General features: G+C 46.3%; 3 protein-coding genes, 2 non-coding genes and 1 pseudogene across 12 annotated transcripts; 3 read left to right on the top strand and 3 right to left on the bottom strand.

The window, feature by feature from the left end:
- The first annotated feature begins 1,133 nt into the window (after nt 1-1,133).
- Nucleotides 1,134-32,640, top strand: DUOX1 (dual oxidase 1). The gene is made up of 33 exons (XM_065940318.1): nt 1,134-1,191; nt 3,292-3,375; nt 3,561-3,725; nt 4,511-4,698; nt 4,854-5,055; nt 5,160-5,326; nt 5,690-5,750; nt 5,872-5,968; nt 8,094-8,184; nt 9,189-9,291; nt 9,553-9,725; nt 11,289-11,464; nt 11,674-11,792; nt 12,596-12,733; nt 13,406-13,519; nt 14,273-14,472; nt 15,128-15,313; nt 17,521-17,746; nt 18,019-18,112; nt 18,377-18,552; nt 20,635-20,704; nt 20,917-21,048; nt 21,589-21,767; nt 22,001-22,231; nt 22,938-23,037; nt 23,310-23,359; nt 24,906-25,033; nt 28,987-29,140; nt 29,556-29,788; nt 30,029-30,187; nt 31,535-31,690; nt 31,844-31,972; nt 32,518-32,640. The coding sequence occupies exons 1-33, from the start codon at nt 1,134-1,136 to the stop codon at nt 32,638-32,640; spliced, it is 4,662 nt and encodes a 1,553-aa protein (XP_065796390.1).
- Nucleotides 32,641-34,828: 2,188 nt separating this feature from the next.
- Nucleotides 34,829-54,732, bottom strand: SHF (Src homology 2 domain containing F). Of its 7 annotated transcripts, none has more exons than XM_065941297.1 (7): nt 54,197-54,732; nt 44,691-44,832; nt 42,155-42,361; nt 40,671-40,811; nt 39,244-39,415; nt 38,982-39,101; nt 34,829-35,593 (listed from the first exon to the last, which is right to left on the bottom strand). In XM_065941297.1, exons 1-7 carry the CDS (start codon nt 54,698-54,700, stop codon nt 35,407-35,409), a joined length of 1,473 nt encoding a protein of 490 aa, XP_065797369.1. In that variant the 5' UTR covers nt 54,701-54,732; the 3' UTR covers nt 34,829-35,406. The 7 variants fall into 7 exon arrangements, with proteins under 7 accessions (XP_065797369.1, XP_065797371.1, XP_065797375.1 ...); XM_065941298.1 differs by lacking the exon at nt 34,829-35,593 and adding an exon at nt 37,361-37,650; XM_065941299.1 differs by lacking the exon at nt 40,671-40,811.
- An 8,988-nt stretch (nt 54,733-63,720) lies between these two features.
- TRNAH-GUG (transfer RNA histidin (anticodon GUG)) lies at nt 63,721-63,792 on the bottom strand. The gene has a single exon. It is a non-coding gene; the product is annotated as a tRNA-His (tRNA).
- Nucleotides 63,793-63,904: 112 nt separating this feature from the next.
- Nucleotides 63,905-120,743, top strand: SLC28A2 (solute carrier family 28 member 2). 2 transcript variants are annotated; one of them, XM_065941467.1, is made up of 19 exons: nt 63,905-64,471; nt 75,535-75,608; nt 90,276-90,367; nt 90,502-90,590; nt 101,024-101,115; nt 102,209-102,392; nt 103,846-103,987; nt 104,590-104,703; nt 105,040-105,117; nt 105,560-105,640; nt 106,077-106,157; nt 107,398-107,523; nt 107,606-107,736; nt 108,166-108,334; nt 108,521-108,718; nt 109,182-109,263; nt 111,326-111,424; nt 111,590-111,701; nt 119,099-120,743. In XM_065941467.1, exons 3-19 carry the CDS (start codon nt 90,287-90,289, stop codon nt 119,217-119,219), a joined length of 1,980 nt encoding a protein of 659 aa, XP_065797539.1. In that variant the 5' UTR covers nt 63,905-64,471; nt 75,535-75,608; nt 90,276-90,286; the 3' UTR covers nt 119,220-120,743. The 2 variants fall into 2 exon arrangements, with proteins under 2 accessions (XP_065797539.1, XP_065797540.1); XM_065941468.1 differs by lacking the exons at nt 63,905-64,471; nt 75,535-75,608 and adding an exon at nt 88,896-88,969.
- On the top strand, nt 64,455-64,526 carry TRNAH-GUG (transfer RNA histidin (anticodon GUG)). Its single transcript has one exon. It is a non-coding gene; the product is annotated as a tRNA-His (tRNA).
- Nucleotides 120,744-136,535: 15,792 nt separating the features above from the next.
- LOC136172641 (52 kDa repressor of the inhibitor of the protein kinase-like) lies at nt 136,536-137,896 on the bottom strand (annotated as a pseudogene).
- Between the last annotated feature and the right edge of the window lie 3,337 nt (nt 137,897-141,233).

The following is a 141,233-nucleotide window of genomic DNA, read 5'->3' as shown; positions in this document are numbered from 1 at the left end:
ACTGAGGGAAAGGGACAAGACATCCTAGATCAGTGAAGGGGCACTGTGGTCACTTCAGCGGGACCAGCCTTTTGGCTTTAACTATTCAAACCCCTCCACTGGGGGTGGAGACAGTGGCATGTTGAGCTTTTGAATTATGAGTGGGCCTAGTTTTTGCTTGTTTGTTTAATCTGCAGATTGCCTTTAGGAGGTCTTCTCTGGCCTTGCACCTCTCAAGGGTCCCAGCCTGAGTCCCCTGCTGCCTCAGTTTCCCCATCATTCCCGGGTGATTTGCTGGCCTAAGAGAGAGAGAGAAAGCAGGAAGCCAGCACCAAACACATGAGCACCTGGGGCTACATCCCTTCTGTGTCTGCCCAGAGAAGCCAAGCTCCAGCCTACCCTCTCTATATCACATTTACGTAACACTTGTCAATTTTCTTGCCTTGAATTCAGCCTCATTCTCACATTTGATTCTGGTGACCAGGCTAGGAGGTAGACAGTTTAGGCTTGTATATTCTCATAGCCAGAAGAGGAAACCAAGGTCCAGAGCAGATAAGTGACCTGCCCAAGATCACACTACTGGACTGGCCACTGCACAGCATCCTGGCCTCAACCCAGTGTTCTGGCCATCAAACAAGACTGTGTCCAGGGAACACATACTATGGGAAGACGAGTCAAAGCAAGGTTTCCCAGGATTTCCCAGGTGGTCCAGTGGTTAAGACTCTGCACTTTCACTGCAAGGGGCATCAGTTCGATCCCTGGTCAAGAAGCTAGAATTCCGCCCAGTGCTGTGTGGCATAGACAAAAAAAAAGCAAGATCTCCAATTAATCTTCAAAAGTAAAGTAAGTCCAGGAAGGCATAGGTTTCTGTCTGCTTTATCACTTAATCTCCAGTGCCTAGGTCAGTGCCCACCATGTAGGGGGTGCTTATCAAGTGTTCATTGAATGAATGAAAGATTCCTGGGAGAGAGTGAGTCTCCTGCCATTTGCTATACACCCTGGCCTTGGCCCACTTCCATGCCTTGATCTCGAGGGGCTTCCAGAGACCCCGACTCTCCTGAACTGCTGGAGCTCATTTTCTCCATCCTTTGTCTTTTTTCTAGGGTCTCCATGTTAGGGTTTTCTAACATCTGAGCCCTATTAACATTTTCATCATGAGCTTCCGCTTTGCTCTGGCATGGACACTCCTAGTTGGACCATGGATGCCCATGGGTAAGTACAGACTAGAGAAGCATGGCTAGGAGCAGAGGAATCCAGGATTCTCCAGGATCCTCCAAGGACAGAAGCTGAGTCATTTTTCACCTTTGTATCCCTAGTCCCTAGCTAACACAGCATCCTGCACATGGTGAGTGCTCATTTCAAGCCTTTTGATTAGATGAATGGTAATGGAATGAAAAATTCCTCCAAACACACAGAACTAGAGAGCCGTCAACTGCTGTGTCAGTACTTCCTATTGTATTCCTTACAATCTGGGGGCCCTTTCTCTCTCCACTATCTTTTCTTGTTCTTCATAAAGTCAGGACCCCTGACACCTCATAGAGGAAATGACTGATTACACGCACAAAACAAAAAAGAATCTTGGATTCGGGTTGGACCCAAAGCTGAAGCGAAGTCACCAGTGTCTTAAAACAATATGATAAAAACAAAACCCAGTAAGATCTGGGAGTTCCCTGGTGGCCTAGTGGTTAGGATTCCTGGCTTTCACTGTCATTGCCTGGGTTCAGTCCCTGGTCAGGAAATTGAGATCCTGCAAGTTTTGGTGTGCAGCCAAAAAAAAAAAAAAAAAAAAAAAAGACACCAGCCCAATAAGTTCCATAAGAGTTTCATCTTGTTACTTCAGCTTTGGACAGCCTCGTACTAGAATCTGAGGCCATTCTCTGTAGTCTGGGTTTCTGCAGAGAAAAGTGGCCTTAAGGTGCCACAAATTAGGTGTAAAAGAGCAAGTCCCTGATCATCAGGGGTAGGAGATGCAAGAAGAGAAAGCAGGGAAAGTTTGTGGAATGATCAGTCTTGGCTGGAGGCCATAGGATGGTGAGACAGCCCCTGCAGCTTCTCCCTTGCCAAAGCTGCTCGCAGTCCCATTCCTCCCAGTCCTCTCCTTCCCTGGGCATTGGATTTTTCCATTTTTTCCCCCAGCTCTTGCCTCTCATTCCCAGAGGCATTCTCCCCTATGCCCTACCCAAGAGGCGGTTTCTGCCATTGGCTCATCATATTTTAGAAAGCACATGTGTGTGGCAGCCCTAATTCCTGTCCCAAGTCCTGGTTCCTTAGTTGAATTCTTTGCTCAAACATCACGGCCTGAGTCATCTTCCATCTCAGATTTCCTGGTGAGTTTATGTGTATAAGTGTGTTGATGTGCAAGCTCTGCGGTCATGGGGTAGGAAGGTAGCTCTGAGATCCTGTCCTTGGTCTGAGTGGAACAACAACTAGAGGAATGGGTCTCTCTCTGGCTGATGAGAGTCCTTTTCTTTGCTCTGTTCTCTGAGGTAAGCAGAGAGGGAGCCTAAGCCCTGTAATCTCCTAGTCTAAGGAAAGGAATCTGGCTGGTCATCTGAGTTACTGACCAGAAGCATCCTTGCTCCACATCTACACTCTTCCTTCTGCCCCCACTGCCTGGGTTCTTCCCGCAACAGCTGAGTGCTTCCTCCTAGATCCTAGTTTTTGGAGAATAAAATAGAATCAGTAGGAGGAATTATGTGGGGAACATAATGAGGAGGCAGCAAGTTTATCCACATGACCAGTCAGTCCCTGATCCCACCCAAGAAACTGGGAAAAAGACATGAGTAGCAACAGGCCCCAAAGCCACAGCCCCATGGCTCACACCCTTACTCTGAGCTCTGCTCAACGGGACAGGGCCAAGCCCCCTCCATTCTGCCCCTGCCCACAGGTGAGTCACAGAATGACGTCCTTCCCTGGGTGGAAGAGTGGCTGACTCTTGCACTGTCTGATGTTTTAAGGCTAGGAAGAGTTTCTGTCCCCAGGGAGCTGAGGTGTGAGGGCAGTAGAAGATTCCTGCCTCCCTTGCCCCATCAGCACTGCCCTCCTCCACCCTCATCCTCTCTGAGGCCATTTATCAGTACATACCAGTTACACAACTTTAGTGCTCCCTGCCATATTTTCCCACTGAGCAGCTTAAAGATTGGGCTTGAATTTGGACATCACTTTGCGCTGGGTGATCTCCCTCTGCACCCTTCCTCCTGCACTGTGCTGGGCGTCCACTTTCAGCTGCTCCAAGTGCCAGGCCCCCTGGACCCATACCCAGGCTGTCCTCTTGTGCTTGATCAGCTGCCCCTTCCCTCTGTTCTCACACAGGATCTCAGAACTCCATTTCATGGGAGGTGCAGCGATTTGATGGGTGGTACAACAACCTCATGGAGCACAGATGGGGCAGCAAAGGTAGGTGAGAGTCAAGTGGAGACCAGAGTCAGGATAGTAGTCACCACTAAGGGTCATGGGCTGGCTGGTACCCACAAAAGCTCCTTCATTCCTAAGCTCTTAGAATCTGTGGTTTGGAAGGAGCCTGGGAGAGGGGCCCGGGAGCCCCCTGAGAATTCATCCTGTGCCTCCCTCTCCTCCTCTAGGCTCTCGGCTGCAGCGACTGGTCCCAGCCAGCTATGCAGATGGCGTGTACCAGCCCCTGGGAGAGCCTCACCTGCCCAACCCCCGGGCCCTGAGCAACACCGCCATGAGGGGCCCCGCAGGGCTGGCCTCACTGCGAAACCGCACAGTGCTGGGGGTCTTCTTCGGTGAGGGCCTCAGCATCTGGGGAAGGGAGGTCTGCGGGGTCAGCTGGACACCTCTGTGTCTGACACCTCTATGTCATCAGGGAGTGACAGAGAGAAGTGACGGAGGGTCTGAGAGAGGGGTGTGAGAGATGGAAGAGGAGTCAATGGGGTGGTGGTGTAGGTTTGGGAGCAGGGGGAGAAGGGAGAGGCATAAATAAATCTGTACCACCTTAAGCTGTTGATGGGAGTGGGAAGAGAGGACCATGGGCATAATCCCGAAAGGGCTCACTCCCAAAAGGGACTCTATTTTCACTCTGCCCCTGTGGCTCCTAGGACAGCTTCAGGGCAGGGTGCTGATTCTGGTACGAAGGCTGAGGATGGGCTGGCAAAATGGGGGTGCTAGGTGGGCCTGACCCCACTGACTGGGGGTCGTTGGCTCTGAGCAGGAATGCTCAGCTCCTGTTGGCCATCCCTGGTGCCCCTACGTGCTTTCCAGTGGGCAGCATCCCGCTGAGACTAGCAGGCCCTCTGGGCAGGCTGCTCCCAGCTGCATGTCGCAGCCAGTGCTGCCAGCCCTGCTGCCTAGGCACATTCACGGGCACCTCCCAGTTACCAAGGAGAAGCCCAAACTTGACAATGAAAACACTTTGGACAAAGGGTTGGTAAGGGGTGGAGAGGTCAAGGCTTAGACTTGCCCGTAATTGCTTCTGAGTGTTTTAAAGCTTGAAGGGAAGAGGCTGGGGGTCTAGATACACGGCTCAGGGGCCCTCTGCTGGCCCTACGGCGCCCTCCCCAATTGCTGGCAGGCTACCACGTGCTGTCGGACCTGGTGAGCGTGGAAAAGTCTGGCTGCCCAGCCGAGTTTCTCAGCATCCACATTCCACCTGGAGACCCGGTGTTCGACCGCGACCGGAGCGGGGACGTGGTCCTGCCCTTCCAGAGGAGTCACTGGGACCCCGAGACCGGACAGAGCCCCAGCAACCCCCGGGACCTGGTGAGCGCGGCAGGCGGGGATGGGGGGCTGGCGGGACCCGAGGCTGCCGCGGAGACGATCCCATCCCGCCGCACCCACGACACCCGCGGGCCCTCAGCCCTCCCGGACCCGCCTGGCCGCCCGACCCCCGGCTCAGCCTCCCGCCGTCCCCGCAGACCAACGAGGTGACCGGCTGGCTGGACGGCAGCGCCATCTATGGATCCTCGCACTCCTGGAGCGACGAGCTGCGGAGCTTCTCCGGGGGGCAGCTGGCGTCGGGGCCCGACCCCGCCTTCCCGCGGGCCGCGCAGGCCCCGCTGCTCATGTGGACACCGCCTGATCCCGCAACGGGCCGCCGCGGGCCGCGGGGGCTGTACGGTGAGGCGGCGGGGGCCGGGCGAGGTGCGGGCGGGGGCCGGCGAGGGGCGCCCGGCGGTCCAGCCCGCGCTCATCTCCTCCCTGCGTTCCCGCGGCGCGTGCAGCCTTCGGGGCCGAGCGAGGGAACCGCGAGCCCTTCCTGCAGGCGCTGGGTCTGCTCTGGTTCCGCTATCACAACCTGTGGGCGCAGAGGCTGGCCCGCCGGCATCCGCTCTGGGGGGACGAGGAGCTGTTTCAGCACGCGCGCAAGAGGGTCATCGCCACCTACCAGGTGGGTCCCCCACGGCCTGGTCCCCGGGAGACTCCAGAGCCCTCGGTCCTGGACGACCCCGCCAGAAACACCCCCTCTCCACAGAGCTGCCGTCTAGGAAAAGCCCCTGAGGGTGATAAGCAGGCAAAGCGCTACTCACGAAGGAAGTTTTCCAGTCATTATCATTTCGCAGCCTGCTCCCCACCCGCTTGCCCTGGTTGCTTGTGGGGAACAGGAACCTCCTCACCTCTTCTGTCTGAGAGCCTCTCCCGTGACTGCCCCTGCCTGGTCCTCATCTCCCACCTAAGCCTTCCTTGAGCTCAGATCTCTCGTGGCCTGGCTGTTCCAGCGCTGGCCTCCCCTTTCCCCTCTCTTGACCCTCAGAACATCGCCATGTATGAGTGGCTGCCCAGTTTCCTGCGGAAAATGCCCCCGGAATATGCAGGTGAGGGGATGGGGAGGGAGGAAGGGAGAACTTGCTGGAACTTTTTTGGTGGGGGCGGGGAGAAGTTGGGTGATTTAAGGGCTCAATCTTTCCAATCCTATCTCCTCTCCACTCCTGCCAGGATACCGCCCTTTCCTGGACCCCAGCATCTCCCCGGAGTTCCTGGCTGCCTCTGAGCAGTTCTTCTCCACCATGGTGCCCCCTGGCGTCTACATGAGGTGAGGGAGGGGCTCAGATGTTAGTGTGTAGAGGGGTGGAGGTGCATGTTGAGAAAAATCTACCCTCAGGACTGGTTTATCAATCTGAAGTATGCCCATTCCCCAGGGAAGAATGAATAGGGAAGGAAAGAAGGACAATTGTTTTAAAAAATACATCACTGTGTGTGTGTGGTTTAATATTTATTTGGCCATGCCAGGTCTTAGTTGCGGCAGTTGGGATCTTCAGTCTTCATTGCAGCATACACAGGATATTTTAGTTCCACACGTGGGATCTAGCTCTCAGAACCAAGGCCCCCTGCATTATAAGCACAGAGTCTTAGCCACTGGACCACTAGGGGAGTTCCAATCACTGTGGTTTTTAAGCACCTTAATGTTCACTTTTTTGCAACTGGTGTAGATATCAATCCCCCCAATTAAAGATCAGTTAATTGAGGTTCAGAGGGTGAATCACAAAGCCCCCAGGTCTGCACCTCAGGTGTTGACACTATACTGGGGGCATTCTTAGCTATAAGAACAGAACATGCGGCTTATAAGCCTTTGGAGGGTATTACAATAAAAATGTGTGAGAGCTGAAGAAAAGAGAAAGTGTTGGCTCCAAAATAATGAGAGGGAAACTTTAAAAACATACACATATTAAGTTAAAAGTATACATATTAAGTTAAAAGTATATAAAACAAAGCATGGCTTTGTTTTATTTTTTTTCCAGCTGCATTATAATTTAAAACAATTCATGGATTAGATTTTTTTTACTCTAGAACAATTTCTGGATATGGCTGATGATGGCTAAGAAATTGTAGTACTTGAGTTATCCACAGACAAGTAATTTCAAAAACATGATTAATAATCCCTTTTATATGTTTTAATTTACATACATAAATATAAATATATGTAAAGAATGTTGCCCACCAGCCAGTTCCACAAGGAACCACTTGTGGAATTAACCACTGCAGCTATCTTCCAACAGTATACCCTGAAAAAGAATTTGGTACCAAGAAAAGGATAAGGCACTCTGTGCATTGGAAAAACAGACTCCTTAGATAGCTAGAGATATCTCAGAAAAATATTTTTAATGACCCCAGATTCTTCTATCTCCCAATACATAGAAAAACACAAAAACCATTAACCAGGATAACTGATCCTCATGACTAGCAGTAACCTTCTACAGAGATGGGTGTTTGCACCCATTCTCTAGCCAAAAATCATATATATACACTAGCTTCTCTCCCAGCCTTTTTGGAGCAGTCCTCTCAGAGCTACTCAGAGACTGTTTCCTGGACTATAGTCCTCAGTAAGTTCCCTGAATAAAACCTGAACCTGGGCTATGCTAGTAGCAAGAACTTGCCAGCTTTATCCAAATGCAATAGCATCAACTCTTGTACATAAATTTTTCTTGGTATTTTCTAAATGGGAATGGCCAAATCCAGTCCTATTGAAACAGCCTGAAAAATGCAATCTTAACTTGCCTGTATGGGACCCAAGGGTTAGTGTATTATTTTTTCCCCTACAAATTCGCACTGTGCAATAACGAGTAGAAGTCATCTGCATAAACTGAGGGAGACTTCCCATTCTGTTACGTATGAGTGGACATATTCGTATCACACTTTCTTTTTAATCTCAACTAGAATTGTCCTCTGGTGTGAGAAGCATAATTATGTACCCTGGAACCACATTTAACTGTATGCAGTTTATAATATCAAGGTCACTAACAATTTATATATAGAACTACCTTGTAAGTCAAAGTTGTGTGGGCATTTGTGCTTAAAAAAATAATAATAAAAAGGATACTAAAAAAAAAAAAAAACCTGAACTCACAACTCTTATGTTGTGCATTTTTTTTCAGTTGACAGTTTATCTGTATCTATACCCATATCCATATCTTTATCTGTTGAGAGAGAGCTAGAGAGAATGAAACATGGCAAAATATGGGATACAGTTTTAGAAATTTGGTTTAATGTGTGGAGAGGGACCATCCAAAAATCAGATTGTTCAGGACCTGACCACACACCACCTTAAGGAAGCAATGACCGGGGTCCTTGGCTCTAGCTTTGGAGACCAAAGCTGATGCCTGCCTGACATTAGGACTTCATAGCCTCAGTCACCACTAAACCTGCTCCTTTCATTTCAGAAATGCCAGCTGCCACTTCCAGGGGGTCATCAATAGGAACTCAAGTGTCTCCAGAGCTCTCCGGGTCTGCAACAGCTACTGGAGCCGAGAGGTCAGGATTGAGGGCACGTATGTGTGTGTGTGTGTGTGTGTGTGTGTGTGTGTGTATGTGTCTGAGGGTGGGTGGTAAAGGTGGGCAGTAGACTGAGGTAGCCAGCTGGGATGGGCTGGGGTGGAGGAGGCAGCCCGGGGCACCTCAACCTTCTCCCCTACCAGTGTCTGAGATGACCAGGTAGCTGTGGACCGTCAAACATCAGTCTCCTCCCCCACCTCAGGGCAGTGTGAGGCACGGGCGTGGGGACTGTGCAGATATTGCTTTGCATGGGTCACTTCTTCCTAGGTTTTCCTTCTCCCCTGTAGGCACTGGAGTACCCCAGCCATCACTTCCCCCAAGGAAACTTCCCAGTTAGACACACCTGGGCAGCGTGTGAATGTGTATGTGTGAGCAGGGCAAGGTGGAGGGAGGAATTCTGAGAGATGAACAGGAATCATCTGTCCTGGTCACTAGGGGTAAGGAGCATTAACCATTCATTTAAAGCAAAATCATATACTCCATGTAGTATGTTCATAGAGGGCAGGTAAGAGGAAAGAGGGAAGAGGAAAGCAGAGTCATAGATCTGGGCTGAAAGAGACGTCAGTGTCCTGCTAATACCTTTGTATTATTTTACTTATTTCATTAATAAGGCCCTTTTATTAAGGGCAGGACACTGAGTTCAGACAGGTTCTGTCACACAACTGGTTGCTAACAGAGCAAGGGCCAAGACCTAGACCAAGTGCCTTTGGCAACTGTACCATCAAGTTTCCTAAGACAGAGGTAAAGTTTTAGGTCCCTTGTGCTTGTGGAGACCTGTGTCCTAGCAGCATGCACTCTGGGTGGATGGGGACCTTGTTCATCCTGAGTGGGGAACCAAGCTGTAGAGGAAGAATGACCCCCCAGTTTGGGAGCAAACAGCAGGACTGGATGGGCCCAGGACCCAAAGTGTGGGGTTGAGGGAACCTGACTGCCCAACCTCTGGCCTCTTTAGCCACACCTCTCCCCTCTCTCCACACCTAAAGCACCCCAACCTACAAAGAGCTGAAGACGTGGATGCGCTACTGCTGGGCATGGCCTCCCAGATCGCTGAGCGAGAGGACCATGTGGTGGTGGAAGACGTGCGAGGTGAGGCTGAGGTTGTCCCTGCAGGCTATGCAGCCCTGGCCCCTGGGAAGAAGTTCAGCGGGAGCTCCAGAATCGGGCAGGGAGCATGCCGGTTGGGGGGCGACGAGGGATGGGGAACCTACACTCTCTCATTGCTGATGGAGCTTCTGACCTGCAGACCACAGCTCCCTCTGTGTGGGTATGGCTGGGGTCCCAGGACTGGTGGGAACCTGGGCATGAGGTCCAGGAACTCCCTCAGACTCTTCAATATCTCATCCCCAGATTTCTGGCCTGGGCCACTGAAGTTTTCCCGCACAGACCACCTGGCCAGTTGCCTGCTCCGGGGCCGGGATCTGGGCCTGCCCTCTTACACCAAGGCCAGGGCAACCCTGGGCCTGCCTCCAGTTACCAGATGGCAGGACATCAACCCAGCCCTCTCCCGGAGTGATAGCACTGTGAGGAGGGGTTGGGCCCCTGGTGGTGGGGCCAGGGGGGAGGTCCAGGGCACACTGGGTTGAGACGCAGAAGACAGACAGCAAGACACAGGCACCAGAGGCAAGCACCTGGTGGGCGGGGCAGAGCTCACCCAGGCCGCTTTTCGCAGGATCACACGCCAGGATGGAAGTTACCAGACCAGCAGGATCAGGTTTAGACTCTGCGATTGTGCAGATCCAGCAAATGTTTAGAGAGCATCTGTTGCACTTAATAGGGTTCATCTCATTTACACTTCCCAAGAACTCCCTGAATGAGCTTAGGAGGTCCTTAACTCAAGAACAAACTGTACTTTCGTATGCCAATATTCAAGCTGCTTTTGGAGAGTCAGCTGTCACACTCTGAGTTATCACCTGGGCAAACGGCATGGCCTGCCAGCCAGCAGACCAGTTCTGGCTGCCTTACCTTTTGGGCACAGCACTGCTTCTACAGTTGTGCTCAGTCACTTCAGTCGTGTCTGACTCTTTGCAACCCCATGGACCATAGCCAGTCAGGCTCCTCTGTCCATGAGGTTTTCCCAACAAGAATACTGGAGTGGGTTTCCATACCTCTTCCAGGGGATCTTCCTGACCCAGGGATTGAATCCTCATCTCCTGCCTCTCCTGCATTGGAAGTGGATACTTTACCTCTGAGCCACTGGGGAAGCTAGCAGTCAATAATTATTTTTTTGCTTTTGCCCTCACTATTTTATAAAATTATTGGAAAGTGGAGAATTGAAAGGTTATAAAGAAGTGATATGTCCATGAGGCTTGAAACTTTTATAAATTCAACATGTAGATAGGAATCACCAGTTATGCCAAAGGCAGCAAATCCTTAACTTCAGTTGGGCCTCATTGGAATTAAGCTGGTCCAGTGCTCAGATGGTAAAGAATCTGTCTGCAGTGCAGGAGACTTGGGTTCAATCCCTGGGTTGGGAAGATCCCCCTGGAAGAGAGCATGGCAACCCACTCTAGTATTCTTGCCTGGAGAATCCCATGGACAGAGAAGCCTGGCAGGCTACAGTCTGTGGGGTCTCAAAGGGTCAGACCCGACTGAGAGACTAAGAACAGCATAGCACACAGTGATTATTTACATTGTGGAGGAAAGAACTACAGTAAAGGTCAGGTGAACGGCACTGTTCCTATCCTGTCTCTAAAAGGCAATGGATGTGAAGGGATTCGATTTTCCAGACTTTTTTTTTAACCTGTAAAGATTAGAAGCTTTTTCTGACTTATCATTCAACCATTCAACTTTCATGCTGATTTTGACCCTTCAACTGTCATACCTTTTCAAGAACAAGTCACCTAGGAAACTGCCTGCCTGTTTTGTTTTAACTTGATAAATAAGCAGCTGAGTCTGTGAGAGAATTCTCATAAATGAGTCAACTTATAGAAAGCATTCAGAGCAGTGCCCAGCGCATAATGAGTGACTTATCATCACTGTCACTTTTTTATGATGATCCCTGGGGCTGATCTCTTGGAGCCAGCTCTTGGTTGGAGGGCAGGTACTCAATCTTTGCACTCACTCCTCTCCCTTCTTGGCTCCAGGTGCTGGAGGCCACGGCGGCCCTGTACAACCAGGACCTGTCCCAGCTGGAGCTACTCCCTGGGGGGCTCCTGGAGAGCCACGGGGACCCTGGGCCCCTCTTTAGCACCATCGTCCTTGATCAGTTTGTGCGACTGCGGGATGGCGACCGCTACTGGTTTGAGAACAGCAGGAATGGGTAAGGCCTGCTTGGATCCCGCCTCAGACTCTACCTCAGCCTGGATCCCGTACCCTCTGCCCATGAATGGCCCCCATGGGCCCTTGACTCCCAGCTGACCCACCACTCCCTCCCCAACGCTTTGTGTCTTTTCCTTCATCTGGGTTCCTGGGCCTAGGGGCCTGCCTCGCTCACCCATCTCAACAGCTCCCCACCTCTCCCACTCCCAGGCTGTTCTCTGAAAAAGAGATTGCAGAGATCAGAAACACTTCCCTACGGGATGTCCTAGTAGCTGTCACCAAGGTGGACCCTGGGGCCCTGCAGCCCAGTGTCTTTTTCTGGCATGCTGGTGAGTGGCCCGGGGCGCTTTGTGGGGTTTGGGATGTGGTGCCTCAACCCTCCCCAGCTGGGGGCTTGGTTCAGGGTGACTGGGTAGTAGACTCCATGTGGGGAGTGTCCCTGATTCTGTCCCTGAAGACTTGGGTTCTGGGGCCCCCGGTGGTCACATACAGCCATGTAGGATCCCTTCTGTAAAACCCCAGCAGGTACCCAAGCGAGGGTAGTACTGAGATGCAGAGAGACCTGGTGAGGAGGCTCACATCTGGCCAGGATGGTTATAGCATTGTGGGGGTCAAGCTATCCTTTGTTGTTGTTGTTGCATTGCTAAGTTGTGTCCAACTCTTTGCAACCGCATGGAGGTTGCAGCACACCAGGCTCCTCTGTCTTTCACTACCTGCTGGAGTTTGCTCAAATTCATGTCCACTGAGTTAGTGATGCCATCCAAGCATCTCATCCTCTGCCACTCCCTTCTCCTTTTGCCTTCAATCTTTCCCAGCATCAGGGTCTTTTCCAATGAGTTGGCTCTTCGCATCAGGTGGCCAAGGATATCCTAACCCCACTGCAGTGATGAGGGAAGGGCTGTGTGTGTGTGTGTGTATTATGTGTGTGGGGGGGAGAGACAGGTTGAGGTTCATTTTTTATCCACATGTTACCCAAGTAGGCAGATGCCAGATCCTTGGTACAATGGCAGGGGTAAGAAGCCCCCTCCCCTCTGCTTCCCAGAACTCTCTGCCACCCTAACATCCTCAGTGATCCTGTCCTAGAGCATGTGGCCCAGCACCCCCAGGTCTGTACATTCCTCTGTCTTCCCAGGAGACCCCTGCCCACAGCCAGGACAGCTCAGCACCGAAGGCCTGCCAGCCTGTGCTCCCCCCATCATGCGGGACTATTTTGAAGGCAGTGGATTTGGCTTCGGGGTCACCATTGGGACTCTGTGCTGCTTCCCCTTGGGTAAAAGTGATGGGCAGGGTGGGGCTGGGTGAGAGGTGTCAGCTGGGGGTGGGGTCATCTGTATTTATGACAACCAACAAATGCAGAGTACTGTTCCTCCGAGGAGATGAAAACATCAGAGCAAGCAGGACGTGAGAAGTTTTAAATTGACACATAAGTCAGCTCCAGGGGGAATTGTCTTCCTGTTCTTCTGGGGTCCCTCACAGGGCCCAGATTGGTTCAGGAGCCATGGGCAACCCACAATCCACAGCAATTTACAGGAGCCTCGGCGTGGGAAACTGTCAGAAGCAAATGCCTGCCTGAGCAGGGCTGGGATGTAGCTGCTGGGGCAACGGCTTGGGCATCTTAGTCTTTGACTAAGTGTGTCAATCGACCAGCAGCCTGGTAGAGTGGGTTCAGTCTCCGGCACAAGGACCAGTTTCTAGCTGGGAAGGGACCCGAGTGGTAGAAGCAGACAAGGGTAGGCAGGCACCTTAGATGCGCCACAAAACTTCCCATGGGATGCAGAGCACCTCCCTCCCGTGGCACTTCATAATTTGAGACAACTGAATGGGTTACCTAGGAGGTGAGGACAGCAGGGGTTCTTGCCAAGGAAAGAAACCTGGGAAAGAAGTCACTGATCTCCCCAGACCTCTACCTTCCTCTGAGCATCCTACTGCTTCTGCCTCTCAGTGAGCCTGCTCAGTGCCTGGATCGTTGCCCAGCTCCGGAGGAGAAATTTAAAGAGGCTTCAGGGCCAAGACCGCCAGAGCATCAGGTGTGAGAAGCTCGTGGGGGGCATAAAAGGTAGGCGTGGGACTGCCCAGGGTTGGGGAGGGGAGATCATGACTCCAGGCTACAGCCCCTGCCTCTCTCAGCAGCCTAGGGCAAAGACCTTTTCTAGGCCCCTGGACAGGCTGGGTCAGGCAGGAAGAGTCACTGGGGCATTAGGCAGGAATCAGATCAGGAGTCCTCCATCCTCCTTAGCTCCTCCCGATGGTCCCTGAAAAAAAAAGAATGTGATAGACTCACAGGGAGGAGTCATGGGACTCTGCCTACATTTCACAGGCTCATTGTGATGCACAAATTCCCGAGAACTGGTGCTTTGCAGTGTCTCACAACTGGAATTTCAGGCAACGGAGAAGTCATTAAGGAAGGTCTATAGTCACATTCACTGAGGATTAGAATCTTGGTTCCACCCCTATGGGCTATTGGACTTCAGGCAAATTTTAATCTGTCTAATCCTATTTTTTTCTCATCTGTAACATGATAATAACAATAGCACTAACCTCATAGATTTGTGAACATTAAATAAAATAGTTCACACAAAGCACTGGGTACGGTGTTGGACACATAGTCAACACCCAGGACATGGTAGTTATGCTGCTCATGGACTAGAGGTGCGACTGTTGGGAGGGGATGACCGCCAGTATTCAGGACAGGACATGGAGCTCAGAGGCCTTGACCTAACTCCAGCCCTGAGTCGGCCCTCTTCCTCCCCGAGGCAGTTGGGGGTAGGGGGTGGGGAGGAAGCCCCCAGCTGACCTCATCTCTCTCCAGCAATGGAATGGCCGGGCCACAAGGAGCCCTGCCGGCCTGTGCTGGTCCACCTGCAACCCGGGCAGATCCACGTGGTGGATGGCAGGCTCTCCGTGCTCCGTACTGTCCAGCTGCGGCCCCCACAGCAGGTCAACCTCATCCTGTCCAGCAACCACGGACGCCGTGCCCTGCTGCTCAAGATCCCCAAGGAGTATGACCTGGTATGGCCCAACTGGCCCCTGGCTCTTTGTCTGCAGCCTAAGCCACGGGGGGAGCCAGGTGGAGGGGAGGGGCCCCGAACCAGGCAGGGTTTCTAGCTCCTAGTCCCTGGATGAAGTGCTGGATAGTGAGATAAACTGGAACATGTCTGTGCTGCTCTGAGTTTTCTGGATGCCACAGTCTCTACTGTCCCTTTTGCTCCTGCAGACTCAGTCTACCCTCCCTTCTACGAATGCCTGGCAGGCCCTAGTTGAGTGTCCTTAGAAGAAGCTGGGCCCTCTTTCCTGTCCCTGGCTGCAGGATCTGATGAATTAGAGCTTTGGAGGGGAGCTCAGTCAGGTGCTGGTCTTTGGCTCTGACTCTGTCCAGCTTCTGGGTCTCTCCATCCTCTGCCCTTCCCGCCTTCCCATCCCTTCTCCAGTATGGAGTAGAGAGGAAGCATAACTTTCCACATGTGCCTTTGCCTGCTACCTCTGCACCTGCAAGCAAGCCACTTAACTCCACGGAGCCCAGGAGTAACAATATCTCTTTGGTCAGGGTGGTTTTTCCAGTGCCCCCCCCCACTCCTGCCCCTCCAAAAAAAAAACAAGATTCACATAAACCTTCTGGCCTCACAAGGCTTTGACACGTGGTTGCTCTCCAATGGCTCCTCCATAGGTGCTGCTGTTTGACCTGGAGGAAGAGCGGCAGGTGATGGTGGAGAGCCTGCGGGGCGCTCTGAAGGAGAGCGGGCTGAGCTTCCAGGAGTGGGAGCTGCGAGAGCAGGAGTTGATGAGGGCCGCAGTGACACGGGAGCAGCGGAGCCACCTCCTGGAGACCTTTTTCAGGCACCTTTTCTCCCAGGTGTGTATGTGGAATCGGTTCTGTCCACATGCGTCTGCCTGTAGTGGTGCCCTTACCTGTGTGAGGCCAGGGGGTGACACCAGGGAAGGTTAGAAGCCCCAGGTTCTTAGCTGACAATCAACTCTGCTGTGATTTCGGCCAAGTTACCTGACCTTGCTATAAGGAGATGTTCCTGCCCCCTTCCCAAGCCCACTCTCGTCTGTAAGACTCCAGGGAGGCAATGGCCAGGAAGGGGGTTATCTGGATGTGTCATTTCTTATTTCACTCCTCACAGCTAACCACTTTTCTGCCCTCATGCAACTCATCCTGTCCCAATGACTGCAGGAACTTAGGGTGAGATGAGCAGTATGGGGGCAGTGAGGGTCCTTGGTCACGTGTCCTTGGGGGAGCACAGCAGTCAGAGGCCTCGATGGGACATAGTGTCCACCTTGCAGAGTTTTTAGTCTATTGGGAGGGTGTGGGTAAACAAGATAGGAAGAGAATTGCAAGGACTTCAGTCCCTATCTGGTACGGAAATGCAGGCAGCCTGGGAGCAGAATAGTGGAGAGGAGAAGCTTGGGAGATGAAGGATAAATACAGCATGGGCCCCCACCAGTGGAGTTTATCATCCCACCAGGAAGATGGTGTGAGCACAGGAAGAAAGATAATTGGGAAGAATGACAGTGACAAAAGAGATCCAGGAAGTAAGTGATCTAGGAGTTCAGAAAAGGTAGCAAGGCTTCAGGCCGACATAAGGTAGTCTTGGTGGAGGTGAGATTTGGCAAGCACGCAAGTTGGAAAAATTTTGTCTCAGAAGAAAGCAGCATGAAGGGCTGAGCAGAGATGCCTAGTAGAGGGGCAGAAAATGAATGTTTGAGGAGAAGGAGCAGGGCTGGCTGGCTAGGGAGAGGATTTATGAAGGAAGGTACCATTTAATGGTCATTCATTACATGCCAGGCACATGGCATGTCATTCACTCCTCCAACAAGCTGAACCTGAGTGTGCAGGAGAGTGGAGGGACCCCTCACTGGGGTGACTCATTGCCAGGACCTGGGCACCTCCTCTCAGCTTAGGACCCAAAGTGATCTGGGAACTCCCGGTGCTGGGAACTGTCGAGGGTGTGTTACTATATTCCGGGGGTAGCTGCCAACCCTTTCTATCTGCTCAGTGCTTTCAAAACATTTTTCACACAACCTCTCATTGACCCTGTGAGATAAGAAAGACAGCTGAGGAAATGAATGCCAGACAGACTTACCTGAGGTCACGCAGTATGAGTGGGTGGCAGAGTAGGGAACATGAACCCCAGTCTCTTGTCTCCAGCCCCAGGCTCTTTCTACCACAGCACCTTGCTTGAAGCAATGAGATTTAGCTCATGAAATCACAGCCGGCTGGACCTGGAGGCCCCCAGTAGACAGGCTGGGAGGACAGGTGCAGTGGCCTGCTTCCCTCCCTGTCTGTCCTTATGATCAGGCATTCCTGGGGAGGGTGGGCTGAAGATGGCCTGCCATGAGAATTCCCCTTGCCTCAGCCCAACGTGTTTTCAGCCCAGCTGAAGATGTTCTCAGTTAAAACTCCTTTGGAGATAAGAGACACCTGCTCAAGCTAGCACTGACAGAGGGTCAGTGACTCTGAGGACATAGTGGTGTCTGAGGAAGTCCAAAGGGAAAACTGTGATCTGGCCTGAAAGGGACCAGGAAAGGGAAAGCTGTCATCAAACAAGGCCACTTCTCAGGCTGCCTCCATTTTCTCCATGCCCCTGCTTCCTTTCATTTATTTGGCTGTGCCAGGTCTTAGTTGTGGCATGCTGGAACTTTACTTGTGGCATGTGGGATCTAATTCTCTGACCACGGATCGAACTCAGGCCCCCTGCACAGAGTCTTAGCCGCTGGACCACCAGGGAAGTCCACCCCCCACCCCCCACTTCCTCCTGTCTCTATGTCTCTGAGCACATGAGGGAGCAGTGTGGTTGTTTTCTTACACTCAGGTCAAGACTGTTCTGGGACCTCCCAGTCTCAATTCCAGACCTTCTGCTTGGGTCAAGTGTACATCCCTGGTCCAATCAGCTAATACAGAGGCCCAGGGACCACTCACAGGGCTGATGGGCTAGTACTTAGCGGTGGGGGTGCTGAGCAGTCACCTTAAAAGGTGGCACCAAAAGCCTGCACTAACCTTCAAGTCAAGGAAGCCTTGTCTTTTTCTCTCCCCTCTCTGCTGCTGCCCAAGTACAGGTGCTGGACATCGACCAGGCAGACGCAGGTACCCTGCCCCTGGACTCATCGCAGAAGGTGCGGGAGGCCCTTACGTGTGAGCTGAGCCGGGCCGAGTTCGCCGAGTCCCTGGGCCTCAAGCCCCAGGACATGTTTGTGGAGTCCATGTTTTCTCTGGCCGACAAAGACGGCAATGGCTACCTGTCCTTCCGGGAGTTCCTCGACATCCTGGTGGTCTTCATGAAAGGTGAGGGAGGAGGGAGTGATTACCTAGACAGGAGGAGATGAGAAAAGCTGCAGACTGAGGCTGGAGTGCCGCTGACCTGTTAAGTGACGGGGAAGCACTGCGGCCAGGTCTCCAGTCGTGGCGGACATCTGGGAATGCCCGGGTAGGGGTCAGGAAGCAGAGCAAACCCCGGCTGCGTCCAGCAGTGGGTCGATCCAGTGTGAGGCTCCTCCTGGCCAGCCTGGGGTGTAGGCAGGTGGGCCGAGGCTCTCACAGGGTCCTTCTTCTCCTAGGCTCCCCCGAGGAGAAGTCTCGCCTTATGTTCCGCATGTATGACTTTGATGGGAATGGCCTCATTTCCAAGGATGAGTTCATCAGAATGCTGAGGTTGGTGCTGCAGGAGAGCCGGGAGAGTGGGCCAGAGCAGGGACTGTGGGGGAGAGAGGGGGGATGTGAAGGAGGGAGCAGGAGGTAAACAGCAGATATAGAGGCCATATAGCCAGAGACTGCTGTAACTAGGAGAGGGCTTGGGATTTAGTCAGTCGGGGCCCTTCCATATTGGCTCAGCTCTGAAGGTCTGTTGGGATGGCCTTGCATCTAAGCTGCAGGCTGCTTGTTGAGGCCTGATGGCCTCCCTCCCCCCGGCCCCAGGTCCTTCATCGAGATCTCCAACAACTGCCTGACCAAGAGCCAGCTGACCGAGGTTGTAGAGTCCATGTTCCGGGAGTCAGGCTTCCAGGACAAGCAGGAGCTGACGTGGGAGGACTTCCACTTCATGCTGCGGGACCACGACAGCGAGCTCCGCTTCACACAGCTGTGTGTCAAAGGTGGGGCAGCGGGCTGGGCACGGCTGACTCAGTTAGTAGGCACAGCAGTCACCTGCCTGGGACCCACATGCTTTGAGGTGCCATGGAACTGTTTATATTTCTTTTAAAGTGAGAAGAATTAATATAATAATGATGATAAATATGTAATGTATCCAGCCTGGATTATATTCTTTATACCAACATAATTATTAAAATATAATTTTTTAATGCAGAAAGGTAGTAGTGCCCATGGCCCAGAAAAGTCATAGTGCAGCCCTGCTGGTGGGGTGGGCAGGGTCAGGATAGGGTGGGGGATGGCAGGTGGAATTCTGCTTTCCTGTCAAAGGCCGCGGTGCCTGGTGCCCATGTCAGGAGGGAAGACGTGTCTCCTTGTACCTGGTCATACCCATCTCAGCTGGGGTGTCTGATGGTGGCAGTGGGCTGCTCTGGTTTTGTTTGCCACCTTACCCCTTGGAGGAGTGCTTGTTAAATGTTTTCTAAGTATATGGAGTCCCACTCTATTTTTTTCCCTCCCCCTGACTACTTGCCCCATCTATGTCTGACTCAGGTGAGTAGGGGCTAGAGTCAGGGTGAAGAGGGGCCAGGTAGCAGGCAGAGGGACTGCCTGTGGCCTCCTCTGGGCTGTTACAGAGTCTTCACAGCCTGGAATTCTCACTGGGACATGTTGAGACCAAACCCAGTCCCTCCCAGTATTATGAGAATTTGGGGGACTGAGCAGCCCAGATGGGGTGAGGGGTGAATTGTATAAGACACAGCTGGGCCTCTGTTCAGGGCTTCTGGTCCCCAGGGTGAGAGGGGGTGTTGGTAGAGCACAGACCCAGCACTCCTGATTCTGCAATTTCCCACCTTTCCCGGACAGGCACCTGGGCCTGAGGGGAAAGCAGGGAGAGGTGCCAGGAAGTGAGCCTAGACCAGAGTCCTGGGACATTCAGGCCCTGGTGTGGAGGGGAGGACCAGGCTTGGGGATTAAGTTGAGTGTTAGCACTGAGTACTATTTTGCTTGGTTTTTAATTGTTGTTATGTTTTGCTCTTTCCTCTGTATTTCACTTGGAAACATTATGAACCTGCAGGAAAGGTATAAGAATGATACAAGGAGCATCCCTTTGCCCTTCACCTACATTCACCATTTGTTACCGTTTTCCAACATCTGTTGTTTGCTGAACCATTTGAGAGAACAGACATCTATTCTTTGTTTTAAAACACTCATTTCATTAAATTCAGTTTAATCACTTTGGCCTCTGGGCTGTAGAAACCAGGGTAATCTTCAAGACTGGTTTTGCACTTGAAAGTGACTTGGACGTTCCCAGGCCTCCTGTGAGAACCTGGATTTGCAGCTCAGTCCTGCCCTGCCCCTCAGCGCTGGCGGCTTCTGGAAGGGTTCCTCCCAACCCCTAACATTTTATTACGAGCACTTTCAAACACAGAAAAGGGGAAAGAATTTTATAGTCATCTCCCATAAATGTATTACCTAGAGTCTACACTTAACTCCTGGAAGTTTTTAAGCCGGAGGGTCTTTAGCAGGGTTTTGTGGCTGAGTAGTCTTAGCAGACTTCCCTGGTGGTTCAGACGGTAAAGTGTCTGCCTACAATGCGGGAGACCCAGGTTCGGTCCCTGGGTTGGGAAGATCCCCCTGGAGAAGGAAATGGCAGCCCACTCCAGTATTCTTGCCTGGAAAATCCCATGGATGGAGAAGCCTGGTAGGGTACAATCCATGGGGTCGCAGAGAGTCGGACATAACTGAGCGACTGAACTGAACTGAACTGAAGTCTTAGCAGGCAGGTTGTGTACAGTTCCTGAACCCTAGCCCACAAGCCTTATACCAGTCTCAGGTGGGGGACTGAAACTGGACACATACTCAGGGGAGCCTGCCTGGCCACCTTGGTTTCAAACCCTCTCCCTAATCCCTCATGGCTGAATCTAGCTCCCACTGGGATCACAGGCTGAGGCTGGCTCACCCAGAGGCAGCGTACTGGCCAGGGACCCTCTACAGTGTCCGGACATGGGGTGGGTGGTGTGCATTTGAGATAGGTCCTCCTGGGCCCTGGACCCTGAACTTCTAGCTAGCCCAGCTCTGCATTGCAGGGGTGGAGGTACCTGAAGTCATCAAGGACCTCTGCCGGCGAGCCTCCTACATCAGCCAGGAGAAGCTCTGGTAAGCCCTCATCTGGGGATGTTGGAGGGAGAGCTGGGGTCAGGGAGGTGCTTTCTATTTCCCCAGAATGTCTGGGATCAGAACCTTCACTAGCCCAAGCAGTGCTTTCATGCAAATTAGAAAAGGGCAGAGAAAGCCCTGCGGGAGGGGCGGCAGAGAACCAGGTGGCTCAGGCGGCCAAGGTCCCATCCTAATCTGCATTCCTGTCCTAGTCCCTCTCCCAGAGTGAGTGCCCGCTGTCCCCGAAAGGACGCTGACATCGGGGTGGAGCTGACACCACGGAGACTGCAGTGCCCCAATGACACAGACCCTCCCCAGGAGATTCGCCGGAGGTTTGGCAAGAAGTACGCTTGCTCCTTCCCTTTAGCCCAAACAGTTCACCCATTCCTTTGGCATGCACACATTGATTATTCGACACCAGGCACTGTGCTGGCATTGGGGGTGTGGGCAAGATGAACAGTCCTTGCCCAAGAATGTCACAGTCTGCTGAGATAGTCTGGTACAGCGATAGTCACAGTGTCCCACTGATGAATGCTATAATAGTGGTAAGAACAGAAGGCTTCAGAACTCAAGGAAGTGGTCACCTATGCCTGGGAGGTAGAGAAGGCTTCCTGGAGGAAGAGTCCATTGAGCCTCCAGTGAAGGATGAGAATAGAGCTGGTGGGAATTGAGAGCTACGGACTGGAAGAAGAGAGTGACAGAGTGACCATTTGCAAGGGCGTACCCTCACTGACAGCCCGCTTGAGGAGGGTGGTAATTAGGAGCCTTTGAGGTCTACACCCCACTTTGTCTTGAATGACTTGATACTCCTTTCTCCCCTCTGGAGACCGGATCCGTATTAGCATCGGGTCCTTAGCCGAGAACCAAGACTTCCTGTCTCCCAGGGTGACATCGTTCCAGCCCCTGCTGTTCACCGAGGCTCACCGAGAGAAGTTTCAACGTAGCCGTCGTCACCAGACGGTGCAGCAGTTTAAGCGCTTCGTTGAAAACTACCGGCGCCACATAGGCTGCCTGGCGGTGTTCTACGCGATTGCAGGGGGCCTGTTCCTGGAGAGAGCCTACTGTGAGTGACAGCCGTGGAGGGACAGGGCTTAGAATAAGCCACAGCCCGGGGAGTGGGGCCTAAGCGAGTGACGGACAGCCCCGGGGCGGGGCGGCAATGAGTGACAGCCCTGGGGGCGGGGCCTCAGGAGAGCCAAGTGCCGGCTCAAATAGAGCTTGTGGGAGGCTTGTGGCAGGCAGTGGTGGCCGCGGGCCGGGGCCTGCGCTGCGCTCACCCGCCAGGGCCCTCTGCAGACTACGCCTTTGCGGCTCACCACAAGGGCATCACGGACACCACCCGTGTGGGCATCATCCTGTCGCGCGGCACAGCGGCCAGCATCTCCTTCATGTTCTCCTACATCCTGCTAACCATGTGCCGCAACCTCATCACCTTCCTGCGAGAGACCTTCCTCAACCGCTACGTGCCCTTCGATGCCGCCGTGGACTTCCATCGCCTCATTGCCTCTACTGCCATCGTCCTCACAGGCAGGGCCTGGGAGTCTCGGGGATCTTCTCCACCTCCTCCGCCCCTTGCAGGCTGCCCCTCCTCTGAGAGCACCCCTCTTCTCCACCCGCGTGTAAAGTGAGCCTGAGTCTTAGATGTTCTTCTCATAGGATGTCGGTGGCTCCCGCGGTGGTGTGAAGTAAGCCCAGAAGTCCCTCACTGCCCCAGGCTGTCAAGTTCACTTCACCACTTCCCACTGACAAGTTACTCACACCTCAAAATGAGTGCACTTAATAGTGTGTGATCTCCCCCAACTTTTATGTTTTAAAACATAATTCTGCAAAAGAAACCAAAGGAATGAACTTTTTAAAAAACATTTATTTTTATTCATTTGGCTGCATAGAGTCTTAGTTGTGGCATATGGGATCTAGTTCCCTGACCAGGGATCAAACTCAGCCCCCCTGTATCAGGAGCGCAGAGTCTTAGCCTCTGCACCACCAGGGAGGTCCCAGGAATGAACTTCTAAGAGTATAATTTCAGACCCGTGCGGTTGTTTTCACGGATAATGGGTATGTGAGGCAGGGGAGGAACAGGAGGCTGATTAGGAAACAGAAGTCCAGATCCCCAGGGTCCTTCTTCAGGCCCCCAGCTCTGGCTGGCTGGAGTCCTCCTGCTAGGGTTGAATGCATTGAGCACCCACAGTGGGCTGGCCCCAGGCTCACCCCTACCCTGTCTGGTCTTCCTCAGTCTTACACAGTGCAGGCCACGTGGTGAACGTGTACCTCTTCTCCATCAGCCCACTCAGCGTCCTCTCCTGCCTCTTTCCAGGCCTCTTCCATGACAATGGGTGAGAGAGAGAAAGAGAGAGTGTGTGTGTGTGGCCTGGCCTGGGGGTGAAGAGGGTGAAATTCTTTGCAAAAATTCTCTTGACTCAGAAAAAAGAAAAGAAATTTTCTTGGCTCAGGAGTGGGTCCCCCTCCAGGTTATAGCACAGACAATGATCATCCTGAGCCCGGAATCCCAAATTGCAGAAAGGGAGACTGGTGGCTGGTTTGGAGTGCCTCCTCTGGAGAGTCCTTTCTGGAAGTCCCAGACGTGTCCTCACTTGCTTTCCCACAGATCCGAGTTCCCCCAGAAGTATTACTGGTGGTTCTTCCAGACTGTGCCAGGTGAGAGCCCTCTCGCTGCGTGTGTTTCTGGGCCTGGCTCTGAGTGCCGGGCTCTGGGTTCTGCCTGCCACAGGCAGCCCAGTCACTCGGCTTGGTGCTCCTGGCCTTGACCGTGAGCCAGGCTATGTCCTTGCCCTGAGCGCTTTTCTGGGCTGTAGGGAACTGCATTCCAGGCCTTCTCTCAAGAGCTTAGCTGAGCTCCTCCCCCAGTTCTGAGCTAGTTACTCCCTCTGAGAGACAGCAGTGTATCCCCTCCACCCGCACACACACACCTACCCTGACAGTGACTTTGAGGAATGCTGTCCTCAGCTATGTGAGCGAGGGGCTGGGCTCTTCATTCAGTTCAGTCGCTCAGTCGTGTCCGACTCTTTGCGACCCCATGAATCGCAGCACGCCAGGCCTCCCTGTCCATCACCAACTCCCGGAGTTTACTCTTCATAGAGCCTGGCAAATACCCCTCCCCCTCCTGTCAATACCCCTCTCCCTCCATTCTGTAGTCGTGACAAGAGCCATTTAGGGCCTATTCCTCACTGCCCATAATCACACATTTTAGAGCTACTAGCTGTAAATCTATTCAAATGCTTCTTGAAGCTATTTATATTTTAAGTCCGTTCCCTCCTTGGGGTAATGCATCTTCTACACTCCTTTCTGTAAAACACAGCATGTTTTTTGTTTTTTTTTTTTTTTTTTCTTTAAACCCTAAAACGAGTGCTTTGAACTTCAGAGTGCTTGCTGATCCTGCACACTGGGGTTTAAAGGATCAAGCCGTGTTTATGCTCTCCTCTCCATTCAGTACTTATAGGCTTTGGCTAGATCCCTTCTTAACCTCTGCTTTTCCACACTACAGGGCTCTAATCTTCCTCACTTCTGCCTCCTCCTCCTTGATCACTTGAGGGACATTCTCTGGAATGACTCCAGTGTTGCCTAGGATCCCCTGTGAGAGGAGGGGTCTCCCACCAGGTCTGGGTGGGTGGGACTCAGGGGGGCTCTGGTGATGAGCAGTGATGGTGTGGTCCCACTCACTCACTGTGTCAGTGCTCATGCTCTGTGATGTGGCTGCCAGGTAGAGTGCTACCTGGACCCTGACCAAGCCTCGACTCCCCAAGGGTAGGGCCTACAGCATCCGGAGTTCTATCCAGACGACTCAGAGTAGCTGCCCTATCCATTCATCCACTCAGTACACATTTTCCGAAGACCCTTGGGGTGCCAGGCCTTACACTAGGCACCCGAGTGCAGTGGTGAACTAGTCTAGCCTGGGCCCTGTTCTTGTAGACCTGAGAGTCAAGAAAATGACAGATATGAAACAAATAATGACACAGGTGCTTGAGACATACCAGTCGTAACAGGGTCTATGAAGGACAAGCAGGGTCTGGTGAAAAGTGAAAGGCACCTGTGATCAGTGGTATTGGGGAGAGGAAGAGGGAAGGATGGTGGGTTTCTATCACTTGCCTAGAGCTGTGGAGTGGAGAGGAGACCCTAGTAGCCTCAGAACAGCCCATTTTGTGAGGCCCTGCTCCTCTGCCCTCACCCCATGTTCATTTTGCAGGTCTCACGGGAGTCATGCTGCTCCTGATTCTCTCCATCATGTACATCTTCGCCTCCCACCACTTCCGGCGCTGCAGCTTCCGGGGCTTCTGGCTGACCCATCACCTCTACATCCTGCTCTACGTGCTGGTGAGAGGTTTTGGCTATGAACCAGGCCAGCGGAATCTGGGTGGATGTTCCCAGGGAGGCAGCGATGGCCGAGATATCCACCTTAAAAGATAGAGATTATAGTATGGGGCGCTCAGGTAGACTGACCCAACAAACAGCACTCGGAAGGCTGACTCCCTGGCATGCATTTTTCAGTAGCAGCCTTACCAGGCTGATCTACATTCCTTCCAGACACCCCCACATCATTTCTGCCCAGCCAGTCTTTCCCCTCTTTGGGTGGTGGTTTGGGCTCTTGGGTGGACTCACTCAAGGGAGCATTGTCTTTTTAAAGAGAAACTCACCCTTAAGTAGGTTCTGCCATTTTTGTTCTGATCCAGTTTTCTGGGGTGTTAGCTACCCCATCCAGGTAGCTAAGTGCCACCTGTAATGTCAATGAACTTGCTCAAAATGTCTTCTTTGGATTGTTGATAAAATGGATTTTGAGACTCCACCTCTCCCCTTTCCTTCTTATCCTGGGCTCCTGCCTCCCTTCCTTCAGATTCCCTGCTTCACTCCTTCTTTTTCCCATTCCCTCTTCCCCTGGGTTTGCTCTCTGTTACTTCAGTGGCTGTTTCCAGAGATGACTCTGATCTGTGCCGCTATGGCATGGCTCTGCTTGGCCTGCCTTCCTCACAAACACAGGCATTTCCCCAAAGGACACTCTTAGGGCCTTGCTGAGAGGGTAAACCAAGTCCCAAAGCTCTGACGTCCCCACTGGTGACAGCCTGTCTGCCAGGATTCAAGAAGTGCAGAGCTCACACATGGCTGCCCTCTCTGTCACCTGGCTCCAGACACAACTGCACACAGCGGTCCTCTTTGTCCCAAGACAAAGGGTCCAGATGGCACTGGTTGTCCGCCTTGCCCCCTCCCAGGTGCAGCTCTGTCTTCACTGGGAGATAAGAATGTCTGGTTCCATCTTGCCTGAGGCTCTGCACTTCAAGGTTCTGGAAATAAATATCCAGCCTCAGCTTAGATGTTTCCGAGAACTCACGGAGTTTGTTTCTTTGGAAGCTGTGGCTAATTTATGCCTCCCTCACCAATTTCTTGATAATGGGTAGAGCCCTAGAATCTGGGTTGCTGTTATTATTAGGGTGGAGATGATAGTTTTGTTTCTGCTGACAAAGTAGCTTAAAAAAAAAAAAAAAAAAACTAGATCCAGAAGAGTGGCCAGCCTGGCTCTCTGAGAGCAAAACTGGTTTCTGATTTATCCCTGGGTTTTGGGGATCACTGGGGAAGTCAGCAGCTAAGCAAGGTACAGGCCCCTCAGCTGGGAAGTCCTAGCACTGGCAGCCTGGGAGCATCGCAGGGTTCCCCAGGTGGCACTAGTGGTAAAGAACCTGCCTGCCAACTCAGGAGACATAAGAGACCTGGGTTTGACCCCTGGGTCATGGAAGATCTCCTGGCAACCCACTCCAGTATTTTTGCCTGGAGAATCCCACTGACAGAGGAGCCTGGTGGGCTATGGTTCATAGGGTCCAAAGAGTTGGACGCAACTAAAGCAGCTTAGCATGCAGACACAAAGCACCAGCTGCCTCTCCATTTATCTCAGATGTGGCCACTTGCCCTCAGGCAGAAAGAGAAATTGCAAGTAAATGACACCAGTGTGGAGCAGACCCTGGGCAAAGGTGTCTAGGCTGCTGATTCAGGCTGTAGAGGCTGGAGCTAGTGCAGCAGAAGCTGAGCTGGCAGGCTGTTCCCCAGGCTCCTTGATCAACCATGACTGCGGCAGCTTTGCGGTTTCAAGGTAGAGCCAACACCAAGCAAGGTATATAAACAGAGGAGTATGAAGTCATCCATTGTTCTCAGTCGGTAGATGCTCAGAAAGCCTCAGGGGTGGGCATGGGCTCCATAAAAGGAGGATCTTTTCAGGATCCTCCATGAAAGAGGATCTTGGGAAAACTGGAGCCAATTCAGAGCCCAAAGAGGTTCGAGTTAGCTCTGTGGGGAGAGGTTTAAGAATTGGGGAACACTCAGATGGAGGAGTGGAGAGCTGAATGAGGGACCGAGTTCACTTGAACAGTTATCTGTTGAGGGTCTAGGATATACTTGCTCCGTAAACAATCTGCCTGCAATGCAGGAGACCTGGGTTCGATCCCTGGAGATGGAAATGGCAACCCACTCCAGTATTCTTGCCTGGAGAATTCCATGGACAGAGGAGCCTGGCAGGCTACAGTCCATGGGGTTGCAAAGAGTCAGACATGACTGAGTGACCAACACACACACAGGCCCAGCAGAGGAGGGGGAGATTCTAAGCCCTGTCCTCAGAAATTGAGGATTAGCTGCAGAGATTAGTGCCATGCACGTGAAGTGATCAAAATGACCAGATAATATGGGATTAATTGCTGAGCTGAATGTTCCAGTCAGTCAGTTACAAGAGCTCATTGAAGGGAGCCTCATTTGGGCCAAACTGGTTAGGGAAGATTTCACACAGAAGATGGAACTTGGGCTAAGCCTGAAGGAGAGATAAGCTAAGGTTTAATAGGGCAGAGTGGGAACTGAGCGTTCTAGGTGGAAGGAAGGGCACCTAAGAGGTAACGCCCTAGCAGTCCAGGGCTTAGGACTCGGCACTTTCCCTGCCAAGGGTCCAAGGTCTGGGTTCAATCCCTGATCGAGGGAAAAAAAAAGAAGAAAGGCAGGAGCGCTGGTGGAGAAGTGGGAATGACAATAGAATATTTGAGGCTGAAAGACTGAGAGGCCAGGCCACGCTGTGTGGGAGATTGTAGGAGAAGAGCAGAGGGTGAAGAAATCGGGGTTGAGCAACACACAGGACTAGGAGTTGGGAGGAGCAGAACCAGTGCAGGAGATAGAAAGTGAACAGTCAGAGAGGGAAAGAGGGAAAACCAGCAGGGCATTGTTGCTAAAGAGGCAAGGCAGGGATGCTCACTAGAGCCATGGGCTGTGGAGAGTGGGAGTGAATGCCATCTAAAAGGAGGCCTCGGGGACTGGCCACTGTGAGTCTGCTGTGAGCAGGTCCTGAGAAGAGGTGGAGGTGGGAGCCAGACTGACCAGACTCAAACAAAGCAAGTGGAAAGAATAGGGCAAGTCGTGTCTGACCATGTTAGACCAGCTGGTTGGGGAAAGAACCAGAGTTGGACAATACCTGTTAGTTACTTCATGGAAAAAGAGGACTGACTAGGTGTCATAGTCTTCAAAGGAAGTGGGAAAATTGGGGAAACCCCTTCCACTGACTCACTAGTTATTGAGTGCCTACCATGTGCCAGTGAGAAACTGCTGGGAGCTGAGAGTGTCATGGAAAATGGATGCAGTCCCTATTTCTCCAGTCCAGTGGGGAGAACAACAGTAAACATGTCCATGGATGAAGGAACACAAATATCCACAAATATCGCAGATGACGACAGTGCTCTGAGTGGGGTTAACAGGGAGATGGGATAGAGAGTGTGCTGGGGGAAGGGAGAAGGCATGAGGAGGTGGAGTTTCTGCTGAGGCCCGAAAAATGAGGTGGTGGGAGGAACTAGGGGAAAGGCCTTCCCGCCAGAGGGAGCAACAGGTGGAAAGTCCGGAAATAGAAAGGACTTGTGTTTGAAAAACAGGGAGCAGGGAATGCTGCCAGGCAGAAGACATAGCATTGCAAGGCCTTGTGGTGAAGTGGGAAACCCTCTAAGCTTTTCTGAGCTAGGATGACATGATAAAAGGAACTTTAAAAAGTCATACTGATCGTCCTGGAAAGAACGCATCACAGTAGGGCAACCCGCGGAAAGTTAGGAGGCTACTGCCTGAGTGCGGGTGGATGGCGTCAGGAAGATGCAGATGGATGCTATGGAGGGATGGGTTGGGAGTGGTTAGGTTTTGGAGCCTGGAAGGAGCATTGCACCTGATGAGGTGGGGATTGGATAGGCCAGTTGGGGAAGGATGCAGGGGTCAGACCCTGTTGTGGGTGTGGCTTCGATCTAAGCTGTACTCTTTGCTCTCTCCAGCTCATCATCCATGGCAGCTTCGCCTTGATCCAGCTGCCCCGTTTCCACATCTTCTTCCTGGTTCCAGCACTTATCTATGTGGGGGACAAGCTGGTGAGCCTGAGCCGGAAGAAGGTGGAGATCAGCGTGGTGAAGGCAGAGCTGCTGCCTTCAGGTACCAGCCTAAAGGCTGTCGGGGGAGCAGGCTGGTTGTTCTCTGACAGGGCAGAGAACTGCTGACAGGACAGGGCAGAGCCTGGCCCAGTGGAGTTAGCAGGGGCCTTGAGGTGGTAGGGATGAGGGAGTGAGTACAAGAGGCTCTTTGCCAGGGGATTTGAGCCACTCTCACACCAGAGAGAGGAGGAGCCTGGGCCAGGCTGCTCCTCGTCCTGCTGCCCACCAGCCCCAGTGCTGCCCAAACCCTGCTCAGGGTAGACACGGCCTGAGGGGGTGTTGTGACTTCTGATGAGGGGAGGCCTCCTTTGTCATATTCCAAAAGCAGAGTTGAGGCCGCAGGTGGGGGAACTCTTGGGGGACCCCACTGTTGCCGGATTCAGAACAGCGGGCTACCGCCCACCTCCCCTCCTTAGGAGTGACCCACCTGGAGTTCCAGCGGCCCCAAGGCTTCGAGTACAAGTCAGGACAGTGGGTGCGGATCGCCTGCCTGGCTCTGGGGACCACCGAGTACCACCCCTTTACACTGACGTCAGCGCCCCACGAGGAGACGCTTAGCCTGCACATCCGGGCAGCGGGGCCCTGGACCACCCGTCTCAGGGAGATCTACTCACCCCCGACGGGTGACAGCTGTGCCAAATACCCAAAGGTGCCCAGACCCAGGCCAGGCATACCACACGCTCCCACATCCCCTTAGCAGGCGTTGGTCCTGCAGCACCACACTCCCCACTGTGTTCCTCCTTGAGAGACTGATTCTTCCCGATGATGCTTCAAGGCTCCCACTTCTCCCTCACTGCATAAACCTACCTGCATTTCCCTGCCTCCCATTTCTGGCTTCAGAACTGTGGTGGTAGCCGAACTCAACTCTAACCCACTCCCTTTCCTGCAGCTGTACCTCGATGGGCCATTTGGAGAGGGCCACCAGGAGTGGCATAAGTTTGAGGTGTCCGTGCTGGTGGGAGGGGGCATTGGGGTCACCCCCTTTGCCTCCATCCTCAAAGACCTGGTCTTCAAGTCATCAGTCAGCTGCCAAGTGTTCTGTAAGAAGGTGAGTGTCCCCTCCTCCCACCAGCTGTGGTCCCCTGCTCCCTGTCACTGTGTCCATCCATGCCTGTCCCCTGCCTCTGTTCTTGGCCTCCCTATTCTAGGCAAGGCTGAGCTGGCCTGACCCAAGGGAGTCAGGATGTTGTTGTTGTGGTTCAGTAGCTCAGTCGTGTCCGACTCTTTGCGACCCCATGGACCGCAGCATACAGCACAGTCAGGCTATTCCTGGACCCTAAAGGACAGAGTGGTTTTGCTGATGCCTGCAGGCTCTTCCCTCAGTTATGGGGTGCCCCACATAGAATCTGCTTCTGAGAGTCACTCCAGCCAGGGTTGGAGAGGGGGCCCACCCCTCAAGCAGTGTCGGGTTGGGAGAGGGAAGGGTGCACTTGGGGTGAGGCACCGGTGAAACCGGCCCTGCTCTCAAGAGGAATAGGAGGAGGGGCTTCAAGGCAGGGCTGGTGGGCCTGGTCGGCTCCACGAACACAGCCCAGGCCCTCAGGCCCCTTCACACCAGGCCCCTTCACCTGAGTCTAGCCCTGATGGCGGGCCCCTGCTTGTCTCTCTGGGCCCGGCAGGTGAGTCAGGGGTGCAAGAATGCAGCGGGCAGAGGCCCAGCTCGTATGCTGTCAGCACTCAGAGGGTGACAGACAGCTACCTGGCTCCTCTGTTTATGCCAGCTCTGTGTCTGCTCCTTAACTCACACAACCCCATTTCTCCCCGTCAGAAGCTGGAGATGGGTCCCCCAGGGCAGCATCCAGGCCCCTGGTATATTTTCTGATTTTAGTATTTATTAATTTGGCTACACCAGGTCTTAGCTGCAGCTTGAGAACTCAGTTGCAGCTTGTGGGATCCAGTTCCCTGACCAGCGATCAAACCCAGGCTCCCTATATTAAGCATGGAGTCTTAGCCACTGGGCCACCGGGAAGTGCCCCCTGGTCTCTCTTTTAGCCCATGCCCATCCACTCCAGGCAGCCAACACAGTCTTCCCAGAGGCCGTTCTGTGACGCACCCCTTAGCGGGTCCCCCTCCCCTCGGGCAGCCTGTAGGCTGGAAGCCTAGCAGCTTGAACAGGGCCCACTGGACGGAGCGGAAGGGAAGGCTGCCTCCCACCCCACCAGACCTTCAGCTCACTTGACGGGGTCCTTTCTCACAGCCCCAGGCTATTGCTCACTTCCGCTTCTCCATGCCCTGGGGCAACTCCGTCTCCCCCCTCAGAGCATGGCCCCATACACTCACTCCCCCTGGCTGCCTGGGGAGAGGCACAAGCTGCTCTGAGGCCAGGAGTGGTGAGTCCTGGGAGGTAGGGACTCTGAGCCGAGCTGGGTCCCAAGCTCCAGCACTGTTTCCCCAGATCTACTTCATCTGGGTGACGCGGACCCAGCGGCAATTTGAATGGCTGGCTGATATCATCCGAGAGGTGGAGGAGAATGACCGCCAGGACCTGGTGTCCGTGCACATCTACATCACCCAGCTGGCTGAGAAGTTCGACCTCAGGACCACCATGCTGGTGCGTCAGGGCCAACCAAGGAGTGGCTTTGTGGGTGTGTGGGTGGGCAGGGCAAGCCAGGATGGCCAAGGCGGGTGGGCGGACCAGCCTCTGGACGAGGAGCTGACCCTGAGTCTGCTGGCCATGACCTTCCTCCTCTGCTCCCTCCCCCAGTACATCTGTGAGCGGCACTTCCAGAAGGTGCTGAACCGGAGTCTGTTCACGGGCTTGCGCTCCATCACCCACTTTGGCCGCCCCCCCTTCGAGGCATTCTTCAACTCTCTGCAGAAGGTCCATCCACAGGTCAGTTCCCACCCCACATTGAGGTTTTCTTCACCTTTATCATTGGAGGTCTGAGCAAAGCTCCCAAACCTGCTCCATCAAGGGAGGAGAACCGATCCCTAAGGAGTCTGGTGGGGTGATGGAATGGAAAAGGAGAGGTGCAGGTCACTCAGAGGCAAAGGCAGGAAGCAGGCAGCAGGGACTTGCTACTTCTGAAGCCATGATGCCTTGTCCCGAAGGAAGGGCTCAGTGGTGGAGCTGGTCCTCACCATAAACTCAGAGCTACCCTTACCATTAATACTATCCAGACAAACACTGGGAAGCTAGCAAATGCCTTGGAAAAGAGTAAAGGCTAGCCCCACGGAGAACAAGTCTTCCAAACTCAGCAAGATTTATAAACCCTGAACCAGCCCTCATCATGCACAGTATGGAGTAAACCTTCACAGGATCATCGAATGAGTCCTCACCAAGGATTCCTGCTGGTCTTTTACATGAACATGGAGTTAGACACTGAGCTAGACACTCCCTCTAAACACTGAGCTGGCCCTCACTTCTTTCTCCAACAGGTCCGGAAGATTGGGGTGTTCAGCTGCGGCCCCCCCGGCATGACCAAGAATGTAGAAAAGGCTTGTCAGCTCATCAACAGGCAGGACGGAACCCATTTCTCCCACCATTATGAGAACTTCTAGGCTTCCTGCCCAGGGGCTCTGCCCACTGTCTAGATGAGCAGAGATTCGGCCTGACACCTCACCTCTAGATTTCCTGTTTCTGGCTTCCTCAGCCATCTCCCCATTTTTACCTCCCAACCTTGGTCCAGGTGGCCATGGTCAGTCACCCCATGTGGGTTCAGGGACTCCCAGGCCCAGAATGTCTCAGCCTAGAGAAATGCAAGGCACTGTGTAAGGACTAAAAGTTGGGAGGTAGGAGATCTATTATTGTTTTGCGGCGAAGTGATACCTCTTCTTCCAAAATAAGGGAAAAAATCAAAAGGCTGGAGCAGACAAATTGTGTGTGTGTGCAGGGGCTGTTGAGCTTAGGGATGAAGTGGGAGCACAGATAGATTCTGGCATCCTAAAACCTCTCCCCACTCCTCAAATCTCCTCTCCTCTGAGCTCTCCACTGTCAAAAGGGCTGGCAAATGCCTTAGAGACAGTGAGCCACAGAGAGCAATTTACGGGAACCCCCCCTGAGGACCCCATTCCAACAGTAGAATTGATCTTTTCCCCAAGTTTTTAAACATGTACTGTCGTCAGAACCTGGCCCAACATGTCTGGGTGCTCCTCCACTCTCCTCCCCTCTTCCTGCTCTAATAGTCTCTTTTATAAATAAACCACTTTTCTGCCCTAAGGGTTTCTTTATTCTGCTCCAGGATGGGGTAGGTACTGGCAGAAGAGCCACCCAGACATTGTCTCTGAGCTTGCCAGCACCCACTGAATAAGGGAACCCCTCCAAGGCCACCTGCTGCGGCTAGAGACCCCCCTTTCCCTGCTCAGCGGCACCTTTTGTGACAGAAGGCCTCTCAGGGCAGGTGGTGTGGGGCTTCTGAGCCTGGTCAGGAGGCACAGGGGGAGGCGTGGGGGCTTCTAGAGAAGCTGGGCTGGGCACAGAGTGGGAAGCAGTGTAGCAGGACACCGCAGCAATCTGCAGAGAGCCACCTGCAGAGAGGTCACCTGACTTGCTCCAAAACCTCAGTTACTCCCAGCTCTTCTCTGAGCAGTGGAAAGGTCGAGCACCTGCGCTCACATGAGTCTCCTATGGAGTGAGATGGCAGTGAGGAGACATGCGCCCATCACCTAACGTTTTGGGCCTGTTTTCTAATCTGCAAAATAACTGAATGCCCTCCAAGTCTACTTCAGGATAGGGCAACCTCTCTGAGCAAATTTCTGAAGCAGGACTCAATTTCAAGTGATCCTTTCCACTGTCCCCGCAGAACTCTTGAATTTGTCTGATCACAGATCCTAGATTTTGATAAATTTTGATAAATTCAACCACCGGGTTAGAAAATCCAAATTCCCCTGCTTCACACCGCGCTTGGGAGCTGCAGGTGTCGGTGGCGGGTGGGGCAGGGGGCGGTTCTCAGGCTGCCCCCTTATGGCAGCCGTCCCCAGGGTGTTAGCTCAGCGCGTCCTCAGGAGTTTCTGCCCAGCTGGCCCTGGGAGCGGGAGGGCGGGCCTGCAGTGGTTTGACAGCAGCTCCGCCTGGCGGCCCAGTCGTATCCTGGGGCGGGTTGCTGCTGCTGGGGCCGCCAGGGCCGTGGGAGGTTTGGCCCGGCTCGTGGAGGCGCGGCCAGTAGGGGGCGCGCGCGGACGACCCCGCCGGGCGCCGCAGCCGCTAGGGAGATCCCGCCCGGGACCGGCCGCGTGCAGATCTTGGGACCCGACCCAGCGACCCGGGGCCGGGTGAGGCGCGGCAGGCCCTCGCTTCCTCTGGAGAGGAAACACGGTCGGCCGCGCCAGCCTTCCCGCCTCCGCCGGCGCGCGGCTTCCGCGTGGCAGGGCCGCCCCGCTCCCTCCCGCCTGGCGCGCTGCCTCTTTGTCTCTCCGCGGCTCCCCTCCTCCCAGACAAATGGCTGTTGGCAGGAAATTAGACGCGCTCTCTGGGAGCCGCGCTCGTCCCGGCGGCGGGGAGGGGGCGCCGCGCGGCCGGCCGGGATCCGGGTGCCCCCCCTCCCAGCCGGGGCGGGGGTGAGGGCCCCGGGGGATGTTTTGACATCTCGTCAAAGGAAGGAACTTGATGCTTCGAAACTGCCTTTCACAGACGCCCCGCGCCTGCTGCTCCAGAGCTAATTTATAAACAGAATCTGTGCTCGTTCCGCTCCCTCCCCCGTCCGCCCGAAGGGCGGCGGCGGCGGCGGCGCTGGAGGCGCGGACGCGGCTGTGCCTGGCAGGACGGAGTTTATTTATTGCCTCTGGCCCAGAGCCGGGGCGGCCCGGGGCCTGTACAAGTTCCCGGCGGCCGAGCCCTTCCCCTCCTTCCCTACCCCCAATGCTGTCTCCACCCCAGGGGTCGGTCTACCCGAAGCCCTGCACCAGATTCTGGGTGAACTCCCGCCGGTGGTTTGGGAGTGGAGGCGGAGAGACGGCCAGGGCGCCCCGTTGGCCCGTGTCCAGCTCCATCCCGCATCCACCCTTCCACCCCAGGGGGAAGAGGATGGCGGGGAAAGGGGTCGCCACCTCTGCCCTAGGGGAAGAAAGGGGCTGGAGCTGTCGATCTTAAACCCCTCGGAAGATCAGTAATTCTGAAGTCTCCTTCCTCCAGGGGCTATCCTTTCTCCCCAGGGAGTCTTCAATCCTCAGCTCCCGACCACCTTTAACTCCAAGGTCCCTGTAGCCCTTCCCCTTTAGAATAAATTAAGGAATATCACAGCTTCCACTCGATTCCTGGAAGAGGGAAGAAAGGCTGTAGAGGTCGCCCAGGGCTAGGTCCAGATCTGTCACAAGGCCCAGGCATCACCCCTACAGAGTCCGGATGGCCACGGGGTAGAGCAGGGACATGTGCTCCGCGCCCTTGATGGGCAGCTTGCGGCTGGCATAGTGGTGCACGATTTCAGGGACGCTGCTGAAGGGCGGGCTGTTCTGACCCAGCACGTACTTGTGTTCCTTGGTCCGAGACAGCTTCATGTGCATGAAACCCTGACTGCTCCTGGGAAGAGGAGGGGAGACCCTGTTGAGTAAGGGCCCTCTGCAGGCCCTATACCCACCCATCCCACCCCCACTCCCCCCACCCTGGCAGTAGTTCTTCCAAGGCCGCTGAGATGGGAGGAGATGGAGGGGATTTTGTGAGTAGGCGGCAGCAGGCATTGGCTTTGTGGTGAGGGCACTGGGTGTGCCAAGAATGTGTGTGTGGTGAGTGTACAGGGTGTGTGCAGGTGGAAACAAGCTATCAGCACCACCCCCCAACCATGGGATCCAGTCTCTCCCGCCCCCCAGCTAGGGCCAGTTTATCTTCCCCCTCCTTGAGCTGTGGGGGAGAACACCTGTGTAGGGGCAGCTCCTGGTGACTCATGAACAGACACCCTTGGCAGGACAGTGGGTGGCCAGATGTAACAACCAAGTGATTCTTGGTTGGAATTCTCTCTTGCAATGATTTGGGGGAGGGGGTGAGCTGCTCTGGGCATTCCTCCGAATCTGGGAACACCCAGCTGCCTGGTCCCAAGGACATCCCTTCACCCTTCTGCTAACAGGGCCTTGGGCCAATCCTCCAACCCCTGCCCCCTCCAATCTATCCAGCTCTTCTGCCTGGGATGACATCATCACCAGGCTGCCGCTCCATTCCCTCCCTCAGAGAGGACATGCTTCATTGCCTCTCCCATCTCCCGACCACAATCCAGGAAATCAGCATTAGTGCCCAGCCCTGCCCACAAGACGAGGACCATGCTGCTGAGCTCTGGCCGGCTCCCAGCAAGAACGTCTGTTCAAACTACCACCAGCCTGCTCAGCCAGGGCCCAGGTCTAAAATGCACACACAGGCAACAGAGAAACAATCCTTGGGAGAGCCCTGAAGCCTGAGGACTTGCTTCAGCTGATCAGAGGCCCTGGAAGGACATGTGCAGGGTTCTGAAGCTGGTGAGAGGCAGGACTGGCAAGGGGGCTGTTCTTCATGAGGCTCTACCCTTGAGTTGAGGCTGGCAAACCACCACTTGCTTCCCCTCTCTGCGTACAAAGAAGGCTCTGCCTGGACCCATTGCACTAGGCCTTCAGTGAGAAAGCAAGGAGAATGGGGAAACTAAAGAGGAAAGGGATGGGAAGAAAAAAACAGGCCCTTAACTCCATCCTTCCCTTCCCGCTTAGGGTGGAGTGCCCTCAAGCCTGGGTGTGTGTCAGGGTGTGGGGCCATCTTTCATTGGGAGGTCTGAGATAAGGCTGAATTGACAGTGAGCATGCAGGCCCCCAGAATAGAGCAAAGGGCCTGAGGAAAGGTTACAGCCCCTGGGGCAATGGAGAGGGGAGGCAGTGAGCAGTCACCCTCCCCTGTCCGTCCTGTGCTCAAAGCCCAGCCCATGGCTGTGGGCAGCAGCGTGGGCCCTGTGCTCTCACCATTAGGGGACAACCCCCTCCCCACAGTGCACTTGGGGGGATTACCTCCCCTGAAAACTGTACTTATATCTTCTCCTTGAGGGACAGGTCTCGCCAAAAAGAGCAACAAGTGGTCAAAGAACTGAGTTGGCTGAGAGCTCAGCCTCCATGTGGGTAACTGACCTCCTGGGACAAAATCCCAAGCGGTCCATTAGGACACAGCAGAGCCTTTGCCTGACCCTCTGGGAACCAGGGTGGGACTAGCTGGCCCGCAGCATGAGGGCTGGCAGGCTTTTGGAGGAAGCTGTTTAATTACCAGTGAAAGCCCTTCCATTACAGAGAAAAGAGAAACCATAATTGTATTTCAGAGAAGCCATTTATATGCAAACGAGACTCTGGCAGACAGATGCTGGCAGGCCCAGATCAGCCTGGGCTGGAGCAGTGTCCAGGCCTCCCTCCTCCTTTACTCCTTGGGATAAGGCAGGGCCCAGACTCTACTGTTTGGGAGTCAGGCCCCATGTCTCCCCTTTCTTTGGACCATACCAGCCTTGACGGGGGTGGAACTGTGCAGTGGAACAGTGAGGTTCGTGGAGTCAGCCTGAGTGGGGTTCAGAGCCTGCTCTAGGCACTTTATTTGCTGTTGGCCTTGAGCAAATCACATACCTCTTTGAATCTGTTTTCTTTCTATAAAAAAAGAGATTGATCTTGCAGACAGTAGTTGGTTTGGAGATGGTGTATATGCTGCTTGGCACCTAGCAGATGCTCTAGGAATCATGACTATGATTTTTAAAGCAATACACATTTCTGAAGTTATGTAGCTCAAATTTTTGACAAATGAATTTTTCCTGAATGTTCCTTTGTTTTCATAACTTGCAACCCCCTGAGCAGAAAAGCTGGAAGAAACCTAAGAGATATCCATTGGACGTATTTTGCAAATGTAGAAACTAAAGTCCAGAGAGGTTAAGTGATTTGCCTAAGGTCACACAGGTAGCTTTACTAAAAACCAAGAATGAAATTCAGGTTATCTGGCTTTAGTTTGGCATTTTTTCCCACTATCTTTTAGTGAAGTTGAATAATTATCCTCAAATATGTGTGTTTAGTACTCCCAAATTTCCATATATTGGATGTTTGAAGTGGGGTATACCTGTACTCTAATGGCCCCTAGGAAATATGGTAGGAAGTGGTATAGGTGGCCCAGTAACGATGGGAGATGTGAATGGCAGCGCTCTGACAGGCTGCCATGTGGGGTTCTACTAGACAGAACTCCTGAGCGCCAAGGAGACTAGCCATCCTGCCAGTAGAACCTGGGAGGCAGATGCTGGTATATGTATAATATCTGTGCCCAGAGTGGAAGGCTGAGGAGGAGGAGGTGCTCTGACTCCTCTGCTTCTTTCAGGACACTTTACAGCTCAGTTGTCAGCCGCCAGCCCCCAGACCTTCTGTCCACCTCCTCAGAGTGAACAAGAACAGCTCTGTGTCCAATACTCCACTTTCTTCCCAGGACCCAGCGTCCATCACCCTGTTGAGTTCCACAGGCAAAGTTCCTATCTCCTCCCCTGTACTTCTAGAACATCTTGGACTTTGGTTAATAATGATGACACTGATAATTTAGTAAGCACTCAAAGCACTATGCTAAGTGCTCATTTCATTTAATCCTTCCCTATAAGGCAGATATCGTTATTGCCCTGAGGCCCAGAGAGGTTAAGGGGCTCCAGGTCACAGAGCCAGAAAGGGATAGAACCCTTCTAAGCTGGACTCAAATCTTAACAGTTTTCCCCAATGAACTCCGAGCTCCTCGAGAGCAGAGGCTGAGCCTCAGTCAAACCTCAGGCGCCCGGGCTTGCCCAGAGTCAGCACGTGTTCACAGGGGATCGAGTCCTCCCCAGCCTGGCTGGGCACGGGAGAGAGACTAGAGACTCCTCCCGTCCTGCCGGTAGTCCTCGCACTGATTCCCCTTGGACTCATCCTGACAGGCTCCTCTTGTCTAGAGCCCCCAGCCAGCAGGCCCCACTCACTTGAGGGACAGGGAGAAGTCGTTCTTGCTGGTCTCACTGTTGCGCACCAGATAGCTGGCCTCTTTGCACAGCCGGAGCAGGTTCTCGGCATCTGTTCGGCTGATGGCCCCGTGATACCAGCTGAGGACAAGAGAAAGAAAGGGGGGCATCTCTGCTGGGTCCCTGGCTGTCCAGGGCCACCCATTCTGAGTGTTCCCTGCAGGCAGGTCAGTGCCAGGAAGGGAAGGGAGGGGAGGGTCCCCAACTGGACACAGACACTCACACCTGGTTTTCCAGAGGCAGTGCTGGGTCTGTCCACTCCCCCAGGGGGCTGCTGGGCTCCATGCTTAGGGGCTTGGCTGACTTGGGGTTCCCTGCAGAGAGTCGGGGAGGGAGGCGCCCTTTCTCCTCCCGGCCAGGTGACAGGCAGCTCTTCTCAGATCCTTCAAACTGGGCTGTGGGGAACATACCAGTCACAGACTCTGAGGACTCTAGAGGTAAAGCCCTATAGACTAGCCAGTGCTTCATCCCCATTTCCACCCAAAAGGGAACAAAGGAATGTTCTGCAAGGGTGGGGTCTGCTCATGAGCCTGACGAGCTCTAGGGACAGTATCCTGGGTCCGTTCCTGGGTGGGGGTGGGGCTCAGCTCTCCTGTGCACACAGGGCCTTTCTGTCCCCATCCTGTGGCAGGAGAGGGGAGAGAAGCAACATGAGAAACCACTTAAGCCTCTCCCTCTGGAGATGACTGCCTTCCCTCACCCCATCCCCCCTCAGGGTGGCTTCAGTGCTGATAATATTGTTTCTTTCTCCTCCTCAGAGTTCATTACCGTTCTCCAAATCACCCTGCCAAGCCATTCTGCAGAAATGACTTATCGATCTGAGAACAATTATCTGATTCCCCTTGGTGCCATCCTGACAGGCTAATCCTGCCCAAAGCCCAAAGCCGCCAGCCTGCCCCCGCCCCCAAGGTCGCTGCCCCTAGGCTCCCCCCACCACCCCCTGCCCCCCATAGAAGCCCAGCAGAGGCAGCGGTGCCTCCCAGACCCCAGAGCCCTTCCAAGACCCTGGGCAGCTTGCCCAGGGAGGGCTGAAGCCAGTGAGCCACATGGGTAAAGCCAGCATGCACAGGTGACAGAGACCCTCCCTCAGCCTGTATTTACAAAATGCCCACTCACACACAGGCATGAATGTACAAACAAGTGCTCATGCCTGTGTGTGTACTCACAGATGCAGGCCTACCCCTGGCTGCCTATTGTGCATAAAGCTGAACATAGATGAAAGGTTCAGTGTCTTCTTTCTCCCCATTTGGGCTCTTTTTCTGTGTAGCACTTTCAAGCCCTTCAGTCACCAGATGCAAAATCAGATCTCTCCTTTAAGGAGTCAGGTACTTCCTGGGCTAGTATCACCCAGCCTCAGTTATTTGTGCTGCTGAAGGATCCGGTCAGGCAGTGCTCTGCCCCAAAAGGTGAATTTCGAAGAGTGGATTTACCTGGCTTGGTAGGAAAGATATCTGGAAGGGGCCTCTCTTAGGAGGCACCTCCCCTGTACTTTAGGGTGGGAGGACCGTGTCCTTTGTCCCTTTCCTCTTCCTCCAGGGTCAGAGGGATTCCTTTTGGGTTCTCTGAACTCCACCCCACCTCTCAGCTCCTCCAACCCAATCCCACGGGGCCTGAGGGCTGACCCTAGCCAGAAGCCCCCACAGGACCCACCGCTGCCATCCTCCAGGCCGGGCTCGGGGACGGGTGAGGCTGGACCGGAGATGTCCCTGTCCCCATCGGGCAGGGAGGGGCTGCTGTCCAGCTGTCCCACGGGCGGAGGCCAAGGTAGGTCTTTGATGACCTTAATGTCAACTGGAGCCAGGAGAAGCCGGGAGAAGAGAGACAGACAGAGACAGAGACAGAGACAGAGAGAGGCAGAGATTGAGACACCGAAACCAGAGCCAGGACACAGGACAGCCTAGAAAGGAAAAGGGTCAGAGCAGAGGCAGGGACGGCTTCTAGGGGAAGAACAGGACTCTCAGGGGACTGGGTGGAGCCACACTGGCTGTGCCCTGGTGGGCGGCTCCGGTGACAAACAGCAGGACACAGAGCCTTGCTCTGTTAGCCCCACAGGTCCCTTTTGACATCTCTCGAGCCTCCAGGGCCCAAACGGACTGGGCAGGGAGGAAAAGTGGGACAAAGGGCTGTCCACACCACTCAGCACCATACCCAGACACCCCCACAGTCTCCTGGCACCTCCTGGCACCTCCCACCTTGCCTGTCTTCTCCCTTTGACCTGAAGCCTGGGAACTCATGGGCAACAAGACCCAGACAATCTGGCCACAGGGTGTCACGAAAGCTCAGACACGGGGGGCAGATGTTTTATTGAAATTTACCCCCCACATTCTCAATCTTGAGCCTTAACAATTAGCAGAGCCATGCCACTGGCGGCTGCAGGACTGCTAACGAGGTTTCCTAATGACGAGCATAGATTTTCCCATTAAGCAATCCAAACAGTATTGATTCTCCAAGGAGACTCCTGGAGATAAACGGCCTGTCCTCAACAGTGCATGCTTTACAGGAAACAAATGAGAAAGCTGTGGTTTCCCAGTCTGGCTGCCAGGGTTGGGGGGACAGAGCAGAGAGCCGAGTCCAGCTCCAGGACGAGCCCCTTGCCCAGGGAGGGTTGAGGAGGACACAGGAGCAGGAATGAGGTCTAACGGCACAAGTCCTTGATGTTCTCACTGAATCAGGGATCCAGGATCTTGCACCACCCACGCACATCCTCTCCATGTTGGACTCCGGGCCTGGGATGGACCCTGGGGTGATTGGTACAGGAGAAACCCGATCATTTCTCCCTCTCCCCACCCATTTCCATGCTTGAGAAATCCCTTGCGGTCAGGTTGTACACATAGGGGGTTTTTACTGTCTGGAGTATTAAGTGCTTTGTTTTGTTAAATCTAAGTCTTTAACACAGGCCACAAGTTTGAGCATTTTGTTTGAAATTTCTTTACTTTTAAGTCTACCTTGCCTCCTAAAAGATGGGGGCCTGAGAGGTGGTGATGCAGGAAGTCATCCCCTGACGCTGCACACAGTTTGTGTTCACAGTGCCCAACTCATCACCTCCGTCCCTAGGGCCCAGTCCTCCCATTCCCCTGAGCCTGGAAAGCTGCTCCGAGGCCCCAGCAGAGCTGCCCTCTCCACCCAGGACTCACCTGCAAAGGCTTTGGAAATCCGTTCCTTCTTCCACTCCCAGGGCTGGTCATACTCCTCAGGGGGCCTCTCATCATCCTCTGGCAGGCGGGACTCCCGGGGCCAAGGGGCCCCCTCACCCTCTGGGGTGGCCCCCTCCTCCTCTGGCTCATAGGGTGTGTCATACAGAGGCAGGGGCTGAGCTGCTGTCTCCTTGGAGCCCCGGATCTCTGCCAGGGCAAGGCAGGAGGGGAGGTGTGAGCAGTCCTGGCTGCCTGGCTCAGCTCCCCTGGCAGGCAGCACCCTCCAGCTACAAGACTTCAGAGGGGAGGCTGCTGACTCTGCAGGGAGGCCAGAGGCCCCTCAAAACACCCCTGGGGTTCCAACAGCATGGGACCCCACGGAGGCAGGGGCAGAAAAGCACCAAAGGGAAAGACTGAAAAGAGATCCTATGATGGCCAGCAAGGGGTGGGTTGCTGAGGCTTACTCATTTTGGAAACTGAGGCAGAGTCCATTTCCTCCTTGCTACCCAGATCCATTTATTTCTTTGCGCCCCAAGGTTTGTCATCTTACAGTCAGAAAATCCTTCTTTGTTGTTCAGGTACTGCTGACCTCCTTGAAACTGTCCCCTTGGATGAGTCAATTTCTTTCTTTCTGGTTTTTTTTTTTTTTGGATGAGTCAATTTCATGGACCGTCCGCCTCTCTGATCACCCCCGTTCGGTCTCTTTCCCTGGATCCCTCTCTTGGTCTCTGTTCTCTTACGGCCAAGTCTTATTCATTTCTCCCTGCCCTCACTCTTCAGTCTCATGGCACCCTTTGCATCTGTATGTTTCCAACTGCCATAAAGCTATTTCCCTTTGGTGTTTCAAACTCACTGCTTTCTTCCAAAGTTCTAGTTTGTTCTGTGATCTTCTTTTAGGGATCATTGACCCCAGTGAAAATTTGATAAAAACTATGGAGCTACTCCCCCAGAAAAATGTGCAAATTTTCTCATACAATTCCAGGGCTCTCCTAGACCTCCCAGGCATCCACACCACTCTGATCTAAATACAGAAGCCACCCTCTCATTTTCTCCACTGCTGGCGATTACACTGCTCTCCTTGGTCCTGGGCCCTCTTCGTTCTTTGAATCCCGCATGTTCAGTGCCAACACCTGCTGACTCTCCTCTTTCAACTCTCCACAACGACCCCTTTCCCTCTGACGCTTTATCTTGACCTCCATTCCACAGGGCCAGGTCTCCTCATCTAGATTACTGCTAGGGTGAACCTCCATTCTACAGGCTCATGTTTCATGGTCTCCATGGAATAACACTCCCCACTTCTCTCTGCCTCATCACGCACCTCACCCAGGGAGGGAGAGCAGCTTATCTGATCAGACAGCGGATGCTTCCTTTCTTTCCCACATCTGTCTACTTGCAGAGAGAGAACATTCTGGTTCTTTCTCCTCCTGCCCCCGTGCAGGGGCCTACAGCTGTCCTGTGTTGCCTAAGCCTGAGTGGACAAGTTTAATTCTGTGGTGAAGTATTAAGAAGCCCATTGTAGTGACATAGCTAAGTAATGTTCTCCAATCAACTTTATCAGTAATAAAGCTGACATTGCTATCTCCATCTGTCTGTTTCCTTAATCCTATTTCTTGGTTATTTCCAAGCCCAGAGGGGAAGAAAGGGGTGTTAATTATTGGTCTCTTAAAGCCTCAACAATTTCCACAATAGCCTTCTAACTCATCTTCCTGATGCCCAGTTCTTCTAGCCTGTTCTGTACACCAAAGCCTCAGTAATCCTCTTAAAATGCCATATTCATCCTGTTTCTTTCTTGTTCAAGAATACATAATGGCTCCCCTCCCCACTCTGGAGCAAGTCCAAATGCCTCATTCGAGCCTTTGAGACCCTTTACTGCCCCTCTTAGCTCTTAGCTAGGCTTAGCCGTATGCCTAGCACTAAGATTATTTGCCCCTGAACAAACCTTCCTTTCATCCTGCCCTGGGGCCTTGGCTTACACTGATTCACCACATCCTACCCTGTTGGCCCCTTTTCCTATATGCTTTCTTGACCTCTCTTCCCCAGGGCCAGGTCTCATTTATTTCTCCCTGCCTTCACTCCTTGAACTACGTACCCACTCTCCTGTGCACTGCATCTGCACGTCTAGTTGTGTGTTTCCAGTTGCCACAAAGGTGTTCACTTCAACATCCCATCGTTTCGACCCCATCACCTTCTCTAAAGCTAGTGATTCTCTTCTTGGGATCAGTGACCCCCAGCCCAGCCCATACCACTAGCCTGCCCTTCCTGACTATCCCAAATGCTTCTGTGGTCTGCCCTTTGGTTGTATGGCCTTCTCCAGTACCTTAGGTCTTAGGCTCTGTAAGTCCCAGCTCCTTCAAAATGACTATCTTGAAGGCAATGGCCACCACCCTCCCCAAGGACCCAGCAAAAGCTTTCTCCATGTTTTCTCGGGACCAAGGAATCAGTCCTTAGACTTGTGGGCCCCAGAGCCTGTCCTGCGAATTTTCAGGCCTCAGGGAGTGTCGCCCACCCTGCTCCCACCGCCGACTCCATCACTTACCAGCCATCATCTTTTGTGCCTCATAGGGTTCCATGTAGCCGTCATTTTCAGGGACTTTCTCTGGGACTCCTGAAGCACCTATTGGGCCTTCGCCAGTCTCCTGAACATCAAAAGGGTCCGCATAGTCTTCTAGAATTGCCAACTGTGGGAAGAGAATGAGACGAGCAGGCTTCAGACATCTGAGAGACAGCTCTGCTTCTCCCTGGTTGCTCTGTCCATGGGAGCAAGAGTCCTGGCTGCCCAGGAGCTTGGATGGGGACAAGCTCTGGCTCTTCCTTTGTGGGGTCCCCCACTAGGCTGCCTACAGAATGGTCCATCTTCCTTTTCTCTTAACTGTGTGCCTCTGGGCCATCCCTCAGGCAAGATGGCCATAGGATAAGGCTCTGGGCCTTAAGGCTTGCCTCAGAGTCCAGGCAGGATCAGATGACCTAACAGAGGGAATTAATTCAGAGACCCGCTTATAAAGGTGTTGGGAGCATCCTAAGAATAAGCAGGGGGCAGCAGACAACTAGGCAATTAGCTTGGTTCACGTCTACCATTGCACTCCCAGATGCTGAAATATTTGCTGACCATCAAGGAAGGAAGAGCTGAGCACTGACTTTATGTCACGGTTCGCTGGTTTATCCTCACAACACCCTTCACAATGCCATATGGGAATTATTACCCCCATTTTTAGGAAATGGAAGCTCAGGACAGGTAGGGAACAACATACCCAAGTCTGTTCCAAGTAAGCGGAGGAACCAGAGTTGGAACATGTGCCCTTTTTGCAAAATCATGCTGCCAACCTGCTACCACAGGCATCTTGGGCTGTCCTGGGAGAGAGACCACCTTAGGATAGCCCTGAGAAAACCAGGATTTGGGCTCTGCGGAACCCCTCTGGGCTCTTGGAGGGCAGGGACAGGACAGCCCTGGCCTTGGCCCTCCACATTCAAGCTGCCCCTTTCTCTCACACAAGTGGCTCATGGCCACCCCTCTGTTCCTGCTTCCAGTCAAGGCAGAGTGAACCACAACCAGCAACACACCCTGCAGAAGAGCTTAAGGTGCTGGGGTGGGGCTCATTGAGGACAATAGAGCCTTTCTCCAACAAGCTGGGCACAGGCTGGGGGGGACCCGCTGAGGCAGACACAGAGCCCAGTCCGCCCCGTGCCAGCAGCCCCAGGGGAGCACCGCACACCGGGACGCCGGGCATTGACGAGAGGTAGCTGTGAGGCCTGCGGCCTAGGGGAGGGGCTGCTCCTGCCTCTCCCCTATTCTTCTAGACTTTGGTTCTGGTCCAGATCAGAACTCTGGGAGTCAGCTGGGCAGGGAGGCTGTGGGGATGACCACCCTGGCCTGAGTAATAGGATCTGGGACCCCTAGCAAGGTGGAATGAAGAAAAAAACTTCCCACCTCAGACACCCCTTTTTGCAGGTTCCTAGCACTCCTAGCACTCGGAGAAGGCAATGGCACCCCACTCCAGTACTCTTGCCTGGAAAATTCCATGTATGGAGGAGCCTGGTGGGCTGCAGTCCATGGGGTCGCTAAGAGTCGGACACGACTGAGCAACTTCACTTTTCACGTTCATGCACTGGAGAAGGAAATGGCAACCCACTCCAGTGTTCTTGCCTGGAGAATCCCAGAGACGGCGGAGCCTGGTGGGCTGCCGTCTATGGGGTCGCACAGAGTCGGACATGACTGAAGCGACTTAGCAGTAGCAGCAGCACTCCTACAGGCCGCTCCAGGGGTCTTTGACATGCATCCCAACAGCTCCTAGCTGAACTCTCATCCTTCAGTTCTCCAGCTCCCACTCGTTTCACCTCATTCCAGTGAAGACCCCCAGCTCCTTTATCTCCATTGTATCTCTGCCTGCCCCTGAGGCCCACATCTCAGATCATCCCATCATGTCCACCAGCTCATCCTGTAACCTCATCCTGTAACCTGACCTCTTTGTCATTTTTGTCTCTCCAGCTCCAATAAGCACCTGGTCCACAGTAGGCACTAGAAAAATGTTTCTTCTAGGGACTCCCCTGGTGGTCCAGTGTTTAAGACTCTGCGCTTCCAATGCAAGGGGCACAAGTTCTATCTCTGGTTGGGGAACTAAGATCCTGCATGTCGCCTGGTGTGACCAAAAAATAAAGTGTTTCTTCTACATCACTGCCTAGCTCCCCTCAGAGCCTCTACTCCTAGTCCTCCTTTCTCCAGCAACTTGAGAAAAGAAATCCACTCTCACCCCAAGCTGCTTCACCCAGGCCAATAGGTACCCACAGTCCGACCCACTCAACCAAGGGGCTCTGAGGCCAACCCACTGGGTACCCACCCGAGCTGGCACCTAGCCTCATGTTCACACGTGGCAGCTACTCAACAGTAACTGAATCAACAAATCTTGCAATGGCTCTCCAGTGCCAAAAATAAAAGTCCAAAGTTAAAGAAATGTAAAGATTCCACTTCCCTCTATGGGTTCTCTCTTACTCCCTGAAGTTTCAGGTCACTTCATTCATTACCTGAAAGCTCTATAATCTCTTTCTTTTATCTTAAGGCTTTCCGATTACCTGGATCAGTTTATTTCTCTTTAGAAAGCCTTCCAGTCAGTCTCCCCCTAGGTCTGGTTAGGGGCTCTGTGCTGGGCTATCATCACATTGTGTAGCATATACTGTCTTCTTATCTGCCTTCTTGCTGTCTTATCTGTCTTCTTGTGTAGTATATACTGTCTTATCTGTCTTCTTGTGAACTTCCTGAGGGCAGGAACCGTGTTTACTGCTAAATTCCCAATGCCTAAAGTGCTCAGTAATTATGTGTTGAATCAGTTCATACAAACAGGAAGGAAGAAAGGACAAAGGAAGCACTTTTCCTTGTTCATTCAGAAGAGGAAGCATGAATCTGGGTGAGGAGTCAGATTCAGAGACAGGAGACAGAAGGTATGAGTCCCCAGAAGCTGCTCTGGGAGCAGGAGCTCCTGGCCTAAGCCCCAGGCCCCTCCTCGCCACCTCCACGGAACCCCCCATGCCCTGGCTTTCCAAGCTCAGTCAGAGCCTGGGCCAGGTGCTAGGACCCCTCCCAGGCTGGCGTGGGCCTCCACAGCAGCAGCCCGCAGGGCCCACGGGCACCCAGGTGGCAGCTCTGTGGGCAGCTCAATGGCTCCTCTGTTCCATTCCTGGCTCTACACCTGCTCCAGGAAGTCCCAGCCCTCACCCGAGGCGGGGGTGCCCAGAAAAGCCACCCACAGGACCGGGATCAGGAACTGTAGCAGAGACGCCTGCTGGGAGGTTGGCAGGATAAGCACCTGCCCTGCACATGGGGGACCCCCATCAGAGACCAGACCTGCTTTCCCAGTGGTTCCAGGTCACGTGAGGAGGCAAACCACTCAGGTGTGGGAAAGCTGCCTCTGCCGGCTTCTGACATCTTTGCTCCACCACGACTTGCTTTATGGGCCCTCTACCCGACTCTGACGTGCTCACTGTAGTATATGGTATCAGCCTGGCACACGGTAGCTGCCCAGTGCACATTCTGGATGCTCAAAAGGCCTCCTGCTCCCCAGACTCCATCTTCTGGAGAGACATCAAGTCTCAGACCCCCATTCATTCTAACTGACTGACCAGCAGGGGCTGTGGGAGCAGCCTGTCAGGAGAATGAATATTTGATGGGGATCAAACCTTTTGGCTCAGGGCAGAAGGAAGGAATGGACAGAGAAGGTACCTAAAACCTGGGGCTGATATTTCGGCAAACCCTCTGGTAGTTGGAACGCTGCTGAAATGCTGAAATATTTTCAAACTCATAGGTGAGTAGCTGCTGCCCAGAGGGCCCCCTGCCAACCAGGTCTCCTTCCCCTCCTGCCATCTGGCAGGGTGGCTCCAAGACCCTGCTCTTGCGCCTGTTGAGTTGGGCAGTGTCCCCTCCCAAAGTAGCTGTCGGGCTCTGCCTTTCCTTCCTGCCCAGGCCTCTCCTGAGGGAGCTGGCAGGCCCACCATCTGCTTCCACCCTCCCACTCTGCAGCTGGACCCTGCTAGGAGTTCCTGAGCCAATCCATGGGGTTCTTAAGGCCAGGGGAGCAAGGGGTCACATGTCACAGCATTGGGCTCTGTAAGGTCTCCAAAGTCTACCACTGTCCCTTTCCTCTATTTCTTTCATTTACATTTAATGTCTGGAAGCCTCTGGTCTTTTCATCTGTGGAATGGGGGTGGTATTAGTATCTGTCTCACAGGATTGGGTAGAGGACAATGAATACAAAAAGTGTTTGGCCCAGAGGCTGGCATGGAGTCAGTGCTCCATCAGTCTTAGCCCTGATGATAATCTCTTGTATACAGGCATTGGGGCCCCAGAGTCCTGGCTTGTCCAGGGTGCACAGTTTGCAGCAGTGGAGACAAGAAAGTCAGAGACCCAGGTCCCCTGACTCTGGGTGTCTTGCCATAGATTTTCCAGAAGAATTGGGAAATGTAGCATCTTCCCTCCTCTACTTGTAGATGTAATATACACCTTAGCATGTTAAAGGCTATGAGAAGTCCTATAGTCAAAAGAATAAACTAATTTTGTCTAATTCAGCATTTCTCCAAATTATTTTAACTATGAAATCCTTTTTCCACTGAAAATCTGTCAGTTTTGGAAATGGTGTACTACTGATATTTACCTTCCTCAAGATCAAACTGTTTGCACTTTCTGTTCCCACTTACCGGAATGCCTTTCCCAATATTATCTGCCAGGGAAATGCCTTCACATGAAGCAAATCTGTTATTATCCTTTTCTAACCACAAAGCAATGCCATGCCTGTAAAACATTCAAACGTCACTGACAGGTACTAACTAACCCTTGCTACTAACCCTTGTAAGACTCTTACAAAGTCTGTCTGAGGCCACTTTGGGATTCAGGGGCAAGTGCGGCCTTCAGCATTCAGGAAATTGTGAACTCAGCATAGAATGCAATCCTCATTCCTTCTTTAAGAGTCTCCTTCCCCTTGTTCATTAGCAAATGCTTAGTGACACTTCCTCTCTCTGCAGGGCTCCTCTGGGCAGGTGCAAAGGTCCCATGCATGATACTGGTAGTCAGTCTGGAATTAGGCTCCCCATTGAGAACGTCAGCTTTCAGCTTTCCTAACTAGCTGTGAAACCAAGTAAGCGTGACTCAACATTCCTGGTCTCCCTATTTGTAATGCTGGAATAATAACAGACCAGACTTGTCCTTATAGGGTTGTTGTGAGGATCAACTGGTCTAGTATACATGAGCTGCTTCAAACAGTGCTAGATATGAGGTAGAGGCTCAGTGAATGTCCATGATTACATTGTTAGATATGAAAAGAACAAATTTCGGGACCCTTCAGGAGCTCACAGTGACACACACACACAAAACAAGCTCCAAGAGAGAGAAGAAGCACCTTGACAAGGTGCTGTGAAGCTACAGGGTTGGGCCCTGGGCTCTGGAAGCATGACAGGCGCACTGTATGCAGGGTCTGGGCCCCTTCTCTGCTCTCCTCTCATACCACACTGGTTCTCCAGAGAGGGCAGCTGGTGTTGGCTCCAGGCACCCCTCCAAGCCCGGGACCCCAGCCAGCTACTCCCATTCAGGTTACAGGCTCCTGCCTGTCCCTGGCTCCCAAAGGGAAAGCACCAGGGCTACGGTGTCACTGAGTCACTGGCCAACAAGCCACAGGTGTCTTCCAGAGGAGGGAGTGTCGCAGCATGAGGAGGCAGTAGTGGAGAGAGTGGACAGGCCTGCCACACCATCCCACAGTAGCCGCGGGCCTCAGCCCTCCTCAACGCACCTATCGCAGCACAGATGGCCAGCCCGGGCTGCAGAAGGTTCAGAGGTCTAACCAGTCCACAGGGGTCCCTTGATCCAGACCCTTCTCTTTTCCTCCATCACTGGGGACACGAGGACAGGTGTAAGATAAACAGAGTCTGTGCAAGTCATAAGAAGGAAAATTAAAGCAAACAAACCCAAAAAAGGCAAGACCTCGGCCTCCCAAGTGGTGCCTGGGACAGTGTCATTTAATGATGACCATAAACACTGGCCAAGGGAGGGCCCCTACCTGCCCTCCTAACCCCAGGGCAGGCACAGCTTGTTCATCTTCTGGCACCTAGAATGTATCCTTCACTTCCTTCCTCCTGCTTATCTGCTCACTCGTTTCCAAATTGGGCCTGGAGGATCCAAGTCCACATGAAAATCATCTATGAGGTATAGCATCTATTTTTCAAAGTTCTTAATATTTTGGGCCCTGTGAACACCAATGAGAACTGAAGAGCTGTGAGCCGTTTCGCAGAAAAGTGCTTGCTCACCCAAATATCTGCGCACTATTTCTGGAGGTTCGTGAACCCTAGCGGCCCCTCTGTGAGCTAGGGACAAGAACCTTAGTTTCAGTTCATACAAGATGCCTGTCTTATTGCTCACATCACCTCTGTTTTGCTCTCACTCTCATTCTCTATCTCTGTCCGTCTCTCTCACACATCTTGGCATGATGGAGGCAAAGGACACACTGCAGATGGTCAGAGGCAACTCAAAGCTTCATCCAATCAGGGCCCCTCTCCCATCCCCAGCCCCCTTTGCTAATTAGATCAGGTTTTTCCCATTGAAGGTCTGAGAAAAGGGAGCAAAGCAAGGGAAGGCATAGCTCTCTAGCCCCTCTGCCAGAGCACACAGCCTGATGGCCAGACAGGGCCCAGGACCAAGAGGGAGCCTTCCTGCAGCCAGATGGCGAGGCCCTGCCTGCCTGGTGCAGGGCGCGGCTCCTGCTGCTCCCACACCTGCCCTGCCAGGCCTGCCCAGATGGCCACCCGTGCACCCCTGCCAACTGCAGCCATGGGTCTCAAGGTGGGCCAGCAGCCAGAGCCCTGCATGGGGAGAAGGCAAATGGTCTTGAGCCCCCAGGCCTCTCAGGGGCCTGTCTGAAGGCCTATTCTCTCCTGACCCCACATCCACTGGGCCCATTCCCCTTCAATCTCTCTGGCTCATCACAGAAGCATTTCCACCCATTTCATCAAACCTCATGATCCAGCCTCTCTCAGAGGGTTCTGACCCACCCAGCACCACTGCTGGGTTGCAGAAGGAGAGAAATGAGCCAGCCCAAGGCAAAACCTGGGGCCCAGCTTCATTGTGCCTTAGGAAGTGACCTAAAAGCAACAAGCCAAGGGGACCTGCAGGGCTAAGAGGAGGGGAAACAGAGACTAAGGAGAAAGCAGCCACACAGAACAGAAACACCGACTGAGCAGGAGCTCGGGGGAGCCAGGCCGGCTCACCATCTAGAAGCCACAACTCTGTGCGAGCTCTGCAGGCACGGGCCGCCACCTGGGCTTAGGGTGAGGGGCTCAGGTGTGCAGTCTGGGCTCTTCCTAAGAAGATCCAAACTCTGTTCCTGAGAGGATGGAGCTGCTCTCTCTGAATGGGGGGGTGGGGGGGGGGCGGGGGGCGCGGCCCCAGGTCAGCTTCCCTGCCCTGGGGCCAGCTCAGATAGCTTCCTGAGTCTTTCTCACACACCCACTAAACCACCGAGTGCTCCACTTCATTTCTGTCCCCACAGCTGACAAAGGAGTCAGACACCGCTTAGCCCACAGATCACAGAGCCGACTGGGGGGAGGATGGATGCCCTCGGTGAGAAGAGGCTGTGGGTTTCCACATGGTTGTGTGGGCACAGCCCCTTCCTTAGGGTCTCTGTGAGAATATGGACATGCGGAGCTTTAGTTAGGGGAATTGCTCACCCTCAGGTCACTATGGCAATGCACAGTCACCACTCAGGACTTATTTATGCACCATCCCTCTTTATGCCAAATTCTGTGTCAGGCACTGTGAGACACAATATGAGGACATGGTCCTGTCCCAGAGGAGCCCATGGCTTGGTGGGCAGCCTGTTATGCCATTCAAAGAGGATGCAGAGAGGAGGAGAGCCAGGGACAGTCCAGGCCCACATGCCCACAGGCAATGGTCAGGCAGGAGGAGACTAACTGGTCAATAGAAAGAACAAAGCCACTGCCACCACCGCCACCATCATCAACAGGGAAAATTAGGAAGAAGAGGAGCCTAAGGACACGTGGGGACACAGTCGCCTTCTGCAGGCGAAGGGTCTGTGCCCAGGATGGGCAGCCGTGCCCCATGGCAGGAACTCAGGGAAAAATAACTCACATTCCTGAGGCTTCTCTCTGACCCCGACATATCTCTCTTACCCAGGAAATTGGACAGAACAGCATCACACTTTCAGCTGAAAACCTCAACACTGGAGCCAATGGATTCAGACAGCAATTTTGCTCTCCAATCAAAGAAAACTGTTCTCTGCTGAGGAGAGGGGAGTAAGCCCCAGAGCAAGCTCCCAGAGGTCAGTGAAGAGGAACAACAGAGCCAGGGCCACCCACAGAGTCATCTTCCTAGAATTTGGGGTCACAGGGGACTGAGGATGGCTTTCAGCTCTCAGGCCACATGAGTTGGGCCGGGGGGTGGTTCCTCTACCTGGGGCTTTGAGCCACAATAGATGTTCTCAGGAATGGTGAGAACCCTAAGCTTGAAGATCCATGAAAAGTTCTAGCCATCCTTAGAATGGACACCGGGAAGACAAGGCCAAGAAGAGAGAAGGAGTGGGTTCAGTTGCTTAGCCCCTTTTGGGCAACAGGTTCTGAGCATTGACTGCCCCCACGTTGTTGTTATTTAGTTGCTAAGTCGTGTCTGACTGTGACCCTGTGGACTGCAGCCCGCCAGGCTCCTCTGTCCATGGGATTTCCCAGGCAAGAATACTGGAGTGGGTTGCCATTTCCTTCTCCAGTGGATGTTCCTGACCCAGGGATCAAACCCGAGTCTCCTGCATTAGCAGACGGATTCTTTACCACTGAGCCACCAGGAAAGCCTGACTGTCCCCATACCTGGGGAGATAGGGAGGGAGAACAGGAGTGGCCCTGCCTGTACCTCAGTGGTCAGCATTCTTGGTGAAGAGATGCATACTGCTGGTTCTGGCTTGCTAAGAACAACAGTCTACCCTGCTCAACAGTCCACCCGTCTCCAGTACCATGGGTTAAGGCAAAAGCCAGCTCTTGCTGTGTCCACAGGGAGAAAACCAGCCTTCACCTCCTTCCTGGCGCTTTAGCACCTGCAAAGATGCTTGGGCTTTCTTAACAGGAGGTGGGAAGGAGCTTTGTGCTCACTCTGCCCTGGGGGGGAGGGGTCAGAGATCAAAGGGCAGTGAGCTGCTGCTCCCGGAGGGCTGAAAGGCCATAAACTGGGGAGAAGCGGGGCTCAAATTCCGTTAGAAAAAGGCTCCCTGATTAGGCTCCGGGGGCTGCGAAGAAGAGAGCAGAGCCTGGGAGGGGGAGGGTCACTAGTTCCGGGGCGATAATAAGGGAAAGAGGCAGAGTTTGGGGCGCACGTCCCAAATTAGAAGGTCCAGAATCTGAACAAAGGTGGATGAAGCCTCCGAGCCCCGGGTCAGAGACTAAGACCGTGTCCGCCAGGAACCGTGACACCGAGGGGCCCGGCCCCGGTCAGGCCACCTTTGTCCCTCTCGTAAGCCTCAGACCTCCGACCACCTCTCCTTCTGGCCGCCCCCGGCCCGGCGTGGCACTCACCCTGTCGCTGCTGGCGGGGTGTCCAGAGATTCGTTCCTCAGGCGGAGGAGCTGGGGGGCCAGGGGTCTCGACCCGAATAAGGCGGTGGGGGGGCGAGCCATGGCGCGGGGGCGGCGTGGGGCCGGGGGCGGCGGGGGTGGCTAGGGCAGCGGTGCCGGACGGCCCCCCGGAGTAGGGGTCTTCGAAGTCACGCTCCCTCTGCAGCCGGTAGGCAGCCAAAATGTCCGGGGGAGGTGCGGGGGGCGCGGCCTGGGAAGGTGCGGGGGGGCGGTAGTCCGGCTCGGGGGGCGCCGGCTTGCCCCCACCTCCGCCGCCGCCGCCGCCCCCCCCGCGGAAGCCCAGATGCTCCCGGAGCCACTTGGCCACTCCGCCGCTGCCGCCCCCTCCTGGGCCGGCTCCTGCACCCCCGGCGCCGCGGCGCGATCCCGCCGGGCCGCCCCCCGCGTTCCCCTGTGCCCTTGGCCCCGGGCCGGAGCCGGCCGGAGGAGCTCCGCTCAGTAACATGGGGCCGGCCAGACTGAGCTAGGGGAGAGTGGTGGCCGGGCGGGGGGCGGAGCTCCGCCGGGCGGCGAGAGGGGGCGGGGCTCGTCGGTAACAAGGGAGAGGCGGGGTTCCGCTACCTAAAGGGGTCGACCTCCCCCCCGCCCCACGGAGAGCAGGGGGACGGGTTTCCAGCCTGTGTGCTCGCCGAACAGGCGAAGTGGCGACCCCAGGGCAGGGCATCCGACTCCTGAGGATGAACTGAGGATAAATCCTCCACGTGTCTCCACGCCTGTCCCTGCAGGGGCTCACCTGCCCACGTCTGTTTCCACCCCGCCCCCCCAACTCCCACCTAGCGCGATCCTGAGAGGGGAGTCCTTAGACTCCTGAATTCCTGGCCCTCCGGCGCCTTCTGCCCCTCCCCAAGGCCTCCCAACTGGGAAATATTATCCTAGGAGGAAAAGCTAGGGTTGGGCGCAGGCAGAGGTGGGGGGCCGAGATGAGGGCTGCTCGGTAGGACCAGTCTGTAACTACCGGGTTTCGGCATGCTGCTATGGGAGCCCCGCCTCCCTTCTCCCATCCAAACGCTTTCACTGCACATACTCTAACCCACTCCAGGCAGACATCTCACATCACAGACAATCAGCTCCCTAGAGGCACCCACTTCTCCCGAGTGGCTTCCACACACGCCCTCCTCACAGGCAAACAGCCCTTGCACAAACGCCTCCCATCCCTGAGTTCACCCACTCTGAGCAGGTCGACCCAACCCTGATGGCAGAGAGCTCAAACACGCAGAAATTCTTTCATGTCCCGGGTTTCCTTGTCCGTCAGATTAGTGACAGAATAGAAACAGACAAGTCAATAAATCAAGTCTAGAAACAGTTCCAGTGTTGTCTATCACAAACCCCTTAATCCCCAGAGGCTTGGATGCTCAAGCGATAGGCATTTTTGTCTTAGAAATAAAGCCAATTTCTCCCCAGAAATATTGTAGCCCTGAGGCCCGACTCCAACACTTGCTTTTAACTCTGCTGGAAAGACAGCCGCTTCACTTCATCAGCATCCATCCCTCTGACACCAAAGTCTCCCTTACTCTTAGACTCATATCTGCTTTGTGAGGGAGCAAAGAGCCACCTGAGGCCTCAAGGGGAAGGAGGCTCAAAACTGGAGTAGAGTAAGATGTGATGGCAAAACTGAGAATCTCGTAGGATTCCCAGGGCCCCAGGCCTCAAAATATTTGTTGAGTTTCTGCTTTGTGCATATTCTAGTTGGTGTTACAGGATGGTGCTTCTCAAACTATAAAATGAACACAAATCTCCTGGGGAATTTGTTTTATTTATTTTTTATTTTTGGGGGGAATTTGTTTTAAACTGAAGTTTCTGTAGGTCTAGCTGGGATGGAATTTCGGTGGAATTCTAACAGGCTTCCAAGTGATTCAGATGCAGCTGGTCCTCCCACCACACTTTGAGGGGCAGAACTGTAGGAGGTATTGAAATGTCTCATATTGTGTCTGGTTTCATGAGGTATAATAGAGAAAATATCATGAACATCATAAAAATATGCAACTTCAAATATGACTAATGGACTTCCCAGGTGCTAAGACTCTTCCAGGGGCTAAGACTCTGTGCTCCCAAAGCAGGGGATCTGGGTTCCATCCCTAGTCGGGGAATTAGATTCCGCATGCCACAATTAAAAGTTCTACATGGAACAATTAAAGATTCCACATGCTGCAGCTGAAAGATCCTGCATGCCACAATGGAGATTGAAGATTTTGCAACTAAGACTCAGTGCAACCTAATAAATAAGTAGATATTTGTTTAAAATTGACTAACAAAGCAAAGATATAAATAAATATATTTATTTATTATAACGATAATAAGTTCTAGAAGAATGATCCAGTAGATTCATATTGGAGGGTTTCCTCAGTCACCAGGTGTTTAACAGTAATTGTGGGCTCTAGACACATCTCAGGATCAACGGCAAGACCCTCCTCTTGCCACTGATTCTTATCTTCCTTATATCTGCAAAGGGTATGATGACTGTCGTGTGAGGATTAGGGGAAATCATGGACATGGAATGATGGAAATGATGGAACAGGCTTTGAAAACTATAAAGTGCTTACAATGGTAGGTGTCAAATGAAGCCACCTATGTTTAAGAAATACGGAGCTAAGCCTCTGACAGCTCAGAGGAATGGAATCAAATCAAGTCTGAAACAAAAGTTGTCAGACTTCACACAGGGGGTAGACCTGAACTGGGTAGGGTGTGGACAGATGAAGCAAAGGAGTAAATGGTCATTCCAAGCCAAGAGGTCAGCATGGGTTGAGTGAACCAGCATACCATTAAGAAGGGGTGAACTCATAGTGAGAAAGATTAGGAAGTAAAGTCACATGAGGATGGGGGAGGATATCATAAGGATAGTTTAAATGACAATTAAAAAGCTCTAATACTTTATGTACACTGTGAACTTACTTTTATCTTAAACTTCTGTTAATGCACTTTCAGAATCAGGCATTGTTGAGCACCTCATGGGGCCAGGTAGCTTGCTAGGAACCAAGGATACAGAGGTGAGGCCCTCAAGACTTGGGTGTAGTTTGCCAAATCCAAAGTCTTGTACTTAAGCATGTTAAGCATTGCACCATAGATTCAGGGTTCTGAAGGGGATCTGGGTGTTCCCATCAGTTAGTGCAAAGCCTGTCGTGTGGCAAGAGCTTAACAAATGTTGAAATGAATAAAGATCATTTCTCTTGTTCTTATTTTTATATAGCTATAATTGTGGTATACACAATTTTGTATCCTTATTTTTTTCACTGAACATTGCATAATTTCCCCGTTTTTATTATGAAAGCTTTAGCTTCTTCCAGTTTTTTTTTTTTTTTTTTAATTTCAAACTTACAGAAGAATTCAAAGAAAGTACAGGGGAAACCTGTACATGCTTCACCTAGTTTCACTACTTTTTAACATTTTGCCACGTTTGCTCTATCCCTTCAGCCTTTTTTCCCCCTTAACGATTTGATGCAAGTTTCAGTTGTCATGATGCTTCAGCTCTAAATACTTTAGCAGCCACTCCCTAAGAATAAGGACTTCTTCTACGGGGCCACAAACCATTAACATTAATAGCATTGTCTATTATACAGTCCATATTAATTTTTTTCCATCCCCCCCCCCCTCCCAATGTCATTTACTTGGGCTTCCCAGGTGGCTCAGTGGTAAAGAATCAGCCTATCATTGCAGGAGATGCAAGAGATGTGGGTTTGATCCCTGGGTCAGGCAGATCTTCTGGAGGAGGATAGGACAAGCACTCCAGTACTCTTGCCTGGAGAATCCCATGGACAGAGGAGCCTGGCAGGCTACAGTCAATAGGATCACAAAGAGTCAGACATGATTGAGCGACTGTGTACATACATACATATATATATATTCGGGATTTTTTTCCTTCCTGATTCAGGATTTACCAATGTTCCCCCTGTTGCACTGTTTGTTTCTTTACTCTCTTTAAATCTTGAAATATTTCCCATTTTTTTTCTTGCTAGTTTGTTTTTCATGACATTGCTCATTTTGAAATGTCCAGGGCAGTTGTCATGTAGACTGTCGCACATTTTGAATTTTTTCATAGTTTCCTCATGATTAGATTCAGGCTTGACATTTTTTTTTTTTTAAAGACCACTATATTTGAGATGATGTGGACTTTCCAGTGTGTTACACTGGCAGGTCAGTCAATACTGCTCATTGTCCTTTACTGGCGATGCTAGATTTGATCACTTGGTTAAGCTGGAGTCCATCAGACTTCTCTATTTCACAGTTTAGAGTAAGTTTTGGTGTGATAACCTAAGACTATTAGCTCCGAACATGTTTTACCCAGTGGTCTTAGCTTCCATTGATGACCTATGCTTACATTTGTTATTACACTGGGGATTGCAAAAGATGACTCTAATTCTGTCATTCTGCATTTGTTATCTGGCATTCTTCTGTAAAGAGACAGTTTCTCCTCCCCCCCACCCCTCCGCCCAATCCCTGTGGTCTCAAAAATTAGCAAAAAAATAATAATAATAATAATAATATGGTATAATCCATTACCATCATTTTTTTTTTTTTTTAATGCTCAAAACTGTCCTAAATTGGGCCAGTAGGAGCCCTTTCAAGAGGCTTCTGGATTCTGTTGACTTGGTCTTGCCAGTCTTTAAACACTTGCTTGCTTTCTCACGTAAGATATTCCAGACACAACTTGTACTTACTTACCAGTCTGCGTTCCTTGTACTTATAATCAGTTTCTTTAAAGGAGTCTTACTCCCTTTTGTTGGAGATAGCAGCTAAAAGTTGACTTTGTACTTTAAAAATGGCTATTTAATATCTCATCAAATGAACATACCTTAGTTTATCACTTTATTTGTTGAGCATTTAGGCTATTTCCATTCTCCTCCCTTCTAAATAACTGTAACAAACATCTTTATGTGGATAACTTTTCCAAGTTTAGGATTATTTCCTTTGGCAAGATTCCCAAAAGTGGAGTTATTGGGGCAAAGAATATATATATTTTTTCTGACTCTTGTTACACATTATCCACATTATGCGTTTGCTCTCACAGTTCAGTTCAGTCGTCAGTCATGTCTGACTCTTTGCGACCCTATGAATCGCAGCATGCAAGGCCTCCCTGTCCATCACCAACTCCCGGGATTCACTCAAACTCTTGTCCATCGAGTTGGTGATGCCATCCAGCCATCTCATCCTCTGTCGTCCCCTTCTCCTCCTGCCCCCAATCCCTCCCAGCGTCAGGATCTTCTCATGAGGTGGCCAAAGTATTGGAGTTTCAGCTTCAGCATCAATCCTTCCAATGAACACCCAGGACTGATCTCCTTTAGGATGGATTGGTTGGATCTTCTTGCAGTCTAAGGGACTCTCAAGAGTCTTCTCAAACACCACAGTTCAAAAGTATAAATTCTTTGGCGCTTAGCTTTCTTCACAGTCCAACTCTCATATCCATACATGACCACTGGAAAAACCATAGCCTTGACTAGACGGACCTTTGTTGGCAAAGTAATGTTTCTGCTTTTTAGTATGCTATCTAAGTTGGTCATAACTTTCCTTCCAAGGAATAAGCGTCTTTTAATTTCATGGCTGCAATCACCATCTGCAGTGATTTTGGAGTCCAAAAAAATAAAGTCTGACACTATGTCCACTGCTTCCCCATCTATTTGCCATGAAGTGATGGGACCAGATGCCATGATTTTAGTTTTCTGAATGTTGAGCTTTAAACCAACTTTTTCACTCTCCTTTCTCACTTTCATCAAGCGGCTTTTCAGTTCCTCTTCACTTTCTGCCATAAGGGTGGTGTCATCTGCATATCTGAGGTTATTGATATTTCTGCCGGCAATCTTGATTCCAGCTTGTGCTTCTTCCAGCCCAGCGTTTCTCATGATGAACTCTGCATATAAGTTAAATAAGCGGGGTGACAATATACAGCCTTGACATACTCCTTTTCCTATTTGAAACCAGTCTGTTGTTCCATGTCCAGTTCTAACTGTTACTCTCACAGAAGGTTTTAAAAGTCAACAACTTTTATGTGTTAAGACCGGTGACGTTGTCTCACTTCTCTTTCTCCTTTCTCCTGTCTGCTGACCTCCTCTATGCTTAAAACCCTCTTCTCCCAAACTTTTCTTAAAATGACACTGTTCTCTTTTCTCTCAAGACAAATCCTGTCTTCCTCCCTTAACCTGCTAAATTTGCACATGTCCCAAAGCCTAGTCTTTAGTGCTCACTTCCCTTGCTGGGTACTGCGTGGGATGTCGTTACTTCTATTTGCTTGCCTTTGAATGCCCAGTTCCATTTTGAGCTCTCATTCCTTCTGGTTTTGTCTTCTTCTAAGTTTGGCCCTTACTTTTGGTCTCCAGCTTTGCCTTGTGTTCATCTCTGTCCACAACCTTGAGAAGACAAACATATCCCAAATATATGAATTCTGTCCTTAGATACTCTGAATGTAGATGAAGCTTCATTTGAGCCATATTTTCTATTTGTCTGGTATAAAAATAACATGGTTCTGTGTTGCAAGAATACAACTTAAAATGCAGCCATACAGCAAACTGGGCCACTTATCTCATTTATGGACTCCATAAGTTATCTCTGTTCAAATATTTATGGGGAGGCTGTATTCTTGGAACACAAACATAGTAGGATTCAGTTCTACCTTCACTGAACTTGAATTTTCTAACTTGAGTGGTTTGTGATTTAAGTTGGATTCTGACAATAAGATAAGGAAGAAATGGAAGTCCAGTTCAGTTCAGTCGCACAGTCGTGTCTGACTCTGTGGCACCGTGGACAGCAGCATGCCAGTCTTCCTTGTCCATCACCAACTCCCAGAGCTTGCTCAAACTCATGTCCATCAAGTCGGTGATGCCAGCCAACCCCTCCTCCTCCTGCCTCCAGAGGGTCTCCAAATGAATTCTGACCTTCCAATCTGACCTTCCAACCTTAAATCAAAAGAGGGCCAATTCCCAGCAGAGTCCAGGCTCCCATCCAAACGTTTTTTATGAGCAAGGTAAGGAATTCCTTTCCCTATCTTATCAACCCAAACAGAGTTCCACCCTCCCAAACCAGGAGACTATGCCTGGGGTGAAAAAGGACTCAGTCAGGTGGGTGGAGATTCCCCCTGGGGTATGTATAGTCTTCCTGTAGAGGGAGATAGGCTACCAATGCAAATCTAAGATTTCAAGTTTAGTCTGATTTCTGGGGGTGAGGAGGAAGAAGAGAAGATGTCACCTGTATCATGCAAGAAGCAAGGGGGAATATATGTGCATACATGTATCAGATGACCCTAAGTGGTAAAGAACCCGCCTGCCAATGCAGGAGATACAAGAGAGGAGGTTTCAGTCCTTGGGTCCGGAGAATCCCCTGGCGGAGGGCGTGGCAGCCCACTTCAGTATTCTTGTCTGGAGAATCCCGTGGACAGAGCAGAGGGAGGACTACATTCCGTAGAGTCGCAAAGAGTCGGACACAACTGAGCGATTTAGGATTTACACGCATACATAAACAAATATTTATTTATACAAAGACTGCCACAGAAAAACACATTGGAAACTGACGATGATTGCTAGATAGGGTGAGGAATGAGAGGGAGACAGTTTTCACTGGGCTTGTGCTTTGAATTCTCTATTTGCAAATGAACACTTTTTTTTTAATGCATGAAAAGGAAAGAAATAGCGAGGCCACAGGGTCTTTGTTTTATTGGTATAGGAGAATGATTTGACACTGATTTTCAATTTTTTTCAGGAGGGAAAGGGTTACAATTTGTTTGCTCTACTGCTGTATTCAGAGGATTAAATGAGAATTATTGAAGGTGGCGATCAGATGTGGTTCAGTTTTCAAAGTAGAGAGATGCAGCCTTTCGTTTCAAAAAACTGAGTTATGATTTATATAAAACGTCGTGGACTAGAGTGGGGAAAGGAATTTAAAAGCAGAGCCCCCTTGCCGTGCCATTGTTGCCACAATGCCGTGACTCGGATTCGAGCCGAGGTTGCTGCGGCCACAACGCAGAGTACTAACCACTATACGATCACGGCGAGCTACCGGAGACCTGTCACGGGAGCTTTAGGATTGTCTTCTTCAACAGTTATAGGCCTTCCCATTCCGCACGTCACCAAAGGGTCCACCTATGGGGTGGGTTCAGGCCTAAAGCCGAGTCTGAGAATGCGCAGGCGCATTGCTCTTTTGCCAGTTCGCTCCGGTTCTCTCCAGTTTGGGTCCATTAGCTACCCGAGATGGTGGTGATGCAGTAGGAAAGAGTGGGTTCCTTGTAAGGGAGGTGGGAGTTTAGGGGGTACCACTTGGGCAATCCAGGGACGGGACTGACCGGAGCTCAGAATGTTCACAAGCTGTGTAGCTCGTCTTCCTTGGAGGAATCCCATCTGCTGTGCCCTCGAGACCCTTCCAGCACCGAAGACCGGCAGAGGGGCGCTCCTCAGGGCTTCTCCTCCTTGTTGATTCTCCGAGTGACCGAACGGTGCCTCTGAAGGAGAACACCCCCAGAATTGAACTGGCCACTTAGAAGGGACTCCATGAATGTATCTCAATCTGCTGCTCCCCTCATCTGCAGCACCCCCTTCCTTGCTTTCCTTGCTCCCCCCGACGGCATTGACTCCTCCGCTCACCGGTGCTTCCGCCGGATCCGGTGCCATCCTCTGTTGTGTCCTTGGGCGCAGCAGGGAGGGAGCCCGATTTTCCTTCTCGATACATCAGAGCTCTCGTCCCCACGGCGCCTAGAACCAGGCTGAGTCCACAGTAGGCAGTGGCTTTTTGCTAAACTGAGAACGTGCCACTGGTTCTAATGAGTGAATCCAGAGGAACCACCCGTCTTTCTCCAGTGTCGTCTGCTCTAATCACTGTCCCCCTTCCCACCCTGCAGAACAGCCGGAAGGATCCTGCTAAACCCGAATGGAGTCTCACCCCTCTAGCTCTCTTCCCAACCCCCCTGGACTGCGGAGCCTTTTCCAGCTCATCTCGTGGACTTCCCTTAGTGTCGTTTCCATTTCTTAGTTATTTGCTTTCAACAGGTCCTTGAGAAGCGCTTAATACTACCTTTCAGACCAGGGTCTGTAAGCGTCATGGGGATGAGATAAAGAGAAGACCTGCAAAGAGGAATTGTCTTTGTTCCATTCCAAGACCTTAGCTCACGAGATTATCCTGGCTGCTTGCTGCTTGACAAATTCCCTTTCTGCCTTACTTCCAAGGTCACTTCTTCTGCGAAGACTTCTATTACCGGAAGCCCATTTCCAGTGCCGCTATGGAAATTTATACATATGTCAATTTTAGCACTTTGCCTCTTGAGTGTTCTGTGCTTTGTTTGGGTTGTGCCGGATAACGTGTGTAGCCCAGTGTAAGCGGAAGCCTATATTCTTTCGAAATCCAGTGTAGCCAGACCTGGCGTAAATATCGTTTCTGTCACAAGGGGATTGGGATCCATTTTCGAGGAAATTGTCACAAACTGAAGATTTAAAAAAAAAAAAATGGAGGAGAACGCTAAAATGCAGCCCCGTTGCCGTGCCACTGCTTTCGCAATGCCGTGACTCGGATTCGAACCGAGGTTGCTGCGGCCACAACGCAGAGTACTAACCACTATACGATCACGGCGAGCTACTAGGGACTTGCGCCTTTCGCTTCTCGCCTGAGCTCTTCTCTGTTTGAAGCCCCGCCCCCTGGCTGTGACATTGCTGATTTCCGCCCATCTCAAACTTCTCCTCGCTGCCCGTGCGTACGCAGGCGCACTGTCTGTCAGCTGTCTCAATATCAGTCCGCACTCGCCCGCGGGTCAGATCCCGCCGCTTCACTACCGCGGTGCGAGGTGTCTTGGAGTTATCTTACCCCGCATCTCGAAGGAAGTTGTGCTGTAGGCCCGAACTGATTTTCCTTCTTGTGAGAGTTAAGAGACAGTCCCATTCCCAGCCAGAGCCTGTTCAGACAGCACGAGCGCCAGGGCAAAATGGGTGTGAGAGGAGACCGGCGCCGCCATTCGGACGACCCGCAGGCGCAGGCCTCACATCCCTCAGGCTGCGTGAGAGTCCGATTCGCAGGCCCGGCGTCCCAGGGGTCCTTTAGTTTGCAAAGTACTTTCACGGTCCAGGCGGACGACCAACAGAGACTTCGGCCCGGAGTCTACGGCGCCTCTACTCCGCTTCAGGCTTTGTGCCAGAACCAGAGGGGCCGATAATGAGCGACTTGGGCAGGCGAGAGCGGCGGCCATCTAGACGAGGACGACACTGGGTGACGCGTTGCTCGCGGCGTCCCAGTAGCTCGCCGTGATCGTATAGTGGTTAGTACTCTGCGTTGTGGCCGCAGCAACCTCGGTTCGAATCCGAGTCACGGCATTGTGGCAACAATGGCACGGCAGGGGCGTCTTTTTTTAGACTTGGAAAGCCGTATTCTTCTGCGGTTGTTCAATAACTGCTTCTTGACATTAGGTCAGGGCTGAAATTATATTAATAACTCGGCAAAAAGTGAACCCAGGGGCTTCAGTGAGTCGGCCAACCGTCATCTTCTGTGTTATGAGACTGTTTAATTTGGGGAGGTTGTTCCGTCTGGTACTCATTCTCTTTCCTCATTTGCTATCAGTGGTGAAATCATAAATTGGGTTCTCTAAAAAAGCCTCACATTTGCTAGTCAATACTTTGGAGTGCAGGGATTATAGGAACACTGTGCAAACATATATTAAGAATTAGAAGCGTGCAGATTAGACAATACACTGTGACTAGCGAAAAATCTGGGCGCTCTGGACGGATTGGTACCTGTAGCCACTATGAGGTTGCAGAAGAGAGTTTGTGGCCTCCGTCTCCTCAGCCTTCTAGGTGGGAGGGCTTGTTGTCCTTGAGAATTTTTTTTTTCCTAACCTACCTCAGGTTTAATACAAATATTATTCGTTACTTTGTTTTGTGAGCACTTTATCCAGGTTCAGCTGATTTAAGTCTGCCATTTGGCAATAGGCAAACGGAAGTAAGTTTTGGAGTTGGCTTTCAGGTTGGCTGGGCAGCGGCTGTATCAGTGTCAAGGAGGGAATGGCGTAGGACTGAGTGAATAATGAGTCCCTCCAGCTTCTCCCAGAGGACCTGGCGGGGGGGGGGGGGGGGGGGGGTGCAGGGCGCGGGGCGGGGAGTGGCAGAGTAAGTCAGGAAGAAGTGGGGTTGTCCTCTCTTTACTGACAATCAGTTTACAAAGGCATACTGAACCCTGTAAAAGCAGGAGACTGTGGAGTGCTGTAATTTTCCAGGTCTACTTACTGCCACTTCCCTAAATTTGATGAGTGTAAAGCCACACAACTCAGGCCACAAGAGAATGGAATGAGGAAAGGTGAGCCTGAGAAACTTGCCCGACTTTGGACACTGATTTAACTGTTGTCCATATAGAAAATCAACATCACCAGCAGAAAAAGAACCAGCCAACAGGAATGTGCAATCTCTGTTCCTCTGACCACTTAAATAACTATACAGGTTTTAAAATCTGCAACCTGGAATAAGGTGTTAGGGTAGGAAGCAATGAAAGGATCTGGCTTTTCCCCAGTGGCTCTCCCTCCAACCCCCTGTTCCTCTCCTGCTGGTGCTTCAGTGCTGGGCAATGAGCTGCTCTCAGAACCTGGAGAGAAGTTCTGGTACAGTCACTTGTAAGAGCAAAAGGCGTCAACCAAGAAAATAAAACCCACAAACATGCACCTTTGAATGTAACCCATTTTAGCCTTTCACGTCCAATCCAAGGCAACTGAAGTGTCTTCTGAGGTCAGGATTGTAGTAAGGAAAGCTGAACAGAAAGTTTCCAGGTGCAGGAAGATTAACAGAGGGGCAATGTGTTCTCTTAGCTTCTGACTGCTGACCTTCTTGGCAGATACACAAATATCCTGGAGATGGGTGTATCCAGCTATCAAAATGACACAATATCCCCTCACTCGATTCCTCTTGCTCTGATTTCAGGCCCATAAAACAGACTTTTGATAATGATATGCCAGCCCACGTAGACATTCCTGCAGGGAAAAGCATTGCTCTGAACAAGTTTCTGATTAGTTGGTGTTTGTTCTTATGTTGCCATTTGGTTTAGACCCTTGAGTCTAGTTGGTATGATTCATTTCCCTTCAGTGTGCTTATCTCTGGGTGTGCTGACAAAATGTGGAGTTTCTAGGCTGGCAAAGCTGAGAGCTAGAGACACTGGCCTGGGATGACCTCATTGAGACTACTCCTCTGGGACACGCTTTCTGAGCCCTTAGCTCCCTCCCCTTGACTTCTTGATTTAAACCACATTTTTCTGTTTCTGATTCTGGGAATGTGGTCCCTTCCACTACCCCTTCCAGCTGGAAGGTGGAGCTCTTCTCTAGGGTCTCAGCATCAGGAAAAAAGCAAGCAAACCTTCGAGGGACAAACCTTGAAGGGAACATATGTTTATATGCTTCATAGTGTTTGCTTAAACAATCAACCCCCTTGGCTTTCTGGTCAGACTTGGTACATCTGGAGTTGTGACTGCTGTAGCTGCCAGTCACCACACGGGTGCAGTACAGACTGGACCAGCATCCTTTGGTGTCACCTGGAACCTAGTTCAGATTCAGAATCTTGGCCCACAAACTGGAACTGCTGTATCAGAATCTTCATTTTAACAGGATTCTCCACAGATTATTCATTTGCACCAGAGAGTTTCAAAAGTGCAGGTATGGTTGAGAGAACCACCTGACTGTAATGGAGCTCTTCATTATTTACACTGTGAATTTTTGGGGTTAGTAGAAGGGACCTGCCTGAGTCTGCTGGGCTTCATTGTCTACTGGGCTTTATTGATGGGGGTGAAAGGGAGGTTTTGAGGAGGAGAAGATGGATTTCTGGGAGGGAGTCACTGAAGGCCCATGTTTGGGAGCACTTAGGAAGGAGGCAACAGTCCTGGATGTACAATGCTGAGGCCGGATGAAACTTACTCTTGAAGTAAGTTACACTTTGACCTTAGCCCCTATAATACTGAGCCCATTCCTCAGGGATTCTCTGGACATTCAGGACTCAAGTTTCAGTTATTCATTCATTCAGCAAACTAGCATAGTGTAGCTAAAGTGCTGTACGTCATCAGGAGCTGCAAAGCTGTATATGATACTTCTTGCCCCAGATAGTTATTTTCTAGCTGGGAGAAAATGCTAGCCTATAGCAACAGTCAGAAATGACACAAGAAATGCTGTAGAAGAAAGACATCTCTTGCTGCAGTGGAAGGAAATTCTCCAAGGAAGAACTGACATAAACTTCCAGAATTGTAAAATTATTCAAGTTTATATCCAGCACTTCCCTCATTCTGATCCCCTTTCACCTCTTTATGTTGTCGTTATCACATTAATTCTCATTCATTTGATCAACTATTTATTAATGGCCTCCTATGTGCCAAGTAGTGTTCTAGTTTCTGGCGTTATAGTAATGAATAAGGCAGATACGTTGCTCTCGTGGACCTATATTCTAGTGCAGGAATCAGAAAGGAAAGTTAAATCAAAAATAAACAAGAAATTGTGCCAATGGAAAATAATGTGTTAATAGTATCCTGTTGTTCCCTGCCTATTATCCCCTCAGCTCCTTTGTCTGTAGAAAGTATGATGACTGATAATAGTAAATTGCACACATTTGTACTTTTTGTCTAATATACACAACTGTATAACCACCTCCACAGTCAATATCTAGAACATCTGGGGACTTCCTTGGTGGTCTAGTGGTTAAGACTTCAGTCTTCCAGTGCAGGGGGCTCACCCTCAATGATTTAACTAAAAGGTTGTTAAGAATAAAATTGGTTTTCATCTTACCTCTGATTTTTGCAAACCTCTGTTCTTGTAAATATATATTGCCAGCGTCATCCTGTCACTGGATGGGACTCTTTCAACGGCCTGACAATGGGCTCTTGAAGGGGTCCCGCTTCAGAATCCTTGGAAATGAATTGTCAAAGGAGACATACTGACAAAACAAAAGGAGCATTATTGAAAAGGGGCACACAGGCAGAGAGCAGCAGGGTAAAGGAACTGGGAAGATTTGCTCCGCCACGTGTCTCACAGTCTCAGGTTTGATGGTGGTAGGGTGAGCTTTCTGGGTTGTTTCTGGCCAATCATCTTGGTTGTGCCTTCATTTGATCTAACTCAGGCCCTTCCTGGTAGTGAGTGCATCTCTCAGTCATGATGGTTTTCAGCACAAGGATTTCTGAGAGGTTGGTGAGACATATTATCACCTGGTATCACCTCCCCTTCTTGGCCCCTCTTAGGTTTTCTCTGGGTTGTTTTTGGACCCCACACTGATTTTGTGTCCTTTTGAAGCATCCTGAAGTGGCAGACTTAAGCAAACCTGTTACTGGTTGTGCCTGGCCAGGGCAGGCAGTTTTGGTCAACAGTTCCCTAACAATCCTATTATCTTTAATTTGCTTGGGTCTCAGAAGGCATGGTACAGATTTTACGGTTCTTGAAAAGAAAATCGTTGGAATGCTTTATTTATATTAAAAATATTCTTAAGTTATTTAGATATACATGACCAGTTTTTTGGCAGTGGAAACCCTGGCAATTTTTAGAAAAATTTGTTGGGTCAATTCTGAGTGATTTAGGGGTCTGCTTTCCTGGAAACCAGGAAGGCAATGGAAACTCAATCACTGGACAACAGAGCATCTTGAAATTGTATACAACAGCTGGTGACTTGCCCTAAGGTACTTCCAAGGTAATGCAAAGGCCCAACATTTTAATAAGGCAGAATGCTGGGATTGGAAAATATGCAGAAAATGAGTCTGATAACACTTCATAACAGCTTTATAGAAAAACCCTTAGGTTTCCAATGGTCTCTTTTTAGCTCCCCTCCTAGGCAGTGGTTATGTATCTCTTTGGAAAGGGCAATAGTCTTTGTGATTTTTGTCCAGCACTATGACTACCCCAAGACATGGCAGTGATACAGGTACAGTTGTAGTCAACATAGTTCTCCCACTTCTTGTCTCTGACTACTGATCTGCACACTCCTCCCCTTCTCCTTCAGCCTATTCTAATAGGGCTCCTTCCTGCCACCCTCTTCTGCCCTGGCCCCACCTCACATATATATGTATGACTTTATAATCAGGTCCCATACCCTGGGGTCCTGTTCTTTAATTTCCAAGATAATAAGTTAATCATTTAAGGTCTTATCTTAAATGGTTTATAATTGTTTATTAGCCTTTGCTGAGGTTTATGCTGTGCCAGCATCAAGGGCTTTATTAGTTTTCTGTCTCCTGGGAAATGGGAAACACTATCGTGTCAGCAAGCCTGCTTTGCTTAGCTTCACTCTCTTTTAGACATAAGTTCTGGTATCTAAGCTTTCCCTCTCAGGACTCTTGAACCTTCTTTCTTCCAATTATTTTAACAGAACTTTATCCAGTTCCCTTCTGAGGGAGCCAGCTGACCTACTAAATGGTTGAAGAGTGTTAAAAGTATTATCCTTTACCCCAAAGTAACATGACCATTTTAATGGAGACATCTTAAGTCCAATTTCTTGATGCTGAGACCATGAGACCAAGACAGACAAACGGAGAGAAGATTCTCTGTACCACCAGGGCCCCATGGTATGCCTGGATTTTCAAAGCATTCTTGTCCTGCAAAATCTGCCTCATTTGCAACTTAGTATCTAAGATATGGCAAGACTTCCCTGGTCATCTAGTGGTTAAGACTCCAGCTTCCCTGCAGGGGCATGGGTTCCATCCCTGGTCAGGGAACTAAGATTCCACATGCCATGCAGTGAGGCCAAAAAAAAAAGGCAAAACCCAAATGGAAAAACAAGCAGAAATCTGAAATTCAGTTAAAGTTGGAAAAACAAAATTCCCATTTAAAAAATATCTTAGATGTGACAAGGGAGAAATGGAGCATGAGAAAAAGCAGTGTTGGTTCCATTTGTGTGGATAAAAGATACATAACAGGAAGGAATGTGGCTTGGGTAAGAGGGGGCCTAGAAGTTTTGTCTGCTCGTCGGGACCTCTCTGAGCATAAATCTGAAGTATTATAGAGGAAGCAGGTGTCTTGTTCTACTCAGGCTGTCATAACAAAATACCATAGACTGAGTGGCTTAAACCTAATGTATGAATGTATTTGTGCTGGCCAGTTTATTTTCTGATGAGGACTCCCTGACTTGCAGATGGCCATCTTTTTGCTTTGTCCTCACATGGTGGAGAGAGAGTGACTACTCTGGTGTATTACTTTATAAGAACAATTTTTTGTTTGTTTGTTTATCAGTTGTTAAGTCATGACCTACTCTTTGCGATCCTATGGACTGCAACACACCAGGCTCCCCCATCCTTCTCTATCTTCTGGAGTTTGTTCAGATTCATGTCCATTAAGTTGGTGATGCTATCTAACTATCTCATCCTCTGTTGTCTCCTTCTCCTCTTGTCCTCAATCTTTCCCACCATCAGGTTCTTTTCCAATGAGTTGTCTCTTCACACCAGGTGGCCAAAGTATTCAATAGTAATAACAACAATAGTTCTATTGGATTAGGGTCTTGCCCTTATGACCTCATTAAAACTTAATTACTCCCTTACTGTAAATATGGTCACATTAAGGTTTAATGGTTCATCATATGAATTGGGGGTTAAGTAAGTAAGTGTTAGTCACTCAGTCATGCCCGACTCTTTGTGACCTCATGGACTGCAGCCCACCAGGCTCCTCTGCCCATGAGATTTTCCAGGCCAGAATACTGGAATGGGTAGCCTTTCCTCTCTCCAGGGGATCTTCCCAACCCAGAGATCAAACCCAGGTCTCCCACATTGCAGGTGGATTCTTTACCAACTGAGCCACAGGAGGAGCCTGAATTGGGGTGAGGGGGGCACAATTCAGTGCATTAGCAGTGTGCTTAATCCAGACCCCTTGCTCTGTGCCCTAGAAAGGTGGGGGCATGTCCTCCAGTGGTAGAGCCAGCATTTGGAATTTTGGAAGCAGGGATTGGAGGCTGGAGTGAGGCTTATAAATCTCTGCTAGGATCTGAGGGGCACCCTGGGTACATGTAGTGATACAGTATTTAGTGTTGGCTTACACAGTGTGCTGCCCAACACCCACATAGGCCTGGATCTCTTAGCATCCAAAGTTCCTCTGCTCAGAAGCTCTAACTTCTGTGGCCCACAGGTCCACAGCCCTGTGCCAATAGGTGTTCAGTTTAAGGGTTGTGAAAAGGACTGACTCCCTGGCCTCCAAAATTCGTTCAGTCAACAACTAAAGAGCCAGGCACTGATTTAGGCACAGGGAGAAGAAACCTGACTTTGACAAAGCCCACCTCCCTCTTTTGCTCACCAATTCTGCAAAACCCTTTACAGGGCAGAGAAACTACATAGTTACTTCCTGACTTTGGTTCCAAGGGAAGCAGCCAATCTCTGATCTTTTCCTGAGGACAGATTTTGATCAGGCTGGAGAGGAAGAAGACAGGATGGAGAAAAGGGAACAGAGAGGGGGCTTTAGTGCCGAAGACTGGCTTCCCAGTCATCTGTGCTGTCCTTTATTGGATGTCTCAGACATGGCCTCTCCTTTTCATGCCCCTATCTGACCCAGGCAGGGCCCCTTCTCCTACTCTTTGTGATATGGTCAGTGGTTTCCTTGGAAAGGCTTGCACAGGTGGAGAGGATAGGAGGGAAATGAGATGGTGGCCACCACTCTGTTCCATCTTTCTTGCAGGCAGGTTCTACTCTTTTAGGCAATGGAGTCAACAGGCCTGGAAGAGTTCTTGAGAACTGACCTATGGACTGAATCACAGGCAGAGTTTACAGACTTCAAAGTTAGTGCATCTGGGCTGCCCTTCCCTACTATCAGAGTTGCCTTAATTCCTTTCTGGAGGATGCCATTATATCAAAACTTATCTTCATTGCAATACTTGCTTCTAGAAGGCTTTATCAGGAACTGGAACAGCTTCCTGGGGGAGATGTGAACTGAGGGTCTGAATCAGTGCCCCAGCTGCAGTGCCCCTATCAGTACCCTCTGATTAGGGGAGACTAGGGGATTTGGGAGCCTATGGATTGGGAGTTCTCAACTCTACTTGAGAAATAACCAACTGTTTGGATTCAAAACTAAGACTTCCACTTATCAGCAGTTGGGCAAGTTGTTTAACCTCTTTAAGTATTTCATCTTTCTAAGCTTGAGTTCCCTTGTGTAGAAAACTGGGATAGTAATAGTACTTTCCTCAAAGGTGTAAGAGAGGAAGAAAATGAGTGAAATACATGTCAGCTTGGAGTAGTGCCTGAAATATGATAAATGAACAATATAACTTAAAAAAAAAGCAAAAGGATCCATATTAGGATGTTTTTACTTCAGGTACTAAAGTTTTGGGAGCATCTTACCATTTATACAGACATTTTTTCTCCTTTCCCTTTTGTTCTTATTTAGTAGGCAGACTCTCAATCTTGTAGGCAGGTAAACTTATCACTTCCATTTTGCAGAAGTGGGACTCGAGATTCAAGATGGTTAAAATATTTTCCCTAAAGGCACGAAATCATTTCTCATGGAGTCTCTAACTCCAAATCTCTCCAATCCTGCCTTAAAAGTTAAAAAGGAAAAAAAAAAAAAAAAAAAGAAGAAGAAGAAAGAGAGGTAGAGAGAAAAACCTTGAAATGCTTAACAACAAATATTTTGGTCAAGGATTACTTCCTTATAACTTGTTTTTCAAACAAGTATAGACTTTCACCAATAAGGTATACTTAGAGCACCTAGGAGGGTCAGAAGTGAGAAATGAACACCAACTTTCCTAGACTTTGTCCACCTTACAATTTAACCATGGGAAATAATTAGCCAACTACAGATCAATAAGGAATAATAGAGGTTAGGCTTCTCTAATCAGAAGCCAAGGCAAAAATCTCCCAAGAAGTTCAGCAAATAGAAAATAAAGATTCTAGTCACAGTCCTGTAAGACTAATTGTGGGAGGTTGTTGTTAATGCTGAATCTCTAGACCACATGACTGTGTTCACAGGGCCTCACTGAGTTCTTCATGAGCCTCATTCATTCCCCCATAAAGCCTTTAAAAAATATTAAATAATTAATTAGTCAGGCTGCACCGGGTCTTAGTTGTGGCACATGGGGTCTTTGATTTTCACTGGGGCATGCGGGATCTCTTAGTTAGTTGCAGCTTATGGGATCTAGTTACCCAACCAGGGATCAAACACCCAGGCTCCCTGCATTGGAAGCATAGAGTCTTAACCATGAGAGCACCAGGGAAGTCGCTCCCAGGATAAAGCCTTGACTGCTCACCCACCTGCTCCCTGACACACACACCCTCATCTCTGTCTGTCTCAGTCACCAGCTGCACTCTGCAGGGACTGAGGTGGTCCACACAGGAGTTTGGGAAGCTGTTCCCCAGAGTTCTGTCTATCACAGCTCTTAGGCAACTCACTGCAAGATGTAACAGAGGTGGGAAACAGAGAGGAAGGGGTATGAGAGACAGACAGAGATGAAAGGGAGAGGGAAGTAGAGTCAAAGAGATAGAGAAGTTACAAACAGGATGTCGAGAAAGAATCTTTAGGAATAAGATTTCTTAACACCAGAGCAGAAAGGTTAATTCCTTAGGACTTACCATAGTTTCACTCTGCTTTCTGTGGTGAGAGAACATTTGGTTGATCTTTCAGTTAGGTATTTCTAGAAACTCTTTACTGAAAGAAAAGGTTATCTAGTGCTTGGTTTTTGAATTGGCCAAGACCAGTGCTTGCGGTATGGAAGGGTATTTATCATCTCCCTCCTCTATTTTCACACCCTTTACACTTTCAATGTCTCATTACTCTGAAAGGAACCTGTGTGGGAGACAAAGCTAAAGAGAAAAAGACTTTAAATTTCTCTTAGGCAAAATTTAAAAAACAGCAGAATTCCATAAGAAATGGCAAACATTTCAAAAAACAAATCATACTTGAATATAGAAAACATTAAAAAATAAAGGAATCCTTGGAAAACACTTGTCATTACTACCCCTTTAAATCTGCCATTTAACTGTCCCCAGTAATTTGCATGGGCTGGTGTTTAGGGTCCACCCTTTCCAAAACTGTGACATTGAAGAGATGGATCTTTTTGCACCCCATTCCATGTCTTTTTTTTCTCCTTCACAAGGTCTTCTCTCAGGGAACTTTCCCTCTGATGAGAGGGAACAATAGCCCTAGCTCTAGCCCAGACCCTGTACCTGGCTCGAACATATGCCTAGCTCTACACAAGGCCAAGTGAGGCAAGTACCTCTGCGGGGACAGAAGGAGAAAGTAAGGATAAGGACTGCTTTACCTAGAGGGTAACAGAGGGAATTTGGGAGGAGATGGCATCTGACAAGATAAGTGCAATTTCATGTTTAGAACAAGTGGTGCTGAGACATCAGTGAATCATCTAATTGGAAAGGACCTTCAGGTTTTTGGGAAGACAGAATGAGGGGAGACTTCTCAAGGTCCCAGTTAGAGAGAGGGACTGGATGTCATCTTCATGAAGTGGAAGGTGTGTAACAGACTGTTGGATTCACTGCAGGCCCAAGTGCACGACCAGCAGAGCAGAGAGTCCCGTGCTGACCAGGCAGTTGTTTGCAGCTTGATGCCCTGCACTGTCCACAGTCAGTTCAGTTGTGGTTAACAAGATGATCTTAAAGGTCCATTTTGCTCTAAAAATCTGTTAGATTCTACAAGATAACCTGCCTCATTCCTCCAGATAACAGCTGTTTTATGACCCTGGCTGGCACCAAGGCCAAATGGAATTGAGCCTGGGAGGAATGGGAGGGCCGCGAAGTTCTTTTCCTTGGAACTTGATTTTTTCAATTACCTTTCTGGAAGCACGATAATTTCTCAATCTGTTCTCTTTTTAGCTGATAACAAGATAGTGTAGATCTGTATCCACTTAACAGTAGCTCAATTCATGATTGTAAAGTTGAAATTTTCAGTTTGCTAGTTCTCTGCCTTTCCTTTAAATGTAATTCCTTCGTTTTATTTATTTATTTAAGTCATACTGGATGTGGGATCTTAGTTACCCGACCAGGGATCAAATCCATGCCCCTGACAGTGGAAGCATGGAGTCTTAACCACTGGACCACCAGGGAGGTCCCAATTCCTTCATTTTTTTTTTCCAATTCCTTCATTTTAAACAGTTTTCCTCCAAAGATTGCTAAATGACATTAGTGTGATATGAACACTGGTAGACCTATCCTTAGAGTTCAAGAAGGGATCACCCATGTGGGAAGATTTCATGGGTTCCAGAAAGGTCCTGATGATCAAAGCTATGCTAACTAACTCCTTTTCTTAGGGCATGATTTCTTCATTATTTGTTATCCAATAAGTGTTTATCAAGTACCTGTTGTGTTACAACCCTAGGAGAAGCACTGTGCATTTGATCTGCAAATGATACAAAATGTTTTGAATGTTTGTTTGTGTGTTTGTGTTAACTATGTTACCAGGCTGCTGGAGAGCCTTCGTGTCAGTCTGACAGATGGTTGAGTGCATCATAGAGGAGACTGGAATTTGTTTGGAGGTGAGACCGGAGCAGGAATGGTTTCATGGGTGTGCGACCTTGTCAGTCACACAAGGCCCACTCTCAGAGGGGTCCCATGCTTGCTTTAATGCTCTGCCGTCAACATCTGGTAATTCTTTTTTTGATCAAGGGGGGGCACGTTTTAGTTTCACACTGGGCCCCACAAATTATGTAGGTGGTCTTGAATAAGAGAGATTCTTCTGGAGAGAATTCTATATCTGGGGGCAGAAGACTATAGTAATAATAATACAAGTTGCATAGGAGTGGAAGAAAAGGCACCATACACTGAGCTGTGAATTTGTCCATAATTATTTGTTGAATTGAAGTTAGAGAAAAAGCTGTCCCTATCAAGCATTTACTTATCTCAATAAGTAAACATTTTATATAAATCAACTCGATTTAGGATTCTGTTGAGTGGACACTGTAGTTACCCACATTCGTTCTTAAACTAATGCTGCTTTGTTACAGTCAACTACCATTCTGTTTACAAAATGGTAGTCAAAAAAAAAAAAACAACAACAACAATGAAAAAAAATCACACAAAAAAGGAGAACAAAAACAAACAAGCAAAAAAATGATAGGCAAAGTTTTTATATAGATGTCTGCTTCACCTCTTTGCCTATCCTCTGCCCTCCAGTGTAATCTGCTATTTTTTGAAGCTGTAGATCTGAAAGTCCTAAAAGGCAGAATGAAGACTTTTTATTTTATTTATTTCTTTTTTTTCTTTTTTTTTTTTTTTGAGGCCCTTTACCTTCCCTAAGACTTTTTAATTGTATCTATTTCTGCTAAAGAACCCAATACTGATCTTCACAGGCCTTTATTAAAAAGCTTCTTCCTGGAACTTCCCTGGTGGCACAGTGGATAAGAATCCGCCTGCCAGTGCAAGGGACACAGGTTTGATCCCTGGTCCGGGAAGTTTCCACATGCTATGGATCTAAGCCTACGAGCTACAACTGCTGAGCCCATGTGTTGCAGCTACTGAAGCATATGCACCTAGAGCCTGTGCTCCACAACGAGAAGCTACCACAATGAGAAGGCCACTCCCTACAATAAAGAGTAACCCCTGATCTCCACAACTAAAGAAAGCCAGTACAAAGCAACGAAGACCCACTGTAGCCAAACTGAATAAAATTAAAAAGATGCTATGGGGGCTTCCCTGGAGGTCCATTGTTTCTTTCCTTTTTTTAAAAAAGCTTTTTTCCAGGAGGACAGGACCCTTGTCTTTGTGGGTCACGACTGTGTCCTCAGCATCTAAGGCTGCATCCAGCACAATAGTAGCCACTCATAATTACTCATAGATTTCCACTTCTGGCCAAGACGGAGTGACAGGGTCCATACTAACTCTCATCGTAAGCAACTGAAAAGATTTTCAGATATTGGACAACAGGCAGCACAGGATGGTGATCTTTGAAAGGGCAATAAGATGAACCCTGTGATTGTCTTAGCTTACTGCCTAGGAAAGGGTTTCTAGGCCCAAAGATCTCATGGAGTTCAGAGTTCAGTTCAAGATGGCTGGTACGGGCAGAGTACGGAGGAGGAGAGAGTAACAGAGAGAAGGCTGATAAGGACATGCATGTGAGGAAACCACTGATTTCTGAGAAAGAAGAATTGGAAAAGAGCAATCAGAAAAATCCGTGGAGCTTGCTCAGGACTGGGAAACTACTAACCCAAGTGGAAAGACCTAACTGCTGGGGCTGGAAAGACCTAACTCCTGGGGCATTGAGCCAAGCTCTCATGAAAGGCTTGTTTCAGTAGTAGAGCCAAATTAGTCCTAGCTTAAAGGCTGTTTTGTTTTTCTTTGGGCTCAAGACAGGTGGGAACTTAGTTCCGTGTAGGAAACCCACATCCCCTGCAGTGGAAGTTCAGAGTCGTAACCACTGGACTGCCCACAAGTCCCTGTAAAGGCTGCTTTGGACCTCTGTAAACAGAGCAGAAAAAAACGAGACTTGGTAGATTCAAACTGTTTCCAAGTGATAACTTAGCTACATTCTAGAGTGAAGTCCAAACGTATTTAAAGGAATGCAAAAAAATGCAGCACCCAACTGTGTAAAACTCGTTTTAACTGTCCTCTGACTTTAAATTACCATTTAAAAAAAATTTAAATTTACTTTATGTAATAATGCATAAAAATAGAGCTTGTAACAAGAGGGGAAATCAATCAATAGAAAAAACACAGAAGTAACGCATGATAGATATAGAGGACAAAATCTTTGAAGCAAGTATTTTAATATTTGTTGTATATCCCATCCCATATTTAAAATATTGTTCCAGAAGGTGGAAGAAGTAGGTAGGAGAGAAGGTAGGAGAGCTTAAGTAGGAGAGAAATAGGAGGTATAAAAAAAGAAGATATAAAAAAGATATGTTTGAAATTAAACTTCTAGAGATAAAAAAATACATCATCTGAAATGAAAAGTACACTGGATGGGGTTAGTAGCAGCTTACACATTGCAGATGAGAATATTAGTGAACTTGAAGACATGGCAATAGAAACTATTTGAAATAAGCATAGAGAAGAGAGACGTAACACTGTGTTAAAAATCTGTGGAATATTATCAAGGGCCTGATACAAATCTGATTGGAGTCCCAGAAAGAACAGATGGGGGAGACAGAGAAGATACTCTATTTAAAAAATTGTATTGTAAGGTATCTTTTGTTAAAATTCATTTTTTTAGTACATAGAAAATAGTTGATTTTTATAATTTGTTTTTGTATACTCTTCTAGAGATCATTCCCTCCATCAGTATGTGAGAATTCCAGTTGCTCTGCAAACTCATCTGTACTTAGTATTGTAATTTTTTTCTTTTCTTTCTTTCTTTTCCTTTCCTTTCCTTCTCCCACCACCCCCATTCCCCCACACCGTTTTAGTTTTAGCCATTCTAATGGGTATACAGTGGTATCTCATTGTGTTCTTAATTTGCCTTTTCCTGATGACTAATGAGGTGGCATCTTTCTAATATGCTTTTCTGCCTCCTGATATTTTCTTTGGTAAAATATCTAAATCTTTTGCCCATTTATCAAGTTGTTTGGTTGTTTTTTCCTCAATATTCAGTTTTGTGAGTTTTAAAAATATTCTGGTTGTAAGTTTATTATCAGATTTGTAATTTGCAAATATTTTATAACTATTTGTGGTATATCTTTTCACTCTGTTTATGGTGTCTTTTGGAGAGCAGAAGTTCTTAATTTTGAGGAAATTCATCTTATTGTTTTTTCTTTTGTGGATTGTGCTTTTGACATTATATCCAAGAAATTTTTCTATAGTCCAAGATAACAAAGATTTGCTTTTTTTTTTTCTCTAGAGGCTTTATACTTTCTGATTTGGGATTTCAGTCCTTGATCCATCTTAAGTTGCTTTTAAAATAGGGCACAAATTATGAATTGAAATGAATTTTTCTTTTTTGCATATGGATACCCAGTTGCTGTAGTGCCATTTGTTGAAAACATTATCCTTTTTACATTGAGTTGCTTTTATAACATGTGGAAAACCAGTTGACCATATATTTGTGGGTCTATTTCTGGACCCTATTCCATTGACTATGTGTCAGTGCTTTTTCTGACACCACACTGCCTTAATTACTGTCTCTTCATAATAAGTCTCAGTTTTAATCTGCTCAGGCTGCCATAACAAAATGCCATAGACTGGCTGACTTAAACAAGAAATTAATTTTTCTTGTTTCTCTGGAGACTGAAAGTTAGAGATCATGATCACGTTCTGGTGAGAGCTTTCTTTCTGGCTTGCACTCAGCCACGTTCTTATTGCATCCTCACATGGCCTTTCCTCTGTTCTTATACAGAGATTTTCATCTTTTCCTCATTTTATAAGCTCACTAATTGCATCATGAAGACAGCACTCTCATGACCTAATGTAATGCTAAGTACTCCCCCAAGGGCCCGTTTCGAAAACACCCATTACATTGGGACTTATGGTTTTTTGTTTTTTTTTTTAATTTCATTTGTTTGTTTATTTATTGCTGTGCTGGGTGTTTGTTGCTGTGTGAGGGCTTTCTCTAGTTGTGGCGAGCGGGACTTACTCTAGTTATGGTGCATGGGCTTCTCATTACAGTGGCTTTCTCTTGTTGCAGAGCATGGCCTCTAGAGGTAAAGGCTTCAGTATTTCTGATACGTAGATTCATTAGTTGTGGCACATGGGCTCAGTTGTCCACAGCATGTGACATCTTGGATTGAACCCATGTCCCCTGTATTGACAGGCAAATTCTTTTTTATTTGTTTAATTAAAAATCTGCATTGCATTCAGTTTTATTTTTTGATATTGAAGTTAGGTTTAAAAGCAAAGTAAGACAGTTTGTTGTTATAAGTTATATCTAACTTATAAAATTGGTTTACAGGGTGTTGTTATTGAACTCTTCTGCTCTTAGTAGCTAATGGCCTCAATTTCTTATTTGCTCTGCTGTCTGCTTTCTATTTTTAGTGACTGTGCTTGTTAAAATTGTATTGTCTTTTTCTCATTATTCTTTTTTTTGTTTATTTTTAATTGAAGGATAATTACAATAATATTGTGTTGGTTTCTGCCATACATCAACATGAATCAGCCACAGGTATACATATGTCTCCTCCCTCTGGAGCCTCCTTCCCATCTCCTACCTGATCCCGCTCTTCTAGGTTGTCACAGAGTCTGGTTTTAAGTTCCCTGAGTCTTACAGCAAATTCCCATTGGCTATCTGTTCTACATATGTTAGCATATATGTTTCCATGCTAATGTCTCCATTTGTCCCACCATCTTCTTCCTATCCCCTCCTCCTGCCCCATGTCCCTAAGTCTGTTCTCTATATCTGTGTCTCCATTGCTGCCCTTCAAATAGGTTTATCAATGCCATCTTTCTAGATGCCGTATATATGGCAGGCAAATTCTTAACCATTGGACCAGGGAAGTCCCTCCCTTACCTCTTTGAAACAGTCCCTCAGAGTAATCTGAGAGGCTGTATCCTGGACTTAAATCCTCAGTAAGTCCACCAAATAAAATATAATTTTCAATTTTTATGTTGTGTATTTTTTTTCCCAGTTGATTTGTCTTTCTGCAGATAATTGGTTCTCCTGAAACCTCAGGTTACTGATTGGCTAAACAAAAATTGTAAAATTTCAGATTATCTGAATTTTCGAAATTGTTGTTTTAAAGAGGGGAGCAAGACTCTCCAGCATTCTGCATCCTTAATGGAAGATGGAAGTCTTATTCTGCTTTTTTTCCCTCTCAATTTTTTCTCTCTGTGCTGTTTAGATGTTTTCTGTTGACTACGTTTTGAGTTAATTCACCCTGTCTTTTGCTTTATGTAGTTCGTGAAACCATTTCAGTTAACCTTTAATTTCTAGAATATGTATTTATTTTTTACTGATTTTAATTGTCTTTTCTAAATCTCTCATCTATTCGTCTGTTTCTCCACCTTTCCCCTTATTTTCTTATAAATAGTTTAATTATAGTTATTTTAAAGGCCCTATTTGATATTTCTAATATCTGGATCATTTATGGATTTGTTTCTATTAACTATTTTTTGGGGGGGTTGGTCATTTGATCCTTCTTTTTTTTTTTTTCTTTTTAGAATGTCTTATATTTTAAAATTAGGTGCTGGACATTGTAAATGAACATTTGTAGAGGCTCTGGATGATATGTTATTTGTACTTGAAGAGGGTTAACATTTCTCTCCTCAGTCAGATACAGTAGAAGTGGATTGACTTGATCCTGCTCAGGCTTTGTCTTAAGCTTGCTATTTCACCCTTGTCTTTCCCCTAGGGCATAGTATTTATTCTTTAGACATGTTTCTTATTACTAGGCTATGGTGCTTTTAGGGTCTCAATAGAAAACTTGATGTGTTTATCAAGATCCAAAATAAACATTTGTCTATCTTGCAGCACATAGTTGCTGAAATCTCTGGTCTTTAACCACTCCAAATACTGTTTTTCACTGAGTTTCTTGGTTTCTTGTTTTGAACATCTAAAATTTTTGAGTTGGCCAATAACTTTGAAATTTGGCTGCAGGTTTTTAGGCTCCTTCTTCATGGTTCTTTTTTTTCCTTTCAAAAAGACTGCTTGTGATTTGGAAAATAAAATGCCCTCAGAAAAAGAGCTAGGATGAATGTGGAACTCAACTGTTATGCTTCTCTTCTCTCAAGGATCATAGACCTTCAAGTTCTGCCTCCATTGGTTGCTCTGCAGTGTTTTCTCCTGTTGATTTATATATTTGTCTAGCCTTTTTTGGGGTCTTCCTTAGTGACTCAGTTGGTAAAGAATCTGCTTGCAGTGTAGGAGACCTGAGTTTGATCCCTGAATCAGGAAGATCCCCTGGAGAAGGAAATGGCAACCCACTGCAGTATTCTTGCTTGGAGAATTCCGCAGACAGAGGAGCCTGGTGGGCTTCAGCCCATGGGGTCGCAAAGAGTTGGACACAACTGGGCGACTAACTTTCACTTTCTAGCCTTTTTAGTTCTCAGCAGGAGGGTTAGTAGAATTCAAGGTACTTCTTCAAGACCAAAATTGGAAATTTCTATATGCTCTCTAGTTCTGCTTGCTTCTACTAGTAATCAAGGGAGAGGTAAAAGCAGGGAGGATAAATTCATTTATTATTTATACCCTACTTATTTCTCAGATGGGTTTGTGGCAAACCGTCTGGTAGGGGAGCAACCCAGCTATGAGGCTAAGTGTCCATAGCAAACCTCCAGTCCTGGCTCTGTCCTAATCAGCTGTATGATTTTAGACAAATTGCTCGTTTTTATTTTATCTTATTTATTTTTGGATATGCTTGGTCTTCATTGCTGCTCTTGGGCTTTCTCTAGCTATGGCGAGTGGGGACTGCTCTGTAGTTGTGGTGCTTGGGTTTCTTATTGCGATGGCTTCTCCTATTGCAGAGCACAGGCTCTAGGGTGTGTGGGCTTCAGTAGTTGTGGTTCCTGGGCTCTAGAGCACAGGCTTAATAGTTGTGGCACACAGGCTTAGTTGCTCTGTGGCATGTGGGATCCTCCTGGACTAGGGATTGGACCCATGTCTCCTGCATTGGCAGGTGAATTCTTTACCACTGAGCCACCACGGAAACCCTGCTTGTCTTCTTTGAATATAATTTTCTTTGTACCTAAAACAGGATTAGTAATTGACTTGCTTATAGGAATGTTATGAGGATAAGCTGTGAAAGTAAAGGAGAATCTTTTGAAAAAACTGCAGAAACAAACATATCTTTCACCTTACAGCCCACAAATAACACAGAAACAGAAGTGAGGAACTCAGGATATTGGTTTTGCTTACTCACTAACTAGCTGTTGACTCTGGGTAAATCATTTCATTCTTCCTCATCTGCACTTTGAGACAGCTTATCAAACTCTAAGTGATAAGACAAGAAGAAAACATTTAAACAATGAAGCCCAAGTCTTTGAGCCCTTGGGGTATTGAGAGGAAGTGCCAGCCGGATTAATTCTCTTCCTCTTGGCAGTTGGGTGTTATCAGTTGTGCTCAGTCATGGTGGACTCTTTGCAACCCCATGGACTGTAGCCCACCAAACTTCTCTGTCCATGGGATTTTCCAGGCAAGAATACTGGAGTGGGTTGCCATTTTGAAATCTTCTCCAGTTATTAATTGTACCTGCATTTAAAGGAAACTTGTATCTGCTGGAAAAGTGAGATGAATGCTATAGCCTGCATTTAGAAGATGAGTATGGATTATTCTTTACACCTTTTAGTGGAAAAAGAAAGAGGGAAGAGGGAGAGCAAGAGAAGACAGATGTGATCACTGGCATCATCTTACCTGGACTCAAGGCTAGGATCTGTGCCTATAACTATGGCTAGGCTTGACTCCAGAACTGGCAGTTATCTAAAGTAAAAATGAAAACAGATAAAGTGTGAGCTAGGATGAGTTTAATCAATCCTAAATCAAATTCCTTACGATTATACAAGGGAAGTGGCAAACAGATTCAAGGGATTAGATCTCTAGACAGAGTGCCTGAAGAACTGTGGATGGAGGTTTGTAACATTGTACAGGAGGCAGTGCTCAAGACCCAAGAAAAAGAAATGCAAAAAGGCAAAATGGTTGTCTGAGGAGGCCTTACAAATAGCTGAGAAAAGAAGAGAAGCTAAAGGCAAAGGAGAAAAGGAAGGACATACCCGTCTGAATGCAGAGTTCCAAAGAATAGCAAGGAGATATAAGAAAGTCTTCCTCAGTGATCACTGCAAAGAAATAGAGGAAAACAATAAAATGTGAAAGACTAGAGATCTCTTCAAGAAAATTAAGAGATATCAAGGGAACATTTCATGCAAAGATGGGCACAATAAAGGACAGAAATGGTATGGACCTAACAGAAGCAGAAGATATTAAGAAGAGGTGGCAAGAATACATAGAAGAGCTATACAAAAAAGATCTTCATGACCCAGATAACAACAATGGTGTGATCACCCACCTAGAGCCCGACGTCCTGAAATGCAAAGTCAAGTGGGCCTTAGGAAGCATCACTACCGAACAAAGCTAGTGGAGGTGATGGAATTCTAGCTGAGCTATTTCAAATCTTAAAGATGATGCTGTGAAAGTGATGCACTCAATATGCCAGCAAATTTGGAAAAAGCAGTGGTCACAGGACTGGAAAGGTCAGTTTTCATTCCAATCACAAAGAAAGGCAATGCCAAAGAATGTTCGAACTTCTGCACAGTTGCACTCATCTCACATGCTAGCAAAATAATGCTCAAAATTCTCCAAGCGAGGCTTCAACAATACGTGAACCGAGAACTTCCAAATGTTCAAGCTGGATTTAGAAAATGCAGAGGAACCAGAGATCAAATTGCCAATATCCTTTGGATAATCGGAAAAGCACGAGAGTTCCAGAAAAACATCTATTTCTACTTTATTGACTATGCCAAAGCCTTTGACTGTGTGAATCACAACAAACTATGGAATATTCTTAAGCAGATGGGAATACCAGACCACCTGACCTGCCTCCTGAGAAATCTGTATGCAGGTCAGGAAGAAACAGTTAGAACCAGACATGGAGCAACAGACTGGTTCCAAATTGGGAAAGGAGTACATCAAGGCTGTATATTGTCACCCTGCTTTTTTAACTTATATGCAGAGTACATTATATGAAATGCCAGCCTGGATGAAGCACAAACTGGAATCAAGATTGCCAGAAGAAATATCAATAACCTCAGATATGCAGATGACACCACCCTTATGGCAGAAAGCGAGGAGGAACTGAGGAACCTCTTGATGAAAGTGAAAGAAGAGAGTGAAAAAGCTGGCTTAAAACTGAACATTCAGAAAACTGAGATCATGGCATCTGGTCCCATCACTTCATGGCAAATAGATGGAGAAACAATGAACACAGTGGCAGACTTTATTTTGGGGGGGCTCCAAAATTACTGCAGATGGTGACTGTAGCCATGAAATTAAAAGACGCTTGCTCCTTGGAAGAAAAGCTATGACCAACCTAGACAGCATGTTAAAAAGCAGAGACATTACTTTGCCGACAAAGGTCCTTCTAGTCAAAGCTATGGTTTTTCCAGTAGTTATGTATGGATGTGAGAGCTGGACCATAAAGACAGCTAAGCACCGAAGAATTGATACTTTTGACGTGTGGTGTTAGAGAAGATTTTTGAAAGTCCCTTGGACTGCAAGGAGATGAAATCAGTCAATCATAAAGGAAATCAATCAACCCTGAATATTCATTGGAAGGCCTGATGCTGAAGCTGAAGCTCCCATACTTTGGCCACCAGATGCGAAGAATGGACTCATTGGAAAAGAACATGATGCTGGCAAAGATTGAAGGTGGGAGAAGAAGGGGATGACAGAGGATGAGATGGTTGGATGGCATCACCGAATCGATGGACATGAGTTTGAGCAAGCTCCGGCTGTTGGTGGTGGACGGGGAGGCAAGACGTGCTGCAGTCCATGGGGTCACAAAGAGTTGGACAGTACTGAATGGCTGAACTGACTAAGAATGAGTTTGAGAGATTTCATAATCATATTAAGATTGTTGTCAGATGCGACCTTGACAATATCTTTAACTTTCCTGAGTTTCTATAGGGACTTACAATAATAGCTGGCAACTCTAAGTTTTCCTACTGTTTTTCAAATTATCTTTCCATTAGTATATCAAATTTTCCTAATAATCTTGTGAAACAGCATTGGGCAATTAGGCAGGGCAGGAATAACAGAAGGGGTTCAGAGAGGCAAAATGAGTTGCTCTAGGTTACAGAATATAACACACATTTACTCTGCTAGGCCTTTTATGTGTGTGTGTATGTGTGTGTATACAAATGCATGGAGCTAGGGAAATAGAGATATAGCTTCCTGTTTTGGTGTTTGTTATCATCATCCTCACACCCAATGTCAGAAATCTGTTTGTTTCACTTATTTTACAAATATTTATTTATTAAAGATTCATGTATTTATTTTATTTTTTGGCTGTGGTGGGTCTTCATTGCTGCATGTGGGCTTTTCTCTAGTTGCAGCAAGACAGGGGCTACTCACTAGTTGCAGTGCATGGACTCATTGTGGTGGCTTCTCTTGTTGTGGAGCACAGGCTCAAGGTGCGTGGGCTTAGTAGTTGTGGCACAAGGGGGCTTAGTTGCTTCTCAGCATGTGGGATCTTCCTGGACGAGGGATTGAACTGGTGTCCCATGCGTTACAAGGCGAATTCTTAACCACTGGACCACAAGGGAAGCCCCACAAATATTTATTGATTGCCTAATATTGTGGCGGGCTTCCTTTGTGGCTCAGTGGTAAAGAATCTGCCTGCTAATGCAGGAGATGTGTGTTCAGTCCCTGAATTGGGAAGATCTCCTGGAGAAGAAGTGGTAACCCACTATATGGGGAGCCTGTCAGGGTGTAATCCATGGGGTTGCAAATGAGTTGGACACAACTTGGTGACTAAACAACAACAACAATATTGTGGCAGATCTTGAGTCTGGGGATCAGTTCAGTTTAGTTGCTTAGTTGTGTTCGACTCTTTATGACCCCATGGACTGCAGCATGCCAGGCTTCCCTGTCCATCACCAGTTCCCAGAACTTGCTCAAACTCATGTCCATCAAGTCAGTGATGCCATCCAACCATCTCATCCTCTGTCGTCCCCTTCTCCTCCTGCCTTAAATCTTTCCCAGCATCAGGGTCTTTTCCAGTGAGTCTGTTCTTTGCATCTGGTGGCCAAAATATTGGAGCTTCCCATCCACCCTCTCGGCACCCAGGGAAGGCACCGTTACTAGGGTTACAGTGGCAAATAAGATAAAGAGCCTGTGCTTGTTGAGATCATAGTCTAGTGGGAAACAAATAGACATGTAGAGCACTAAATGCCCTGTAGACCTCTGCAGAAACGTGTTGCTGCAGGAGTGTAGGGAAAGGTATCTGAAGTCTGAACTGGAGAGAATTTGGGTAACTTCATTGAGAAGAGTGGCCTTGCAACAGAGACTTGGTGGTACAGGGATTTGCTAGGTAAATAAAAACCGGCTCAAAACTTAACATTGAAAAAAACTAAGATCATGACATCAGATTCCATCACTTCATGGCAAATAGCAGGGGGAAAGGTGGAAGCAGTGAGATTTTATTTTTTGGGCTCCAAAATCACTGTGGACAGTGACTGCAGCCATGAAATGAAAAGACACTTGCTCCTTGGAAGAAAAGCTATGACAAACCTAGACAGTATTAAAAAGCAATGCATTACTTTGGCAACAAAGGTCCATATAGTCAAAGATTTAGTTTTTCCACTAGTCATGTATGGATGTGAGAGTTGGATCATAAAGAAGGCAGAGCACCGAAGAATTGATGCTTTTGAACTGTGGTGTTGCAGAAGACTTTTGAGAGTCACTTGGACTGCAAGGTGATCCAACCAGTCCATCCTAAAGGAGATCAACTCTGAATATTGATTGGAAGGACTGATGATGAAGTTGAAGTGCCAATACTTTGGCCACCTGATGTAAAGAACTGACTCATTGGAAAAGACCCGGGTGCTGGGAAAGATTAAAAGCAAAAGGAAAGGAAGGCTTCAGGATGAGATGGTTAGATAGCATCACCGACTCAATGGATATAAATGTGAGCAAACTGCAGGAGAGTGGAGGACAGAGGAGCCTGACTTGCTGCAGTCCATGGGGTCACAAAGAGTCAGACAGGACTTAGCAACTGAAGAACAACAACAGCAATAGATAGCGGTAGCGTGTCAGAGGCAGAAGGAACAGCATCCACAAACATATGACAATACAGGCAGAAGGAAACATCAACATATATTGAGAGGGAACACATATAGCTCAGTATTACTGGTGGGTAGGAGTAGGAAGAAATTAGATCATTGTGGAGAATTACTTCCTCCTTTTCATTTACTCCCTCCATGCCCCACCAGTCATCACTCCCTATAGGTTTGTTTCTTCCTCTGCATCCACTACTTTGGTTAGAGCCTCTCCATGTCCGACCTGGACCAACTTTTGTCTCCTGACTGGTCTTCCTGTCCCCGACAGGCATCCTTCCAGTCCCTCCTCCTGCCTCCCCACTTGGCTCCAGATAAGCCCAAACGTTCAGCCTGGACTTGATTGCATCTCCAGACATCTCTTGATAAACCATCACGATCTCTTTCGTGTTTTCTCCTTTCATTCCTTAACTAACTTCTTACTTTATTTTGTCCCTCCTTCATTAGTTTCTCAAAAAATATCCCCTTATTCTTTAGCTATGTTTTTACAGCCTTGTTAGTATGTCAGGAAGGCTTCACATCTGTGCCTTTTTTGTGTGTTTCTCCCTCTCGTAGTCTATCTTTCCTGTTCTCTGTCAGTGATTCTCTGCTTACCTTTCAAGACTTTCCTGGCTCAGGACCAATGGAACCAGCTGTGTAAAGCCTTTTTTGACACATGTCTTTCCTCACTGATTTGTAATTCCTTCACAGTAGAGACAATATTCCATTCATCTTTGTGTGGTCAGCACCCAGAGCCACACCAGGGTGATCATGAGTACTTAATAAATATTTGTTAAATGGATTAGCAAAAGACTTCCTAGCAGTCATTTGGAATCAAATCTTGTGCAGTTCTGTGTTCTGTTGTTTTCTAGGAACTGTCTTCCCAGTACCAAATGATGATTCATTTTCTGAGTGCAGAGATCTTTCTCTTACTTTTCTTCTACTTATTTTTCTCCCCTGTGCCTAGTTCAGTACTGGGCAGTGCTTTTACTGAAGTGCCTCTTAGACCTGACCCTGCAAAACAGTCTTTAAAACATATAAATATTTAACTTGAGATTTGCACTCCTCCTCTACAGGCAAGGGCAAGCACAGCAAAGGAGGGCCCAGGGGCAAAATGAGCCAATCAGGAAATCACCCTCCCTCATTCCCAGCCCATCCCTTCAGTCAGGGTGGCATGGAACTGTGTTCTTTCTGTCCCCTCTGAAGCTCTAGAAGAAGTCTACAAACTGGAGTAAGTAATCATCTTGGGGGAGGGCAGGAACCTGATTTGCCAGCTTTTTTAATTGAGCCTACTGAGACCAAGTTCAAGTAGGTCTATATCTATCTATGCAGGAAGGCCCTGATTTATAAAACAAAAGTTGTCCATATATGATGTTTAATGAAATTATATTTAAATGGTTGAAAGGATCACAGTAAAACAAAAACAAAACACAATTCCATAGGGAAGGAAAATTTCTACAAAGTAAAAAAAGTCTCAGATGAACCTGTATTATGACTGAATGTTTAGAGAAAGGTTGGTTATAGTGAGGCTTGAGTGCTTGTTTTGTTTCTTTTTCTTAAATAGATAATTCCAGTAAATGAGCCTGTACTTTTTTTTTTTTTTTGACTGCACTGGATCTTCACTGCTGTGAACAGGCTTTCTCTAGTTGTGGCCAGCAGGGGCTACTCTTCATTGCAGTGCGTGGGCTTCTTGCTGCAGTGGCTTCTCTTGTGGTGGAGTACAGGCTCTAGACGCAAGGGCTTCAGTAGTTGTGGCTCTCAGGCTCTAGGGCAAGGGCTCAGTTCTTGTGGCGCACGAGCTTAGCTGCTCCGCAACAAGTAGAATCTTCCCAGATCAGGGATCAAACCCGCATCCCCTGCATTAGCTGGCAGTTTCTCAACCAGGTGACCACCAGGAAAGTCCTGTTTTTTTTCTTTATTCTCTCATTTTGTTTTGAAACGTTCTTTATTGGGGATAATTAACACTCATCCTGATTATTCCATGTGTATGTTTCTTTTCTCTCATGAGGAACTCTCTTAGATACTCTAGAAATGATTGTCATGCTGCTTTATGATCAGGAACTTGAAAGTCTGTTCATCTCGGTTTTCTCAGTAACGTGTTGTAAGCTGTGGTCTTCCCAGACCTCTGCCTCCTTGTTTTCTTCTTAGTACAGCTCAGTTGGGCCTCCTGGAGGCTAACAGGAGTAGTTGCCCTCTCGCTCTTCCTCAAGGGAACTGAAGAGGGTCCTTTTTAGTCCAGGTCCTGGAGCCCTTTGTGAGCCACTGATTCATGTCAATTCCCCTGCCCTTCATTTCTCTTCTATGTTACTTCCCTTCCTTAGCTATTGACAATAGAAAGTAGAAGTCTATATTTCATTGTTCACTATTTTAGAATTATGCTTCCAATCTTCTCGATTCTCAGTCCTTAAAGAAGTCAGCTAAACTCTACGTATTTTTAGTTTTGTTTTTCCTGTAGATAACTGGCCCTGAAAGTTCTATCTAGTCTCATATTATAGAACAACTAATCTTCCAGTCTTGGCTCTGAATTTGTCTTTCAGGAGAACAGGAGATGGAGAAAACAAATGGAAAAGAGGCCTTTGCTTTGTCCACTGTGGAGACTGGCATAGAGAGCCCAGGGCTGAATCTCACGGTAACTCACCAGTTTAGTTTCTGCACGTCTCTGTGGACTGGCGCATGGCCTTATGTAGGGTATTTGACTGCTCGCAATCCCTTTCACCCCTGGCAGGGCCTTATGACTGACCTCAATTCTACCTCTGCTTACAGGAAGAAGGGATAAATCCTGAGGGAAGCAAGAGGACTGAAGAGCAAGGACACAGCCTCAGGGATGGATTGGAACCTCCCACACAACTGAGGTACAGGTGTTCTAGCATTGATTCAGTTGGGCCCTAGGGTTGGCTAGTGTGGTCAGTGGATTTAGAAGAGGTCAGGCTTGCCCTGTTCTCAAGAACTTGTGATCTTGTTGTAGAAATAAGGTTCATAGCCATCTGCCATTACCATGTGCACATATCTATTTTTATGTAATTAATTGTTAAATATACCTAGGCCATAAGTAATGAGTTCAGTAGTATCAGCTGGACTGCAACAAAAATAGCAACAATGAGAATAACAACAACCAACAATTGTTGAGTGTTTACTATTGTATAGAATACTTTATGTAATTAATTCATTTAATTTTCACAGCAGGTAGATACTAATTTTCATCCCCTTTTTCAATTAGAAGATTGAGGCTTATAATTTTTTATTATTTATTTATTTTTGGCTGCACCACACAGCTTGGAGGATCTTAGTTCCATGACCAGGGATTGAACCCAGGACCTTAACAGGGAAAGTGCTGAGTCCTAACCACTGGACCTCCAGGGAATTCCCCCATAGAATTTCTTTAAAATAGCTCTTCTGAAATACTCAGATTTGGGGATAAGGAGAAAGAGAAATCAGAAATTTTAAAAGACCAGAGAAGGAATCACCAAGAGAGATAATAAAATTCAAAAAATAAAGTCTCTGAAGTCAAAAGAGAAAAAAGTGTCAAGGATGAAGGTACAATTAATCTACAATGTTCTGTGTAACAATAGTCAAGGAAGGAGTGGGAATAGTCTTTGAATTTGGTCATGGTCATAGTCGCAGAAGTAAAGTCCATGGAGGTTGTTGGGGTAAAATAGGTCAGATGGAAGCCATATTCCTTGGTGTGGAAAAGAGTCTGTATTTATTAAAAAAACAAAACAAAACACAGAAGCCACATATTGAGAAGCTTAGAAGAGGATATTAGATAGTTTCTAAAGGGAATATATGGATATATGTTTTCTTTCTTCTCTTTATTTTTAAGAATTAATTCAGTGGCTTCATAGAGAAAGCAAGCTTAATTTTTTAAATTTCTTTTCTCCAGAATTTCACTTCTATATTCAAATGAATATATATCAGTTGATACACATCAGTGTGGACATTACTACTTTGTATTTTTCTTTTTCCACTTATTTTATATATCACATTTTTATGAGTTGACAGTAAACTTTCTATAATCGACCAGGAATTGAACCTGGGCACTCACCAGTGAAAGCATGGAGTCCTAACCCTGTATCATCAGGGAACTCCCTGAATATTTTTCAATGATTCCATTTTATCTCCTTTGTTGGCTTATTAGGTATAACTCTTTGTTTAGCTTTATTAGTGGTTGGTTTGGAGTTTGTGGTATATATTTTCAACTTATCAAGTCTACCTTCAAGTGATATTATACCTCATCGTATATAGTATAAGAACTTTATAATAGTTTACTATTTGTCCCTTTCCAGACATTATATTACCATTGTTCATGTTTATTTTACTTCCACACATTATAAATTACATTTTGTTCGGTCACTCAGTTGTGTCCAACTCTTTACAATTCCATGGACTGCAGCACGCCAGGCTTCCCTGTCCTTTCCCTGTCCTTCACCATCTCCTGGAGCTTGCTCAAGCTCATGTCCATTGAATCAGTAATGGCATCCAACCATCTGATCCTCTGTCATCCTCTTCTCCTCCTACTTTCTTTTTTTTTTTTCTCCTCCTACTTTCTATCTTTCCCAGCATCAGGGTCTTTTCCAATGAGTTGGCTCTTCGTATCCAGTGGCCAAAGTATTGGAGCTTCAGCTTCAGTATCAGCCCTGCATACTATAATATTATTATTTTGGTTTAAACATTGTTATCTTCCTATATATTCCAACTTAAATATACCTGCACATGCATGAATCCTTATCTTTTTCCCTCATTTATCAGAAAACTTACTCTCCCTGAGTCTGAAGTTAACCTCTTTACCTTTCCTCTTTTTTTATTTTGACTGCTTAGGCTCTTCGTTGCAGCATGTGGGCAGGGGCTTCTCACTGTGGTGCACCGGCTTTTCTTGCTGTAGAGAATGGACTCCAGAGTGTGTGGGCTCAGTAGCTTTTTAGTTCTCTCAGCAGGAATGGAACCCAAGTACCCTGCAGTGGAAGGGGGATTCTAAACCACTGGACCACCAGGGAAGCGCCTTATCCATCTTCTTAATCTCCTTATCCATCCTTCTCTATCCCCTTCTAAGGGCCTTCTGTTTCCTACTTCTTCAATTACTCCTTCTCCATTAGATCCTCCCCCAGTCTATAAGTGTACTAAATTTCTTTCCTCTTATAATAAAACAAACAAAATAAAAAATCAACCTTACCTCAAACTTGTGGTATCATTTTCCTTCATGGCTGAGTTTCTTGGGAACATGGGATTTCTTTGCTGTTTGCATTTTCTCACCTCCCCATTCAGTGCAGCCCAGTGCAATCTAGTTTTTACCATCACTGCTCAGCTGAAATTCTCTTATTTAAGTGAGCAGTGAAAACCTATTTACCAAGTCCAATGTATACACACTTTCACTGGTCATCTCTGCAACATGACCCTTCTGATCCTTTCTTTCTGGAAACTCATTTATTGATTTTTTTAAAATATATTTATTTATTTAGCTGTGTTGGATCTTAGTTATGGCAGACAGGATCTTTCATTGCAGTGTTTGTGAGCTCAGTAGTTGTGGCATGCAGGCTTGCTTGCTTCATGGCATGGGAAATCTTAGTTCCCCAACCAGGGTTGGAATTGTCGTCCCCAGCATTGCAGGGCAAATTCTTAACCACTGGACCACCAAGGAAGTCCCCACCTACTGATTTTAATGGCACTATACCCTCCTCATTCTCCTGCCTCTTTGGGTGTTTCTTCTTGTTTGTTGTTTTCCAGAGCCTGTTTTTGTCTTTTCTTTTCATTCCTACACTTAATGTCTGGATTCATAAAGCCATATCTGATGTCTGCATCTTTGTTCTATGCTTCTGACCTATATATCTAACCACTTACCAAACATCTTCATCTAGGTGTGGTGTAAATACTTCATATTTAACATTAAAATGAAATTCCTCTCAGCATAGGTGTGATACTTTTCTACTAAGTCAGGCCCTGGGCTGGGCTTTAGACATACAAAGATAGATAAACTCACATTTCCTCCTCAGGTCTGTTCCTCCTCCTGTCTCATCTCTTTGGGTGCATGTTAGCATCCTGACTGAGTCACTCATCACAGGAACCTCATTTGTCATCCCAGTTTTCCTCCACTTGACGTTGATCCTCTTTCTCAAACAACTGTGCATTCACCTCCTGTGCATGCACCTCCCCTGCACCCTCAGTTACTTCCTTACCAGCCCCAGCCTGTCACCCATCCCACTGCCTCCAGAGTGATCTGTCTCAGTTCAGTTCAGTCATTCAGTTGTGTCCAACTCTCTGCGACCCCATGGACTGGGGCACACCGGGCTTCCCTATCTATCACCAACTCACAGAGCTGGCTCAAACTCATGTCCATCAAGTTGGTGATGCCATTCAACCATCTCATCTTCTGTTGTCCCCTTCTCCTCCTGCGTTCAGTCTTTCCCCAGCATCAGGATCTTTTTTTTTTTTTAATATTATTTTATTAGTTGGAGGCCAATCACTTTACAACATTTCAGTGGGTTTTGTCATATATTGACATGAATCAGCCATATAGTTACACGTATTCCCCATCCCGATCCCCCCTCCCACCTCCCTCCCCACCCGACTCCTCAGGGTCCTCCCAGTGCACCAGGCCCGAGCACCTGACTCATGTATCCCACCTGGGCTGGTGGTCCGTTTCACCATAGATAATATACATGCTGTTCTTTCGAAACATCCCACCCTCACGTTCTCCCCCAGAGTTCAAAAGTCTGTTCTGTACTTCTGTGTCTCTTTTTCTGTTTTGCATATAGGGTTATCGCCACCATCTATCTAAATTCCGTATATATGTGTTAGTATACTGTAATGTTCTTTATCTTTCTGGCTTACTTCACTCTGTATAATGGGCTCCAGTTTCATCCATCTCATTAGAACTGATTCAAATGAATTCTTTTTAACGGCTGAGTAATATTCCATGGTGTATATGTACCACAGCTTCCTTATCCATTCATCTGCTGATGGGCATCTGAGTTGCTTCCATGTCCTGGCTATTATAAACAGTGCTGCGATGAACATTGGGGTGCACGTGTCTCTTTCAGATCTGGATTCCTCAGTGTGTATGCCTAGAAGTGGTATTGCTGGGTCATATGGCAGTTCTATTTCCAGTTTTTTAAGAAATCTCCACACTGTTTTCCATAGTGGCTGTACTAGTTTGCATTCCCACCAACAGTGTAAGAGGGTTCCCTTTTCTCCACACCCCAGCATCAGGATCTTTTCCAATGAGTCCGTACTTCACATCAGGTGGCCAAAGTATTGGAGTTTCAGCTTCAGCATCAGTCATTCCAATGAATATTCAGGACTGATTTCCTTTAGGATGGACTGGTTGGATCTCCTTGCAGTCCAAGAGACCTTGGAGAGTCCTCTCCAACACCAAAGTTCAAAAGCATCAATTCTTCAGGCTCAACTTTCTTTAAAGTTGGACTAAATTTATCTCACATCCATACATGACTACTGGAAAAACCATAGCTTTGACTAGATGGACCTTTGTCGGCAGAGTAATGTCTCTGCTTTTAATATGCTGTCTAGGTTGGTCATAGCTTTTCTTTCAAGGAACAAGTGTCTTTTAATTTCATGGCTGCAGTCACCACCTGCAGTGATTTTGAAGCCCCCCAAAGTAAAGTCTGTTACTGTGGTCATTGTTTCCCCATCTATTTGCCATGAAGTGATGGGACCAGATGCCATGATCTCAGTTTTCTGAATGTTCAGTTTTAAGCCAGCTTTTTCACTCTCCTCTTTCACTTTCATCAAGATGCTCCTCAGTTCCTCCTCACTTTCTGCTATAAGGGCGGTGTCATCTGCATCTCTGAGGTTATTGATATTTCTTCTGGCAATCTTGATTCCAGCTTGTGTTTCATCCAGGCTGGCATTTCATATGATGTACTCTGCATATAAGTTAAAAAAGCAGGGTGACAATATACAGCCTTGATGTACTCCTTTCCCAATTTGGAACCAGTCTGTTGTTCCATGTCTTCTTGACCTGCATACAGATTTCTCAGGAGGCAGGTCAGGTGGTCTGGTATTCCCATCTCTTTAAGAATATTCCACAGTTTGTTGTGATCCACACAGTCTAAGGCTTTGGTTTGGTCAATAAAGCAGAAGTAGATGTTTTTCTGAAACTCTCTTGCTTTTTCAATGATCCAAAGGATGTTGGCAATTTGATCTCTGGTTCTTCTGGCTTTTCTAAATCCAGCCTGAACATCTGGAAGTTCTCGGTTCACATCCTGTTGAAGCCTTGCTTGGAGAATTTTGAGCTTTACTTTGCTAACATGTGAGATGAGTGCAATTGTTTGGTAGTTTGAACATTTTTTCGCATAGCCTTTCTTTGGGATTGGAATGAAAACTGACCTTTTCCAGTTCTGTGGCCACTGTTGAGTTTCCCAAATTTGCTGGCATATAGAGTGCATCACTTGCACAACATCATCTTTTAGGATTTCAAATAGCTCAGCTGGAATTCCATCACCTCCACTAGCTTTGCTCGGTAGTGATGCTTCCTAAGGTCCACTTGACTTCACATTCCAGCATGTCTGGCTCTAGGTGAGTGATCACACCATTGTGATCTGAGTCATGAAGATCTTTTTTATATAGTTCTTCTGTGTATTCTTTCCCCCTCTTCTTAATATCTTCTGCTTCTGTTAGGTTCATAACATTTTTGTCCCATCTTTGCATGAAAGATATCCCTTGATATCTCTTAATTTTCTTGAAGAGATCTCTGGTCATTCCCATTCTGTTGTTTTCCTCTATTTCTTTGCATTGATCACTAAGGAAGGCTTTCTTATCTCTCCTGTTCTTCTTTGGAACTCTGCATTCAAATGGGTTTATCTTTCCTTTTTTCCTTTGCCTTTCACTTCTCCTCTTTTCTCAGCCATTTGTAAGGCCTTCTCAGATAATCAATTTGCCTTTTTTGCTTCTGTCTAGAAAATGCATATCTGCTTCTGTTATTCTGCTGTGTATGCTCAGTCGTCTCTGACACTTTACGACCCCATGGACTGGCTCCAGGCTCTTGTGTCCATGGGATTTCCCAGGCAAGAATACTGACGTGGGTTGCCATTTCCTACTCCAAGGGATCTTCCTGACCCAGGGGATCGAACCTGCATCCCCTGCCTCTCCTGCATTCTAGGTGGATTCTTTACCACTGTACCAAAGGGGAAGTCTGCCTATGTTATTACCTTGCTTAGGTTCTTCAGTGGGTCTCTCCTCTCTACAAGACAAAGTTTAAATGACCTGGCTTCTGTTTTCTTTACAAGCTTTCTTCCCACCATCCGTCCACATGCTCCCTGCTTCTCAGCAACAGTAAATCATACTGTTCTTTCAAAATGCTAGGCTCCCTCAAGGATACTTTTCCTCCTCTTGAAGTACCCCAGCCTTTTCTTCTGACTCCCTGCAACATCTCCCCTTGGCAAATGTCTTCCCCTTTACCTTCAAATCAGTTCATCTGTCCTCCCTCTTCATGTGAAAGCTTGTTCGACATTCACTGGCATGGTTACCTGCTCCTTTTCCTCTACTCTCCTTGCCATTATAAATTTGGAATTCTGGAATGGTCCCTCCCTCTGGTATTTCGGTCTTATGTGTCTGATTAGAAGTCACATGGGGTAATGGAAAGAGGTGGGTTTTAAATGCTAACTCTGGCAGTAGGCTGTTTCCTCAGTTATGAGCATAACATTAGCCTTGTGGTTTTTGGGGGTGGGTGATTGACAGATTCTTGCAGTACCTGGTAAAAAGTGCTTACTAAATAGTATCTGGTTTTTCTTTTCTTCAGAGGCAATTATTTTTTTTTTTAAGTAGTCCATATATGCTCACACTCAGTCCCCTGCAATTTAGTTTTCATATAGTCACTCTTCTGTAAATGGCTTTTTCAAACAGAACCAGTCACCTGTTTATTGCCATCTTATTTGCCACAAAACCTGATTTTACACATCACTGAATGTCGTCAACCTTGCCTCCTTCTTGATCATTTCTCCTTTTCGCTTTTCTTCCTAGCTGCCCAACTGCTCCTACTAAGTCTGTTGTTTCTTCTGGTTGCCCTATCAAAGTGACTATTCTGATTTCCTGGGAGGATGGTGGTAAGCCTGACAGGGATGGGTGGGAATGGCAAGATAAATGGGTGGGTGTGAACTGCACAAGTTACTAGGAGGGAGGTATGGAAGAATATCTTGGGTGGACTAAGTTGCATGTCAATGTAAGTCCTGCATGAAGAACTTTAGGCAGCCCATCCTTGCTGAGAACTCCTCCCCCAACCCCTCCAGTTTTCTTTTGTTTTTCTCATTAGAACCTGAGCATGAATTCAACTGCTGAATGAACCAGAGCTCCTTTGTCCTCAAATTCCTACTGAAATCATTAGAAGAAGGTGTAAATAAGGACAGCTTGTGCAGCATAGGGACTCCATGATGGGCATTAATCATATGATAGAAACCTGGAGAAAGTTTTTCTAACAATAGAACTAAAGGGCTGGTCCACAAAGGAGAGAGAGAGACTGGGGAGAGAGTAGTGACTCTCTCTAATGAGAGAGAGCCTTACTGGGAATACTCTCCTGCTTTTCAGAACCCCTGCTACCCCGTCTATGGGGTCGCGTAGAGTTGGACACGACTGAAGCGACTTAGCAGCAGCTACCTCTAACTTGGAGGGATAAGACCTCTGGAAAGAAGAAGTTGAGGCTAGGTAGAATAGCTGGTTGAAAATGCCACTAACTAGGTCCCTCTTGCTTTTCTGGACTGTTGGCATTGAATTTCTATTCTTGGTGTGAAGAAATCTGACTTTTTATTGTGCATCAAGTAAAGATTTGGGTCCTGTGTGGAGAGAGAGTTCTTTTCCAAGGCAACATGTCCATCACAACTGAGCAGTTAAGCCCATCTGTGTTCTGATTTAAGTTCCCTTCTCACTCTACCTAGGCTGATGGTTCTCAGCAGTGGTCATCCCCAGATGCACAGAGTCTCTGCCTCCATTGTAGCTTTGCTGACCTCCCTCTGAGAGACCTTTCTCTTGCCTTTGCTGGTTTTCCAACTCCTATTTGGCTTTCCACTTTGGTTTGTTAACAGCCTTTTTGCTTCTCAGTCACCATTCTCCCTTGGGCACTTTTGGTAACTGTTCTTGAACTCCTCTGCAACACTCTCCAGCAGTCTTGCACATCCAGTTTTAAACCAGTTGTATGCACAACTTTGAATCTGGCAAAGTGGTACCCCGTACAGTTCTTTTTATGCTGTCATCAAATGGAGTATCTGTTTTTTTTGGTGGGTTCCAGTGTTCTCCTGTCAGTGGTTGTTCAACACAATTTTGGTGTTCTCGAAGAGGTTGAGTGCATATCCTTCTACTCCGCCGTCTTGCACTCTTTGTTATTATCAAATGGAAACTTTGGACTTCTTGAAGAGATTCTGGTCACTTCTACTTGGAACCCTTGCGCTTTACTCAGACCATGATTTGATACTGGGTTGACTCATTTCCTTTGTTCTGGTTCTTACTTCAAGCTCAGGCAAGCAAGGATTTTCCCAGGGCCCCTCTGCCAACAGTCAGATGAATTTTTTGAAGGGGAGTTTCTTCATCTTGTAGAAAGGGTCACTGAGAAAAATGCATGAACACTCTTGCTGCTAGCCCTGACCTATGGTGCTCACTAATGCAGTGTTGAGCTAGCATTACCTAACATCCTCACCCTACTCTTTCTCACGCTGTCACCTGAGGCTGCAGGCAGTAAGCATGTGAATGAGAAGGTCCATGTCTGGAAAACCTTCCATACACACACCTGGAGAATTTATCAGTGGGTACAGACATCACAGCAAGTTATGGACAAGCTATCAAGTGTCACCATCTACCAGACAGATTATTTTTCTCAATTCAGCTTCTGGATATAACACAGTTACTAACTCTCAAACTGAACCATTATATAAAGAGCTTGGCTGTGTTAGCAAGATCGTGGGCCAACCAAGATGCCAGGACCATGAATACCTGTGCACATACCTCTGTGCACTGCTTCTCAATTGGTTTAAAAGAGACTGAGATCTTATTTTCTTTTTTCCTTTGAAATGTCCCTTATGATTTTTTTTTCAATCTTAATTTTTTAAAACAGAAGTTCAGCTCTAAATTGATGTTCTCAAATTAGATTGTTCATGGGTTTTGCAGAAATGAGTAATCTTCACTGATTTCTGGTAGTTCTCAAGAAATGATCGAATGTGGTCATAAGGTGATGGCAAGGTGTCCTCTTGGATTGATTAAGTCAGGGGGTGATAAGGAATATTTTCTCCTTTACCTATATCTGATAATATACACTCTACTCAACTAACATAGAGTTGGACTCCTTGACGAAAGAAGAAGAAAGGAGAAGAGAGAGGAGTGTGTTAGATAGGAGAGGCAGCCATAGAACATAGAAGTCTGTGAACTAAATCCCCAGGGCATTTGGAGTTAGTGGTTGGTCCCAGCCTTGGTTAAGCTGTTCTGTCTCAGCATGATGGCCAATTGAGACCTTCTTGCTGGGCTCATCTTCTTTGGATCTTCTGAGAATTTAGAAATTAGAGCTTTATGCTCATATGATTTCAGTGTGCTGAGGATATTTAGGAATGGCAGAGACAGGTGAGCTTGGGGCCTAGGTAAGATGCAGCATAGAAAAATGGTTAAGAGCTCAGATTCTGAAGCCACATTGCCTGAGTTTATGTTCTGTCTCTTATCCTTACAACCTCCACAACCTTGGGAAAGGTACTTCTCTGCTCTCCAGTTTCCACATCTGTAAAATGGGAATGATAATAGTAACCACTTCAAGAGTTCTTATTAGGAGTCAATGAGTTACTACTTTTAAACTTCTTAGAAAGAATCCAGCACATAGAAAACACTATACAAATGTTTGTTAAATTAAACTTGAGAAGACCTACTTGCTGGATGTCTCCTCTCAGGTCCTCTCAGCCAGGAATTCTTGGGGGGTGGGATTCTTGGGGATGGTAGTGTTTTCCTTCTGGTCTGTCAGTGCATGTCTGATTGACTGTTTAGGGTTGTGGATTTGTGTGGTTTTTATTTTCTCTCAGAATGATAGGCCATTTCTGAATCTGGAAGCTGAGCAGTCACTTGTCTCCAGAGAACAGAAAGGTCCAACAATATCTCTGATATTGTTAGTCCAGGCTGGGTAGGAATGTCCTGAACTGCTGCCCATTGGCAAGGTTGACCCAGCCTTTTCAGCATTGCTGGAACACTGCCTAACTTCCCCTGGATGAACTTCTTAAGAGAAAATTCTTTCTCAGGCTGGACCACCTAAGTTCTGGGAATTGATGCAAACAGGATATAGTAATTTTTGTTATCTTAACTTTTGGATTCTCATCAGGAGGACCCTACAACCTTTCACCAGGGCAAGAAGTTTCTGTAAAACACACGCTGGCTTGTTCAAGAAGATCCTGCTGAGCCTGCTGTGTTTGGGTAAGGTATTGAGAACCTGTGGAAGTGAGAGACACAGTCATTTCAGAAACGTTACTTTCTGTCAAGACTACTACTAGATGGAAAGAAGCTATTTATTCATAAATTGATCTAAAGGGCTATATGATGTATAGCTCTTAACTACTTGTAGTGAATTGTAATGTATAGAGTTGTACTTCTAGGAATAAGTAAAATCTGAGAATAAGCTATTTTTCAAAATGTACTATTCAATAGACTTAAATATTTCTAAGAATCTGGGCTTGTTTCTATTTTAGTGTCTTGAGTAGATGAAGGACATGGTTCTTGTAGTCTATGAAAAAAGCCTGTAGTATATGTTACTTATTTTCTGGTTTGCTGATAAGACCAATGATATAAAATGTTTCTAAAGGATAGCAAACCTTTTAGGAATTCCTTGGCAGTCCAGTGGTTAGGACTCGGCACTTTTACTGTTGGGGCCCCAGGTTTGATCCCTGCTGAGGGAACTAAGATTCTGCAAGCCATGAGACACAGCAAAAAAACCCAACCGACCAAATAAATAAAACACATAGGAAACCTCTGTTTAAAATATGCTGTCAATGATGTATGGGGCTTTGATGTCAATATTAGGGGCAGCTGGGATGGTGAAAATAAAAATTATATTTTAGGGTGAGTCAGGGAGCCATAAAATGAGGACCATATGGCTGTACTTCTTAGTAGTAGCCTGCTTCCATGGCTTTGCTCAAGAGGAAAGGTTAAAATGACTGGGGTTATAAAGTTTTGAGAAAAGATCATTTTTTAAGTGTATAAAAGTAGATGCTGATTAAGCCCATACCAAGGAATAGAAAGGGGATACCAGATAAAATAGAAAGGAATGAGATTTCATCAGGGACAAATTAAAATATGCAGCATTCAAGCTAAGTTGGTTACTCCTTGGAATCCCCCAAGAAAACAGCTAGCCATCTACCCTGGCGTTGGGAAGTGCAGCTCAGTCTGACAGGGCTGGTGGTAAGGTTGCTGGAGGGTTTTTCCTCCCTTATCCAGACATTCATGACTCAGTCTTCATTGGTTCCTCGGGTCTCTGCCTTGCTGATCCTTACTTTGTACTTTCTCTTTTTAGCTTATGCTGCCTACTTCCTGGCAGCTTGCATCTTGGATTTCCATAGGGCACTGGCCTTGTTCGTCCTCACTTGTTTGGTGCTTTTGGTCCTGGTTCACCGCTTTCTAAAAAGGCTCTTTGGTGAAAAATTGACGGGATGTCTCAGGCCCCTTGAAAACTCCCGCCTGAAGTTTTGGATGAAATGGTAAGATAATCTCAATATCCCTGGTCCCACAACTTGTCTTAAACCCCAATCTATTATCCTTTTCCTCCTTTCCTGGTTTCTGAGCTGTCTGAGAAAATTTCTCCTATACTTTACAAAACCAAGGCACAGAGAGCAAATAGCAGTGGGCCTCTGAGCACTGAACTTGGTCCAGTTTCTTACAATCTCCTACTTAATATTGCTTGCAGGTCAGGAGGGGTTACATTTCAGGGAAGCGTTTTAGTCTGTTCATTGTCAGGGCTGCTGTCAGAAATGAGAAACACCATATTCCTCTTCACAGAAGTAATCTAGGCAAAGAGTCTTATAGCTGCATTAAACTGTCAAATTGATTTGATGCTCATGTGTTTCTCCTTTAATTTCTGGATACTTTTTATGCTCTTTTCCCCCTCTAGTCCTCCAGACTTCCTGCACCCACAGGTGTCTTATAATTCCCTAGAGTTTAGCCCTGTTTAGTGTATACTCAACTGAATGCTACAGCAGCCACAGCTCATCTAGTTATGGCATGCACGTGTCCTTTGATCACAGACCTGGAGTGAGAGAATGACTTTCAGACTCCCCGTATGTTCCTCTTTTCTGCCAAAAGGCTGTCCAGTGGATGCACAGAAAATAACTGTTAAGAATGTTTGCAACAGTGATCATTTGGAGAAACACCTCAGACTACAGCCTAAATTTTGAATCATTGATTTATTTGACACTGAAGAGATAGAGCTGAAGCACTTTCTTCATTAGCAGGATGGATTCTGGAAGCCAGATTTAATTTACTTTGAGTTCACAGAAAACAGCCCCAGTATTCAACCCTGACCTGTCATCTGTCCTGTTGTCATTGTTGTTCCTGAGGCATCTCAATGGACAGTGTGTGTATGTGTTGGTTTTCTTTTCTTTTCACATGTGATTTGCCTTCTAATTCTTACTCCTTGAACTGAAATGACTCCAACGCTCAGACTTGAGGAGACTAGTTTGTGTATTGACTGTGCATGTTTGGTACATCAAGGGACCATAAGGCCACAAGTCGTTGATTTGTGGCTTAGCCTTAGCCTTTATTCTGCCCCTTCAAGTGGTTGGAAGCTGGGTGGAGATCTATGGGGGACTTTTCCTTCTTTTTTTTAAAATCTTTTGGTTTTGCATTAAAGCAATCTTTAAGAATAAGTCTTTTTGTTACTGATATGATAGATTCAGGAAGTCATGACATTTATGTCCCCAGATTGGACTCTTTGAGCTTCCATCTGTGAGTAAAAGAGTTGAGGGGAGGGGAGAGGTGGTAACTGGGAAACCACCAGATGAATGATTCTAAAGACATGTCTCTGTGTCTAACCTATTATGTTTATCCTTTTGATGAATTTATCCATTTGATGAATTTCTGTTTTTTAGAGGTTAAATTTATTATTTCTTATTCATTCACTGAGTTGATGGCATGATCCTGAAATTCCCTCTCCAGGGTGTTGGCAGGAGTCTCTTTGATTGGCCTTATCTTGTGGCTGGCTCTGGACACAGCCCAAAGGCCAGAGCAGTTGATCTCCTTTGTGGGAATCTGCATGTTCATCATCATCCTCTTTGCCTGCTCCAAACACCATAGCGCAGTGAGTTTGGGTTATGCAGGGGTGGGCATAGTAATACCTAGCCGAGGACCATGTGTTATTAATTGCAAAGCGCATGTGCCAAGTATTGATTACAAAGGCACAGAACTAAGTTCTTAACAATCTCTGAAATTTCCTCCTTTGATAATTTTGCTCTTAAGTGAAGTTTAAGGTTCTAAGAGGCCCTGGACCACTTATTTTCAAACTGAGTCTTGATATCAATTTCGTGGATGCAGGCCAGTGTTAAAGACAAAACAAAACAAAAAATTAAGAAGGAAAGAAAGAGAATACAGTAGAGAATCAACTTGTACTGCACATAGTAATATTAAAGTATTGGTTTATGATGCTTTTATATGTATGTGTGTGTGTGTCTGACTATGTGAGATCTAACCTGTAGGTGTAAGTTTAAAAAACATATAGATATATGTGGCTCTTTGTATATCACTGCCCTGTACCACATTCTCTCTACTCCATCTTACTCCAGATTTACTGTTAACATCCTAGATTGGTTTCAGAGTACATGTACCCATGTTTAAAACACCAACCAAGTAATTAACAAGTCTGATTTAGAACTCACATTGGAATAATGTTCTTTTTGGTCCCAGGTGTCCTGGAGGGCAGTGCTTTGGGGCCTAGGTCTTCAGTTTGTCTTTGGGATCTTGGTCATCAGAACTGACCCTGGATTTAATGCATTTCGGTGGCTGGGAGAACAGGTTCAGGTATGAGAAATCGAATGTGAGGGCATTTTTCTTTGCAAACCCTCGAGAAAGGATATTGGGGGAAAGCATGAGATCATACTGTGTCTTGATGGTGGTGGGAGATCTGGTAGGAAAGGCGAGAGTACACGGGGGTACAGCTAAGCATAGGAATGAAGAGAACTGACCTGCTGAGTCCTCTGTCCTTCACTGAGTAGCTCACAGGGAGCTTCCCATGCTGTCAAAGGGAGGCCAACTTCAGTAGCAGCAGTAGGTCCTAGTCATACATGAGGCTGATCTTATCTTCCTTGTGTCTTTTGTGACTTCACCCTTATTATCTCTCTCTCCTTTTTCTTTCAGATTTTCCTCAGCTATACAGTGGCTGGCTCCAGTTTTGTTTTTGGGGATGTTCTGGTCAAAGATGTCTTCGCTTTTCAGGTCATGTCTGTTTCATGAGCAAGAAAGAGGGTGGTGGGTGGTGGGTGGGAAGAGGGATAAAACAGATGATGAAGATGTGTGTCCAAGAAATCAGATAGTCTGTATACCAGTGATCCTAAGAATCGGATTTGATCCCATCCATATAGGAAGCAGCGTCAATCTCTTGCCCTTTGTTCAGTGCCATACTGAAGTTGGAATGAAATAGGGGTGGGAGAGGAAGGTTCAGAAAACATCTTGTGGCTTAGTATTGATGGCATAATAGATTTGCAATACACTTAAAATGTATTCCTAAACTAGCTTGTGTTTAAATATACACTGAGTATCTATACTGTATCAGCTGCCCTTGGGTTGGTGGCAAGTTATCTTACATGCCTGAAACACAGTTTGCTTATGGCATGTTCATTGTAGGATCTCACTGCCTGCCCCATCATTTTCATTATAGGCCTTACCCATCATCCTTTTCTTTGGATGTGTGATGTCCATCCTTTACTACCTGGGGCTTGTGCAGTGGGTTGTTCAGAAGGTGAGTCATTCTGCTACACAGTCAGGAGGTGGGCTTTTATTATGTGATCTGTCAAGAGGCATGAAGATGATACTTACTTTGAAAAAGAAGGCTTATATTTCATATCTTGATCATTAGAACCAATGTGAAAAGCACACTCTTTCAAGTGTGCCTGATATCAGACGGTCAGAACCAGGCCCTGGGTAGGCTGAAGGGCACAGCAGGGAGAAAAAGTGGGCTGAGCTACCATTTCATACTGAGTTTTATTTCTTCTGGAAGCAAAGAGCCCTGAGTTCTGGTCCAGGATCTGTTTGTAACTTGCTTTGTGGTCTTGGCCTTGTCACTCTTCTTCTCTAGGCCTTAATTTCATTACCAACGTTAACAGAGGAGGGATTTTGCTGGATACACTCTGAAATTTCTGCTAATATTAATGTTTTGGGTATTTGCATCCCTTTAGATTGCCTGGTTTTTGCAAATCACCATGGGCACCACTGCCACAGAGACCCTGGCTGTGGCAGGAAACATCTTTGTGGGTATGGTAAGCATCCTGAGGACTTCTGAATCTTTTCTCTGGGGAACAGAAAGTATGGCAGACAACAGACTGAGAAATGCATGCTTTCCTTTTGAAAAGTCAAATAAATGAAGACTGTATGGGCAACCACTCATTCTGATGAAACAAAATTCAGAAGCTCAAAGGGAATGCAACTCATTGCTTTCGCCCTTCATCTCTAATAATACTTATGTGATGCATGTAATGGGGACATACTTAATCACAGATCTGACTTCTTCCACAGGAATTTAGGGAAATGTCCTGGTCTAAATCATCCCCCTTCAGGGACTGTGAAAGGTGTTTCCTCCACATTCTGGTTTCTTCCAGTGACCTTTGTTTTCCAGGGTCTCTAAGGAGCCTTGCTCAGGGCCAACACCAAAGCTCTTCCCCATAATACTTGTTTGATACATTTGTCTATATGGAGTAGGTGTTCAGTATATACTACTGACTGATCAGCTTAACGCTAGGGTAAATGGCTTGTCAAACTGACAAGGAATTAACATTGAAGTCTTTCTCTCCTAAGGTCCTAGGCTGATTAGCTGTGTTTGAAATGGTCTCAGAGTTCTTCCATATACTTCTACCATAGCATGCAACATTTTGCTGAAATTCTCCATAACCAATTTAGTTTCCTCTACTAGACTATGAAGTCCTAAGAGTAGGAACTTTGCCTTATTCATAAAATGTCCCTATCATCTCCTATAGCACTAGGCACATAGTTGTCACTCTTTAAGTCGTAAATATTACCTATTTTACAATACTGGATATAGTTTGCATAGTTGGGCCTTCATAATTTCATACCATTTTCACAAACATTGTTTCTTTTGATTGTTTCATCAAAGTTGGCCTTCAATCATGTAGCAGTTCATTTAATGAATACTTTTTAAGCAGTTAATAGTTATATTAGTAAGTACACTGTACTCCATAAAGTTATCCATTAAGTATACAGTTTTAGACTGAGAACCTACAAAAGAAATATACCATTTCTCATCTATAGAATTCTAATTTTTAAATAGATGAGACAAACACATATGAAAACACATAGAACAGTGCCAGTAGGATGTAATTAGGTGCCAGAGGGAGTGAGCCAGACCCTGGGAGAGCCTAATAGAGGAACTGAGGGTTTGAAGGGCACCCACACTGGAGGGATGTGTGCCCAGGGCTGGGATGGGCACTCTGGGGTGGGAAACTGCACCCCTCTTGAACCTGACTCTCTCCTTCTTGTTTTTAGACGGAGGCACCTCTGCTCATCCGTCCATACCTTGCAGACATGACGCTCTCTGAAATCCATGCAGTGATGACTGGAGGGTTTGCCACCATTTCAGGCACTGTGTTGGGAGCCTTCATATCCTTTGGGGTAAGCATAGTCTGTTTGATCACTCCTGGGTGAGCCCAACTCTGGGTTCTATAGATGCTGACTCCTAAGTCTGGCCTTACAGATTGATGCATCATCCTTGATTTCTGCCTCTGTGATGGCTGCCCCTTCTGCTCTTGCTTTGTCAAAGCTGGTATATCCGGAAGTGGAGGAGTCCAAGTTCAAGAATAAAGCGGGGGTAAAATTGCCCCGTGGGTGAGTTCAATGAAGCATATAATTTGGGAGATGGTGGGGTCACATGCAATATCAAGAGTGGTGCTGTGGTTCAAGGCTCCAAGTCTCCCGGAGAGGGAATAATATGATTCCGTATCTCCTTGTGTCTACCTCTGCCTCTAGCTAATCATGTTGATTTTTTTTGTTTTGTTTAACCCTCCCGTTTCCTCTGCCTTCTGCATGCCATTTTCCTCTGTTCTTTGTGTCAGTACAATTTCATGGTGATTGAGTTTGACACTGAAAATTAGTAATTTCCACAGAAAGGGTCATTAGGAACCCCCATCACCTCTTAAACAGTTCTTGCACTCTCCTGTTGCACTCCCGCACTCCTGGAGCACTGGGACATCTCTTTTCTGAGGGGCTGAGATTACTGTAGACACCGTGTTCTTCCCTTATGCCCAATAACCACAGGAAGGAGAAGAATGTCCTGGAAGCTGCCAGCAATGGAGCCACAGATGCCGTAGGCCTTGCTACTAACGTAGCAGCCAACCTGATTGCCTTTTTGGCCGTGTTGGCCTTCATCAATGCTGCCCTCTCCTGGCTAGGGGAAATGGTAGACATACAGGGACTCACTTTTCAGGTAATGGATTCCATTTACCTGGGCGGTCCTTCTAGGGTGTGTTTTTAAGATGTCCTTGAATTACACATGTCTTCTGACCAACAGTGAGCTAAGGGAGCATGGTGGGGAGAAGGGGTTAGGAGACTGAGTCAAGGTTCCAGAGAAGTCTTGGGCTCCTGATGTGAGATATCTCTTTCTCTCACCCAGGTCATCTGCTCCTATGTCTTAAGGCCCATGGTTTTCATGATGGGTGTCGAGTGGGCAGACTGTCCAATGGTGGCTGAGATGGTGGGGATGAAATTCTTCACGAACGAGTTTGTGGCCTTTCAGCAACTGTCTCAGTACAAAAACAAGCGTCTCTCTGGAGTGGAGGAGTGGATCAAAGGCAAGAAGCAGTGGATTTCTGTAAGTGCCAGCCTGGAAAAGCATAAACAGTCTGTGGACAGACACAAAGTATTACGCAAAAGTTTATTTCACACACACAGATCCCTCTCCAGGGTCCCAGGCATGACCCTGGGAAGAGTCAGGGTCAAAGCAGAGTTTGACCCAAAGCAAGAGTAACAGTGTGCTTAGCTTCTGTGCCTGAGCTGCCCTGAGATCTACCCCCTCCTCCACACTGACCTAGCTTCTTTCATAGAGTTCATAGGCTCTGAAGGCTTTGACAAGAAGAACACTGGAGAAGAAACCAGGGTGGTTTTCTTGTCATTATTCCTGTAATAACTCAGGGAGCGGTTATTTTCTGAGCATACTTTCCACATTGCTTAGAGTGGTATGGACAAGATTGGGGGTTCTAAGTACTCTGGAACTTCTATCATGATTATACAACTGCACACATGGGACTGAGTTTATTTATTTTTGTTTTCCCTAGGTGAGAGCTGAAATCATTACAACGTTTTCACTCTGTGGATTTGCCAATCTTAGTTCCATAGGAATCACACTGGGAGGCTTGAGTGAGTTAATTCTTTTTCCTAGTTACCCAATATGCCAGCCAGGTCCCAGCATCTATAGTAGGCAGCCCTGGTGCTTCAGTACAAGTTGAGCCCAGATAGATAAGCTGATGTGAAATGGTCCTCTCTGTTGGCAGTTAATTTGGAGTTCAGGTACCTGGCTGATCATGCTAATCATGCTACCTGGCTATGCGTGGAGCCAAGGCTGGGTTTATTTTATTTTATTTATTTATTTTTTCCATTTATTTTTATTAGTTGGAGGCTAATTACTTTACAATATTGTGGTGGTTTTGGCCATACATTGACATGAATCAGCCATGGATTTACATGTGTTCCCCATCCTGATCCCCCTTCCCAAGGCTGGGTTTAGAATCTTAACTTCTGTTATTTTTTTTTTTCCTTCTGGTTGGAGGCCCAAAAAACCAATTTTATTTTTCTTTTTCCTATGAGGAACACTATAATGGTATTATTTTTTATTTTGTCATTAAATGGACATAGTACATAAATAAGTAAAAATATTTTGTTTTTTTGTTCAGTGGTGAAGGTACTTTCCGAAATTATACTGCTCACCAGTTGACTTCATAGAAGCAGGCGTTGCACAAGGAATCATAGAATAAATAAAAACAGAGACATATAAGGTAGATAGATAGAGCAAGTGTTGTGAAGTGTTGGAATTAAAGCTATAAGTCACCAGGTGTGGGAGGAATGACTATTTTAAGCATACACAGGTTACATTTAGATTGCTGAGAATATTGCTAAATGGCGATGGTTGGAGGAAATAATATGAAGAAAGTGGAGCTGTCCTTGAAGGCAGGGCAAAGAGAACGAGTGGATTCCAAGAGTTTGGAAGATCCTTGGGCTCCAAAATCACTGCAGATGGTGACTGAAGCCATGAAATTAAAAGATTCTTGTTCCTTGGAAGAAAAACTATGACAAACCTAGACAGTGTATTAAAAAGCAGAGACCTTGCCTTGCCGACAAAGTTTCGTCTAGTCAAAGCTATGGTCTTTCCAGTAGTCAAGTATGGATGTGAGAGTTGGACCATAAAGAAAGCTGAGAGCCGAAGAATTTATGCTTTTGAGCTGTGGTGTTCAAGAAGATTCTTGAGAGTCCCTTGGACTGCAAGGAGATCCAACTAGTCAATCCTAAAGGAAATCAGTCCTGAATATTCATTTGAAAGGACTGATGTTGAAGCTGAAGCTCCAATACTTTGGCCACCTGATGTGAGGAGCCGACTCATTGGAAAAAACCCTGATGCTGGGAAAGGTTGAGGGCGGGAGGAGAAGGGGATGACAGAAGACAGGATGGTTGGATGGTATCACTGACTTAGTATGAGCAAGCTCTGGGAGTTGGTGAAGGACAGGGAAGCCTGGCGTGCTGCAGTCCATGGGGTTGCAAAAAGTCAGACATGACTGAGGGACTAAAGAACAACAAATTAGAAAAATACAGCTTAGTATGTTCATTTTTTATTGCAGTCATGTTCTGGGCTAGAATCATTAAGTTGATTTACTTGGTAGCTGATCAAACAATTTAAAGGTGAAACAGTTTCCTTTCAGTTTCTTTTCCCCTTCTGTCACACAGTTGTCTGTCTTCTAATCTGATATCCGATTACCACCTGATTGTGAGATTGCCATCTAGAGGTGGAATGCGCACCACATGACTAAGGCTTAGATGAATTTTGCCGGTCTCATCTCTCTGGCTCAAAATAGTCTGTCTAATTCTGTCCACCCTAAGCATGCCAATTTCAACTAGTGAACATCCAAGGCATTTGCACTGTCTGAAGCAATGCAGAGCTTTTCTTGGTTCAGATACATCTTAGGAATGTTCACAGAACCACCAAAGTTAGAGTCAGACACACCATCCTTGACCTGGGGAGTGTCTAAGTTAGTGACCTATGAATACATATACTTCTAAGCACACCACTGGCAAGCATCTGGTGGTTGGCAGTAAGAATGTGATTCATCTGCTGTGTTTTTATACTCAGCATTCTTTTAATCGGGTTTCATGGGTATACCCGGTTGCCTGGCAGGGAAGAAATTGAATTGTTTTGTTTTGTTGTCTGCAGCATCAATGGTACCCCACCGAAAGAGTGACTTGTCCAAGGTTGTGGTCAGTGCCCTCTTCACAGGGGCCTGTGTATCCCTTATCAGTGCCTGTGTGGCAGGTAAGTGTCCCAGCTGTCTCAGAATAACTGATTTAACCATCTGTCTCACATATGCATGGAAAAGGCTCCAAATCTACAGTGTTCTCAATTTATACTCAGAGAATTAAGAGCCTTAAGGAACATGTGTAAAATCTTCCCCTTAGCATCTCTGTCTCCTTTATCCAGGAATCCTCTATGTCCCCAGGGGAGCAGAAACTGACTGTGTCTCCTTCCTAAACATGAGTTTCACCAACCGAACCTATGAGACCTACGTGTGCTGCAGAGAACTCTTTCAGAGGTGAGTGAGCACTGGATCCCTGCTCTTTTATGCTCTCTTTCATTCAGGAATTTCTGGGATTGGAGAAAAGTAAGATCTTGAGGGTAATCACATGGATACTGAAGAGAACATATAAGAAGGGGGATAGGTATCTGTGGTGGTCTAGATCTCTCTTCTTTTCTATTATTAGATACATACTCACTGTTAGCTCTAGCATGGACAAATCATCAGTTTTACAAATGACAATACCCTGTATTGATGGGGTACTGAAAAGTGGAGGGGTAGCAGAAGAAGTAAGGGAGGATGGTTTCCCTGATCAGAAGTGAAATATTTATTGTGATTTGAGTATAGATAGGTTGTAGGTCAAGGTTGACAATGGTCCTGAGTGGCCCAAAACTTAAGAGCTTCTTCAGACAGAAGTGAAGACTGAGAGAGATAAAGTTCAATTGATAAAATCATGATGCATTCAGGTACATTCAGGCATGTAAAAATGAACTTGTTTACCAATTACTGGGATATTAGAATAGTTTTCTGGTTCTGTGTGTAAGGAATTCAGAGGTCACCAGTCCATCTTAAGATGAAAGTGAAAAAAAGCTGGATAGTCTGAAAAATCAATAACTCTTCTTGGATCTGTAAGAAACACAAGGCAAACTGCTGACCCCAAGACTGGAGCGACAGGCAAACACAGGGAGTCATGGTTTACTGGAGCTACAGAAACCTGTGCAGGGGCAGGAAAACCTGAAACTGCGGTTGCTGAAGCCTCAGAGTGGACAAGTCTGAGTGTCAAAAACTCTGAGGGGACCCACTTATCAGGGGGAAACCCCACACTTTTGGAAGTTTTACCTCTTGGAACTAGGCTAGGATCTCATAGTAAATATCAGACAAAACCCCCCTCATGCTTCTGGCAGGTGGAGGGGAAAAGGAACTATTTTGAAATACACCAAAGCACTCTGTTTTTTAAAACAAGACCTGCCTTTAGGAAAAACGAATTAACCAAAGCCTAACCACTTGGGGTATTATCAGAGTCCACCTGACCTAGAAGAAGAGATACCCAACTTCAGCCCACTCTAGCCATCCTGTCCCATTCAAGGAGGGAAGAAAGACTGAGAAACACTTGTGAAGTTCAGAGTTCAGAGGCACAGGCTAACTAAAAGGCTGAGACCTAACCACAGGACAATAGCATGCCTCCCCTCCCCAACATCTCACCACCACATTGCTAAGGTCTATTTACAGCTGTTCCTTTTATGGGTGTCATGTCTAGTTATCAAGAAGAAATTACGAAACACACTAAAAGGCAAAAAACACAATTTGAGGAGACAGAGCAAGCATCAAAACCAGACATGGCAGAGATTTACAAATTATCAGAGTGGGAATTTTAAACAGCTATGATTAACATGGACCTTCCCTAGTGACTCAGTGATAAAGTGTAGGAGACACGGGTTCCAACCCTGGATTGGGAAGATCCCTGGAGAAGGAAATGCCAGCCTACTCCAGTGTTCTTGCCTGGGAAATTCCATGGAGAGAGGAGCCTGGAGGGCGACAGTCCGTGGGGTCACAAAAGAGTTGGACATGACTTAGTGACTAAACAACAATGATTGCTACACTGAGGGCTCTAATGGATAAAGTAGGCAGCGTGCAAGAACAGATGAGCAATAGAAGTACAGAGATACAGGAATCCTAAGAAAGAACCAAAAGGAAATGCTGCAGATCAAAAACACTGTAACATAAGTGAAGAATGCCTTTGAATAGCTTATTAGTAGACTAAGCACATCTGAGAAAAGCACTTCTAGCTTGAAGATATATCAGCAAAAATCTTCAAAACTGAAAAGCAAAGAGAACAAAGACTGGAAAAAAAACTAAAATAGAACATTCAAGGATTATAGGACAACTTCAAAAGATGTAGCACACATGTAATATGAATACCAAAAGGAGAAGAAGAAATGTTTGAAACAGTTATGACTGAGAATTTCCCCAAATTAATGTTAAGCACCAAATCACAGATCTGGGAAGCTCAGAGAACATCAAGCAGGATAAATGCCAAGAGAACTATACTTAAACATATCATTTTCAAATGATAGAAAATCTAAGACAAAGAAAAAATACCAAAAGAAGTCAGTTGAAAACTAAAGGGAGTATATCATAAGCTAAAAGAACTAGTTACAGGACCCAGAAAGGAAAGAACTGAGGAACTAGAATGTTTGGTTCTGCAAAAGCAAAAGGTGTATATACCTATACTGATACATGGGTGAATAAAGAGAGTTCTGGAAGATGAGGCTAAAAGATCTTATAAGGCCTTCTATGAAGTGCTAAGAAATTTAGATTTGGACTTACAGAATTCTGTAAGTCTGAGATGTTTTTCATGCTGAGATGTTTTTTCAAAAGATCATGTTGGGTAGCTATTTGGATGTCGGGGAGACCAATAAACACATTGCTGTAATACTCTCAAGTAGGAGATGATGAGAACTGATACTAAGTAGTTATGAGGATGAAGATGCATTAGACTGAGGAGAATCAATAGGGTTGTTTATCAAAGGGAAGAAAAGGGTAAGGAAGAGAAAGGAGTCTCAAATGTCTGTACCCTTTCTGGCTCAGGCAAGTAGATCTAAGGGCTGCCACTTATTAACTGACAAGAAGGGGATTGATTCTGGGAATAGGAAGAAAGGGGAGAGATTATGGCTTAATGCAGGTAAATATGTTGACTTATAAGTACCTGTGGAAACGTCATGTGAAGCGACTTAGGCCTAGAAATCAGGAGAGAAGTAAGAACTGGAGATAGATTTGGAAGTCATCATTAAGTATGTGATCTTACATATGTTCACTATACAAGTAGAGGCTTGGGTACTAGCTCCTTAACAGGTAACTATGCCAGGTGAACAGATATTACCCTCCTGGGTTTGGAGGTTTTCACCAGAGAAGGCAACCAATATCTTCTGAAAAAATAATCTTTTTGTTGCACTGATAAAGATGAATCATAATCTAGATAGATCACTGGTCTGTCATACTTATGATTCCTCTGTTCTTGTGGCAGTTCAGTAGATATCATTGTAGGCATAATCTGAAGTACATGAATAAGGTGAAAATTGCTAATTTTTGTTTAATGATGAGTACATCACTGAACCTCACTAAAGGATTAATAGAATACTCTTTCCTGCTCATTTCTGCCCTCAGAAATGCAACTGACTTTTTGCCTAAAGTCACTTACTGAGCATCATTAGTATCTAGAATCTGAAAGAGAATGTTTTTGTTCAGTTCATTCATAGTAAATATTTGGTCGACTCCAGACCAAGATGACAACAAAGGAGTCTTGAATTTCCCTTTTCCTATATATGCACCAAGTGTACAGCTACATATGGAATAATTCCAAGAAAAATCAAGAAACTAGCTGAATGACTCCTATGACTGAGAAAATACGTGCACTGAACTGGGTAGGAAAGGCCAAGACATACTCTCATCATAACCTGCACCCCTGGCAGAGCACCATGTAATGGAAAGGAACTCCCAACTCTAAGCTTCCCCCTAAGCAGTGAAGGGTTTAGACTGCACATCTGTGACCCCAGTGTTTAAGGCTCCACTCTGCCTACCTCCCTACCCTTTCATGTTTACCCGTGTAGGAGAATGAAACTGAACTCCTGTCTTATATCGTATATAGAAGTCGACTCAAAATTGATTAAAGACTTGAACATAAGACCTGAAACCTTGAAAATCCTTGCAGAAAACATAGACAGCCCTGGACATTGGTCTTAGTAATGATTTTTTTTTAATTAAAATTTTAAAGTTGTAGTATATATGCTTGCTTTACAGTGCTGTGTTAGTCTGCTGTACAGCAGAGTGAATCATCTCTATGTATACATGTATTTCCTCCATCTTCAATCTCCCTCCCGCCCCGCCCCCATCCCACCCCGCTAGGTCATTACATACCTGTATTTCCTCCATCTTCAATCTCCCTCCCGCCCCGCCCCCATCCCACCGCGCTAGGTCATTAGATACCTGTATTTCCTCCATCTTCAGTCTCCCTCCCGACCCGACCCCATCCCACCCCGCTAGGTCATTACTTACCTGTATTTCCTCCATCTTCAGTCTCCCTCCCGCCCCGACCCCATCCCACCCCACTAGGTCATTGCAGAGCACTGATCTGCGTTCCCTGTGCTACACAGCAGCCTCCCACTAGCTCTCTCACATGTATGTGTATAGTGTAGATGCGTCAGTGCTGCTCTCTCAGTCAGTCCCACCCTCCGCTTTCCCTGCTCTGTCCACAAGTCCGTTCTCTATGTCTCTGTCTGTATTCCTGCCCTGCAAATATGTTTATCAGTATCATTTTCTAGATTAATATGTGATATTTGTTTTTCTGACTGATTTCACTCAGCATGACAGACTCTAGGTTCATCTGTGTAACTGCAAATGACCCAATTTTGTTCCTTTTTCTGCCCGAGTAATATTCCACTGGGAGCTTCCTTGGTGGCTCTGTGTGGTAAAGAATCTGTGGGCCAATGCAAGAGCCACAGGCGACACTGGTTCAATCTTTCCACGGGCTCTCAAGAGAGTCAGACGTGACTTAGCAACCAGAACAACAGCAGCAATATTCCATTGTATATATGTATCCCATCTTCTGTCGATGGACATCTAGATTGCTTCCATGCCCTGGCTTTTGTAAATAGTGCTGCAATGAGCAGTGGGGTACATGTATCTTTTTGAATTAATGATTTTCTCAGGGTATATGCCTAGTAGTGGGATTGTTGGGTCATATGGTAGTTCTATTTTTAATTTTTTTAAGGAACCTCTGCATGTTCTCCTTAGTGGCTGTATCAGTTTATGTTCCCACCAACAGTGCATGAGGGTTTCCTTTTCTCCACACACTCTTCAGCATTTATTGTTTATAGATTTTTTGATGATGGCCATTCTGACTAGTTTGAGGGGTTAACTTGCTGTGGTTTTGATTTGTATTTCTCTAATAATTAGTGATGTTGAGCATCTCTTCATGTGTTTGTTGCCCATTTGTATATCTTCTTTGGAGAAATGTCTCTTTAGATCTTTCATCCATTTTTTGATTGGGTTTGTTAGTTTGATATTGAGCTGTATGAGCTACGTGTATATTTTGGAGATTAATCCTTTGTCATTTGTTTCATTTGCAAATATTTCTCTGAGGGTTGTCTTTTCATCTTGTTTATAGTTTTCCTTTGCTGTGCAAAACTTTTAAGTTTAATTATTTCACATTTACTTCTGTTTTTATTTTCGTTATTCTAGGAGGTGGGTCAAAAAGTATCTTGCAGTGATTTATGTCAAAGAGTGTTCTACCTATGTTTTCTGTAAGAGTTTTATAGTATCTGGCCTTACATTTAGGTCTTTGATCCATTTTGAGTTTATTTTTGAGAATGGTGTTAGGAAATGTTCTAATTTCATCCTTTTATACATAGCTGTCCAGTTTTGCCAGCACCACTTATTGAAGAGGCTGTCTTTTCTCCATTGTATTTTCTTGCCTCCTTTGCCAAAGATAAGGTGACCATAGGTGTGTGGATTTATTTCTGGAGCTTTCTATCCTGTTCCATTGATCTGTACTTCTGTTTTTGTTAGTAATGTTTTTTTTTTTTTTTGGATTTGAAACCAAAAGCAAAAGCAACAAAAACAAAAAAGAGCCTGGGACTTCATCAAACTAAAAAGCATCTGCACAGCAAATAATAATAATAATAATAATAATAATAAAGAAAAGTCAACTAACAAAATGGGAGAAAATATTTGCAAAACACATATCCAGTAAGGAATTAATATACAAAATATACAAGGAACTTATATAGATTGATAGCAACCACCCCCAAATAATCCAATTTAAAAATGAGCAGAGGAATTGAATAGACATTTTTCCAAAAAAGTCACCCAAATGGTCAGTGGCCAGCAGGTACATGAAAAGGTGCTTGATATCACCAACTAGCAAGGAAATACAAATAAAAACCAAAATGAGGTATCACCTTACACCTATTAGGGTGGCTGTCATAAAAAAGACAAATGACAACAAATGCTGGCAAGGATGTGGAGAAAAGGAAACCCTTTTACACAGTTTGTGGAATCATAAAATGGTACAGTTGCTTGGAGGTTCCTGAAGAAACTAAAAATAGAACTCTACCATATTATCCAGAAATCTCATTTCTGGATATATATCCAAAGGAAGCAAAGCCATTATCTGTACTCCCATGTTCATTGCAGCATTATTATGGTTCCTGTTGTCGCCATGGTATTGAAATGACCTGTGTGTCCAGTAACAGATGGATGGATAAGTAAAATGTTGTAGAAGTACACAGTGGAATGTTACCATCCTTAAAAAAGAAGGAACTCCTGGTATTTGCAACAATGTGAATGAACAGTTACACTAAGCGAATTAAGCCAGAAAAAGGCAAATACTGCATGGTCTCACTCATATGTGAAATCTAAAAAAAAAGAAATAAAAATTGCACGTACAGAATGGTGGTTGCCTGTGCCTAGTGGCTGGGGGGAGAGGGAGAAGCTGGTATAATAGTACAAACTTTCAGATATAAAATGAATAGATCTGAGAATTTAATGTATCTCATGGTGACTATAGTTAATAATACTGTATCATATAATTGAAATTTGCTAAGAGAGTAGAAGTTGTGTTCTCATCACTCACACACAAAAGTAAATATGTGAGGTGATGGATGTGTTAATTAACTCATTGTTGGGAATCCTTTCACAATATATGCATATGTCAACTCATCACACTGTATACTTTCTGTATATTACAACTTTATTTGTTAATTATACCTCAGTAAAGCTGAAACACACATACATATACAACCAAGCCTGAGCTGTTTTCTTTTTTTCCAAACTTTAAACTTTTTATTTTGTATTGGAGTATAGCCTATTAACAGTATTGTGGCAGTTTCAGGTGAACAGGGAAAGGACTCAGTCATACATGTAACATGTATCCATTCTCCTCCAAACCCTCCTCCCATCCAGACTGGCACATAACTTTGAGCAGAGTTCCATGTGCTATACAATAGGTTTTTGTTGGTTATGCATTTTAAATATAGTGGTGTATACATTACCTTCCCAGTGTTTTCCTTTCTTAAGAGGGAAGTGGTTTGGAATATCATCTCACTTTTTTGAATAAATTCAATTCTAAATCACATTACAAAGCATAAATTTTGCTTCAGTGATGTTTGGAAAGGACTATGGTTAGGAATTGGAATTGGGCACAGAAGCAAACACATTGCATAGGGTTTCTTGCTAGTACTATCTTGGGCATGAATGAAAAAATACACTTAATTCTGTCCTACTTACTTGGTCATTGTGATTGGATTCATTAATAGGTTTCTGTTTTTGTTTTCACCTGCTTGGTAGAACTTACTGATACATCTTGTTGCATTGTTTTTATCTGACCCACTGTGTATCTCTCTGGTTTTTCATTTCAGTACTTCTCTGAATGGGACCTACAACCCCCCTTCTTTTTCTGGTCCCTGGGAAGATAAAGAATTCAGTGCTATTGCGCTTTATAACTGCTGTGATCTCTACACCAGTGCTGTCTGTGTCTAAAGCTGGTTCATTTCCGTAAAAGTCCTAATCTGGATGGCTGTTTGATGGCAAAGGTATTTATGTACTCAGAGTTGTCATTCCTATAACTCATACACCTTGATCTTTAACAGTAAACATAAAATTTTCATTTTGGTTCACTATATGTCAGTAATGAAAATTGCACTCATTTTTCCATTATTTGGCTGAACCAAATAAGAAATTTCTTATGGGCTCTGTTTGAACCTAGAGTCAAAATAAATATTACCATATCAAAAAATATCTTACAAACCTTGCTTCTAGTTGCCATCTTAAGAATTATATGATGTAGTATGCTTTAAATGTGATTTGGTATGTAATGTGTACTGAGGTAAAAAGCTGTATTTCTTGGAGTTCTGTGGATGAGCTGGGTTTATGGTATACATGAAAATTACATGAATATTGAATGATAAGATTTTTCTGGTTGTCACACATTTGTAAACCTGAAAACTCCTTAAAATCATTACATAATAATATTTCCTGTATGCAGACTTACAAGGAATGTCTGTTTCTTAGAGGCCCTTGTTTTGTTTTAGTATTCTGCTTTAGTGCCATTTTGCTTCAAGTTTACTGACTCTTCTAAAATGATGGTTTGCAGGGGAGATGACACTTTTTCCTTCCAGAGGACATTTGTCAATGTCTTGAGGTATAATTAATTGTCACAACTGGGGGGATACTACTGATGTCTTCTATTGCGTAGAGGCCAGAAATGCTGCTAAACATTCTAGTGTACATGGGTCAGCCTCCACAACAAAGAATTCTCTGGCCCCAAATGTCAACAGTGCTCAAGTTGAGACACTCTGACTTAGAATATTTCTTGTATCTAATATTATTTATAATATTATAGCCTTAAGGAAGAGTTTCAAAAGAATGTAGGAGTTCCTCAAAAAGTTAAACATAAAATAACCATATGGCCCCACAATTTTATTCCTTGGTATACCCAAAAGAATTGAACACTGGTGTTCAAACAAGTACTTGCATATGCATGCCCACAGTAGCACTATTCACAATAGTCAAAAGATGGAAACAGTCCAAATGTCTATCAGTAGTTGAATGGATAAGCAAATAGTGTTATGTACATACAATGGAATTTTATCCAGTCATAAAAATCATGAAGTACTGATATATCCTACATGGACGAACCTTGAAAACATTATGCTAAGACAAAGAAGCCAGACACAAAGGCTTATTATTATATCATTCTATTTTGTATGATTCCCTTTATATGAAATATTCAGCATAGATAGATCCATGGAAACAGAACACAGATTGGTGGTTGCCAAGGGGAGGTGGTGGGGGGAGGCGTAGGGAGTTACTGCTTAACGAGTATGCGGTTTTACTGTGGAATGATGGAAATGTTTTGGAACTAGATAGAAATGGTGGTTACACAACATTGTGAATGTACTAAATGTCACTGGTTTGTTCATTTTCAAATGGATAATTTTATATTATGTGAATTTTCCCTCAATAAATTATATATATATGTGTATATATATATGTAAATAAATATAAATACCATTTGTATGTCCCCTTAGCAAATCTACCTTCTTCCACTTCACAATTATCTGAGCTCAGAACCTCTTGGCCTTCCTTCTTGTCTCTGTTCCTATCTTCTCTTCCTTATTTTTTTAAGTACCAGATCACCTTACCTGTCTCCTGAGAAGCCTGTACGAGAGTTAAGAAGCATTAGTTAGAACTGGACATAGAACAAGGACTGGTTCAAAATTGGGAAAGGAGTATGACAAAGCTGTATGTCACCCTGCTTATTTAGCTTCTCTGCAGAGTACATCCTGCGAAATGCTGGGCTGAATGAAGCACAAGCTAGAATCAAGATTGCTGGGAGAAATATCAACAACCTCAGATATGCAAATGATACCACTAATGGCAGAAGGTGAGGAGGAACTAAAGAGCCTCTTGATGAGGGTGAAAGAGGAGAGTGAAAAATCTGGCTTAAAACTCAACATTCAAAAAATGAAAATCATGGCTACTATCATTACTATTTAAGAAGCTGAATTCACAACCAGGGATTTACTGCGTTCTGTGCCAAATTTAGTTCACACAAGGAAGGATCTGGGATGGAGGGCTCTCCTTATCTTCTTTCAGGGATTCAGTTCAGTTCAGTCGCTCAGTCGTGTCCGACTCTTTGCGACCCCATGAATTGCAGCACGCTAGGCCTCCCTGTCCATCACCAACTCCCGGAGTTTACTCAAACTTATGCCGGCATTCTCATTCTGTCTCCTGTTTGAAGTGAATTTGATCTACAGTCTGGCACTTAAGAGGGCTGGACTGTAACAGCAGTAAGTGTGACAACACCATCAGCAGAAGAGTCTCACAAGCAGGAAGAATGAACAGAAAAAGTGAGGACTGAATGGGATGGGGACAAATGCAATGCCGCCTCTTGAAGCCGAGAGGCAGTGACCAGAGGTCACAAAGAGTCGGACACGACTGAGTGACTGAACTGATGAGAGTCGAAGCAGGTTGGGCGAGCCCAGATTGTGTGTGAAGTGCTGGTCAACCCTGAGGCACAAGGCAGGGACCAGTTGCTCTTGGGCTCTGTCCTGGGGGGTGGTGGGGTGTGCAAACATGCCTACTTGGTGTTCTGGGAGACGCCACGGAGCACGTGCTTGACGACTTACACAACAGTCTCCCAGTTTCCATCCCTAGTTAAGGAGCCCCAGGCAGAGAGGAGAGAGGAGGCTGAGGAAGGGTGGACTAGAGAAAAGATTGGAAGGACCAGGAGAAATGGAGGTTATGGAAGGGGCTGGTTAGGGTGTGGAAATGAGGAAAGGAGAGTGGCGGACTGGGTCACCCAATGAGTAGAATCTGTTCTCTCAAACACTGTACTGTAATGGCTCCGTTGTGTTTATCATTCCACCGCCTGCCATTTTTATTTTTTGTGTGTGTACATCTTTCTAGATCAGTACAGATAGATCTACCTCATTCATTTTCTTGGCTACCTGGTATACCATGTAAGGAGGTACCCTATTTGTGGACATTTAGGTTGACTTATATTTGACCAATTATTTCTAAAGGCCTAACTGAGTAGGACCATGACTTAGTTACCGAACAGCAACAACAGCTGAGGTAGACAGTTTGTGTTTGACTCCCACTTCTGACTCTCCTTTGCATGCCTGACCTACTCTTGGTGAGAGTCTTTGCCTAAGGTATTGGTTGTCAAACATTTTAAATATTCCCATATTCTGTGGGAATAACTGACTTTTAAGACAGGAATGAAAAGATTAGGAGCCAGAAGATCTGAATTCAGAGGCCTGGCCTGAGTCCCTTTCAAGCCCTGTACAAGTTCTTAATATCTGAAAAGCCCAACTTCCAATTCTGCTCAATGAAGATGATGATAATCATATCCACTTTATAAATTGCTAGAAATTTTGAAATAATAATGTATATGAAAAAAACTACATAAGAAGTGAGAGTATAAGGATCTTAAATGCAGAGCATTTGCTCCTTTATACATGAACATTTGCTTTGCATTTATCAGGCTTCTGGCATTGCTTAATGAGATTGGCGTGTACCCTCCCCCAAACCCTCCCCCTGCTCCCCGCCCCCCCACCCCCTGTTTAATTCCTAAAACAATCCTTTAAGAAAGTTACTGTTGTTATCACAGTTTTCCAAAGAAGGAAATATACACTTAGATTGAGTTGCTCCCTGGAGTCACATAGTAAGTGAAAGAATCATGATTTGATCCCAGGGTCTCAAACACTATGTCTATTTTCATCCTATCCCAGCCTTCCCTACCTTCCTTACCTCACTAATCTAGTACCTCAGGGTCCACCAGTTTAACTTAGATGATCTCAGCAGCTTCTAAAGTATTAATATTTATTATTTCTGAAAGACTTATGTGCCCATCATGTCCTTTGTATTTTTGTCTTATTTTGCTATTTGTCTTTTTGTTGTCATCTATTGCAGCACGTATAAAAATGATTATTATAAAAACCTCAAGGTTTTTGACAAGTCTCTCAAAACAGAATTGTCTTTACTTTTTCATCTCTTTGAATATGGAGTTCCATGATGTCAGAGACTAAGTCTGTTTTATTTGTTACCAAAGCTCTAGGAGCTAGCACTGTTCTAGCAAAATGAAACAAACAAGCAAGCAAAAAATGCATTTAATGTTTGTTGAGACAAAAAAGATGAAGCTCCAAGGGTTTTGGCCTGGATACCTAGGGGCCAAGCACAGGGAGAGGAAGTGTCTGTTATATGAAAGAACATACATAAAGCCCTTATACCGCCTGGTACAGTGTTGTTATTTTTGCGACATATGTATAATAGCTTTGGCAAGGGTATGGGTAGCAGGTAGAAAAATGAAATCAAAAGAAAATAAAAATGGAGCAGAATTATGCTGGTTAGTTTGTGAATAGATGTCCAGTGAGGAATTTACAGGGAGAAAACTTCAAAGGTCATTTAGGAACAGGGATACTTAATATTTAACCCCACGAACTTTGCCCCCAAATCTGTAGTAAAAGTCTGCTCTATATATGATCTGGTGCCAGTGGTATTTTGATCACTTCAAGAATCCAGATGGTATCTAGTACAAATGGTGTGGTATAAGCATTTGAGTCAGCAGAGAGAGAGCAATCATCAGGAGTAAAACAGAGCTATAAATTATAAGGAGAGAAATGGTCCAGGGAAGCTCAGAAACATTGGAAACAGTGCTGGGTTTTCTCGTTTTATATAGGATGGGAGTTTAAGACCATTTCTATTAAATTGTGGCAATTGGGGTATTCTCCAGTAGGCTGGAGGACTTTTGAGATACCAAGACAGTTAAACCTTGAGTTATACTGCTGTGATTATTCTCTGTAAGTTGTGTTTATGTTATGTCCTCCTGGACTGTGAAATTTCACAGCTGGACTGTGAAATTTTGCATCTAGAGAGGAGAACTGAGTTGAGTTTGTATGGAATTTTTCTGCTTATGAATTTCTTTTCTTTTTCTTTTTTTTAACATGAGTTCATTGGAACTAACAAAACTTTTTGTGGTATGTATGATGGCAGCACTCTTCTCCCTTCTATTTTAAAACAAGGAAACTCAGGCACAGAGAGGTTAAGCACACTTGCTCTTGGTTACAGAGCTAGCAAGTACCTAAGCCAGCATAGTTTAGTGAAAAGACATAGTGTAATAAGGCTCTTGACTATATGGGTGAAATTTAGCTTTCCAGTCTCTTTTTTTCCTGTCTTTTAAAAAAATTGAGATACAGTTGATTTACAATATTTTAGGTGTTTTAGATGTATAACATAGTGATTCAAAATTTTTATACTTTATACTCCATTTATGGTTAATAGAAAATATTGGCTGGGACTTCCCTTGTGGTTCAGTGGCTAAGAATCTGCCTGCCAATGCAGGGGACTTGGGTTTGATCTCTGGTCTGGAAACTAAGATCCCACATACCACAGGACAACTGAGTCCATGTCCTGCAACCGCTGAGCCTGCACTCCCTAAAGCCTGTGCTCCACGGCAAGGTAAGTAAGCCGCCATAAGAAGAAGCCTGGGTACTGCAACTAGAGAGTAAGCCCTTGCTTGGCACAACTAGAGAAAGACTGTGAGTAGCAATAAAGACCCAGCACAGCCAAAAATAAAAAAAATCAGTAAATAACAAGTAAACATTGGCTATATTCCTTGTATACAATATATCCTTGTAGCTTATTCACTTTATGCATCGTAGTTTGTACCTCTTAATGGCCGATCCCTATCCTGTCCCTCCCCCTACTAGTTTTTTCTCTATCTTTGAGTCCTTTTCTTTTTGTTATATTCACTAGTTTATTTTATTTTTTAGAGTCCATGTGTAAGTGATAACATTCAGTATTTGTCTTTCTCTGTCAGACTTATTTCACTAAGCATGATACCCTCCAGGTCCATCCATGTTGTTGCAAATGGCAAAATTTCATTTTTAAAAAAATAGCTGAGTAGAAGTTCATCCAATCTCCTTCTTACCACTGTCTCATGCCACTCATCCATGTACACAGTGACCACAGAGATCTACAGGCTTTCCCTAAGAAATCTACAGCTCAGTGACTTTGAAAGAGGTAACTCTAACCTCTCAGAGCCACTGTTCTCACAGTCATACTAATGAAGATTAATGACTTCATTAAAGGGTTGTTGTGGGGATTAAATTTCCTAACTTTAAGGCATCGAAACACAGATGTTTAAGGAAATGTTCTCTCTTTGATCCCCTGACTTTATTTCTCTTTCCTGTCTTTCAACTTTAAGTTCAATACTTTCTGCATAACTCTACCACATATTTCTTATATCTCTCTGCAACTTCAGTGGCACCTGGCTCCATGTCCTGTGCATGCCCCAACTCCTCTCCTGAGGCCAAAGGTAGTCTCAGAAGGATGGGGCAAAGGACTATGTTAGTTCTGGCTGGTAGTTACTGAGGATGGCCTGAGGGTACCACATTTAAGGTACAAGACCAAAGATCAGAAATGATGGCACCAAAGCTGTTTTCAGGTAATGGAGGTGATGTAGATCCAGGAACAGGGGCAACTAGGTGATCAAAAGGTTTCAAACAAGTACCAGACACTCATGATACACACTTGTTATCATCACTCAGAAAAGCATGATTTAGGAAATTTATTAGAAACCACCCGTGTTACAACTTACATTTTTTTTTATTAGATCATAACTTCTATCAGTTTTTATTTTTAAAAGTTCAACTCTTATATCCAGAAAAGTAAAAGCATATTTTATGAAAGCCCCAAATTCACTTTTGACTGTTTGAAGGCTCATGTCTATCACATTCATCAGATAGATTTACCTTGACTATAAAAATCTTTCCCATATATTTTAAGCAGGAATCAAAACAGAATATTGAGGCCGTTTTTAACACATAGAACAGCAATTTCTTTGTTGAAATCATATTTCCATTTGTCAAGAGCTGTTGTTCCATCAAGGGAAGCAAGCATTATGTCCATGGCAGTGAGTGTTTCATAAAGAAAACATAGGGAAGGGAGCCCTCTTTTCCACAGTGACAAGACTTAAGACTTTAATTAATCATTAAGTGAAGGATATTTATTTATGATTAACCAAGCTTAGAGTATCATGTAGCAAATTTCCCAAAGAAAGTATTATCCTTCAGATATTCATTTGACATTTGAGGTCTCCTGTATTAATGGTTTCAAAAGCAAATTTATGACTCCATGAATGGGCAAATTATCCTTCAGCTACATGGCTATGATTTATAAACAAAACAAAACAAAAAACAATTTGTTTCCTTAGTGAATTTCAGAGACAAGTTAAATGTTTAAAATAATTTTTTAAGGTGGCGAAATAATGAAAGGCACTATTGCTAGTTATATTTTTTTTAAAGGTAAGATACTCAGCTGCATTGCATAGCTGTGTGTTGCCTGGCCAGTGGCCACCACTATTGTCAATTTGTTGCAAATCCATTTGGCTGCTTGACTGTCCCCCGCTGCTGTGGACTACTGCCCATGGCATTGTTGAACCACTCAGATGTGTCTGTATCAGAGGATGACTGAGTCCCGTGGTACCTAACAAAGGCTTAGAGAAGGGGGAGGGACTGGAGGAGGATGTTCATAACAGTGTACAGATCACAAGACAATCATACACATAAGTTTCACTAAATTATTATCAATAAGAATAGCTAACATTTGCTGAGTGCATATTGAATGCCAGGCACTGGGGTATTACTTGACTGAGTTCTCACAGAAACCCTATCAGTTATCCTACAGTCATAAAGCAATAGCCCCTGCTCCCGTCTAGCCCCCACAAACTGAGGGTTCCCCACAGGTAGTACTGACTGGGAGGAAGAACTGAAGAACCTGGAATTTGGCTAGAATGGACTGCAGAGGCTCTGGCTTCCCAAAAAGATACCTGGGAGGGGTGGGGTGGGGGTTGAGTAATACAATCCAGAAGTGTAGGGGAGTTCTGTCTGGGGATGGATAAAACTTAGCCCATGAGAGACAGGAGATGAAAGGAGTCAGCATTGCTCACTCTTTCTCCTGTGTGATGGGCTGTTCTAAGAAATAGTGGCTTCATTAGTGCTCCCTCTCTGGAGACGTGATGCCATGGTCAAGCAGCCAGCTTTGCAGTGAAGCTATGGCCATCTTGGTAACACATCCTTTATGTTGTTTTCACTTTTTCCCTACCTCACTTTGTTCTCTTACACTTTCTTCCTTAGAATTCCACCCATCAACAAAGGTTCAGTACATAATCTTCTGCTTCAAGTTTTGTTTTCTTAGGACTCTATGTTAAAAAGCACTAATACTAGAACTGTTTTGTTTATTTTTAAAAATCATTTGGTCACACCACATGGCACATGGGATCTTAGTTCCCGACCAGGGATCAAACCTGTGCCCCCTGCATTGGGAGCAGGGAGTCTTAACCACTGCACTGCCAGAGAAGTCCAGTGGCGCTTCAGAGAATCAGTGGGAGCAGGATGACTTTGGTAAGCCTCACACGTGAAATGACATGCACAAGGACTTCCACTGTTTTGGTAGGAGTTTGGGGCCAAGGTGTCAGGGATGGGGAGCAAGAGAAAAATGAGGCAACAACAAGCTTATACATCAGCTAGAACTGATGACCAAGTTTTGTGTTTCTTTAGAAAGGTGTGGTTTTAGAAAAGCAAGTCCCATATTTGTGAAAAACTTTAAGAGACTATATTCCAGAACTGAGGGGGAAATGTAGCTGTAGAGCTGAAGAACAGATCACTCTTTCTGTCCCTTTCTTCTCTGCCTCTGTGTAGTCTTTGGACCCCAAAGACCACCATCAGAAATCTAAGTGATCACCATCAATGACTGCATCATTGGAAGGACATTTTCACAGAGGGTACTAGGAGGGGAAGTGATAGCCAAGGGTCTAAACAAGGTGGTATTGATGGAGCAAGAGAACTTGACTACTCTGGAGTTCTGCTTCTATATCTCTAATCCCAGGCAGTGTGGAGTAGAGGAAATAAACCCAGATTTTAGTTAGGTGACCTGGGACTTTAAATCCTAACTCTGCCACCTGCAGGTGACATCGGTTTTGTCCATTAGAAAATTGTGATAATACCTCCCCCACAAGGTGGCTGTGAGGATAAGGAGTAACATCCCATCTTTGCAGTGCCTGGGAGAAAGTGCTGAAGAAGAGGTAACTTATTTTTTCCTGTTTTAACATTCACTTAGATATACAAGCAACATCTCAAAGCCTAGTTTTGTTTCTTCCCAAAGCAGTCCCTCCTCCAGACCTGTCTCTGCATCAGCAGCTCTGTCATTCTTCTAGACATCCAGACTAAACACCTGTTGTATTGGATTTCTCCTCATTCTTCATCTGCCTAGTTGTAACCAGTCACAAGATCTTACCATTTTTCTTTCCTTCTACCATCCTTGTCTGATATCTCAGAATTTCCTACCAGGACAGTTGCTGTTGTCTTCTTAGTTCAGTTCAGTTCAGTTCAGTTGCTCAGTCATGTCCAACTCTTTGCGACCCCATGGACTGCAGCATGCCAGGCTTCCCGTCCATCACCAACTCCTGGAGTGGCTCAAACTCATGTCCATCTTCAACTCCCGGAGCTTGCTAAAACTTCATGTCCATCATGTTGTCTTCAGACTGGTCTCAAATACCATTTTACTATGGCCACTTCTTTGTGCTACAGTCTTCATGGATCCTTGTTAGCTATGGAATGAAGTCTGAATTCTTATATTTATTAAAACCTTTCACAATCTGGTCATATGGTTGCCAGACTGAGTAAATAAAAATATGAAGTGCCCAGTTTTTAGGTGAACAATCAATTTGAGGGGTTAAAGTATGTCACATGCAATATTGGGGATGTATTTATACTAAAGACTTTTTTTTTGCTGTTTATCTGAAATTTAAAAGAAATCAGTTCAGTTCAGTCACTCAATGGTGTCTGACTCTGCGACCCTACAGACTGCAGCATGCCAGGCTTCCCTGTTCATCACCAACTCCGGGAGCTTCCTCAAACTCATGTCCATTGAGTCCGTGATGCCATCAAACCATCTCATCCTCTGTCATCCCCTTCTCCTCCTGCCTTCAATCTTTCTTAGCATCAAGGGCCTTTTCCAATGAGTCAGTTCTTCACATCAGGTGGCCAAAGTATTGGAGTTTCAGCCTCAGCATTAGTCCTTCCAATGAATATTCAGGACTGATTTCCTTTAGGAATGACTGGTTTGATCTTCTTGCAGTCCAAGGGACTCTCAAGTTCAAAAGCATCAATTCTTCGACTGTCAGCCTTCTTAATGGTCCAACTCTCACATGACTACTAGAAAAACCATAGTTTTGACTATACGGACCTTTGTCAGGAAAGTAATGTCTCTGCTTTTCAGTATGCTGTCTAGTTTGTCATAGCTTTCTTCAAAAGAAATACATTTATTTATTTGGGTGCACCAGGTTTTAGTTGAGGCATGTGGGACCTTTAGTTGCATCATATGAAGTCTTAGTTGGGGCATGTGGGACCTAGTTCCCTGACTAGGAATTGAACCTGGGCCCCCTGCATTGGGAAGTTGGAGTCTTAGCCACTGGACCACCAGGGAGGTCCTAAGCTAGATATATATTATTTTTAATGAGAGAACATCTGTCATTCTCTTTCAATCCCCAGCCCTCTTCTTCTCTTTCATTTTGTTTTCTTTCTTCCCCAGCATGGAGGCAGTGAGGTGGAGGCATGTGGGGGTGAGCGGCATGGAGGTGCTGTGGCAGCTGTCCTGCACCCCAGGACACACACTCCAAAGTGGAGAGGAAGGCACTGTGCAGAGCGCTTTGTTGTGCCTGCTGGTGTTCAAGAGCAAGGTGAGGAGACAGACAACAGGGCTGGGAGGCTGTTTCCACTGAGCAAATAAGAAAGTCGATTGAGCAAATAATATATTTGGGATTATGAGAGCCAGATTTCTCACCACTGGAGAAGGAAACATGGAAAGAGGCAAAGTTCAAAAGAACCCTGAGGTGTTGTATTGGTGTTGAAAGTATTAGTATCATTTCATAGATACACACCTACTTATATTGATAGACTTCCCAGCTCTGTCCTCTGAAAAAAATCTGGAAGCAGTGATGCCCTAGTAGCAGCAATAAGCACATCTAGTAGCCAGATCTTGGTTTCCAAATACCACCCTTCTCTAACATACCAGGAGTCCTTGAAAAAACGACTGATTCCGGGGTGGGGCAGGGAATATACAAGATGGTGCTGGATCGTGGAAGAATATGAAGTGTTTGTGTTTCATGTTGCTAGGGCAGAGGTCAGTGTAAAACTTGTGCATGTGTATATGTGTGTGTGAGATAGTTATGAAGCATAGTTTTAGCTCTTTTGTTTAGGCTGTTGATCCATTTTGAATTAATTTTTGAGATATTTTACGAAGTAAGAGTGTGGGTATCCAGTGGTCCCAGCAACATTTATGAAAGAAATTATTCTTTCCTTGTTGAACCATCTTGGCATCTTGTTGAAAATCTTTTGGCCATAGATGTTTGGGTTTATTTCTAGACTGTCAGTTATATTGTTGGTCTGTATATCTATCCTTATGCCAGGACCACACTGTTTTAGGTTAGGTGGCGCTAGTGGTAAAGAACCCACCTGCCAGTGCAGGAGATAGAAGAGATTCGGGTTGGATACCTAGCTCAGGAAGATCCCCTGGAGAAGGAAATGGCAACCCACTCCAGGATTCTTGCCTGGAGAATCCCATGGACAGAGGAGCCTGGCAGGCTACAGTCCATAGGGTCGCACAGAATCAGACACTGAAGTGACTTAGCACATAGCCATATAATAAGTTTGGAAATTGGGAGTGAGACCTCCAACTTTGTTCTTCTCTCTCAGTATTGTTTTGGCTGATCAAGGCCCCTTGCATTTCCCTATGAATTTTAGAAGATTGACTTTTCCATTTCTTTAAACAGCTTCTGTGGTTGGGTTTAATTCTGTTTTTTTTTGTCTTTTCTGCTCTCATTTTGTTGCATTCTGGATTGAAAATAAGATTGCTGTAGGCTCCCCCAACTTCTTTTTTATTTTACCTCTGCTGTTCTTAAAATGTATAAAGTTAAGTTCTCAGGTTTAGTTATTAAATTTTTTTTTCATCTACTTCATGTCAAAATGTGTATTTTTTATCATATAAATAGTTCCATAAATTTTGCCTTTTCCATGAAGCCCTCCCAAATTGATTATTGGGAGGAAAAAAAAACAAATTCCCTCTCTTCTTTTATTTTTCCCTCTCTTCTCCTAATACATTTGGACACGAGAATCCTAAGTTGTTCTTGCTTCAGAATTATTCCCAAATATGTTCACTCTTGCTTTAATGAAAATGTACTAAAAATCATAGAATTTAGAGTTGGAGGGGACCTTAGCATTATAATGCAGATTCCTAGTTAAATGGAGTTGAATGAACACTATTCATTTATCTCTGCTGCCTATCCCAAGTCTTCTAAAAGCACAGTAAGTTAAAAATGTATAAACCCACAAGACAGAGAACCTGGGTAAGCAGATGACAGCAACCACATTTTGTGGAAACTGACTTAGCAGAGTAATGATTCCCTAAGCTATTAGTGGAGGAAGCCATAGTAAGCCACTTTTTATTTTAATTAATTAATTAATTTTAGTTATTTAGATTTAAAAGTTTTGTTTGTGCTGGGTCTTCATTCTTGCACTTGGGTTTTCTCTAGTTGTGGCAAGTGGGGGCTACTGTTTGTTGCGGATCACAGGCTTTAGAGCATGGGCTTAGTAGTTGTGGCACATGCTTTGTTGCTCCATGGCATGTGGAATCTTCCCAGACCAGGGGTTGAACCTGTGTCCTCTCATTGGCAGGTGGGCTCTTACAACAGGGAAGTTTCACAAGCCAATTTTTAGAACCCCTAGGAAAGATTAGGTGGTGGCAGTACCAGATGTCCCTGAAAGAGAGAGTGTGAGTGAAACAAACAAAAAGCATAGCTGGTACAGGAATACTGTACTGAAAATGGGAACTAAGTTAATGTCAGTGTTAGATGTCTCAGCCCCTTTCTGCAACTCAACTCTGAGAACGCTGGCAACCACGCTTGCTCCACACTCTCCTTGACCCACAAGCGATTGTATAATTCCTCAGTGGGAAAACCTTTGAGCCCAAGAGGGGCAAAACCCTGCAATCCTATATGATCAGCCTACACTGACGAGCCCACCCTCCTACCTTGCCTTGCCCTGCCCCTGGGCTCCTTGCTCCTCATATACAGCCCAGTCTCACCCTCAGTCAAGGAAAGCCCCAGTGTGAATGACAGACACCAAAAGAAACCCAGAAGACGTTAAGGCCATGAAGCTGGCAGGAAAACTTGTTTTAAAAAATTCTATTATCTGTCCTTGAAGATATCTTGTCCCCTCAAAGAAAAAAGACTTTTAAAAGGAGCTTCCAGAAGAAAGACTCTTATAAATTGAAAATACTGTGGTAGAAGTGAAAAATTCAACAGAAAGGAAGGAAAATAAGATAAAGACCCCTGATAACTGAAACCATCTGTACCCACACAGCTTACTGTTTACAGTAAGTATTTATTTTTGGTTTCATTCCACTTATTACAAGTATAAGTTTATTATTACAGGGAACTTTTTCAGGAGGCAGTGAAAGATATAAATAATATTATTTATTCCAGGAGTTTCCTCCCCCCAAACCCATGTAAATGCTGAGCTTACCAGTAGATAGCATCAAGCAACAGCTTACTCCTCTAGACTCTTTGAAACCTCCATCTCAAAACCCTTCCTAGCTGGGACCCCCAACCCTAAACTGTTAACCCTTTTCCAATCCTAATCAAGCCCTGGCATGGACGGACCTGCCTTAAACCAGTTTGCAAAATCTCAGGAATACCTCAGGGGGCTAAGACTCCATCAAGTTTGTGTTCTCCCTTCCTTCAGTAAGGATAAACTCAGCTTTGTTTTGTCAAAGGTTGTTTTGGGGGATATTTTGCCAGAGCGAAACACATCACCTCTAAAAAAAACTAGTACAAAAGAAAAAGGAGAAATGGGACGAAAAGGATAAGAAAGTTAAAAGCCGGTTCAAGAGATCCAACATCCAAATTATAAGAAATCTCAAAAGATAAACTGATGGGGAGAAAAATATCAAAGAAATAATTCAAGAAAATGCCCTAGAAATGAAGCATGTGCATCTCCAGAACAGAAGATATGATGGATCAAAGGAACATTATTCCAAAGTTAGAACCATTGCTAAATTTCAGAAAAGTAGGAGACAATCAGGAGATGAAGGTGGGGTAGGGAGGTTGTTGCTTGCTTGCAGATTAATACTATTGCCACCAGATGGCAGTAGTGCCTCAAAAGGTTTAAGTTGGTTTTTTGGTTTTTTATTGGTTTGTTTGTTTTCCTTCATAAAATATCATCTCTTTCCACAGCATTAGAAAGAGGTAGGCTTATTTTTGGAGTCTTTCAGAACTGTGATTTCTTCCTAAAAGACTCTGCTAAAAGGTTACCATACAATCAGCCTGAAGGAAGAAAAAAGTCTCAATTCTCATTGAGGAATGGCTCATGTGACTTTGAAGGGGAAAAAAGACCCTTAAGAGAATGAATTCCAAGCCTTACTTGTCTGGGTGAACAGGAGACTTCTGTCTATTGCAGGGATTACAAAGCGTTCATTTATTCTCTCAAGTTTTATTGATGCCTACTGTATGCCAGGTACTGAGGTAGGCACCAGGAATACCCCAGTGTTTTAAAAAAACAAAACAAAACAGATCGGGTCTTTGTCTTCATAGAGCTTACGTTCTGAGGAGAGAAATATCCAATAAACAATTCAAGTTAAATCATATATGTATCTGAGGAATTTGACAGAGGTCAGGGTAGAAGTAAACACAGCAGCTAGGAAGCTATTGCAGTTGTCTGGGTGGGAGATACCAGTCACTTGGGTTGTGGTGATGGTAGGAGACAGAAAAGTAAGTGAGTTTAAGATATATTGGTGGGTAGAGTTGACAGGACTTGGTCATGGTCTGGACTTGGCCTTGTGTCAACGTGTGGCTTGGCTGGGTGGATGGGTTGCCATTTTCTCAGGTGGAGAAAGCGTGGAGAGAAGGAGGTTTTGGAGGAGGGGATGGTGATTAGAATCAAGAATTCATTGAGGAATATTTGGTTGTTTTTTTTTTTTTTTTTTTTTTTTTTTAAAGGCTTTGGCATAGTCAATAAAGCAGAAATAGATGTTTTTCTGGAACTCTCTTGCGAAGAATATTTGTTAAATTAGTCTTTCTCCTCAGACATTCAGGTTTTGGTGTATGTCCCTGATCTAGGGTAGGATGGGCTTTGCTCTGATTCCTGCCCAATAAAACGGCTTGGTCTGGAATATTTGTTTTAAATTGGCTCACAGTTGGTATGCATTAAGTTAAAAATTGCTCTAACTCAGTCCCCCATGGAGCAAGAGCAAAATCAGCTTAAATTTGCAGTGTGTTTTTTTTTCCCCCATGAGTTAGGCATTTGCGTTAAAAGAGAACAGGCCAGAGCATCTTTTAGATTTTACTTTTTGTACTCTGTTCAGAAATGGTGCACAGTCTCAAAGACAGCCAGCTTCAAGAAAATGCAAGGCAAGTTGTTTTGCTGTGTCCTTGAGCTAGTCTGTACAGGTAAGTTCCTGAATGTGATTCTGAGATTTCAGAGGTGAAAAATTCTTCCTTTGACTCCGAGGATAGAGACCTTTGTCTTATATGTCCCCAGCATAGTACCTGATACATATGTATTCAGTAAATTTGTGTTGAATTGAAGCCACTCCATCTGGATTTTTTCCTGAGCCTCCAAATCCTAGTTGAACTTGCCACAGTACTTGAAATAGCTCAGATTATTTGTTTCCCAAAAAACTATTACATGGGAGGAGATGCCTCTCCAGACTCTTTATGGCTTAGGACCACATCACCAGGTGTTAGGAAAAGACCCATCTCCTTCCTTGTTCCTATAACCTCCCTCCATGGGAATATTTTGCCATCATCATCACTTCTGTTAAGACAGAATTTTAAAATCAACTTAGCCCTGACCATCAGTGTTTTCATTTGTAACCTGGAGGTTGAGTAGTTCTGTACTGTGTCCAGAGTCAGAGGTTACCTCAGTTACCTTCTCTGATTCACTCTTTGCACCTTTGTTTTTTGTTTTGTTTTTAGTATTTATTTATTTATTTTTGGCTGCATTAGGTCTTCGTTTTGGCACAAGTGCTCTTCACTGTGGCACGCTGGCTCAGTAGTTATGGCTCGAAGACTTAGTTGCCCTCCGGCATGTGAGATCTTAGTTCCTTGACCAGGGTTCGAATCATGTCCCTTGCATTGCAACGTGGATTCTTAACCACTGGACCACCAGGGAAGTCCCCGTGCTTTCATACAGTTCAGAACAGTGCTTTTTAGACTTGTGGCCGTGAAGGAGCAGCCTAGGACAGCTTTAGCTCCCCTCACCAATTTGCAGAAAACCCACAACCCCCTCTAGAATCATAATTCATATGTAAAAACAAAAAAGTTTATAAATCATACATAAGAACATTCTCAGAAAACACATGTTGTTTTTATTGTTATATAACTTGCATTTGAAGTTAAAAACAGTGTGATAACTACCCAGAGGGCTTGGCTTCCCTTTGACAAATTGTTTAGCTTCCCTCCAGGCCAGGTTGCTACCCATAAGTGTCTCCTAGCTAAAAAATCTGACACCCCCACTGCCTAAAGATTTCTTAACAACTGTTGTTAAAGAGCAGGAGCCACTGCTGGCAGAGGAGTAGCATTCTCCTGAAAGCTGAGTCTCTTGCTCCTGGTCTTTCCTTCTTTCCCACCCTTTAGATTATGTTGTTTCTGTGGTGTGGCCTGTATTCTGGATTTTCAGGAATCTGTCCTTATTTCTCTTTACTTGTGTGATTCTTGTTTTCCTGAGCCAAAGCCTTTTATGTAATAAACTTTTGGGGGAAATGACATGTAACCTGTCTAAAGTCCTGTGAAAAATCTCCCTTGAATGTCTGCCTGAGGTGATCAGTAAGGGAAAAGTGATGCTATGTCTAAAAGGCAGACTTGTGTTATAAGTTCTTTTAAAGCAACACAGATACAGGATATTTAAACAAAATGAAATTCTGGGATGCTTTTTGTAGAGTAAGTTTTCATTCAAAGCATTTGGGGAAGGTAGTCTGGAAATATCATACTTATACTTACAACTCAGTCTAAATAATAAAATGTGGAAAGTAGTTTTTCCATGTATTGTTGTTGTTGTTTAGTCACTAAGTCGCTTCTAACTTTGTGACCCCATGGACTATAGCCTGCCAGGCTCTCCTGGTCATGGAATTCTCCAGGCAAGAATAGTATGTTGCCATTTCCTACTCCAGGGGACCTTCCCAACCCACGGATCAAACCTAGGTCTCCTGAGTCTCCTGCATTGGCAGGCAGATTCTTTACCACTGTACCATCTGAGGTCTGTGGAGTTTCCAAGCAAGTTTTATTTGAGTGTTAAGTTTGGTTATCAAATCTATGGCTTCCTCAAACTAAAATCCATGCTAAGTTTTAATATTTTCCATCACCTCATTAGTGAATGCAATGCTGCAGTCATCCTGCTAACTGCAAAGAAAACATCAAAGATTTGCCCTCTGGAGATTTTCTCCAAAGACTGTTGAAAATGATAGGACTTTTGTAAAAAGGTTGAGATACGACACTTCAAAAGACAACCGTGATAAATATGAAATGAAAACTTGTTGATATACTGCAAGGACAAATGCTCGGCCAGCTAGACTGTTATTTCATCTCAAATTTGTGTCACCATGGATACCATCTAAACATAAAACAAGTGCTTGCAGGAGATCTATTAAAATTTCAAAAGCATTATGCTTATCTGTCCACTGAGAATGATAAATTTCCTACAGTCATTACCCTTCTCATTATTCTGAGAAGAGACAGAAATTACATTGTCAAATTCTGAAATAGTTGTGGTAATTGATGGATAAAAGAACAAACTTCCTCAGTTGTTTTCAGTGCAACAGGTATGCCCATAACAGACACTGATCTTGCCAACCAAGTGCATAAGGCATGGGAAGCATAGAGTGTGTAGATAGCTTAGGGATGGTGATGGTGGTTTAGTTGCTAAGTCGTGTCCGACTCTTGTGACACCATGGACTGTAGCCTGCCAGGCTCCTCTGTCCACGGGGATTCTCCAGGCAAGAATCCTGTAGTGGGTTGCCATTTCCTTCTCTAGGGGATCTTCCCAACTCAGGAATCGAACCCAGGTCATCTGCATTGCAGGCAGATTCTTTACCGACTGAGCTACAAGAGAAGCCCCAAAATATTTCCCTACAAGTCTTAAAGCAACAGTGTTCATTTTTGAAGAAAATCTACTAGATATGTCTGACTGGCCATGACTGTGCTCCATATTTAGTCCTACTTCTTAGTTATTCCAGTGTGAAATTACACAGCTGGTGACACAGTTTCTGTGTCAGTTTCATGAGGAAAGAAGCCTAGAGATTCTTCTCTCGGGTATGCAATTTATCAACATAGCTCACCAGCATGGTGTTCTTCCCCTGCTGTGTTCACACATCGTCATGATCATGAGTTGTTTACTTCCCCAAGGGTTTCTTTTTAGCAGCTGACTCTGCTGTGTCTCCACAGAACATGTTAACTGGTGTCGTCTCAAAGTGCCTTCTTAGGACCTTCTCACTGCCTTCTCACCAGGATTTGTCTTGCACTTCAGCAATGTTTGAGATGCATCAAAAGCAAAGAGGATATATAGGAGTTCATTAGCCTCATGTCCATCTAGAGGTAGGTTTTGTTTTATATAAGAATTGAAATTTCAGTGTAAGCTATTATGTTTAAAATAAGGGTATACTGTACAGCCTAGGGGAATATAGCCATTATGTTGTAATAAGTTTAAATGGAGTCTGCCCTATAAAAATATTGAAAATGTTGTACACCTGAAACTAATATTGTAGATCAACAATGGTGCTGTGGTGATGTTGCTCAGTTGTGTCTGACTCTGTAGCCCACCAGGCTCCTCTGTCTGTTGAAATTCTCTAAGTTACTATTCCCTTCTCCAGGGGATCTTCCTCACCCAGGTTCAAATTGAGGTCTCCTGCATCACAGGTGGATTCTTTACCATCTGAGCTACCAGGGAAGCCCCCAACATCAACTACATTTCAACTTAAAATTTCTTTTAAAGAAATGTTAAATAAAGGTTTTAAGTATTGTTTCCATTCTCTTCAACAGTTAAAGATAAAATGTCTTCATCTAGTTCATCTCCTTCTTTTGTGCTGGGTTCTGAGCATTGCTGTTTGTTTCCTTTTATTTTTGTTCCCATTCAGAAGTTTTACTGATTTTGGTTTTGGCTTTTTTGTTGTCTATTTTGTTTTGATGTTTCAGTGTCCTGATTTCATCTTCACTCAATTCTTCTGTTTTCTGTTAGGCAGATTGTTCAGATGACTGGTGAGATAAAGATATACTGTAATGACTGTTTCTTCAGAGCATAGAGGTCTCCAAGTGTTTGGCACATAACCGATGCTTTCGATGCTTTATCTTCTAAGTTTTGTCTTCTTAGGTCTGCTCTCCTACACTTTTTAACCTGCTCTGCATCTGGCCAGGTCCTCCAGGGAATATTAAGAAGACCATTACTGACTTTTCCTCATGCAGTGGGGGCCATTAAAGAGCTCGTCATCCTCACCTTGCATGTCTGGCTTCCTCCTTTCTGTCTCCTCAGGGCAGCCTATCCTCAGGTAAGGGTGGTGAGGGGAGAGTCAGCCTAACTCAAATTCCATGCCCAAACTATCAATTAAATGTGAGGGTAGAAAAAGACTATTTCTAGGTATGCAAACATTCCTGCTAAAACTTAACCTGTCTCACATCCTGAGGTAGGCATGCTTCTAAACTGCCCCTCAATAATTTTGCCTCTGTGTGTGAACTGGACCTGATAGTTTGCTTGTGATAAGTAGAACATGGCAAAAGTAATGGATGTCACTTCCAAGATTAGGTTACAAAGACTGACTTGGTTATGTTAGCATTCTCTCTTGCTTGCTGTGATGAAGTCAATTCATTGTAATTTAAATGTGACTACTAGCATAGTTCATACTACTTAATGTTAGAAAACTTTTCTAGTATAGACTAGCATCATAAATTTTAAGTATTACTTACAAAGTATCTAGGGAAAAAGTGGAAACAGTGGCAGATTTTCTTTTCTTGGGCTCCAAAATCACTTTGGACAGTGAGTACAGCCATGAAATTAAAAAAATGCTTGCTCCTTGGAAGAAAAGCTATGAAAACCTAGACTGTATATTAAAAAGCAGACATCAGTTTGCCAACAAAGGTCCATATAATCAAAGCTATGGTTTTTCCAGTAGTTATGTATGGATGTGAGAGATGGACCATAAAGAAGGCTGAGCATCGAAGAATTGATGCTTTTGAATTGTGGTGTTGGAGAAGACTCTTGAGAGTCCCTTGGACTTCAAGTAGATCCAGTCAGTCAGTCCTAAAGGAAATCAACCCTAAATATTCATTGAAAGGACTGATGCAGAAGCTTCAATACTTTGGCCACCTGATCAGAAGAGCTGACTCATTGGAAAAAACCCTGATGCTGGGAAAGATTGAAAGCAGGAGGAGAAGGGGACGACAGAGGATGAGATGTTTGGATGGCATCACTGACTCAATGGTGAGTTTGAGCAAAGTCCCGGAGATGGTGAAGGACAGGGAAGCCTGGTGTGCTGCCATCCGTGGGGTCACAAAGGTTCGAACATGACTGAGCAACTGAACAACAACAAAGTATCTGAAACCACAACAGTGTCAAGGCACTGACTCTTGGCCGTCCTTGTGGGCTCTTACACATTTTCAGTTAATATCTCTTCTCATTGTTATTGGTGCACGACAAACTACCTTCAAACCTAGTAACATAAAAACAACAGTTTTATTATCCTTATGGAATTCATATGGCATGGTGGGGACCTTTTATCCTGCTCCACGATGTCCAAAACCTCTGGAGAGAAGATTCAAAGGCTGAGGGGGGATTTGAAAGGCTGGAAACTGGAATCATGTGGAGGCTTCCTCACTCTTATGCTGGCACCTGGATGACATGAAGCACCTGTGTGGGTCCTCTTCCTCTGATGTGGGCTTCTCCCAGGATAGTGGCCAAGTTCCAAGAGGAAGCTGAGTGTTCCAGGAGACACAGGTAGAATCCCTGTGGCCTTTCATGACTTCACCTCAGCAGTCATAGCACTTCCCTTGTGGCTTAGTGATAAAGAACCAGCCTGCAATGCAGGTGACCTGGATTTAATCCCTAGGTCAGGAAGATCCCCTGGAGAAGGGAATGGCAAACTCAAGGTAGCATTCTTGCCTGGAGAATCCCATGGACAGAGGAGCCTAGGGGGGCTACAGTCCATGAGGCTGGAAAAGAGTCGGACTTGACTGAGCAGCTAACACTGTCACTTTCAGCAGTCACAGAGCATCACTTCTTCCATACTCTGTTGATGGCAGGGATCAGCAAATTATCGCTTGATGCTAAATCCATCATGCCACCTGTCTCTATAAAAAAGGTATCATTGGAACACAGTCATGTCCATTCACTTACATACCTTCTATGGCTGCTTTCATGCTCTGATGCAGAGCTGAGTAGTTGCAACAGAGACCATATGGTCTGCAAAGCCTAAAATATTTACTCTCTGGTCCTTTAAAGAAAAGGTTTGTTGAGCCCTGCTCTATTGGTTAAACCAATCACTAACCTTTCTGTGTCAAGGGGAGGGAACAGACCCTGCTCTTGGAGGGAGGTGAGTCAAAGAAGGTTCAGCCATTTAAAAAATCACCATGGCACCTGCTTACCTCTTGGATTTTTAAAAGATTATTTATTTATTTATTTATTTATTTTTGGCTGAGTCTTTGTTGCTGCACGCGGTTTCTCTTCTTGCAGCAAGTGAGGGCCACTCTTTTTTGAGGCATGCAGACTTCTCATTGCAGTGGTTTCTCGTGTTGCAGAGCATAGGCTCTAGAGCGTGGGCTCAGTACTTGTGGCTCACAGGCTTAGTTGCCCTGTGGGGTCTTCCCGGACCAAGGATTGAACCTGTGTCCCCTGTGTTGGTAGGTGGATTCTTAGCCACTGGACCATGAGGGAAGCCTAGCCTCTCATATTT

This window comes from Muntiacus reevesi, chromosome 7, assembly GCF_963930625.1.
Source record: "Muntiacus reevesi chromosome 7, mMunRee1.1, whole genome shotgun sequence".
In the NCBI taxonomy this organism is placed as follows: Eukaryota; Metazoa; Chordata; class Mammalia; order Artiodactyla; family Cervidae; genus Muntiacus; species Muntiacus reevesi.
The sequence above is the reverse complement of the archived record's forward strand: the minus strand, read 5'-3'. Positions and strand labels throughout refer to the sequence as shown.

What these genes read in the sequence shown, in the direction of transcription:
- DUOX1 (XM_065940318.1), top strand. Translation starts at nt 1,134, where the DNA reads ATGAGCTTCCGCTTTGCTCTGGCATGGACACTCCTAGTTGGACCATGG. An exon ending in TACTGCCATCGTCCTCACAG is followed by an intron (nt 22,232 to 22,937) that starts GCAGGGCCTGGG and finishes GGTCTTCCTCAG; the next exon opens with TCTTACACAGTGCAGGCCAC. An exon ending in GGCAGAGCTGCTGCCTTCAG is followed by an intron (nt 29,141 to 29,555) that starts GTACCAGCCTAA and finishes TCCCCTCCTTAG; the next exon opens with GAGTGACCCACCTGGAGTTC.
- SHF (XM_065941297.1), bottom strand. Translation starts at nt 54,700, where the DNA reads ATGTTACTGAGCGGAGCTCCTCCGGCCGGCTCCGGCCCGGGGCCAAGG. An exon ending in ACCCCGCCAGCAGCGACAGG is followed by an intron (nt 44,833 to 54,196) that starts GTGAGTGCCACG and finishes CTCTTCCCACAG; the next exon opens with TTGGCAATTCTAGAAGACTA. An exon ending in GGCACAAAAGATGATGGCTG is followed by an intron (nt 42,362 to 44,690) that starts GTAAGTGATGGA and finishes TTGCCCTGGCAG; the next exon opens with AGATCCGGGGCTCCAAGGAG.
- SLC28A2 (XM_065941467.1), top strand. Translation starts at nt 90,287, where the DNA reads ATGGAGAAAACAAATGGAAAAGAGGCCTTTGCTTTGTCCACTGTGGAG. An exon ending in GAACCTCCCACACAACTGAG is followed by an intron (nt 90,591 to 101,023) that starts GTACAGGTGTTC and finishes GATTCTCATCAG; the next exon opens with GAGGACCCTACAACCTTTCA. An exon ending in GGCTGGGAGAACAGGTTCAG is followed by an intron (nt 104,704 to 105,039) that starts GTATGAGAAATC and finishes TTTTTCTTTCAG; the next exon opens with ATTTTCCTCAGCTATACAGT.